This window comes from Diceros bicornis, chromosome X (assembly GCF_020826845.1).
Source record: "Diceros bicornis minor isolate mBicDic1 chromosome X, mDicBic1.mat.cur, whole genome shotgun sequence".
Lineage (NCBI taxonomy): Eukaryota > Metazoa > Chordata > Mammalia > Perissodactyla > Rhinocerotidae > Diceros > Diceros bicornis.
The window spans coordinates 98,890,512-99,034,690 of NC_080781.1; the positions used below are offsets into that span (position 1 = coordinate 98,890,512).

General features: G+C 36.4%; 1 protein-coding gene across 10 annotated transcripts; it reads left to right on the top strand.

Moving 5' to 3' along the window:
- The first annotated feature begins 21,590 nt into the window (after positions 1-21,590).
- On the top strand, positions 21,591-109,763 carry PWWP3B (PWWP domain containing 3B). 10 transcript variants are annotated; one of them, XR_009217632.1, is made up of 8 exons: positions 21,591-21,677; positions 24,237-25,457; positions 27,279-28,448; positions 29,163-29,261; positions 30,645-30,830; positions 45,512-45,586; positions 100,782-100,870; positions 109,576-109,763. XR_009217632.1 is itself a non-coding variant. In XM_058536438.1 (8 exons), exon 8 carries the CDS (start codon positions 46,865-46,867, stop codon positions 48,950-48,952), a length of 2,088 nt encoding a protein of 695 aa, XP_058392421.1. In that variant the 5' UTR covers positions 21,591-21,677; positions 24,237-25,457; positions 27,279-28,448; positions 29,163-29,261; positions 30,645-30,830; positions 44,011-44,109; positions 45,512-45,586; positions 46,645-46,864; the 3' UTR covers positions 48,953-50,621. The 10 variants fall into 10 exon arrangements, 9 of the variants coding, with proteins under 9 accessions (XP_058392421.1, XP_058392422.1, XP_058392424.1 ...); XM_058536438.1 differs by lacking the exons at positions 100,782-100,870; positions 109,576-109,763 and adding exons at positions 44,011-44,109; positions 46,645-50,621; XM_058536439.1 differs by lacking the exons at positions 100,782-100,870; positions 109,576-109,763 and adding an exon at positions 46,645-50,621 and having other exon boundaries at positions 27,279-27,425; positions 28,314-28,448.
- Positions 109,764-144,179: the final 34,416 nt, after the last annotated feature.

Sequence of the window (144,179 nt, forward strand, 5' to 3'; positions counted from 1 at the left end):
TCAAACAGGACAAGGAATATTTTGTGTTCCCACCAGATAGAGTGGAAACCCTCATAATTCACAGGCATTGGTAAAAATATTCAGAGGGCTTTGCCTCTGTAGTGGGGCAAAATTAGCCCTAGACTACAGGCTACTTTGATTCCAACTAGTAAAGCTTAAAAACAGGACCTGAAAGAATCAAGCTAATTGCATGAACAATAACCACATTCTAGAACAAGGCATAAGAATATTTATAGGAATATAAGAATATTGGGCACCTAATAAGGTAAATTTATCAGTGTTTGGCATCCAGTGAAAAATTCCAGTCATGCGAAGAAGGAGGAACATATTATTCAAGTGAGGAGAGAAATAAAATTGACCCTGAAATTTTAGTGATGATAGAATTGGTAGACAAGTACATTAAAAGAATTTTTATAATTGCATTCTGTATGTGCCAAAGACTGAGGATACAATTGAATGTGTTAAGTAGAGCCATAGATGATATATAAAAAGACCCAAATCCAACTTCTGTAGATGAAAAATACAGCTTCTGAGATGGGAAATAATATGGATGGTATTAACAGCAGATTAGACACTACAAAAGAAAAGATTAGTGACCTTGAAGACCAGAGCAATAGAACTATCTAAAATGAATGAAGAGAGAAAAATGGGGGAAAGAGAGGGTTCATGAGATGTGAGATGACTTCAAGTGGCATAATATGGGTTTAATTGGAGTCCTTAAAAGAGAGGGAAGGGAAGAAATTATTTGAAGTCATATTTGAAGTAATAATTGCCTCGGAATTTTCTAAATCTGATGAAAATAATAAATCCACATACCAATGAACTCAAAGCATGTTAACCATGACAAAAACTACAGCAAGTCATGTCATAAACAAATTGCTTAAAACTAGCGATAGAGAACATTTTTAAAACATGAGAAAAAGTGTATGATGTACAAAGTAATAAGAAAGTGATGATATCAGATTTATCATTGAAAACAATACAAGTTAGATGACAATAGAGCTACATCTTTAAATTAATGAAAGAAAAATAAATTTAACCTAGACATATAACTCAGTGAAGTATCTTTTAAAAGCAAATGTGAAATAAACAGGTTTTCAGATTTACAAAGTTGAAAGTAGTCATTACTAGCAGAATTCTGCTACAAGATATGTTGCAGGAAGTCCTTCAGGAAGAAGGAATATGATTCCAGATGGAAATCTGGATCTACACAAAGCAATAAAGTGTACCAGAAATGGTAATTACATTAGTAAATAATTTTTTTCTATTATAAGTGTCTTAAAAATTAATTGTTTTAAAAAATATTTGGCATTTTACAATATATTTTTTTTAATTTTTTGTTTATTGCAGTAACATTGGTTTATGACATTGTAAAAATTTCAGGTGTACATCATTGTACTTATATTTCTGCATAGATTACATCATGTTCACCACCAAAATACTAATTACAACCCATCACCACACACATGTACCGAATTATCCCTTTCACCCTCCTCCCTACCCCAAAGATTCTGCAAAGCAAAGGAAACCATCAACAAAACGAAAAGACAACCTAACAATTGGGAGAAGATATTTGCAAACCATACTTCTGATAACAGCTTAATCTCCAAAATATATAAAGAGCTCATGCATCTCAACAACAAAAAAACTACCAACCCAATTAAAAAATGGGCAAAAGACCTGAACAAACATTTCTCCAAAGAAGATATACAGATGGCCAACAGACACATGAAAAGATGTTCAAAATCACTAACTATCAGGGAAATGCAAATCAAAACTACAAAGAGATATCACCTCACGCCCGTCAGAATGGCTATAATTAACAAGACAGGAAACAACATGTGTTGGAGAGGATGTGGAGAGAAGGGAACTCTCATACACTGCTGGTGGGAGTGCAAACTGGTGCAGCCACCATGGAAAACAGTATGGAGATTCCTCAAAAAATCAAGGATAGAACTACGATATGATACAGCTATTCCACTGTTGCGTATTTATCCAAAGAACTTGAAATACAATATTTATAGAAGTAAAATGTATGACAATAATAGCACAAAGGTTGAGATTGAAGATATAAAAGTATACCGAGATAATGTTCTTAATCCATATATGAAGTGATATAATATAACTTGAAAATACACTGTGGTAAGTTAAAAGTGTGTATTTAAAACCCTAAAGCAATCAATAAATAACACAATAAAGGCTAATAGGTAATAAACTTACAAAGGATATAAAATGGAATCATAAAACATACCCAATTAATTCAAAAGAAGGAAGACAAGGAGAAAAGAAGAACAAAGAACAGAGGGATCAAATAGCAAGATGATAGATTTAAACCCAACCACATCAATAAGCACATCAAATATAAGTGATCTAAACACTCCATAGCCAGAGACTGAAAGTTTGGATAAAAAAGTAAGACTCAACTATATGCTGCCCATGAGAAATCCATTGTAAATATAAAGACACACCAAAAAAGTACAAGTGAAAGGATGGAAACAATATACTATGCTAACACTAATCAAGAGAAAGATGGAATGACTATAAATGATATCAGATGATATAGATTTTAGATCTATGATTGATATCCATCAATCAGAACACTCAATATAGTTAAGGTCTCAGTTCTCCTCAAATTGATTAATGGATTCACTACAATCCCAATAAGCATCCCATCCAGCAGTCTTTGCTGTAGAAATTGACAAGCAGATTCTAAAATTCATATGGAAATGCAAAGAAATTTGAATAGCCCAAATAATTTTGATAAAGCAAGAAGTCAGAAAACATACTTCTTGACTTATTATAAAGGTATATGAATCAAGATAGTGAAGTGTTAGTGAAAAAATAGACAAATGGAGCAATGGAATAGAAGAGAGAGTCTAGAAGTAAATCACACATACATGGACAATTGATATTTCACAAAAGTGCAAATGGAATTCAGTGAAGAAAGGTTAGTCTTTTCAACAAATGATGCAGGAACAACTGAATATCCACATTTTAAAAAATTTAACTTGGCTCTAAAACTCACACTATGTACAAAAGTTAACTTAGATCATAAAACTAAATATAAAACCTAAAACTATAACGCTTTTAGAAGAAAACTTTTGTGGTTTTCAGTTAGGCAAAGATTACTTACATATGACACCAAAGTACAATCCATATGAGAAAAAAATTGATAAATCAGACTTTACCAAAATTTTTAAATTATGATCTTCAAAAAGACACTACTCTAAGAGAATGAAATGACAAGTCAGATACTATGAGAAAATATTTGATAAGAAGACATCTCATAAAGGACTTCTATCCAGAATTGATAAAGAGCTCTGAAAATTAAATAGTAAGAAAACAAACAATCCGATAAAAATGGCCAAAATATTTGAATTAACACTTCGCTAAGGAAGATTTACAGATGACAAATAAGCATATGAAGAATATTCAACATGATTAGCAATTAAAAAAAGGTAAATCAAAACCGCTGCACACTTAATAGAGTGGCTTTAAAAACTGTATATACCGGGGGAGAAGTCAAGATGGTGGCATAAGAAGACTCTGAACTCACCTCCTCCTGCGGACACAGGCACTTTACAACTACTCTTGGAAAAATTACCCCTGAAGGAGAACTGAAAGCTGGATAGGAGGAACTCCTGCAACAAAGGACAATCCTGATTGAGGTGGAAGAGGCAGAAAATCCCTTCTGAAGAGGAAACACGCTGCCTTCACAAGGCACAGTGTCACACGACCTCCGGGGAGTGGCCCAAAGGTACACAGCCCTCCCTGGAGGAGCAGGGCCCTGAGCCAGGGAGCGTACCCACTGTGGGCATTTTGTGGACCCAGCACAATCGAGACAAGTGGCATAATATCTGACTTTGCCTTCTACTAAAACATTGGGGAGTACCCCCAGAAAAGCTGGTTCACAAAGAAATTAAAACCGGCTCTTAAAGGGCCCACACGCAAACTCACCCGTTTCAGAAAGCAACCTAAAATCACCAGAAAGAAAGGTGCACAGTGCTTTGGTGAAAAGAGAGTCACCTGATAGGCCCTGAGTGCATCTCGGTGAGAGGTGAGACCTCTCCAGGGACTGGGACATTGGCAGCGGCTATTGTTGTGGCCTGGTGTGGGCGTGCTGACGCAGACGCCATTGGAGTTCTCCCTGGGGCCTGCTAGCCCAGGTCTGCCCCACCCACTAGAGCAACAATTTAATCCAGCTCAGTCAGGGCAGGCAGCCCACCCTAGAGACTGGCCCCACCCAACAACAAGCCCTCAGGCAACTTGTGGGCCTGCATAGATTGGTGACTGGATTCTCTGCAGCCTGGCAACTGAGCCCACTTCAGTGGGGCAGGGTGTGCACAAGGAGCGGGTGGAGAGTGTGGGGCAGTGGTGGAGTGTGTGTGGCTCCGGCCATGGAGAGACTGGGTCCACTTCAGGAGGTCGGGGCGTGCACATGGGGCAGGACTGTGTTGATGATGTGTGTGGACCTGTGGGTGGCAGGGCTTGTCAGCTGCAGAAGACTTGTGCTTCTCAAAGACCCACATGGGGGGTTTTCACCACCTTCCAAGGCCTGAAACAATGGGGTGCTTCCATGCCTGAGGCCAGCCCCACCCAGCAGCAATCCTCAGAGAGCTCACAAGAGACCTAAAGGCTGGAGGCTTATAGTATTTGTAAGCCCCTGAACCTAGCAACCTGCCACGCTGGGGGCCTACTCACTTAAAAGAAATGCTGAAACACAAATGTTGTATTAGAACTTGCAGTCAACTGTGCTGGGGCTCCCCACATCTGATAAAGAGACTGAAGGGCCCACAAAAACTACAAGCAGCTGAGCATTACAACAGCTAGCCAGGAACGTAACTCAGCCTCCCAGGGCACCTACAGGGAGAGCAAACAGGCCACAGCAGAAGGACACACATAGCCCACATAGGGGTCACCTCTGGAACATTGAGAACTGAGGGAAGCACGTTGCAGGCCTCGTAAGGCATCACTTGTATAAGGTCACCTATCCAAGAGCAGGAGACATAGCTGACCTACCTAATACACAGACAGAAGCACTGGGAAAGAGGCAAAGTGAGGAGACAAAGGAATACATTCCAAGTAAGGGAACAGGACAAAATCTCAGAAAAGGAAGAAAGTGAAACAGAAATGGGGAACCAACCTGACAGAGAGTTCAAACAAAGAGTGTTAAGGATGCTCACTGATCTGGGGAGAAGAATAGCTGAACTCAGTGACAATGTCAACAAAGAAATGGAAGATTTAAAAAGAACCAATCAGAAATGAAGAATACAACACTGGAAATGAAAAATTCACTAGAGGGACTCAAAAGCAGAGTAGAGGATACAGAAGAACGGATCTGCGAGCTGGACAAAAGAGTAGAAGAAATTACCCAAGTTGAATACGTAAAAGAGAAAAGAATTTAAAAGAGTGAGGACAGTCTAAGGGACCTCTGGGACAACATCAAGCGCACTAACATCCATGTTATAGGTGTCCTGGAAGGAGAAGAGTGAGACAAAGGGGCAGAGAGCATATTTCAAGAAATAATAGATGAAAACTTCCCTAACCTAAGGAAGCAAGCAGACATCCAGGTGCAGGAAGCACAGAGAGTCCCAAATAAGATAAACCCAAAGAGGCACACACTAAGACACGTCATAATCAAAATGTCTAGAATTAAAGATAAAGAGAGAATCCTAAAAGCCGCCAGAGAAAGACAAGTTGCATACAAAGGAAACCCAATAAGGCTATCAGCTGACTTAACAGCAGAAACCTTACAGGCTAGAAGAGAGTGGCACGATATATTTAAAGTGCTAAAAGGAAAAAACTTAGCCAAGAATACTCTACCTCACAAGGTTATCATTCAAAATGGAAGGAGAGATCAAAAATTTCCCAGACAAGCAAAAATTAACCGAGTTTGTCACTAAGAAACCATGCTACAATAAATGTTAAAGGGACTCATTTAAGGGGAAAAAAGAAGACAACAAATAGGGAAAATTATCTATTTCCTTGATAAGAGGGTAATGGATACAAATGCACAAAAAAGAGGTTACATATGATATCAAAAACATAAAATGAGGGAGGAGGGGTGTAAGAGTAGTGCTTTCAGACAGAGGTCAAACTAAAGTGACCATCAATTCTGTACAGAAGAAGAAAGGAACAGAGAAGGAGTACTAAAACACTGAGAAAAAAAAGTTAAAAAATGGCAGTCAGTACATATTTACCAATAGATAATTTAAAGGTCAATGGAGTAAATGCTCCAATTAAAAGGCATAGGGTGGCTGATGGGATATAAAAACAAGACCCATATATATGCTGCATACAAGAGACATACTTCAGACCTAAAGAGACTCACAAACTGAAAGTGAAGGGATGGAAAAAGATACTCCACGCAAATGGCAAAGAAAAGAAAGCTGGGGTAGCAGTACTCATATCAGACAAAATAGACTTTAAAACAAAAACTGTAAAAAGAGACAAAGAAGAGCATTACATAATGATCAAGGGAACAATCCAACAAGAGGATATAACACTTGTAAATATCTACACACCCAATGTAGGTGCACATAAATATATAAAGCAATTATTAACATACATAAAAAGAGAAATAGACAGTAACACAATAATAGTAGGGGACTTTAACACTCCACTTACACCAACAGATAGATCATCCAAACAGATCAATAAGGAAACACTGGCCTTAAATGACACACTAGAACCGATGGACCTAGTAGATATATACAGAGCATTCCACCCAAAAACAGAAGAATACACGTTCTTTTCAAATGCACATGGAACATTCTCCAGGATTGATCACATATTAGGCCACAAAACGAGTCTCCATAAATTTAAGAAGAGTGAAATAATAGCAAGCATCATTTCTGACCGCAACGTTATGAAACTAGAAATCAACTATGCAAAGAAAATCAGAAAAGCCACAAATACGTGGAGATTAAACAAAATGCTACTGAACAACCACTGGGTCAATGAAGAAATCAAAGGAGAAATCAAAACTACCTGGAGACAAACGAAAATGAAAATACTACAAGCCAGAATTTATGGGATACAGCAAAAGCGGTTCTAAGAGGGAAGTTTATAGCAATACAGGCCTATCTCAACAAACAAGAAAAATCTCAGATAAACAATCTAACAACGCACCTAAAGGAACTGGAAAAAGAAGAACAAACAAAGCCCAAAATCAGTAGAAGAAGGGAAATAATAAAAATCAGAGCAGAAATAAATGAAATAGAAACAAAAAAAAAATAGAAAAATTAATAAAACCAAGAGCTGGTTCTTTGAAAAGATAAACAAAATTGACAAACCTTTAGCTAGACTCACCAAGAAAAAAAGAGAGAAGGCACAAATAAGTAAAATCAGAAATGAAAGAGGAGAGGTTACAACAGACACCTCAGAAATACAAAAGATTATGAGAGAATACTATGAAAAGCTATATGCCAACAAATTCGACAATCTGGAAGAAATGGATAAATTCTTAGAATCATTCAGCCTTTCAAAACTGGATCAAGAAGAAATAGCGAATTTGAATAGACCAATCAACAGTAAGGAGATCGAAACAGTAATCACAAACCTTCCCAAAAACAAAAGTCCAGGACCAGACGGCTTCCCTGGTGAAGTCTACCAAACATTCAAAGAAGACTTAATACCTATCCTTCTCAAACTCTTCCAAAAAATTGAGAAGTGGGGGAAGCTCCCTAACTCATTCTACGAAGCCGACATTACCCTGATACCAAAACCAGACAAGGACAACACAGAAAAAGAAAATTACAAGCCAATATCACTGATGAACATCGATGCAAAAATCCTCAACAAAATACTAGAAAATCACATACAACAATACATTAAAAAGATTATACACCATGATCAAGTGGGATTTATTCCAGGGATGCAGGGATGGTTCAACATTCATAAATAAATCAACATAATACACCACATTAATAAAATGAAGAATAAAAATCACATGATCATCTCAATAGATGCAGAGAAAACATTTGACAAGATACAGCACCCATTTATGATAAAAAGTAAATAAAATGGGTATAGAAGGAACGTACCTCAACATAATTAAGGACATAGATGACAAACCCACAGCTAATATCATCCTCAATGGTGAAAAACTGAAAGCTATCCCTCTAATAACAAGAACCAGACAAGGATGCCCACTCTCACCATTCCTATTTAACATAGTACTGGAAGTCCTAGCCGGAACAATCAGGCAAGAAAAAGAAATAAAAGGGATCCACATTGGAAAGGAAGAAGTGAAACACTCACTATTTGCAGATGACATGATTTTATATATAGAAAACCCTAAGTAATCCACCAGAAAACTTTTACAAGTAATAAACGAATACGGTAAAGTTGCAGGATACAAAATCAACATACAAAAATCACTTGCATTTCTATACACTAACAATGAATAGCAGAAAGAGAAATTGAGAATACAATCCCATTTACAATTGCAACAAAAAGAATAAAATACCTAGGAATAAACTTAACCAAAGAGGTGAAAGATCTGTACACCGAAAACTATAAAACATTGCTGAAAGAAATTGAAGAAGACACAAAGAAATGGAAAGATATTCCGTGCTCTTGGATTGGAAGAATTAACATAGTTAACATGTCCATGCTTCCTAAAGCAATCTAAAGATTCAATGCAATCCCTATCAAAGTTCCAACAACATTTTTCACAGAAATAGAACAAAGAATCCTAAAATTTATATGGAACAAGAACAGACCCTGAATAGCTAAAGGAATGCTGAGAAAAAAGAACAAAGCTGGAGGTATCACACTCCCTGATTTCAAAGTATACTACAAAGCTATAGTAACCAAAACAGCATGGTACTGGCACAAAAACAGACACACAGATCAATGGAATAGAATTGAAAGCCCAGAAATAAACCCACACGTCTATGGACAGCTAATCTTTGACAAAGGAGCCAAGAACATACAATGGAGAAAAGAAAGTCTCTTCAACAAATGGTGTTGGGAAAACTGGATAGCCATATGCAAAAAAATGAAAGTAGACCCTTACCTTACACCATACACAAAAATTAACTCAAAATGGATTAAATACTTGAATGTAAGACCTGAAATTATGAAACTTCTAGAAGAAAACATAGGCAGTATGCTCGTCGACATCAGTCTTAGCAACATGATTTCAAGCACCATGTCTGACTGGGCAAGAGAAACAATAAAAAAATAAACAAATGGGACTACATCAAACTAAAAAGCTTCTGCATAGCAAAGGAAACCATCAACAAAATGAAAAGACAACCTAACAATTGGGAGAAGATATTTGCAAACCATACGTCTGATAAGGGGTTAATCTCCAAAATATATAAAGAACTCATGCATCTCACCAACAAAAAAACTACCAACCCAATTAAAAAATGGGCAAAAGACCTGAACAAACATTTCTCCAAAGAAGATATACAGATGGCCAACAGACACATGAAAAGATGTTCAACATCATTAACTATTAGGGAAATGCAAATCAAAACTATAACCAGATATCACCTCACGCCCATCAGAATGGCTATAATTAACAAGACAGGAAGCAATATGTGTTGGAGAGGATGTGGAGAGAAGGGAACTCTCATACACTGCTGGTGGGAGTGAAAACTGGTGCAACCACTATGGAAAACAGTATGGAGATTTCTCAAAAAACTTAAGAATAGAACTACCATATGATCCAGCTATTCCACTTCTGGGTATTTATCCAAAGAACTTGAAAACACGAATGCGTAAAGATACATGCACCCCTGTGTTCATTGCAGCGTTATTCACAATAGCCAAGACTTGGAAGCAACCTAAGTGCCCATCAAGGGACGAATGGATAAAGATGTGGTATATATACACAATGGAATACTACTCAGCCATAAGAAAAGATGAAATCCAGCCACTTGTGACAACATGGATGGACATTGAGGGTATAATGCAAAGTGAAATGAGTCAGAGGGAGAAGGTCAAATACCGTATGATTTCCCTCATTAAGCAGTAGATAATAACAAGGACAAACAAACACATAGAGACAGCAATTGAATTGGTGGTTACCAGAGGGGCAGCGGGGAGGGAGGAGGGCAAAAGGGATAATTCGCCACATGTGTGTAGTGATGGGTTGTAATTAGTATTTGGGTGGTGAACATGATGTAATCTATGCAGAAATAGAAGTATAATGAAGTACACCTGAAATTTATACAATGTTATAAACCAATGTTATTGCAATAAACAATAAATGAAAAAAAAACTGTATATACCAAGGGTTGGTGAAGATGTGGAGATCTGAACTCTCATGTACTGCTGATGGGATAGTAAAATGGTACAGCCACTGTGGAAAACAGTTTGGTAGTCTTAAAATGTTAAACATATGCCTACCATATGATCTAGCATTCCAGACCTAAGTATCTACTCAAAAGAAAAAAAAAAGCATGTGTCCATACAGACTTGTACATGAATATTCTTAGCAGCATTATATGTAATAGCCAAAAACTGGAAACGATCCAAATATCCATCAGTAATGAATAAATGGACAAATCAATAAATAAATTGTTGTATATCTATTCAGTGGAATACTAACCAGCAATAAAATTAACAGTAACAAAAAGGAATAAACTGTTGATACATACAAGGATAAATCTCAAAATAATTATTCTGAGTAAAAGAAGCTGATAAAAAAGATTGCTTCTGTATAAGTGCATGTATATAAAATTCTAGAGAAAACAAACAAATCTATAGTGACAGAGAGCAGCTCAGTGGTTGACTGGGGATAGGGACTGAATGGGGAAGGGATGTAACAAATGGAACATGATAAATATGTTCGTCATATTGATTGTGGTGATAATTTCACCAGTGTATACATAAAACTTTAAATATGTGTAATTTTTATTGAGAGAAAATATTTGCAAACCATATATCTGATAAGGGGTTAATCCCAAAAATATATAAAGAACTCATACATCTCAACAACAAAAAAACTAAGAACCCAATTAAAAAATGGGCAAAAGACTTGAGCAGACGTTTCTCCAAAGAAGATTTACAGATGGCCAACAGACACATGAAAAGATGTTCAACATCATTAACTATCAGGGAAATGCAAATCAAAACTATAATGAGATATCACCTCACGCACATCAGAATGGCTATAATTAACAAGACAGGAAACAAGTTTTGGAGAGGATGTGGCAAGAAGGGAACTCCCATACACTGCTGGTGGGAGTGCACACTGGTGCAGCCACTATGGAAAACAATATGGAGATTCCTCAAAAAATTAAGGACAGAACTACCATATGATCCAGCTATTCCACTGCTGGGTGTTTATCCAAAAAACATGAAAACATCAATGCGTAAAGATACATGCACCCCTCTGTTCATTGTAGCATTATTCCCAATAGCCAAGACTTGGAAGTAACCTAAGTGCCCATCAAGGGAGGAATGGATGAAGAAGATGTGGTATATATACACAATGGAATACTACTCAGCCATAAGAAAAGATGAAATCCAGCCATTTGTGACAACATGGATGGACATTGAGGGTATTATGCTAAGTGAAATAAGTCAGAGGGAGAAGGTCAAATACCATATGATCTCACTCATAAGTAGTAGATAAAAACAACAACAAACAAACACATAGAGACAGAGATTGGATTGGTCATTAACAGAGGGCAAGGGGGGAGGGAGGAGAGTGAAAGGGATAATTAGGCATGTGTGTGTGGTGATGGATTGTAATTACTATTTGGGTGGTGAACATGAGAATATGATGTAATCTATGCAGAAATAGAAGTATAATGATGTACACCTGAAATTTATACAATGTTATAAACCAATGTTACCACAATAAAATAAATAAATATGTGTAATTTACTGTTTTATACCTCCATAAAACTGTTTAAAGAAAAGCAGCTTATGAAACATTAAGTAAGATGGTCTATGCATTAGATATTACAATATGTAATTGCTAAAAAGAATGAGTTGGTATATACAGTGATATGGAAACATGTCATGTTATGTTAAAAAAAAAAAAAGCAAAATGTAGAATAGCATGTATCCCATGGCCCCATGTTTAAAGCAAAATACATGTGTGTGAACAATATGTAAAAAATCTGGAAAATATATGCCAATAATTAATAAAATACATCTGAGTCGGCAGGTAGGAGGTGGGGGTTGTAGAGATACAGGACCAAGTCAACTTCTGTATCATACAATTCTCTGCTCTTCAAACTTTCTTTAAAAATATGCATTATATTTTCTGTCAGAAAAATGAGATAAAATTTTATAAACATAGTGAATATCTTGTTAAAGTTATCTTTTAAATGATGAAAAAGTATTTTTGATATGAAACTGTTTAAATATATTTTTGAATAAAATAATCCTAGTTTCAAATAGTATTCACATATATATGTGTGAAAATTTATGGATAAAACTACAAACATTAACAGTGAGTATCTCTGGTGTGTTATACTGTCTTCCTTATACATCTTCTTGTATTTTTGCATTTTCACATTTTCTATAAGCATACGTAATTATTTTACAGAAAAATATTGGCAATAAAGACATTATAATCCTATTGTATCTGGTCCTCTCAGCTCCCTTTCCTGTCCTTCTGTATTAACGGGGGACGGAAATCCATACACTACTTTTCCCAGATTCCCTGTCCGGCTTGGTATCTATTAGGTTATGTCAATGAGAGGCACTGTTAGATTGGAAGGTGGGAGAAAGACAGTAGCCATTGTTTTTCTTTCCTTCCCTTCCCTTCTCTTGCCTTCCCTTCCCTTCTTTTCCCTTCCTTTCCCTTCGCTTCCCTGGCACAAATCCTGCAACTGCAGCAGCAGCAGTGGAGAGGTGGACTCCACAGCAGGAGCATGAATCCCTCAGTGAAAGTGTAGTCCCCTTGGTTCCTGCTCAGGCAGAAGGGTCCCAACTGTGGTGGTAAGTCACAGATGCTCTGGCAGCCTAGACAGTAGTGTGCTCCTGGCTTTGGCCCTAACAGTGGCAGTGGGAGTTCCAGCCACTGGTAACACAGCACTTGTAGGCTCTGATCTCTGAAGCTTCAGGGCACTCAAGGGCTTGGCTCTGATGACAAAAGTGGCAGGTGACTTTGAGCATGTGAGCTTCTGTAACATCAGTGTTGCTCTCTCTCACAAACATGAGTACAGACACACATACTTACACCTTAAAATAAATTAACAATAATGAGAATATGTTGGTCTTGGGGTGTCAAGATGGTACTTTTATAGTTCTTTTCTTTCAAGTATATTCCATGCATGAGGCCTCCTCTATATGATCCCCACTTTTTTCTTTTCATTCTCGTATCTCTCTTGCATTTTCATTGACAAGATTTCTTTAATATAAGACATTCCTTTCCTGATTCTCCTTCTTTGTTCTGTCCTTATCTAGTATCTTCAAATATTGCCCATTCAAAACAAGCTTTCAAGCCCCCTTTGAGTTTTAGGAGGAAAAGACAAGGGCACCAAAAATGAAAGCAATTAGTAATCCTAAAACAAGAATCTAATTAAAAGCATTGGTTTAGTAGACAACCAGGAACTAAACACAGACCAATGACCCAAGGATTTTTCCAGAGCATAGAGAATCCATGCCAGATTTCTCATCTATATTCACATACATTAAGGGACCATGTGTATCTTCAGCTCTGTAGTTCATTTTGAGCTTCATTTTCCCTTTCTCCTATTCTTACTCCTGTTCTTCGTTAGCATCTTGAGACACACCTGGGTATGTTAGTACTGAACACTTCTAATCATTGTAACTTTGTTTATATGGCTTCACATATGGTAGTGGTAGTCTTCTCTACTTACACTATTTTTTCAGAAGTTTCTTGGAAATTCTCAGATGTTTTCACTTCAAGTGAACTACAGTATTTATTGTTTTGATTACTTCTATCAACTCAAGTGGTAGGTATTAAAATTACTCATATTTTATACTTAATGTACTCAGAAAACTGAGGTACATAGAAGTTAAGGAACTCACTTAAGTTCACGTGACTAAGTGACAGAGCTGGGAAATAAATTCATATCTATCAGACTACCTGTCATATTGAGAATATCAAATATGAAACCATCCCGGCATACACCTCCCTGAGAATTTATAAAGGCTAAACAGTGGGCCTTGTGAACAGTCTCATATTTATAGTCTCACTAGAAAATGATGATGACTTCTATTCAAAATACATACAGGAATAATTCTGGTCCAGCCTGGTCCTTCTTTTAAGGGTCCCCTAGAGAATAAGATGGCACTTTCTTGTTTTAGAGTCCTCAAGAAAGATCACAAAGGGTCCTGCTCTTTGCTTGTTAATTCTAGGAAAAGCTGTGTCACACTGCAACTCTAACCCGTGATCTCAGAGTATGGCAAGACATGGTTGTGATTTTTTTAATTACCTGTGCACCGTGATAATGTAGTTGTCAGGTCTTCAGCAACCTTACTTATATTTTTAAAAAATCTTACTATAATACCACCCTGAGTGGTCTACCTCATAGTGTCATTAGCCATTGAAAGTGTGTAGATTTTAGTATCGACTCAGGAACACAAAATCCCCAAATGTGGCAAACTCAAACTTGTATCCATGTGGGCCACGTGTCAGAGGGTTCTCTGTGGGAGCTCATTTCTCCACACTGGAGGTGATTTTCCCTCACCACCATGTTCTCTGACATTTGGCCAGAGATTTCTCAGCTCCCTTTGGCCCTGGCAGTGACTCATTGACTAGTTTGCCTTTCTCTGTATGTGAGAGCTAAACCCCAGTAAATTCTTTTCTTTTGCTCTTGCATTTAAAGTGACTGAGCCAGTATGCATTCCTACGGCCATACTGTTTGTTTATAGCCAGTGCTGGATACTGGTCAAGGCCTATGCCCTAGGAATTGTTACGTGCTTTGTATATTATCTAATAAAAACTTGCTTTAGATAAATTTATCTCTAACGTGTCAAATTTTATTCTCACTGGTAAAGGAACCATCAAGATAACAAAAACATTTAAAAGAGAGTATGTCAGGTCAGAAAGGGTATTGAAAGGGAATGGTTACAAATTTCAGGACTAGGAATGCTTACATAAACAAGTAAGTTTTTATAGTAATTAAAGTTTCCTTTCCCAAAGTCTTAAACACATAATGTCCTTGCCAGTTGTTACAAAGGAAGCTTATGGCAGCACGGTACTTGCTGACTATCAGTCAGAAGATAAAAAACAGTACACTTAAGTAGCAAACGTTCAGAATATATCTGTTTGAGATTGGGATTAAGTTTTCATCTCCCAGCAATAGTGCGTAATAGGGACATCTATCAGGAAAGCATGAAACAAAGTCAACAGAAGCAGAGCAACAAATAACAAGATAGTGCCAGTGATTTTTTTCAAGCTGAAGCAAAGATGCAGAATATATAGTTTTCTTAGTTTGGGGACAATTTTTTTTCTTTGACCATCACTCCTTTTGGTTTCCTCCTCCAAAAAGCAATAATCCTTCTTACTTTAACTTACTGTTTGATTAATTGTTTTTTACAATTTTTGAATATAGCAAAATTAGGCATAGTCTTACTTTATACACTGTTACTACAATCATGATTATCAGCAAGGTTTGTACTTATATTTATATTATTCCTTTAATTCAGTTTCCAACATTTATGAGAAATTTCCAAATTAAATTTTAAAGTAAATTAATCTTAATGGTAACAAATTAATTTTGTCTATGAAGCTGGGCTTTCAGAGTGTGTTCTTTTTCTACATACCCTGATATATCTACATAAGTGCATCAAGAGTGTTACTAAACATACACACGCCTCCTTATTGTATAGCTAACAGCTTTCATGGAAGGAAACTACCAAGGCCTGATAACTTTTGTTTGAAGATTGTGAAAGGAATCCAAGGTTCTGTTCTAAATGGTCCCTATTACTTCAGAAATGCCCTTTACCATTTTTATGAACTTATCCAATGCTAGAGACCAAGGACCAAGAAATTCACCTCCATTTGTAATACCCCATACTGTGCAGCAATCCCACATTTTCAGAGGTCTCCCCAAATTTCCAAGGTTCCTGACCCGCCAGAAAAGAGATATTCTTCTTTTTTGTGTGTGAGGAAGATTAGCCCTTAACTAACATCCTTGCCCATCTTCCTCTACTTTATATGGGATGCTGCCACAGCATGGCTTGACAAGAGGTGCATTGGTCCGCGCCCAGGATCTGAACCTGTGAACCCAGGGCAGCTGAAGAGGAGCACGTGAACTTAACTGCTATGCCACCGGGCCAGCGCCCCCCCAAAATAGATATTCTTTGCTACCTGTGAGGCAGAGACTCTTTGGGTAACAGAGCAAGTGCCAGCCAATTTCCTGAGAGGTCTTTTTAGGCATTATCAAGTATAATCCTTGTTCCTTAATGGTAGACTTGTCAATTCTGATTAGGTGATTTTACCTTCAAATGTGACATTTCTGGTGTAGTTACAGTTACAAATTTGATTTGATTTCTGGTGAACTACAATATTGTTTCAATTACTTTTGTCATATCTAGAAATAGATATTAAGATTACACACATTTTATAGATGAAGAAGTTGAGGCGCTTATTTAAGATTACACAACTAACAAGCAGCAGAGCTGAGAAATAAATTCATATCTGTCACAATGTCTGTCATATTGAAAATAGCAAACATGTAACCATCTTGCCATAGGCCTCCCTGGCAACATATAAAGGCTAAACAGTGGACCTGTTGAGCAGCCTCCTATATATCTAGAATCATCATCTTTAAGTTTTTTTATTCCCCTGAAAAGTCATATTTACAGTCTGTTTTTCGTTAGAATATAATAATATAAACACGTGGGAAATTTTATGTGTTTCCAAATTCTCATAGGCTACACTCTATACTGTAACATTGTGAAGAATTTAATCTGCTGCATCCTAAAATTTGATGACAAGAGCTACACCATAATATTCTTTCCATGGGTTTTTTTGGGAGCATGTGAATTTCATATGACTTAAAGAATGAGATATTTCTGTTAGCCTGTGATTTTGCGAGTTAGAATAATAAAGGAGGAAGAAGAGAAGAAAAAGAAGAAAGAGAAAAACTTTGTGTTATAAGACTCTCTGAATAAAGCATATCAAGCGCAATGCCTAAACATCCCAATACAAACAATCACAATTAGACTTCTCTCATGTATTTCTCTCAGTCCTTCCTTAGTCACATGTAACTAATTCTTGTTCCATTTTTCTTGGATCAGCAGTCTACATCTTGAAGTCCTCTGCTTCTGGGCTGATATAGTCCTGGAAATTTTGAATCTCCCATCCTTTATACAATCCATTTCAGTGTGGCTCTAAGGCTAACTTTCTTGGAACTTTCTTCCATTATACCCAATCACTGATCTGTGACAGGGACCCCTAAGTTCACGTGTCTGTGAGAGACATATAAGACTGACAGGCTTGGGTTAATTTATTAGAGTGATTGAATACATCAGAATACAAGCATGGATTCCCCTACTGGGTAAAATACAGAAATATACGGGCCTAACCATGACTTTTTCTTAAAGACTTAGCTAATGTTTGTCAAAAGTAAATGTAAGAACATTTTATGGATTGTGATTGACAAGGTTTTAGGACTTTTAAAACCTTCGCATAAAGTGTAGACCACAATCATCACTAATAAACAAGGAATAATAACCTGGGAATGAAATCTTATATATCAGTTTGTAAAAAGTTATTGAGTCAGCCCATGCACATGAATAAGAGCGTGCTTCTGTATATCCTGAAAAAACAGTAACTGAAACATATTTATATCAATAATACTTTTGCTATACAAAATTAACCTGGGAGCTGATTTTCTCTTTTTCATTTGACAGTTTTTCTATAATGTGTGTCTGAAAAAAACAGTAGTTCTTGTAACACTGTGGCTCCAATTTCAAAATACAGAGCATAGTAAATACACTTAAGTCGATTTTTCTTCCCTCCTTTTATTAGGTGAGGGAATAAGCCTTTAGTATTATCTTCTAATCATCTGGAAACTGCCAAAGATAATTTGGATGTAAGAGACACCTTGACAGTTTTATTACTCTAAATTTAGGGTTGGATTTGAGGGAAGAAAATACCACAAGGGGCTATTAGGAGAAACTGGCTGCTCAATTAAAATTAGAACATAGGAACCGAAGAACAAGAAACAGTTTTATCCCGGGCTACATCATTAACCAGAGTGACAATACACCATTTAAAATAAACATAGAAGAAAGAAGCACAACAATAAGTAAAAATTTTAGCTCTTCCTGTAGTGAGGAATGTATGAGTACGATAAGAGGCAGTATAAAAAGAGGATGCAAGCTAACTATTTTGAATTGAAAATATAAATACAGGTGAGGCGTATTAAATCTTTGTGTGATCTGAATAGAATATATGAATAATAAATAATAAGTCCATATGATTTCATTGTGAGGGTAGATTGTATATTCTAAGATCTAAGATTCTAAGATTGTATGTAACTAAGATTTCATTTTAGTTATTTAATCCTCTTCTTTCTGTTATTCCTAGGTTGCTCTTATTTAAGTTAATGTGCCATTATATGTATATATTTAAACATATGGACCCAGATACACACAAGTAAATACATATTATAGAAAGATTTAAACTTGAGCTTTAAAATATAATTAACCTTTCAGCATATTATAAGGTGATGCATATAAAATATTGATTTTACCACTTTAATTTGAACTTTATAAGAAGTAAATATTTTTATATGTAAGACTCTAAATAAAAATTATTGCATTGCTACTCAGTATGTTTCATGCTCTGTGTTTATGGATTCCAATTTTCTTAGGAATTTTTCAGGTATCCAAAAAAGATTCACTCATTATTTTCAAGGTCTCAAAGTCAATTAAAGAACTTAGAAATTCAATTCAGGTTGATATTAAAGAAAAATAAAATCATTGTTGGCATTAAAATTTTGGCTTTCTAAAATTACAGGGAAAACCTATATTATAATATAGTCCAAATGACTAAATGTCTGCCCACATATTTTGTAGCATTGATTGAAGTTGGCAAGAACCATCCTTTGGTAAAAACTTGGCTTACTACAAATCAGTTTCTCATATCATCTTAAACATTTAATGGGAGTGATGGTAGCTTCTCTGAGCAGTGAAATCAGTATATAGGCAATCTCCAAAGTTCAAATTAATTAGTCTTTTTAGGACATTATAATCCCAAACCATGCAAATGAAGGAGAAGACAAGTGGAAGGACTATCTGGGCTGTGAGTTCCATAAAGCAGAGACCTCCACATATTTTTTTATTATCACTACTGTAAGAATTTGTTGACACCTCCCATAGTTCGTATTTTTATAAAGTATATAATATACTACAGTACAAATAATTTATTATGAGCATTTAAAAATATTTATAAATAGAAGCTTATAAAATAAATCAAAATGAAAAAAAAAATTGAATTTTGAATATTTCCTTCCTACACCCCACTGGTTGTTCTTATATGTGCTCTGGAGTATACATAGCTCTCTGTGGAGATCGTTTCTCTACTACCAATTTAGACATGCCACTCTGCTCCTGGAAGCCCTAAATGTTCTCTGTTAACCTCTATAATGTTGAACTTTAGGGGGTAATGGCAAACATTTCCCAAAACATTAGTTCCAATTTACACTCCAGCAGTGTATGAACCTTTTAGATGCTCTTCATCCTCACCAACACTTGGTATACTCAATTATTTCTTTTTTGCAATGTTTATTTTCTATATTCCACTGGTTTCTTTTTAAAACATTTTTAATACAAAGGAAAATTAAAATAATATCAGTAACCATTAAAGAGTAATCCTTAGAGTAGAACCTTTTTGTTCTGAACAGCAAAGCTTCTCAAGGTCTTACGATTGTAAAGAACAAAGTTTATCAATTCTCTGTTCTCAATGTTGCTATGTTTCAATGAACAATGTTTTGTAGTATTATGTCCTTGATGAACAGCAGAACTGATTCCACAATTTTGCAGAGATTCTCATGAACAGAAACTGTTTTTATAGAGTTGCAGTATTGAGAAGCTTTGGTTTTTGAAATTATATCAGAGTCCTTGAGAGAATGTGCTATTAGAAATCATGTCAGACACACAAGACCAAAATAAGTAGACTTTAATCTGGGAGAAATCAAAATTCTTTGTATGTTACAAAAAGCCTCAGTGGGGCCGGCCCCATGGTGTAGTGGTTAAGTGCGTGCGCGCTCTGCTGCTGGCGGCCCGGGTTCCGATCCCGGGCGCGCACGGAGGCACTGCTTGTCAGGCCATGCTGTAGCGGCGTCCCATATAAAGTGGAGGAAGATGGGCACGGATGTTAGCTCAGGGCCAGTCTTCCTCAGCAAAAAGAGGAGGATTGGCATGGATGTTAGCTCAGGGCTGATCTTCCTCACACACACACAAAAAAGCCTCAGGAAGAGCTGACCAGCATTTTCTCCCACTTCTGTGTTAGAGTTAACAAAATTTTCTTGCTTGCCCAGTAATGTATTTCTATCCATTTTTGCATCATTATATGTTTTGAAGTTAATGTGTATATAAAAGTTTACAAGTGTCAAATCTTGAAAACGATGAACAAATTGCAATAAAACAAATGGAATAGCAGATGAAACCAAAATGTCAGCTTTATTAAGAGGAGAAAGTGAATTGCCGGGTATTGCTCATTTTGAGAGTAAAATGGGACTCTCAAATGGAACTAACAAAATCCCGGATTTAAACAAACTATTGCTCAGCCTAGAGGCCTGTCTAGTCTAGAAGAAGCAGAGAGAGCCTTCAAGTTGCACTACTTGAGCTTTCTTCACAGAGGAGTAAATATCAGAAGCAGGAAAGAACGTTGTGAATTGTCTGCTTGTGTCTTTTGCCCCGCTCCTTACTCTCTTGTTCATTTCTTTCTTACTGAAATATAAGAACTAGTTTAGGGATATTTTTGTTTGTCTAATTATAATGCATTGAAAAGCAGTTCTAAATTTGTGGTTGATTTTTGACTGTGGCTTACTATGATTTTACTATTGAAACATATATTTTTTCAATTTCAGTATAGTCAGATTTTGGTTGACGATTTTTCTTTAGAAATGACCCTAAGGAAGGAAGTGTTAGGAGACCTGAGTGAAAGCAGAGACATACTATGTCCCAGGCTCAGATTCAAAATTGTAAAGAATTAATTCTACCTAAAATAAAGTATTAATTCACTACAATCCCAATCAAGACACACAGCATGCTTTTTTTGTGGAGCCTGACTAGCAGGTCTTAAATTAAACAGAGATAAAGTATCATAGAAGGCCTGAAAAATATATGTAAGGAATATTTTAACTGCATCTTTATTACATGAAAAAGAAATTTGCTACCTCTTTTTCTTTTCTTTTTTTTTTTGTTTTGAGGAAATCACCTACCATAGGGATTTGAATGGAAATTGAACAGACATATGTTGCCATTACACTTTAAAGTTCTTTAAAAGGAACATTTCCTTCCTTCAACAGTATTTCGGTTTAAGTTGGTGATTCTCCTCCCTCTACACGAGGGAAGGACCTCCTGCTTTCCCCATCACAGGGAGGGGGCGGAGTATTCTCTAAAAGCTTGGAAGCGAGCTGTGCCTGGCCAGTCTTGGGGGAGGAGCCGCATTACACACAGACTTGGAGGCTTCCGCTGAAGAGAAGAAGCTTGGAGGTAATGGCTGTCGTAAAAGCTAGTTATTTTCGGAGATTTCTGGAGACTTTGAAGTAAAGGTGAGAAAAGAAGGGACTGCCGCTTTGGAGTAGTGGGAAAGGAGTGTCGTTTTATGACAGTCGTTTCCATGAGGGAATTAATGTCTGGATTTTGTATACCTCCAGATATTTTAAAAGTCCACATTTTAAAAGTGGGGGATGTGGTGATCAGATTACACCTGCGGAAAAAATACTTCATGAGGTTGAAAAGCTAACTTTTGAATAGGACATTTTATGTTTCAATCAAAAAGCAGTGGTAACAGAAATAAATGATGAAACAAAACTGGAGAAGTTAATCTTCTTTATTTTGAAAAATAATTGTGATAATTCCAAATGAAAAATGAAGTTGTTAGCTGGAGATATTGGATTTTTATACTACTTTGTTTGTGTTGATTGTATTTCTAACAAATCTTACTGTTTTGGTGGAGTTTGTGTAGTAATAATTTGAAGTATTCTATAACTGTGCAGATTTAAGTACTGAGAATTAGAAGTTTGGTTGTCAGGGGATATTCAGTGTCTTAAAAGAATGGCTTTTTTATGGATGTGCAAAGGACGATCTTTGTCTACATCTCTACCTATCTATCAAAAGAATGATATATTCCTATTTGTGCTGTAATATGAAAACTATATGAAAGATCATAAACTAAAAAATAATAGACATATATTAATATAATAAAACATAGCAAACAATATATCTAGTAATAAAGAATGTCTAAATAATAAAGAGGACATTTTCCACTTCTTTCTTCCACATTTCACTTAGCATGTAGTACCTACGTCAGCATAAAAATAACTGAAATGAGAATTTAAAAACATGAGGAAAAAACTACCTTCCCCAAAATGTGTAAACATATATAAACATGGAAAGATGTTCAAATATGTGGGTGAATAAATATAATTTCAAATAGTATATTCTAATATATATATGATGAAGGAAAAAAATCAAAGGGATTAAACTCAATTGTAAGCAGGGAACAACTCAGGGATTAGAGTACTGATGGTGAGTATTTTCTTCTTTAGGTTTTATGTACCTTTATATTTTTTTGGAAACACATATTGGAGCTGAAAGGAACAATCTATTTTTTTATAAACTTTTAAATAGATACCCACACACTCCACTGTCTTTAGCTGCAGGTGGATTTTTCTGTGGATTTGAGAAGGCTGGTTATCTGGTTGCTTGTGCTATTCTTGCAATTCAAATATTTAAGCTAAAGTCTGGACTTTGGTTCAAGCAGAAGGTATTTATTTGTATTTTTATGTACTCTTGAGAAAGAATTCAAAGAATGTTTAAAACATATTATGGAACAGTCACACAGGGTAGTGCATCCATAATGTTGAATACTATGCAGCTGTAAAAAGAATAGGCTAATACAGTTAGCTAAATGCAATGATAAGAAAAGATGTCCAAGGTATATTTTAAAAATAGGCAAAATGAAGAATGGTCTGTATCATATTTGTGACATATATGCAAGAAAAATCTGAAAGTATACATGCTACTTTATTAGTTGGGCATATAAGTGTAGTTAGAGAGACAGAACATTTCAACCTTCTATATATTACATTTCTCCATTTTTAAAATCTTATTTTGAAAAGAGTAAGCTTCAATAATTTTCATTATGAGAAAATGAGATAAAATTTTAGAAATATTGAAAAGTCTTGTAAAAGTAATTTACAAAAAGATGATGTAGAAAATATTTATTGATGAGGAAAGATGTTCAGATATATTATTGGGAGGGATAAAGGTCTCATTTCGTTTATAAATATCTGTAGGAAAAATCTAGAAACATGTAGAGCAAAACATTATATTTTAACCATTATTGTGGGATTTGCTTTCTTTGAAAAATCAAAAGATGAAGAAAGATATACAATATGCATGAGAGATAGTATAATAACAAAAACAAACTTTAAAATGAGGAATTATGATCCCATTTTTGTCTAAGACAAGCGCACAACTCTTAAATTAAGGATGAAAAAATCTAGAAGCCTGAGAAGGCTACTAGTGTCTGGATGGCTGTAGTTCACACCCTGCCCACTAAGGACCTGGATGTCTGCAGTTCTGGTTCTAGTCACAAGATGGCGTTTGCCAGGTGTCCTAAATTTTCTCCAGGCAACCATTTTTATGAAGTGGACAAACAAAGCAATGAAATTTAGTTTGTATTAGGAGATTACGAGACAGCATGTAGAGTGTGATGGCAGTTCTGTTGAAAAATTACACATGTATAACAGAAAAAAAATCCACAGGATGACTGATGTGAGAATTCAAACAGAAAACTAAAAGAAGCTACACAGATTTGGCCTATAGAAGACACAGGGCAATTGTTATTTCCCTTCTTTCCTGTCCCCAAATCATACTTTTCACGAGAGGGATGGTTTTAGCTGAACTAAATAACATAACTGTATCACAGAAAGCATTTAGAATAATAAGAACAAAAAGGAAAATAAACATGGCATCTACATCACAGATGAGATTTCATTTCGTTCCTGTGTTTCATAATGACGTGCCTGCTAACGTTTGGATAGGGAAGTTTCTTTACGCCTTTTCCATTTAATTGGCTTGATTCTTTATCTCCTTTTGGACAGCCTAGGTTAATATCAGAGATGCACATGACCTTGAGAATCTGCATGTGATACCAGTTGAGCCTCAGAAAGGCAGTGCGACCACAGAAGCGTCGAGCAGGGAGAAAGTTCTGCTGGACAAGCAGTTGGAGTGAGTGAGAATCAAAACAACTGGAACACAGGGCCAGCCACTCCACAGTCCACGTGACACTGGGTAAGGCTCTTCCCATTTCGAGTTAAAAATATGTTGAGAACTTGGGGTATAATTCATTTTGCTTTCTACTCTGCAGTCATAGCATTTTAAATTAAAATCCACATTTCCTATTAAAATCATGTTAGGTTGAGAACTTGAGGTACAATTTATTTTGCTGCTTGTTCTGCAGCCATAAGGTTTTGTAATTAAAAGTCACAGTTTCTAGTTTGGGGGAAAAAAAACTCATATATTAAACCACTATGAAGAAATCGTGCAAGAGGCTATTCAGGTGTCTGCCTGAGGTTCCAGCCAGTGGCCGACTCTCCAATCCTTGACAGCTATGCTAGGTTGTCATCACCACTACTAGATAACATAGTTACAAAGATTTCTTAAGACCTGTTTAAGGTCTTACGACCTTCCTTACATAGATATCTGTATACTCTCTTGAATAATATTTTGTAGTAGTTTAACACATTTAAATCTTTCCCAACAACCATCACAAATCTCTGATTCCTAAAGTCATGGTCTTAATGACGTTGTTGGTGCTGAACCCTACTATCTGTGTCCATGAGATTTTTGGTTGCTTTGGACAGACAGGGCACTACTGGCAGCTTAAGAAACGTTCAAGCCCAGCACTCCTTCATGATAACCCAGTGAAGTCCAAAAGGCCCAAATTATCCAGGAACACAAATAACGTCCCTGACACCACCAAAGTCCCTCCCACACACATTCTCTTCCTATAGTATAATAGAAATGGTAAAGATAGGATATGGGGTTTGTGTTATCGTAATACTTCTCTGTTTTTGTTCCCCTCCCCCTAAATGTGTTCCATGTCTCTGAAGTCCTCTGTCTGATACTCACTGTTTATTCTTCTGATTTGTATCTTGTCTCCATTCTCATTGACAACAATCTTTCTGCTTAGTGAGGTAAACTTCTTATCTGATCCTTTTTCTTTTTTGCCATGTTTTAATCTAATCTGGTTGTCACTCATTGAAAACAGTTTATTCAAGCTATTTTGTGAAGTTTCAGAAGGTAAGAAGAGGCAACAACAGGTGAGAACCATTTACTAGCCGTAACACGAGAGTTAAGGGTTCTTAAAAAACACTGCTTTTCTAAAAAACTAGGCAGTTAAAACCAGACCAGTGACCTAAGGATTTTTCCAGCGTATTGTATATCTATTGAATGATTTCTTGTCTATATTCAGATGCACTAGTTGTGCATATGCAAATTCAGTTTCTTGCTGGTTAAATTAGGACTTCTTTTCCCATCTTTCCTGTCTCATCTGTCTCTTACTGCACATTTAGACGGATACTGACCTCTTTTTTATTCTTGTACCATTGAATATGGTTTAATATTTAGACCACCTAGGTTAATATCAGAGTGACTCATTTGGCTCTTGTCGTACGTGACTCATGCCTCTTTCTTAACTATACTATCTAGTATGGGGGGTTGACAACTTAGCATAGTTGTCAAGTATTTGAAAGTTTTCTCTCCACTGAGCTAATAAAGGTCTAAACTCACAACTCTCTGTCTGCCTGCCTGTTTGAACACTTCAAAAACATAACTCTGTGAAAATGCACCCAAGGCAAACTCTTAAAGGCTAGACATTAGGTTATGCCAACAGAAATCCATATCTCCTCACTAAAGAACCTTTGATGTTCTTTATTCAGATTGGTTACGGGAATAATTTTGACCCAGCCTGACCCTTCTGTTATGTGTCTCTGGAAGAATGATGGCTTCTTCTTTCTTTAGAGTTCGAAATGCAGACAGTTTTCTTTCTCTTCGTTTGTTAATTACAGGAAGAGCTATGTCATACTGCAGCTCTGTTTCTCTAACCTAAATAGTCAGAGGTGGCAGGAGACAGGAGTCATGTTTTCTCGTTCACTGTGATAATGGATAGCATTGTGAGCACCTCACCAACTTTAGCTACATTTTATAAATTTTTGTTTTTAAACTTAGCATAACATTATCTTAAGAGAACTAACCCTGAGAATGACCGGTTGGCAGTGTGTAAGTTTTAACACTTCCTGGGAAACCACACTTCTAAGTTAAAAGCAATAAAGATCTAAATTTAAATTTTAACTTCTTGGATATTTTGTGAACAAAAAAGCTCAATAAAAGAGGATAGAAAAATGATTTTCCCGTATCGAATTAGCAATTGCAAACAATAAAAGCGCAAGAACAAGGAGGTGCCGATTGTAAATGAGGATGGAATGAAATAGGCATTTCTCTGCGTAACAAATGATTTTCAGCTCTGTCCAGGAATAGCCGTAACTGAAAGAGAAGGTACTGCCGAGCCCTGCAACACAAAAGAGACATGTCATAACTACTATGACACGAATGCTATCGTGCAGATATGGTCAGTGCAAAAGCATAGTGTGGAAAAATATTTTTTAATTTCTGTGGGAATGTGGAATTATGTAAAAGGTGGAGAGTTCATAGGTAAGTATGGTAGTTAATGAAGATGGTTGTAGTTCACCAATGTGTTCACCAGCAGCGACATGAGATTAAGCAACACTGGCTCTGAGGTTACATTCACCAATTCCCTCACAGTCTGAAGGTGAATGACAGCTACGTTGATTCTACCTAAAAGACAGGATTCTAAGCCCAGGAGGCAGTGAGTACTGGTGGAGAGAGAACACATCCTTCTGTTTTGGAGTCAAACAGACTTGGGCTTTGATTTTGTCTTGCCCTCTTCTCAGCTTGGTGACCTTGCACATGAGCAGGAGTGCCCATTTCCTCTCTCCCTTGCCAACTGTCCATTGTATCATTTCTCTGTAAGTCAAATTAGGTAGAAAAATTAAATATCATTTCTGTTTATGTTTGCATCTCTGATTTTTAGGTAAGGTGAGTATCTTTTATGTATTGTTCAGTTTTAATTTTTATTTGGAACGTTTGGATTTTGAGGAGCCTCAATGAATAACACCTCCCTTTCTCCACTGAACAAATTGAAGAAATTGATATAAAACAAATGAAGTTGCAAATGGAAGCCAAAATGTCAGCTTTTGTACAAAGGGAAGGTAAGTTGCAGAGCATTGATTATTGTGAGTCAAGTGGGCCTTACAACACCAAATCTGAACAAATCTACCAAACAACCTAGAGGCTTGCAGCTGTACAAGAAGGACAGAGATACCTTAGTTGCACTACATGAGCTTGCTCACAGGGAAGTAAATATCGGGAGCAGGGAAGAATTATTCCCTCCGAACATTGTGAATTGCCTATTTATGTCCTTTGAGCATTTTTTTTTACTTTGCTGTTTATTTCTTATTAATTTGTAAGATTTACTTTAGATTAGAGATTTTTTTAGTTGAAAACAGATTTGTCAAGCTTGTTCTTCTGTTTTCAACTTTGGTTTATTGAGTTTTTACCACAGTTTTCTTTCTTTTTTTTCAATTTCAGTATATCCAGATACATATCTTCTTTCTTTAAGGATTTTAGTTGACGTTTTATGTTTGGAAATGACTTTATTGAAAAACTATGAAATGTTCTGAAGGATGAATGAGACAACCTGAGGAAAAAGAGAGACATACCATCTCCCAGGGCCAGAAGAATTAAAATGATAGAGATTTAATTCTCCACAAAATAGTGTATTAATTCACTACAATTACAAACAAAGATCTAGCAGGTCTTATAATGGACCTTGACCAGCTGGGTCTTAAAATCTTTTGTAGAAATAATGTGCCAGAAAGAACAAAAAACAACATATAAAAGAGAGATTTTTAACTGGGTTTTTATTATATGATAAAGGGATTTGCTACTTCTTTGTAGGTAATCACCTACCTCTGTGGTTTGAATGGAAATTAAAGAGACACATGTTGCCATTTTGCTTTCAAGTCTTTCAAAAATGGACGTTTTTCCCCTTTAAGTGAATTAGAGTTAACTTGGCGATTCTCCTCCCTCTAATTGAGGGAAAGGCCCCCTGCTTTCCCCATCATAGGGAGAGGGCGGAGCATTCTCTGAGAAGCTTGGATGTGAGCTGTGCCTGGCCAGTCTTGGGGGAGGGGCTGCATTTCACGAGGCTGCAGCTGACAAGAAGCTTCAAGGTAATGGCTGTCTTAAAGCTAGTTATTTTCTGGAAATTTCTTCAGGCTTTGGTGTTACGGTGAAAAAAAAATAGAGTTTGTTAACTGGGAGAGGTGTAAATGGAATATGGTTTTGGGAAAATTGCTGTTTTTGTGACAGAATCAATCCCCTGAAAATTTAGTTTCTCCCGATATTTTTTGAAGTCCACAGTGTGGGAATGGGCGATCAGATTACAGCTTCTAAATTAAGACTTAAGTGAGGCTGCCGTTCATGTAAATTTTTTACATGGCATTCGGTGTTTCTATCTTTGTTACAGATTTTATTATATTTTGATTTAAACACATTATTCTACACAAAAAATAACTGATAGAAAAATGTAAACATAAAAAGTGATTGAACATACAAACACAAATATAAATGTACACGAACATGGAAGGGATTCAGATATGCTGTTGAGTCATAACGTTTGTAAAAAATAAATGCATTTTCCTTAAAGAGGGAAATAGATTCCCATGTTAACAGTCAGCATCTCTGGAGTGTTCAGATTACTGGGGATTTCAAAACATGTTTTTAACCGGTTTCAGCATTTTTAGAATGCTTTATTCCATGATCACTTTTTATAATTAGAAGAGTAAAATGAAGCTGAAACAGTGTACCCATTTGGTTTCAGACATGTAAACATTCATAGACACACACAGACATACAAACATACCCCCCTTGTCTTTTGCTGATAGTGGAAATTTTCCTGGACCTGATCAAGCGCATAGCCTGGTTGCTGTGTTGGCTACAGCCCTGCGTGTGTCTTCCTTACAACTCATTCTTTCAGACCACAGGTATGGCCATGGTCAGCAAGAACCATTTCTTTATATCTTAAGTTTAAGAGTGAGACGGGGAGAGGATTTGGTTTATTTCTGTTAGCAGTTTTTAAAATATTACATGGCATGGTGCATCCATACAATTGAATGTTATATAGCTGACAAATGGAAGTATGAACGTGTATCTATTTGAAAAGATATCTGAGAAGTACTATTAGGTGAAAAACGCAAATTACAGAATGGCAAGCACCATATTATGTCATTTAAAGGTAAAGAACTGTGTTAATACAATATGTGTAACAAAATCAGAAAAAATATAAGGCTACCTACTAATGGGATTATTTGTGTGGTTGGAGAAACAGGACAGTCTTTATTATCTCTATTGAAAAATAATTCTTAGTACGTATTTAGTCATTTTTTTAACAATATCAGAAAAAAGTTTGCGATAAAATGTTACAAATTGGGGGGGAATTACATTTGAAGTGGTTCATAAAAAATCACATTGAAAATACTTATTGATATGAAAAAACTTTCAAACCATGCACTTAAGCGTGGTAAAAGGATGGTCTGAAATTATATCATTCACGGATATATGTAAAGAAAACATATGGAAAGACAGTCAGGAAACAATAATATTACTTTTCCAGAATTATACTTTCTTTTTATAAATCTTACCTTTTCAATTTTCAGTAAGCATGCAATTATTTTTGATCAGACAATTGGAAGTAAAGACATTAACATTTCATTTTTTGTGTAATGCATAACAAAACTCTAAATTTGAGCATGGTATATTCTAAAAGCCTGAGAAAACTGCTGGCTTGGCAGGATGTAGTTCCCACCCTTCTCCCATAAGAAGGATCTAGTAGCAAGTAATGGGATGCAGTTCTCGTACTGGTCACAAGATGGCGCATGCCAGATTTTCCAGATTTTCTCCAGGCAACTATTTTTATGAAGTGAACAAACAAAGCCAAGAAACATATTTTGTATTAGCAAACTATGAGACAGCATGTAGAGTGTGATTGCAGTTCCATTGAAAAAAACTGTACGTGTCTAGAAGCAAAAGCCCCACATGAGAACTCAAACAGAAAGCATTAAAAAAAGTAGTTACATAGAATTTGGCCTATAGAAGACACAAGACGATTGTTATTTCCCTCTCTCCTGTCCCCACCTCACACTTTTCCTGAGAGAGATGATTTCAGCATGAACCAAATAATAACTGTGTCACAGAGAACACTTCAAATAATAAGAACAAAAAGGAAAATAAACATGGCATCTACATCACGGATGAGATTTCATCTAGTTCCTGTGTTTCATAATGGATGCCTGCTAACGTTTTGGTGGGGAAGTTTCTTTACACCTTTTGCATTTAGTTGGTTTGATTCCCTGTCTCCTTTTGAACAGCTTAAGTTAATATCAGAGATGCACATGACCTTGAGAATCTGCATGTGATGCCAGTTGAGCCTCAGAAAGGCAGTGCGACCACAGAAGCGTTGAGCAGGGAGAAGGCTCTGCTGGACAAGCAGTTGGAGTGAGAATCAAAACAACTGGAACACAGGGCCAGACACTCCATGATCTGTGTGACATTGGGTAAGGCTCTTCCCATTTCATGTTAAAACATGGTTGAGAACATGGAGTACATCTCATTTTGAAGCCAGCTCAGTAGCCATAACATTTTAAATTAAAAACCCCAGAATCCAGTGTTAGGAAAGAATTAAATATGTTAAATTCCTATAAAGAAATTATACAAATGGGTATAATGATGTCTAATTATGGAAGACTTGAAGGACCCAGCCAATTGCCTGACTCTTAAGAAATCCTTGAAAACTACCCTATTCAATAGGTAGCCATGACAGCCATTCCAAATATCTGACTTCTAACCTTATCCTCTTAATGAGGTCGTTGTGTTGTTGTCTGAGTCGAGGAGACACAAACTCCAGTATCTGTGTCTGGCTGCCTTGGGTAGACAGGGCAGCACTGGCAACTTTAAAAAGTTAAAAGATTACCCTAGAATAAACCTTGAGAGGCCTCAAAGTATCGAAATATCAAATAACAGAAATGGTGTCTGTGATGCACTCCCCAGCAACCCCCCAATCTCCTACTATACACACACTCATTCGTTCCTCATATGCACTAGCTATAATAAGGCCTACATACTGGGGCATTATAGAACTACTTTTCTTTCATTGAATTTTTAAATATTTCCCCAACTACAATGTGTTTCTTTGGTGCCCAGTATTTATTCATCTTTTGTATGTCTTCTCCATTTTCATTGTCCATTTTCCTTCTCTTTTGGCAGAAGAAATCCCTTTGCTTATTCTCTTTTCTCTTTGCCTTTTCTTTAAGTGAGTATCCTCTAGTATTGCCAATTCAAAATTATTTATTCCGGCTTTCTTGCGAGTTTTCAGGAGGATATGTGTAAACACAGAAAGAGAAAACTATTTGGTAGCCCTAAGGCATTAGAGACCTCTAAAATCACTGTTTTTGTGGTTAACCAGGCAGTCAAACAGAGACCAACGACCTAAAGATTTTTCTAGATGATTCAGAGTTCACTCATTGATTTCTACACTATGTCCAGAGGTACCATTCAAATCACATGCACATTCAGATCTTCAGTGGTTCATTTTGAACTTCCTTTCTTTTTTTCCCTTTGCTTCTTTTTTTTTTAATTTTTTGTTCATTGCAGTAACATTGGTTTATAACATTGTAAAAATTTCAGGTGTACATCATTGTACTTCTATTTCTGCATAGATTACATCATGTTCACCACCAAAATACTAATTACAAGCCATCACCACACACATGTACCCAATTAGCCCTTTCACCCTCCTCCCTCCCCCCTTCCCCTCTGGTAACCACCAATCCAATCTCTGTCCCTATGTGTTTGTTTATTGTTGTTATTATCTACTACTTAATGAAGGAAATCATATGGTATTTGACCTTCTTCCTCTGACTTATTTCCCTTTGCATTATACCCTCAATGTCCATCCACGTTGTCACAAATGGCTGGATTTCATCGTTTCTTATACTCTGGTTTCTCTTCAGATCGTATAAATCTTTCGCCTTTCCCTTTGCTTCTTATGTTCATATCTACTTCCTGCTACACACTTAGACTGTTACTGAACTTTTAAAAATTATTTTAACCTTATGATATATTTTGATATCTAGTAGTACCAGTTGTCCCTCAGTCAGCTAGTAAAGTTAGAAGTTGGTCCTAAACCCATATATCTGTCTATTTGAGAACTTCTAACACATAACAACCTTGCCATAACGCTTGTCTGAGAAACTCTGAAGTTTAGACATTGTATCTTTTGACAGTCTCTCATATATCCTCACTAAAGAATTGATAAGTACCTTTATTCAGAGTGCTGACAGGAATAATTTTGTTTCAGCCTGGATCTTTTCCTATAAGTGTCTCAGAGAATGGTGACGGGGAGCCAGGCGGGGGAGACAAGAAAGGGATTCCTTTTTTCTTTAAATTCACCAAGGAAGGTCCCATAGAGGTCTTTCTATTTGCTTGTTAATCTCAGAAAGAACCCTACAGTTTAGTCTCTCTACTTCAATGCTCAGAGTGTAGTAAAGCTTTGTTTGCTATGTGCTGTGATGATGATGTTGTGAGGTCCTTATCAACCTTTCTTCAACATCTTTTAATATGTTTCCCATTCTATCATCCTGAATCTTGATTTCCTAGCAGCTTCATCCATTGGCACTGTGTAGGTTTTAGCATTACCTGGAGAATACAAAATCTCCAAACATGGCAGGTTTATCTTCTTGTGACCTCTAGGTCACTGGTTGGTATTTTTTCTTTTTTGCCTCTCGATGTGTTCACGTACATTTGACCAGAGATTATGATGTCCCTTTGGCCCTGGCAGTGATTTGCTATCTGGCTTGCCTTTTTCTTACCTGGGATGTTCATCCTTAGTAAGCTTTCTTCTGATGTTCTTCCTCTTCAGATGGACTGAAATTCAGCCAGTGAACATTAATAATAAGATTTTAACTTTGTTTACATCCAGTTTCAGGTATTTGTTTGTGCCTATGCCTTAGGGGTCATTGAATATTTTGAATATCCATTAAGTATCTAAGATTCCTTGCTTTACTAATGTTCATGGCCCCCGCATGATTTTTGGGAGTGTTCTAACTGAACCATTTCCGCTCTTTTATATGGACTTTATGCACTAAAAATATTGGTATTTGTTGAGGCCGGCACCATGGCGTAGTGGTTAACTTCAGCTTGCTCTGCTTCAGCGTCCCAGGTTCACGGGTTTGGATCCCGGGTGTGGACCTGCACCACTCATCAGTCACGCTGTGGTGGCAATCCACATAGAAAATAGAGGAAGGTTGGCGCAGATGTTAGCTCAGGGCTAATCTTCCTCAAGCAAAAAACGAGGAAGATTGGCAACAGATGTTAGCTCAGGGTGAATCTTCCTCAGCAAAAAAATAAAATAAATAAAAAAATAAAATAGATTTTAAAAAAAAGAAAAAAATATTGATTTTTTTAATTCTATAATCACTACATCTCTTGTATGTTATTTGCCTTCTGCTCTCTTACTGAGAACATATTCTTAACCAGATCTCCAGCTCCAGATTATAGCACTTTGGCTTATACACCTTCCTTTCCTTCTGCTCACATGGTTGAGTGGCATGTGAGAACTTCAGTGTAGTTAAAGGCTCTGCCAATGAGGATACATTTCGCAAACTATAGGGTGCTGAAGTCATCTGGATTCTTGACATTTGTCCTGCATTAACTAACTTTCAATTAAAGAGATAGTTAATGAAGATATAAATTTATAGAAAGAGTTATATAACTACATCAAAAGTTAGGGGTCTTAGGTGCCCCCCCCAACATTGAAAGCAAATTCAGAAATAGAAGTTAATAAAAATTGATTAAAGAGATTAGAACAAATTGAATTTCTAATATATTCTTTGTACACTCCAGATGATATTTTTACACATACCTTGTGGTATCCACAGCTGTCTTTGGCAATTATCCATCTAAAGTTACAAATCAAAATTCCTATATGTATCCCCATTACTCTCACAGTAAAACACAAACTTCTTATATAGATAATATTCTGATTTTGGATGCCTTTTTAAGACTCAAGTTTATTGGGATATAATTTTCAGAGTTAAAGTCACTCTTCTAGGTGTATAGTTTGATGAGTTTTGACAAAGATATGCTGTCATGTAATGACCAATATAGTCAAGCTAAAGAATGTTTCCATAATTTCAAAGTTCCCTCCTGCCCCATCATAGTCAATACTCTCTCTCTACCCTGATTCCTGACAATCCTGATCTAATTTTTGTCCCTATAGTTTTTCATTTTCTAGAATGTCATATAAACGGATGCCTTTTGCGTCTGGCTTCTTTCATTAGCATAATGTTTCTGATACTTAGCCGTGTTGTCACATGTATCAGTAGTTTATTCCTTATTATAGCTTAGAGGTATTCTATTATTCTACAATTTGTGTATCTACTCACCAGATTTATAGTTTTTGGTGATTATGACTAAAATTGTTGTAAACATTCCAGAACAGGTCTTTGTCTGTACATTAGTTTTCATTTCTCTTGCGTAAATACCTAGAAGTGGAGTTTCTGGATTAATGGTAAGTGTGTGTCTAACTATTATATATTAGAAACTGCCAAACTATTTTCTAAAGTAGCTGTGATATTTTATGTGTCCACCAGCAATGTATGAGTTCCATTAGCTCTGCATCTTTGTCAGTAGTTGATACTGTCGGGTTTTTTTCTCTTTTTAATATTAGCCATTCTTATAAAAGTGTTGCTGGTATCTCATTGTAGTTTTACTTGTGTATCCTTAATTACTAATAGTGTTGAGCATCTTTTTAATGTGCTCATTTTACGTTTATATGTCTTCTTTTATGAAGGTCTATTTAAATTCTTTGTCCATTTTTTTAATTGGGTTGTTATTCTTATTATTGAATTGTAAGAGTTCTTTATATATTCGGGATAAAAGTTCTTTATCACATATGTGTTTTGCAAATATATTTTCCCACTTTGTGGATTTTCATTTTATTTTTTGAAGAGCAGAAGTTTTCAAGTCCAATTTTTCAAATTGTTTATGGTCCGTGTTTTTTGTGTCCTAATAAATCTTTGCCTGACTGAAGGTCTCAAAGATTTTCCACCAGAAGTTTTATAATATTTACTTTTACATTTAGGTCAGTAATTTATTTTGAGTTAATTTTTGCATTGGCTTTAACTAAGGGGTCAAGATGAATATTTTTGAATATGATTTTCAATTTTTCCAGAACTACTTGTTGAAAAGACCATCATTTCTTCATTTAATTGCCATTGTCAAAAATCTATTGACCATATTTGCTGGTCTATTTGTATTCTATTTATCTATATGTCTATCTTATGCCAATAATACACTGTCTTGATTACTGTAGTCTTAAAATCAGGTAACGTGAGTCTTCCAACTTTGTATTTCCTCCTCAAAATTAGTCTGGCTATTCTAGTTCTTTTGCTTTGCCATATACATTTTAGAGATATCATCTCAATTTCTGCAAAAAGCCTGCTGAGGTTTTTATTGAGATTGTAATGATTCTATAGATATATTTCGGGAGAAGTTACATCCTAAAAGTAGTTAATCTTTCAGTCAATGAACATGGTATAGTTCTCCATTTATTTAGATCTTCTTTAATTTTTCTTATCAATGTTTTGAAGTCTTCAGCATACAAATCATGCACATATTTGTTACATTTATTCTACCTTAGTATTTCTTGTTTTTTGATATTATAAATGGTACTTTTTAAAATTTCAACTTCCACATTTTATTTTATAGAAATAAATTATTTTATATTAACCTTGTATCTGGTGATATTGATAAACTTACTTATGAGGTCTAATAGTTTTTTTTCCTTGGTAAATTCATTGGAGTTTTTTTAAATTGATCATCATGTTGTCTGCAAATAAAGACAGCTCTATGTCTTTCTTTTTAATCTGTATTCCTTTAATTTATTTTTCAGGCATTGTTGTATTGCCTAGGATCTCCAATATAATGTTGAGTAGAAGTGGTGAGAGCAGACATCCTTGCCTTGTTCCTGATTTTAGAGGAAAAGCATTCTGTGTTTTACCATTAAGTGTGATGTTAACTTGAGGTTTTTGGTAGATATCCTTGATCAGGTTGAGGAAGATCCATTTAATTCCTAGTGTGCTGAACATTTTTTATCACGAATGTTTGTGGAATTATGTCAAATGCTTTTCCTGCGTCAACTGAGATGATCTTTTTTTTTTCCTCTTTAGTCTGTTGGTACGGTGAATTACATTGAATGATTTGCAAATGTATAACCATGCTTGCATTCTCGGGATAAACTCCGTTTGGCCATGATATATTATCCTTTTTCTATATCACTTGATTTTTTTCTGTATCATTTTCTATGTCATTTCCATATCGATATTATTGGATCTGTGTCTCTGTTTATGAGAGACATTGATCTGTAGTTTTCTTCACTTGTCATGATTTTTCTTGTCTAGTTTTGGTATCAGGTTAATGCTGGTATCATAAAATATGTTGAAGATTGTGTCCTCCTTTTCTCACTTCATTGATTAGAGTGGAGCCTGGAGTGCCAGAGGATTTTTCTCAATGATCTCTCTCCACCCTAAATTTTCAGCGGTCCCCACATCTGTTCCACTGGGTGGTGGGGGTGGGGGGGCTCTCTTCATGCTCTTGCCTGTTTCACTGCAGTGGTCTCCTCTTATTATTAGGTGCTAGACTCATGGTGAGGCAGGGAATGCTCTCTGTTGTCCTGTCCAGCTTCAACCTTAGGGAGCCCCTATGCATCTGGACCTTGAGGCTTGTGCTTTCCCAGCATTCTTTCCTCTCGGCATGACAGCTAACCTCAGATTTGTATCTGGGGTTGGTTTTTGGTGAGAGATACATTCTTGCCCCTTCCTCATCAGTAGCTGACCACTGCTTTTTATTCATGTAGGATCCTGGGCCAGAGGGTTTCCTGCTCCTCCTCAGGGACAGAGGGTTTTTGCTTCTATTTCTCCCCCAGTGGCAATTGGATCTCTGCCTTTGTCCTGGGGGTGGGAGGGTTTCCTATCTCCCCCTCCCCAGTCAGATAGGTTTTGCCTCTACCCCTCTTCAGGAAGTGATAGATTTTTACCTGGCTCCAGTAGTAGAGGGCTTGCTACATCTCCTCTAGTGGCTTAAGGCTTTTGCTTCCCACGGTAGAAAGGTTTTGATAACTGTATGGGGCTGTGTGTCTCTCCGCCAGCAACAGCTGATTGCCTCCTGCATGCCTGAACCACTTGACGTGGGCTGTTTTTGGTCTCCTCCTTTGTCCCCAGTCATGTTTATGTACTTCTGGTTAAGGACTATGAAAAAGAACTTGGCAGTGAGTGTATAAGTGTCTGAAACACCAGATAATCCAAACTACCTGCTTGAATGACAGCCACCTTTGTCTCCATGCTTTGCCAAAGATAAAACAGTACGTATGTCCCTCTTTAAAGGGGCTGGTCATCCTTTGGAATTCAGTTCTCTGATGGGCTCAAGGAATGTTATGGTTCTGTAGATTATCTACATTTTTATCATTATTAAGTTATGGGTGACATTTTCTTGTGGCTTTTTATTTCCTAAGTGGAAGTGAAACTGGTGCCTTCTAATAATGTATGTATGGATGTTATTTTTGTTATTAAATATGCTTTAGGAAGAAGCAGATGGTTTCTAAAGCTTATGTTTACAGATTTTTATATAATGGTTATTAAATTTTTTCATTTAAACTTTTAAAATTATACTGTAAAGTGTCATATATATGATTTTTTTGGATACACTTCTTTGGATTTTACACATGTATAGATTTATATAATCACTACCAGTCATAATACTAAAGAGTTCCATCACCCCACAACTTCCTGTGCTCTCCTTATATGGTCACACCCTCCTCCTACCTGTCACCATAACTATACTTTTTTCTTTTTGAAAATGTCATATAAAAGGAATAATACAATATTGTTGCAGACACACCCTAGGTGACCCACTGCCTTGTATAATTTCCTCCCCTTAATTGTGGGCAGAACCTGTGACTTGTTTCCTTTTCTTTTAATTTATTTTTTATTTTATTGCATTCACATTGGTATATAACATTGTATAAATTTCAGGTGAACATCATTGTACTTCTATTTCTGCATAGATTACATCATGTTCACCACCCAAATAGTAATTATAATCCATCACCACACACATGTGCCTAATCATCCCTTTCACCCTCCTCCTTCCCCCCTTCCCCTCTGGTAACAGCCAATCTAATCTCTGTCTCTGTGTTTTTGTTTGTTGTTTTTATCTTCTACTTATGAGTGAGATAATATGGTATTTGACCTTCTCCCTCTGACTTATTTCACTTAGCATAATACCCTCAATGTCCATCCATGTTGTCACAAATGGCTGGATTTCATCATTTCTTATGGCTGAGTAGTATTCCATTGTGTATATATACCACATCTTCTTCATCCATTCGTCCCTTGAAGGGCACCTAGGTTGGTTCCAAGTCTTGTCTATTGAGAATAATGCTGCAGTGAACACAAGGGTGCATGTATCTTGACGCGTTCATGTTTTCATGTTCTTTGGATAAATACCCAGCAATGCAATAGCTGGATTGTGTGATAGCTCTATCCTTAATTTTTTGAGGAATCTCCTTACTGTTTTCCATAGTGGCTGCACCAGTTTACACTCCCACCATCAGTGTATGAGAGTTCCCTTCTCGCCACATCTTTTCCAATACTTTTTGTTTCCTGTCTTGTTAATTATAGCCATTCTGACGTGCGTGAGGTGCTATCTCATTGTGGTTTTGATTTGCATCTCCCTAATAGTTAATGATGTTGAACATCTTTTCATGTGCCTATTGGCCATCTGTATATCTTCTTTGGAGAATTGTGTGTTCAGGACTTTTGCCCATTTTTTCATTGGGTTGTTAGTTTTTTTGTTGTTGAGATGTATGAGTTCTTTATATATTTGGAGATTAACCCCTTATCAGACATATGGTTTGCAAATAGCTTCTCTCAATTGTTAGGTTGTCTTTTTGTTTTGTTGATGGTTTACTTTGCTGTGCAGAAACTTTTTAGTTTGATGCAGTCCCATTTGTTTATTTTTTCTATTTCCCTTGCCCGGTCAGACATGGTACTTGTCTGAAAATATGTTGCTGAGACCCATATTGAAGAGCATACTTCCTATGTTTTCTTCTAGAAGTTTCGTGGTTTCAGGTCTTAACATTCAAATCTTCAATCCATTTTGAATTAATTTTTGTGTATGGTGTATGATAGTGGTCTACTTTCATTCTTTTGCATGTGGCTGTCCAGCTTTCCCAACACCATTTGTTTGAAGAGACTTTCCTTGCTCCATTGTATGTTCTTGGCTCCTTTGTTGAAAATTAGCTGTCCATAGACAAGTGGGTTTATTTCTGGGCTTTCAATTCTATTTCATTGATCTGTGTGTCTGTTTCTGCGCCAGTACCATGCTGTTTTGGTTACTGTAGCTTTGTAGTATATCTTGAAATCAGGGAGTGTGATACCTCCAGCTTTGTCCCTTTTTTCTCAGAATTCTTTTGGCTATTCGGGGTCCTTTGTTGTTCCATATAAGTTTTAGGATTCTTTGTTCTGTTTCTGTGAAAAATGTTGTTGGAACTTTGATAGGGATTGCATTGAATCTATAGATTGCTCTAGGAAGTATGGACATCTTAACTATGTTAATTCTTCCAATCCAAGAGCACAGAATGCATACACTAACAATGATGCAGCAGAAAGAGAAATTAAGAATACAATCCCATTTACATTTGTAGCAAAAAGAATAAAATACCTAGGAATAAACTTAACCAAATAGGTGAAAGATCTCTACACTGAAAACTATAAAACATTGCTGAAAGAAATTGAAGAAGACACAAAGAAATGTGACTTGTTTGTAATCAATAGAGTTTGGCAAAAGTGATGGGATGTCACTCACTCCCATAATTACCTTATGTTATATAAGACTGATTTATGTTAACTTAGATGCAGAACCAGGTACAGAATTCTCCTTTAAGTTCCAGTGATTCCCAATCCATAACTATTTCAAATGCATTGATTAATTCACCCATTCATCCAACACACACTGATATAGCATTTTCCATTTGCAATGAGATAGGTACAGTGGATCTTAGTAATTGGAGTGAGGACTTTGGAGTCAAAGTACCTGAATTCAAATCCCATGTGCCAAATACCCTCTAGATATCCTTGTAAAAGTTTATTAACCTCTCTAATTCCTCATCTACAAAATGGGAATACTAATAATACCCACCTAACAAGATTTTGTGAGAATCAAGGGAAATGGTGTATAAGAGCACTTGGCAAAGTGCCGGGCACATGGTAAGAAACGCTTTTGCCTTCTATCATCTTTGTCATCATTATTAATAATATTACTATTGTTATGCAGAATGAGTCAGTTATAAGACTCTCCTCCATGAAATAAGTATCTGATTGTTAAATGAGATAATCTATCAAGTGCTGGGAACAGTGCTTGGCATATAGGAAGCTTTTATAGGTATTAGATATTATATGTATAATTATTATCTATCTTCATTATAATAATAGTAGTAGTATTAACATTTATTATTATCGGTTATCATTCTTCTCCCTCTCCTTCTACACAACAGTGAAATATAAAATATTATCCAAAGAATAAAATCTTTTCCTTTGCATTTTGCTTGGAAAATGGTGAGGTGATGTAGCATTTCTTGATTTATGTGCAATATAGAAAATAGACTAAATAAATGCAAAAAAGTATAGTTTTAATGTAATGACCATACTTTATGTGCATTTGGTTTTTTCCAAACATATGCAATGAGAAGAAAGTGTAAGAAATATTACATTATAAAATATATAATTGAATATATCTTCATTTATATAAAGCCGTATTTACACTGGCCTGATAATCCTCTTTAAATTATATAGTAATACTTTGAAAGCTTTGAAAAGATTAATTCTGTAATAAGAATGATATTATTTCTGTTGGTGATTGTAACATCAGCTATTTTGTTCTACTACTAGAAAGAGAGGCTGGAAAACACAGTAACTTAGGTAAGATAGAAGTTTATTGTTTCACTAAGTTAAAGTGATTGGAATGAGGTGGTCACATTATTCAAGGATTCAGGATCTTCCATCCCTAGTGAGTTGCATCCTTTTTCTAAGTCACTTCTTGATCCAAATTCTATCATGGTCAAATTCTAGGGGGGAATCAAGAGAAAGAGGGAAAGTGAAAAAAAGCCCAAGCTGTCTGTTTGCCCCTTTTGGTGGTACCTTCTCTAGAATATTCACAACTATTTCTGCTTTTATTCTTTGACATGAAACTCTATCACATAGCCATGGCTTACCGTAGGGGAGTCTGCGAAAAGTAATATTTTAAGAGTTTGCACTGCCACTCTCAATGCAGCTGGGGTCCTGCTAATGAGAAAGAATGCAGAGTGGATTTGAGGGAGGCAACTAGAAGTTTCTGTCTCAGTCATTATAAATATGATACATGGTTGTAAAAAAGCATTAAACAAATAACAGAAGTCTGTAAAAAATCAAAAGGGAAAACTTCCTGTGGCAAAGAGAATGCTACGTGTTCACCAAACTCTGTTTCATTTTCTTCCTGGATTATAGGAGACTACCTTCCCCAGCCTTTATGGCAGTTTTAGCTAGTTGACTGTGACCAGCAGTGATGTTTGCCAGACTTCGCCCCTAAAACTTTCCACAGGGTCTCCAACCTCCCTCTTCATAAGATGGCTAGCCAGGTGCAAAGAATGCAGTGGAGGATTTCAAGGCCAAAGAATATGGTAGAGCCATAGGATGGATGAAGTTTGAGTCCCTTAATGACTGCTTGGAACAGAGAACCCTCCCCCTTTCTGGCCGCTTGATAACCTACGCTGAATTTTGACATCAGCAAAATAAGCTTTTGTGGGTAAGCCTCTGAGATTTAGGGGTTGTTTATAGCACAAAACATCATGTACTGTAATTCTTACAGCCCTCAATAGTACACCAGCCTAGAGATAATCTTCATTAATTTATTGGTATTTATTGTTCCAATATTAATGCTTACATAAAAGTGGATTTTTAAAATATGTATTACATCTTATATGATACAGAGGCCAAAAAAAGCACTTCATCCCCAAATATCTTCATTCTTAAAATTATCACTAATGATATTTAAAATTGGCTTTCTAAGTTAAATCAGAAATCTAAATTTAAAGTTAACACAGGAGAATTTTAGTGAACAAAATCTGCAAAATGTATTTCAGACATACAAATAAAGACATGTAAATATTTAAAAATTAATTTTCCCCACATTGAATTGCCTGAGTGAAAAATACTAGCAAAATATAAGAAGGAATTGCCAATTATTGATGAAGTTATGTGAAATGGATACTTTCCTGCCAAATCAGTGATTTTTCAGCCTCTAGTCAGAAATATCCGTGTTTACTTTCCTGAAGTGTTTAAAAGAAGAACTGAATAAAAGGAGAGACATACCATGTCCTGGAAACAGAAAAAAATATATATTATAAAGAAGCCATTCTCCCTAAAATAATGTACAGTTTTAGTGCAATCCCAATCCAGATACTTAGTGAGCTATTTTAATGGAGTTTGACCAGCTGAGTTTTTAAATTTACCTGCAGAGGTAAGATGCCAGAGAAGACAAGGAAAAGATACATAAGGAATATTTTAAACTAGATTTTTATTTTTTAATAAAGTGATTTGCTACCTCTTTTTATCAAGAAATTGCACACCCTAAAATTTTGAATGGAAATTAAACAGACACTTGTTGCCATTTCTCTTTAAAGTTCTTTCAAAATGAACATTTCTACCCTTAATACTTCAGCAGTTTAACTGGGCAGTTCTCCCCCCTCTGATTCAGGGAAAGGCCTTCTGTCTTTCCCATCACAGAGAGGGGGCGGAGCATTCTCTGAGAAGCTTGGATGTGAGCTGTGCCTGGCTGGTCTTGGGGGAGGGGCTGCATTTCACCAGGCTGCAGCTGACAAGAAGCTTCAAGGTAATGGCTGTTTTAAAGCTAGTTATTTGCTAGAGACTTCTCAGTGCCCTAGAGTTAAGAGGAGAAAAATAGGGACAGTGGTCTTGCAGTGGTGGGAAGGGTGTGTGGTTTTCTGAGAATTGATGGCATTTTGAAAAAATTAATCTTTTGGAATTTTTGTATCTCTCAATGCTTTAAAACTCCACAGTGAGAGAAGGAGTGATCAGATTACAGCCTCTATATTAAGACTTTAGTGCAGCATGGCCATGCATGCTAATTTATTGACTTTACATTCCGTGTTTGTGTTTCTGAACATTCTGTTTGAATTTTTAAGCATTTATTAATTTACACAGAAAAATGACAGATACAAATATTTGACAGCATGGGAGAAAATACTCCTGTGAATTGACACATAGAGAGACTATGTATGTATCACCTGTACATGAGCACGGAAAGGGGAGCAAATATGTAGTTCAGTGAAGACACTTGGACATATATATGCATGTATATATGTGTGATTAGAAAAAATCTGGGAGAAAATAAACCCCCATATTAGTCAGCATTTCTGAGTGGTTAGTTTACTATTTTGATATTATCTTTTAGCCTGTTTCAGCATCTTTAGAGTAAATTTCCCCATGATTATTTTTATAATGAAATAAATGAAGCTGAAATAAAAATGAAGCTGAAACAACATACCCATTTTGTTTCAAACACACAAACCTTCATAGACACACACAGACATGCAAACATACCCCCCTTGTCTTTTGCCGATAGTGGAAATTTTCCTGGACCTGATCAAGTGCGTAGCCTGGTTGCTGTGTTGGCTACAGCCCTGCGTGTGTCCTCCTTGCAACTCATTCTTTCAGACCACAGGTATGACTGTGGTCGACAAGAACCAGTTTTCTATATATTTTAAGTTTAAGAGTGAGATGAGGAGAGGATTTGGTTTATTTCTATAAGCAGTTTTTAAAATATTTTATGGCATAGTGTAACCATACAATGGAATACTACATATCTGGAGACTAGAAACATGAACCTCTGCATATAGTGATTTGAAATGTCTGAGAAATAGTATAAAGTGAAAAAAGCAAATTATAGCATAGTATTTATCATATGATCTCACTTAAAAATAAATATGTATGTTAGTAAAACATATGTATGTTACTACAGTACATGCAACCAAATCTGGGATTTTGTATTTGCATAGTTGGAAAGACAAAGCTAGCTTTACTGCTCTCTATTTAAAATATTATTAATATATACTTATTCATTTACTTGTTTTACATCATCAGGGAAAATATTGAGATAAAATGTTGCAAATGTGGGAAAAACCTCATTTTAAGTAATTCATAAAAGGTCATGTGGAAAATATTTATGTAGAATGATGTCCAAACTGTGCTCTTGAGATCTGATGTTGATTTGAAATGATATGCATTCATATATACATGTAACAAAATTCTAGAAATATAGAAAATATTCATAGGGATTATTTGTATAGAGTTGTACTTTGATTTGCATGTATCTTTCTGCATCTTTTCAATTGTTAATAAGCTTCTGGATGTTTTTATAACCAGAAACATTGTAGTTGAAGACATTATGATCCCCTTATTGTCCTACACAAGAAAACCCTTGAATTTAGAATAGAAAATTCTAGAAGCCTTGGAAGGCTCCTGGCTGGCTAAACGTAGTTCCCACCCTTCTCTCATAAGAAGGATCTGATAGTGATTGAGGCCTGGCTTATACCTCCTGGGGAGGCTGCAGTTCTGGTTCTAGTCACAAGATGGCGCTTGCCAGGTTTCCTAAATTTTCTCCAGGCAACTATTTTTATGATGTAGGCAAAAAAAGCAATGAGACATATTTTTTATTAGTGGACTATGAGACAGCATGTAGAACGTGATTAAAATTCTGTTGAAAAAATTATATGTGTAAAGAAGGAAAAATCCACGTGGTGACTGATGTGAAGATTCAAACAAAATCTACAGTCTGGCTCATAGTAGATAGAAGGCGATTGTCACTTCCCTTCTCTCTTGTCCTCACCTCACACTTTTCCCGAGAGAGATGATTTCAGCATGAACCAAATAATATAAGTGTATCACAAAGAGAGAATTTAAAATAATAAGAACAAGAGGGAAAATAAACATGGTGTCTACATTACAGATGAGATTTCATCTCATTCCTGTGTTTCAGAATGGCACACCTGCTCAAGTTTTGGTAGGGAAGTTTATTTATGCCTTTTCCACTTAACTGGTTTCATTCCCTGTCTCCTTTTGGACAGCCTGTCTCCTTTTGGAGTGAGAATCAAGACAACTGGATCACAGGGCCAGACCTTCCACGATACACGTGACATTGGGTAAGGCTCTTTTCATTTCACGAAACATTTTACATTAAAAACATGTTGAAAACTTGGAGTATAATTTATTTTCCTTACTGCTCTGCAGCCATAGCATTTTAAATTAAAAGCCACATTTAATAGTAAAATCATGTTAGGTTGAAAATTTGAGGTATAACTTATTTTGCTCCCTGTTCTATAGCCATAATATATTGTAATTAAAAGTCATAGCTTCTAGTTTGGGGAAAAAAAATCTCATGTGTTAAACCACTATGAAGAAATCATGCAAAGGGCTATTCAGATTTCTACCTGAGGTCCTAGCTAGCTGTCTGGCTCTCAAGAAATCGTTGATAACTATCCTTTCCAATAAGTGAACATAGCCGCCATTCTGAATCTCTGCCTTCTAAGCTCATGTTTTTAACAAGGTCATTGTGTTGTTGTCTGGGTCCAGGAGATATATACCCTGTTATCTTTGTCTGCCCTTGGGTGAACAGGGAAGCATTTATAGCTTAAAAATTATAAAGCTGTGTGTTTAGCTAGAACAGTGTTTCTCAGGGAGTTCTTCTTGGACAAGTAGCATTAGAATCACTTGAGAACTTATTAGAAATACAAAATGTTGGGTCCTATCTAGACCTTCTGAATAAAACTCTCAGGATAGGGCCTAGAAATCTAGTTTTATTAAGCCCTCCAGATGATTCTGATGCATGCTAAGTTTAGAGTCCTACTGCCCTAGGTATAACATTAGGGGCACAAAATTACCAAAGTATCTAATAACATAAATAGAGTCCTTGACACACCATTGTAACCTCTCTCACCTCTGCTGGCATGTATACAAATTCACTTATTAATAATCATGTGCAGTAATAAGGGCAAGTTCTTGAATTTGAGGTATTATAAAACCACTTCTCCAATTCTTATCCTCCACCTTACATTATGCTACATTTTTCTCCTCTGTCTGATGCCCCACTGAGCGTTGTCCTTTCTTTTGTCTCTTCTCTATTTGCAATTGCTCACCTTCTACTTTGCCACAATAATTTTATTTGCTGATACTTTTCTTCTTTTCCTTTTCCCTATTTCAGTATCTTCCATATTGTCCCATTCAAACAACGTGTTCAAGCATCCTTGGGAATTTCAGCTGGAGGCGAACAGGCCACACAAGGTGTAAACCTTTGTAGTTTTAAGACAAAAGAGGCTTTGGTAAGACTATTGTTTTTGGTAGGAACTGCCTTAGCAGTGACAAGAATAGCCAGACACCTCAATCTCTGATAATAACTTCTTGGTCTACAAATCTAAATCATAATGGATACCGAGTATGTCCTGTGCAATTGGAAAGACCAGTTATGGCCAGCAAAAGTTTTGTCCAGATCTGAGACTTCATCAAACAGTAAGAGAAAAAAGACATTTTCCCTAGAAGTTCAAATACTCTCACTAGATGATAAAATTCAAGTGGAAAGCACAGAAACAAAGATCCTAAACAAATCTCAGATTGAAGCCATTGCCTCCTCACTATCAGCACAGTCAGAGGTCGGTACTCCACCTAAAGAGGAAACAGACTATGGAAGGTCACTAAAAGTGGCACTGGATATTCTGAATGAGAGAGCAAATTTGAGTCAAGCAAGCAGTTCAGATGAAGAAGAGACCACTACACTGTCTCAAAATGTACCACAAAATCTTTCTGATTCACCACCTCCTAAAAAGTATCGAAAACACGAAGAAGACTTATTGAAGTGTCTTGAGGAAAGTGAAAATCCAACATCCCTGTTAGTATCTTCAGAGAATAATGATTCCTTGTATGATGATAAATCACAGGTACATGCAACCACTGATAGTATTCCGAGTGAAATGGAGACAAAGTCATCACAAAACTCCAGCTGGCACCAAACTTTTCCTTCACTTTCAAAAGATGATGATGATGAAAAGGAGAACAAGAAAAAGATTCACATCTCAACAGTTATGTCTTCGCATTCCACAATCAAAGAGGAGGGTGCATGTGTTAAAGATGAAAAGTTTCCTCCAACTTTGCCATCAGATATCTTGACTGTGCCCAAAGCTTTGAAAGAGGACACACGGGACATCTGCCCAGAGACTCTGGCTATTTCCTCTGAATGCCCTACCATCTCAGAGAATATTGAAGATCCTGGAGAGGGTCCATCGAATCCATGCTCAGATACCAGCCAGAATCAACCTATTGTGGAATCAGAGATGGGTGCTGCGGCATCCCCCGGGCGTTGTTCATGGGAATGTCAGGTTTCACTTAGTGCCTCTAATCGTGTCCTGGATTACTCACTCCTTCTTGTGAATAATGAAAGAAATCTTCAGAGACTGGATTTTGAGGAACGTGGGGAAGAAGTTCAAGCTTCTGACAAGTCAGTGCATCTAAATCCTATTGACACTTCTGTATTAGATGATAGTGAGGAAGATGAAGAACTTCCACGCTTTGTTTTTCATTATGAGCCACGTTCATTTGAAACAGGAATGATAGTCTGGTTTAAATATCAAAAATATCCCTTCTGGCCAGCAGTGGTAAAAAGCATCAGGCGAAAAGAGAAAAAAGCAAGTGTGCTTTTTGTTGAGGCAAACATGAATCCTGAAAAGAGAGGTATTAGAGTGCCTTTTAGAAGATTAAAGAAATTTGATTGTAAAGAGAAACAAGCACTAGTGGATAAAGCCAGAGAGGATTACAGCGAAAGTATTGACTGGTGCATCTCGCTGATTTGTGACTACAGAGTTAGAATAGGTTGTGGTTCTTTTGCAGGCTCTTTCCTTGAGTATTATGCTGCTGACATTAGTTACCCAATTAGGAAAGCAATCAAACAGGATACCTTCAGGAACTTATTTCCAAAGCTGCATAATGAAGATTCTGTGGAACCGATGGTTGTGACTTCCCAGACCAAGAAAATGTCCTTCCAGAAAATTCTCCCTGACCGAATGAAGGCTGCTCGGGACCGAGCCAACAAGAACCTAGTGGACTTCATTGTGAATGCAAGGGGAACAGAGGACCATCTTCTAGCCATTTTAAAAGGCACTAAAGGCTCCAGGTGGCTGAAAGCATTTTTGAATGCAAATAGGTTCACGCCCTGTATTGAAACATACTTTGAGGATGAAGATCAGTTGGATGAGGTGGTGAAATATTTACAAGAAATCTACAAACAAATAGATGAAAGAATGCTGACTCTGATAAGAGATGATAAAATAAAATTTATCCTAGAAGTTCTTCTGCCAGAAGCAATCATTTGTTCAATTTCTGCTGTTGATGGATTAGATTACAAGGCAGCCGAAGCGAAGTATCTAAAAGGGCCATCTCTAGGATACAGGGAAAGAGAATTATTCGATGCAAAAATCATATTCGAAAAGAGACGGAAACCATTAACAAATGAAGCTCGTTAAATCTCCTGAGAGTCCAAACCATAACAGGAAGCTTTCATAGATATTACTTTTGAAAGATCTCTGAGCATTTCTCTCTAACGCATAAATATTTTCCAGAAATGGGAGACTTTGGGTAATGTGTTCACTATTTTTTGTGTTCTAGGATCTGTATTACTACATATTCATTTCCTTTGCTTATGCTTCTTCAAAGTCAATTTTGTTAACATATTTCAGCAGTTCTACTTTCCTGTACATTTTTAGAATGCATAATTCCTGAATAAGTTTTAAGGGAAAGTACTATTTTGTTTTTTGACATTTTTGTGTCTATGCTGTATAGTTAAATAGAGTGTGCACAATCATTTTAATATTAAAATTGCACTGGTATTAGATATTACGCAAGATAATTAGAAAAAAAGTATAAAAATGTCAATTATATATTTTTGCTTAATTTTTATAAAATATTGGGTTTTCTCTTAAGATAGTTTAATTATTTTTCCTGCCATGCCTATTTATTTTTGGAAAAAATATTTCTGAAGCATAGAACCAAAGATAGAGATGCTTTGCTATATATTATAGCTAACTGCAGTTGCTTTTGCAAGAAAACAATCTAGAATTCAAAAATAAAGTAAAGGGATTACCTGCATGCAGTCTATATGTGTGTGAATAACAGCTCAGCATGCAGAAAATAATTTTGGCAGCCTTGAACAGGATTGTTCATTCTACACTCCCCTGAAATTCCGTTTATGGGAGTGTCTATTATTTAATAGCTGAATGGTTTCTTAAAACAGACAGGCTTTTGGCTGTCTTCATAACTAAGAGTGACTGTATCTTAATATAGCCGTCTGACTACATGTGGAAGGCAGCTAGAGTCATTGTATTCAAGGTCTGGCTACTCTAGATATGAGTCCAGGCTGACTGCTTAAGAGCCCATCTTGTTTGATATAAACTGTAGAAAATGCAAGCACTTTGTTCTGAGTCTTATATCTCCAAATACATAGTCATTGTTTCAAACCAAGCAATCTTTCATCTGGCTTTTTCGTAGAATAGTTCCAGTTAGTTCCAATAATATAAACGCCAACTGGTAAGTCATTCCAGAACTACTAGAAAGAGTAGATGGACCAGAATCTGTGAATTTGAAAATGGGTCACAGAGAAAGCCTCCATTTGGCCAGATATGACAATTATGCAAATGTGTTTAAAAATACACAATTAAAAGTTAAAGTCTGAAGCCAATGAAGTGTTTATTCTAACTTGAAACAAGACTTTAGTGAGAATAAATGTTTGTTAGGAGAGCTACTTTATTTTAAAAACTTGACATAAAATTAAATGCTAAAGGCTTAACATGAAGCTGTCTGCATTTTTACTCTTAGAGTGAGACAACTATCACTCTTGGGCTTTTGTTATGTGTTCACATGGCCACATGTTTATGTGCAAGTTGCAAAAGTTCGATGTTTTGATTTTCAGTAAAACCATATCTTTCACCTTGGATGTTCACTTCATCATACTTCAGATTGTGCAGCTACATAAATGGTGTTTCTGTAGATTTATATATATGTGTGTGTGTGTGTGTATATATATACACATACATATATATATATATAATTTGTTTGGAATTTTTGCTTGTTGTAGTTGTCATCATTTTAGTGCTTGTTATACATTATCCTATCATTCTAAATAAATATTCACTTTCATGATTGATTTTGTAGTATTTTAAAAGAAAACCTTCCAAACTGTATAAGCTTCAGATTCCACAGAACCTTCTCTGGACCCTGCCTGACAAAGACCAAGACTCCTCGCACATATAGCGTGTACCAATCCACATAGCTTCCTCACGATCCTGAGAAGTTTTTGACGACATACCATTGCCACACTATATGTGTACCTTAAAACCCTGGGAAAACACACTGTATTTATTCTATAACATTGTGTGCCTTTGATTCCAATACATTACCCACCTTCAGTTTTCTCAGTGGAACCATCTCTATCTCTTGGTTCTAATATTTTCTTTACTACCTCATTCACTCATTCATATGAGTATCAGCCAGCAGAGCAAGCGATGTGTGATTTAAAGCTCTGCTCTAAGAACTTGAAATGCCAGATTTAAAGTGACCCAGATGACAGGGTCAGATTTAAGGTGAACCAGATGACAGTCTAATTTCTAAAATGATTAGGATGCACTACTTCACCATAATATGAGAAGTATTTATTAACCTCATGGGCTAACTGCCTGTATTTGAAAATCAGAGCCTCAAGCTTCCCCGTATTTGTGAGTTCCTGAGTATCTGGTTTGGGGTAAAGGTAAATCTGTACCTCCTGTGCCAGTAAGCACTTGCTTCTTCCTGGAATGTCATTTATATTGTGACATATATTGAAGTGAGGGAGATGTGCCTCAGACATGCATCTATTCTCTTTGAGTGAGTTGGCATTTGAAGTGTGGGAGTGGATGAATTTGACTTCCAACTCAGTGTGGATTCTGGGATCCCTTTCAGCCAGAGTGGTTGTTGAGGCAGGCTCTAAAATTGCTCTAATCTGGATCTCTAACCTAGATTTGTGTGTCTGATGGGGATGCCCAACTTGCCTCCGCCCTTTGGGTTAAGGAGACCTTCATCTCCTCTAGTCATAAAGCAGACTGCTGAATATCAGGCCCAGATTCTAATTGTAAGATTGACAGAGCTGCATGAAAACTGCATTCACAACATTTACAGGTCTCTATATCAATATATGTATCCTAATAAGGAAAGAGTAGAACTCTGAGACCTGGAAGAGCAATGAGTATAAGAATTTAGAATACCTACAAGCCCTTGAACCTCCAGCCCAGCAAAAGTAGCCCCCTAAGCCTTGCAATTGGAGAGCAGCCTCCCTGTTCCTAGAGACAAGGCAATAACCTCATCTAAAGCATCTACCTCAAAAGACATTGCTTGTCTTACTCAACATTCAGCACTGATATTTTTCATTGCATTCAACTCATAAGGGTAAAGTATCATCACAGCATAAGGAGCAAAATACAATCTCTGTTTAGGTGGAAAATCCAGAAGGAGCTATAGGAACTGGCTAATATGTACTAGCATGCACTGGGATAATATACGTTGGAATGGATTTTGAGGATGTTGAATTAGCAAGGGAAGGGGACAGAATATTACTGACATGGGAGCATGCATCTATGAACTCAGGGTTCAATGAGCTGGAGCTGCCTTAATATGCTGCTCATATGGCATCTTTAAGCTCGGACAACAGCCTACAGTAAATGAGATGGAAGTACTGGAATCTCCTTGCCAGAGTACTAAGGAATTGGTGAGAAGGTCAAAGAGTGAAGGTATTAGAAATGATTTATTGCATGACACAAGAGGACCTATCTTTAAACTATTTTCCCTGGGAGGGCAAAGGAGACACTACTCTAATAAGGACTGTGTTGGTAAGGGCAACACACATTTTTGAGAAGTTCAGTGTTGGCTCTCCTCTAGAAACTATGATTGGAAGTAAACTATGTTGCAGTGCAGATGACAGGATTCCAGAATGGCAGGCCCAGATGGTGGCACAAAACCTCAGGGGCAAGTTGGGCATCATTACCATAATGGGAAGCAAAGTCAGAGTGGAGTCAGACTATTTTGATTGACAGAAATCTGTGGCAATGCCTTATAGATAGTATTCCAGGAATAGATATATGGACAGCTGACTGTAGTATTACTTCTTTCATACAAAAAGACAAACTTGAGATTTGGCAAGCCAAAGTCTGATGTTAGCAGCTGCAGTGGAAAATAATGGTCGTCCACCAAGTTTTTGAATCTGCAGTGCAACTTGCCCTGCTACTCAGGTCATATGACTCAGCATATCCAATAGTGTTTACAGTATCTATGGTGGATAAGGAAGCACTATCTAGTCATTCTAAACCATAACATGGGAACTGCAACACAAAATCCTGAGGTTCTGAACAAAATCTGTACCTCCTGTGCCAGTAAACTACTTGCCGTTTAAAAAACAGCTCCTTGTATGCTATTGAGGCTTAGTAGATATAGAGTGCCTAACCAAGAGACAGCAAGTGACTATATGACAGGAGCTGCCCACCATAAGGTGTATATTATAAGATTCACGGTGTGATAAGGTTTGGCAGGCTCAAGAGCAATCCACCCTATGATGGAAATGCTACATTCAGGATCCAGCCTGAGACAGCACAAATGAATCATCAGATTGCACAAACCTCCAAGCCATTGACCATTGTTGCAATGATGCCCCTCATGGGGTAGTGGGTGATCTATGACCAACTAATGGAAGAGGAAATTATCCAGCGTGGTGCACAGATGTGTCAGCTTTAAATATTGATGGTAGCTATAAATGGACTGATGCCATACTTCAGCTTTAGTTGGAGTAGCCCTAAAGAATAATGTTGAAGGGAAAAACTCCAAGTTGACAGAGCTGTGAGCATTCCACCTGGTTCTTCACTTTGTATGGAGGGAGTAGTAGTGTGAGGTGGTCTCCTGGACTGTGGAGAATGATTTGGCTTGTATGTCAGGGTCTTGGAAGGAGAAGGATTGGAAATTGAAGATTAGAAAGTTTGGATAAGAGGCATTTGGATAGAACTATGATAATGAAAACAAAGCATATGCATCTCTTGGGCCTCATATTAATGGCCATCTAAGGAATTAACTGTAGAGAAGTTACTTAACCACCAAGTGGATCTGATGACTCATGCTGTGAATGTCAAACAGCTTCTCTCCTCAATCATCTTAGTTCTGTCACAGTGGATCCATGAATTGTCATGGTGGCCAGGATGGAGCCTAAACTTGAGCTCAACAGCATTGGTTCTCTCTTGCCAAGGGTGATCAAGCTACTGCCACTGCTGAATGAATGTATAATTCCCCAAGAGCAGCATCTGATGGTGGGCCCTCAATTCTGCACCTTCCATCAAGGATATCATCCAGCTACGTCATTCTGCCTTGAATGCACTGCACCCATTCTGTCTTAGAGGTGCCAGTTATTCATCCTGACAAAAAAAGGATACCAACGTTGGATCCATAGGATCTAGCACCACTTGCCTCTAGTGATGTGCAGTTTCATAACACATCCTTGTTTGACTTTTCCTCCTTCTTTGTTTCACCACTCATTTTCCTCACTCTGACTCACTAGAACCACTTGCCAAATTCACTACTCCCATGGAAACTCTTGTATTATACTCCCTTTTGTGGACACTCAGACTAAGACAACCAGCAACAATTATGTGTATATTTTATAAAATATAAGTAGGTACTGCTATATCAAAAATGTATTAAAGATTTTAAATTTATTCATAAATGAAAGCTATTAGAAGTTAGTAAGTTTTCCAGTTCTGGATAGGATGGAGTCATACATTTCCCCCTATTCCTTCTGCCAAAACCAATAACCTGTTTTCACTTTAGGAAACTAGAGAAAGAAGAGCACCTTAAAAATAAAACAAACAGAAGAAAGAAAATGAATAATAGAGCAGAAATTAACAAAATTGAAAACAGGGAAATAATAGAGTAAATCAATGAAACCTAAAGCTGGTTCTTCGAAAAGATCAATAAATTTACTAAGACTTTATCCAGTGTAACCAAGAAAGAGAGAGAGAAAAGACACAAATGATCAATATCAGGAATGAAAGGGGGGATATCACTACTCATCCTATGGACATTAAAAAGATAATAAAATACTATCAACAACACTATACACACAAGTAACTTAGATTAAGTAGACCAATTCCCCACATAATTTCAAAGGAAAATATTTCACAACATTTCTTTTGACTGTACTTGATATTTTAAAATAGAATTGACATTCTTTTTTATTTTTACATGAAAAGGCACTGGTGTCAGATATTAAGCAATAATAATTTTAATATATATTTTTCCAGAAATATAAATTAATTTTTCCTCTTTTTTTTTGCTTCATTGATATAAACTGTTGGATTTCTTTTTAAGATAATTCCTAAATTTCCCCTATTATGACTATTTGTTTTTGGAAAAATAACTTCGAGACATCAAACCAATGACAGAGATGCTTTCTTATACATTATCACTAACTTCAATTGCTTTTGCAAGAAAACAATATGCAATTAAAAAATTAAGTTAATACATATATGTATGTGAATGACATTTCAGCATGCAATAAATAATTTTGGCAGCCTTGAGAAAGATTATGCACTCTATACTTCCCTGAAATTTCATTTATGGGAGTATCAATTCTTCAATGACTGAATGGCTTCTTAAAGCAGACAGGTTTTTGGCTGTCTTCCTAACTGACAGTGACTGGATCCTCTTAATATAGCCATCTGATGACATGTGAAAGGCAGCTCGAGTCATTGTATTCGCAATCTGGCTACTCTCGAGTATGAGTCTAAGCTGACTACTTAAGAGCTCATCTAGTTTGGTATAAGCTGTAGGAAATAAAGCACTTTGTCCTGGCTCTTGTATCCCCATAAATGGAGTCATTTGTCATAAAACAAGCAAGCTTTATCATCTGGCTTATTCATGGAGTAGCTCCAATTGGTTTCAATAATACAAATGCTGACTGGTAAGTCTTTCCAGGCTGTGAGAATGAGTGGATGGACCAGGATCTAGGCATTTGGAAATGTATTACGGAAAAAGACTCCATTTGGCTAAATATGACAGTTCTCTGAATACGGTTAAATATGCACAATTAAAAGTTAAAATCTGAATGAAACCAGAATCAAGATGAACAGACAACCAACCAGCTGGGAGAGAATATTTGCAAAACATACATCTGACAAGGGGTTGATCTCCATAATATATAAAGAACTCACACAACTGAACAACAAAAAAACAAACAACCCGATCAAAAAATGGGCAGAGGAAATGAAGAGACACTTCTCCAAGGAAGATATACAGATGGCCAATAGGCACATGAAAAGATGCTCAACATCACTAATCATCAGGGAAATGCAAATCAAAACAACACTAAGATACCACCTCACACCCGTTAGAATGGCTATAATCACCGAGACAAAAAACAACAAATGTTGGAGAGGATGTGGAGAAACAGGAACCCTCATACACAGCTGGTGGGAATGCAAATTGGTACAGCCTCTATGGAAAACAGTATGGAGATTCCTCAAAGAATTAAAAATAGAGATGCCCTATGATCCAGCCATCCCACTACTGGGAATCTATCCAACGCACCCGAAATCAACAATCCAAAGAGGCTTATGCACTCCTATGTTCATTGCAGCATTATTCACCATAGCCAAGAAGTGGAAGCAACCTAAATGTCCCTCGACTGACGATTGGATTAAGAAAATGTGGTATATATATACAATGGAATACTACTCAGCCATAAAAAAAGACAAAATCGTCCCATTTGCAACAACATGGATGGGCCTGGAGCGTATTATGTTAAGTGAAATAAGCCAGAAAGAGAAAGACAAACACTGTATGATCTCACTCATATGTGGAATATAAACCAACACATGGACAGAGAAAACTGGACTGTGGTTACCAGGGGCAGTGGGGGTGGGGGGAGGGGGGTGAGGGGTGGGCACAAGGGGTGAAGGGAGTCATATATATGGTGATGGACAAACAAAAAGTACAACCCAAAATTTCACAATGTTAGAAACCATTAAAACATCAATAAAAAAAAAGTTAAAATCTGAAGCTGATTGTTTATATTAACTCAAAACAAGACTTTTTGTGAAAATAAATGTTAGAAAGACTACTTTCCTTTAAAAACTTGATATTAAAATAAATACTAAGGGCTTAACCTAGACCTGACTGAATTTTTACCTCTTACAATAGGTCAACTGCACTTCACATGTGATGTCATTTACATATATTATTTTCACAGTAATGACTATGGTAGCTGAATTTATGGGAAGAATGAAACTGCTTTCCTAATTTCCCCCTCACTTTACAGAAGCTCCTTTAATAAAACTTATTTTGCATTTCGTATTAGATGAGTGATTATCCATTTTCCTTTTACAGACATGTGCCCCATAATGACGTTTTGGTCTACAACAGACCACATGTACAATGGCGGTCGCTTAAGATTAGTACCGTATAGCCTAGGTGTGTAGTAGGGTATACCATCTAGGTTTGTGTAAATACTGTAGGAGAGGAAGATATTTTTCCTCTTCTAGGTTCTTCTTGCAGGTCTAAGAATTAAAGTGACATGAGACAGATTAACAGGAGAAAAATAAATAAAAGTTTAATAACATATACATGGAAGAAACCCAGAAAAAAACAAGTAACTTGCCAAAACGGCCAAAGACCTAACCTTAAATACTATCCTCAGCTAAAGACAAAAGATATTGGCAGTGGAGAGAGTCAGGGACTTCAAAGGTAAGGAAGGCAATTCACAGGTAGTTGAAAAGGAGCAAACGTTTGGAAAACAAGTGTTTGTTTGACCATACAGAAACAGAAGAACACAGAGGGGAGACCAACAAACAGGCTTTTCTAGGTTCCTCCCTGTCTACCACCTAGTTCATGTTATGCTAAGGTGATAACTCACTTCCTGAGACAGCGTTATTTATTTGAATTATGTTAGGCAGTTAAGGGGAGGTAACCAGAAAAACTTTCTAAGTCTTTTCTTTCTTAAAAATAAACAGCCTAGGGGCCAGCCCGGTGGCGTACTGGTTAATTGCGTGCACTCCACTTCAGTGGCCCGGGGTTCCACCACCATCCGGAGCAAAGAATAGCAGGTGTGGATCCTGGGTGTGCACCGATGCACCGCTTGTCAAGCCATGCTGTGGCGGCGTCCCATGTAAAGTAGAGGAAGATGGGCATGGCTGTTAGCCCAGGGCCAACTTCTTCAGCAAAAAGAGGAGGATTGGCATAGGATGTTAGCTTAGAGCTAATCTTCCTCACAAAAATAAATAAATAAATAAATAAACAGCCTAAAATAATTCTCATGTTAAAGAGACATATTTTGGGGTGGCAAATATTATTCCCCTTTAGTACACTCTACTATGTTTGCACAATGAGAAAATCACTTAATCACACTTAAGTGTGATCACTTAATCACACTTAAGATGGGGATACACACTTCTCAGAAGGTATCCCCATCATTAAGCAACACATGACTGTACTTAGTAAGTTAATGTTAGAAGACAGATGTTCAGACAAAAAAGTTGCAAATAACAATTGTAATATGTTATACTCATTTTCAATGTTGATTTCAAAGTGTGATGTAGAAATTAAAAATTATTTATTTGAGTGGCATTGCTAAAATTGTGGAGTAGAGAAGTCCAAAGATCTTTCAATCCCCTGAAGCAACAAATAAGCTCACAAAAACTGTCAGAATCAACTTTTTTGAAACTCTGGAATCTAATCAGTGTCATAGAACAGCAACCCCAATGTCCATTGATGGATGAATGAATAAACAAAATGTGGTATAAACATACTATTATTCAGCCTTAGAAAGGAAGGAAATCCTATTACATATTACCACATACATGAACCTTGAGGACGTTATATTTAGTGAAATAAACCAGTCACAAAAAGACAAATACTGTATGATTCCACCTCTATGAAGTATTTAAAGTAGTCAAATTCATGGAAAAAGTTTTGGAGATCTGTTTCACAATAATGTGCATATACTTAACACTATTGAACTATACACTCAAAGATAGTTATGATGGTAAATTTTATTCTATGTGTTTTTTTACCATAATTAAAAAAAATACAATCCTAGGGGAGTCTTGAAAGAAGAAAAAAACTGATAATTTTTGCTAAGAGAATGTTGAGGTATTTTTACTTACCTGCCTATCATCTGCCACTTGCCTGCTCAAGGTGGCCATGTGGATGATAGCCCACATACCTGGTATAGGTTGCCAGTGCCAGAGGAGCAATATGGACCTTGTTATCAAAGAATTGTGGTTGTGTATTTTGACCTATCCAGCAGTCCCCTGAGAGATTGTTCAGGGGCTTGCCTTTGTTTTGTCTCCCTCGGAACTTTCTCAATGTTGGAGTAGCCTCCCTGGCAATATTTGTCAAAAGCATTTAAAGGCACATACAAGCCACCATCTGGAGCAAGGAATAGCAGACGTGGCAAGAAGCAGGCAAACAGAAAAGCCTGGCAAGGAAGAAGCTGGGGAAGGAGATTCTTGAGGGAATAAGGGTTTTGAAATGCTCTTGTTTATACCAGGGACTCTAGAAGGACACATGCGTGGCTAAGGCTAAATGCATGCTCGTAAACGATCTGAGAAAGCCCAAGCTTTCACCTCTGCTTGATCTTAAGGTTCAATATAAGCAGAAATTGAAACCTAAGATAGAGTTGTTAATGGCCTGGCTAAGCGTTGAAGTACTGCCCCAACTCAGAGCCAATGTACAAAGATTAGGAGAGATTTTTTTGTTTGTTTATTTGTGTTTTGTTCTTTTCCTTTCTTTCCTTTTTTTAATTTTTTCTCTCTTTTTCTAATTGACTCCAGGATTTTAAGGAAATCTCTGTCAAATGATTAGCTGGCTACTACACTAATGGAACAGAGACTTCTGGGACCACACATGACAAAGAATATACTCTTTCAAAAATAGAAAAATTAGAAAAGGCACTAAGCAATCAACTACAACATACAACAGCACACACACACACACAAAGAGAGCTATAGTGGCTGTATTAATATTACAAGTTACAAAGAAAGATATTTTATATTGATAAAAGTGTCAAGTAATCAAGAATATATACAGACATCATCATCATGGTGGCAAGAGAAGATCACTTTGTCTCTCCTCTTTAATCTACAATGAGGAAAACTATCATAACACAACAAAGGCTTCATTGTCCAACACACCAGGATGCTAGAGAGATGCACACGTTGTTTCATATGAAAGGAGGTGGACTGGAGCACATAGAAGAGACCAACCAAGGAAACAGCAGACACAGTGCCCAGGTTCCTGGACCCCCAGCTGCAGAGGCTGAGCCAGCCACCCCCAGGCCCAGAAAAACCTGTAGGCAACAGTGATGGCATGCATGTGACTTTAAGCTCCCAGCCATGGCAGCATCTGTGGCCATGGAGAGTGGAGCAGCAGAAAAGGTGGAGCCCTGCAATCCCAGGGTTCTGGCCACAGCTCAAACCCTGGTAGCAGCAGTGGAGGTGCACACACGACTCTGACTTTCCAACTGCAGCAGCGCCTAAGGCCACAGGGAAATAGGTAACAGTGGAGCTTCAAGAACCCAGCTCCCCCCCTCAACCTTCCCCATCCCCCTGCTATATTGGTGGAGCTTTTGACCCAGGTGATCTGGATGCAGAGGCATCAATCATCCCCGTAATCCTGGTGGCAAATCCAGTGACCTCAGTGACACCAGCAATGGCAAAGCATCAATGACACCTGGAGGTGCAGGTGGCAATGACAAGAGAACCAGCCACACTCCTAATAGAGGTATTGAAGGGTGGAACATCTGATCCTAAAATATATTCAGAGGCAGCTCAGGTAAGAGAAACCAAAAACCAGAAGTCTAGGACTACCTACTGAAAAACAAAAGAAAGGCCTCTAATCTTCATTGATTGAATAGTTGGAATCAAAACAAATAAAGCTATACCTAAATAAGAAAACTGTTTCCTTCAATAAATATGCCAGCAGAGAAATAACTCAGCAAGCACCATAAAAAGACTTGGTAGCATGGCATCACAAAAAGAAAAAAACAATTCCCAGAAACCAAACATAAATTCATGGAAGAGTGTGATGTAACTGATAAAGAATCCAGAATGGGGCAGGCCCCATGGCTTAGTGGTTAAGTGCACGTGCTCTGCTACTGGCGGCCCCGGGTTCAGATCCTGGGTGCGCACCAATGCACCACTTGTCCGGCCATGATGAGGCAGTGTCCCGCATACAGCAACTAGAAGGATGTGCAACTATAACATACAACTACTGGGGCCTTGGGGAGAAAAAGGGAAAAAAAGGGAGGAGGATTGGCAATAGATGTTAGCTCAGGGCTGGTCTTCCTCAGCAAAAAAAGGAGGATTGGCATGAAAGTTAGCTCAGGGCTGATCTTCCTCACAAAAAAAAAAAAACAGAATTCAAAATGACTGTGGTGAAGAAACTAAACAAACTACAAGAAAAATCAGACAGGCCGTTCAAGTTGCTCAGGAATGAAATCAATGAACAGAAGGAATACTTTACCAAAGAGATTGAACCTAAAAAACAGCCAAGCAGAAATTCTGGAGCTGAAGAACTCAATAAATGAGATGAAGAATGCATTAGAAAGCACTGGAAATAGAGCAGACCATATGGAACAGAGAATTAGTGAGCTGAAAGATAGACACCTGGAAATGATAAATGTAGAAGAGGAAAGAATTAAGATTTTTTTTAAATATGGAAATTCTATGAAATTTATCTGAGTCCATTAGAGAGGGTAACATAATGATAATTGGTATCCCAGAAAGAGAAAAGAGAGAGAAGACAGCAGAGAGCTTATTTAAAGAGATAATAGGTAGGGAGTCAAGATGGCGGCGTAAGCAGACTCAGAACTCACCTCCTCCCATGGACAGAGCCAATTTACAACTACTCATGGAAAAATGACCCCTGAGACAGAACTGAAAACTGGATAAGAGGAACTCCTGCAGCAACGGACAATACTAACTGAGGTGGAAGAGGCAGAGACTCCCTTCTGGAGAGGAAAAATGCCACTTTCACAAGCCGCCAGCATCACGGCCTCCGGGAGCAGCGCACAGGTACGCAGCCCTCCCTGGAGGCGTGGGGCCCTGAGCTGGGGAGCGCCCCGGCTGTGGGCATTTTGTGGACCCAGAACAATCGAGACCAGCAGCATAATATCAGACTTTGCCTGCTACTAAAGCATTGGGGAGTACCCCCAGAAAACCCGGTTCACAAAGAAACTAAAATTGGCTCTTAAAGGGCCCACACACAAAGTCACCCGTTTCAGAAAGCATCCTAAAATCACCAGAAAGAAAGGTGCACAGTGCTTTGGTGACAAGTGACTCACCTAACAGGCCCTGAGTGCATCTCGGTGAGGGGTGAGACCTCTCCAGGGACTGGGACATTGCCGGCGGCCGTTATTGTGGCCTGGTGTGGGCGAGCTGACACAGACGCCATTGGAGTTCTCCCTGAGGCCTGCTAGCCCAGGGTCTGCCCCACCCACTAGAGCACCGATTTAATCCAGCTCAGCCAGGGCAGGCAGTCCACCCTAGAGACTGGTCCCACCCAACAACAAGCCCTCAGGCAACTTGTGGGCCTGCATAGATTGGTGACTGGATTCTCTGCAGCCTGGCAACTGAGCCGACTTGAGCGGGGCAGGGTGTGCACAAGGAGCCGGTGGAGAGTGTGGGGTGGTGGCGGAGTATGTGGGGTTCCCACCGTGGAGAGACTAGGTCTGCTTGGGGAGGTCGGGGCACGTACACGGGGCAGGACTGTGTTGACTGTGTGTGTGGACCTGTGGGCGGCAGGGCTTGTCAGCTGCAGAAGACTTGTGCTTCTCAAAGACCCAAATAGGAGGTTTGCCCCACCTTCCAAAGCCTGCAACAATTGGGTGCTCCTGTGCCTGAGGCCAGCCCCACCCAGCTGCAATCCTCAGAGAGCTGACAAGAGACCTAATAGGCTAGAGGCTTACAGCAATTGTAAGGCCCTGAGCCTAACAACCTGCCACGCTGGGGGCCTACTCACTTAAAAGAAATACTGCAACACAAATGTGGTATTAGAACTTGCAGGCAACTGTGCTGGGGCTCCCCACAACTGATAAAGAGACTGAAGGGCCCACAACAACGACAAACAGCTGAACATTACAACAGCTGGCCAGGAGCATAAGTCAGCCTACCTGGGCGCATACAGGGAAAGCAAACAGGCCACAACAGAAGTACACATGTAGCCAACATAGGGGTCACCCCTGGAACATTGAGAACTGAGGGAAGCACGTTGCAGGCCTCCTAAGGGATCACTTGTATAAGGTCACCTATCCAAGAGCAGGAGACGTAGCTGACCTGCCTAATATGTAGACACAAGCACAGGCAAAGAGGCAAAATGAGGAGGCAAAAGAATACATTCCAAGTAAGGGAACAAGACAAAACCCCAGAAAAGGAAGTAAGTGAAACAGAAATGAGCAACCTACCCGACAGAGAGTTCAAACTAAGAGTGTTAAGGATGCTCACTGATCTGGGGAGAAGAATAGATGAACTAAGTGAGAATGTCAACAAAGTAATGGAAGATATAAAACAGAACCAATCAGAAATGAAGAATACAATACTGGAAATGAAAAATTCACTAGAGGGACTCAAAAGCAGAGAAGAGGATACAGAAGAGCGGATCTGTGAGCTGGACAAAAGACTAAAAGAACTTACCCAAGGTGAACAGGTAAAAGAGAAAAGTATTAAAAAGAGTGAGGACAGTCTAAGGCACCTCTGGGACAACATCAAGCCCACTAACATCCGTGTTATAGGTGTCCTGGAAGGAGAAGAGTGAGACAAGGGGGCAGAGAATCTATTTCAATAAATAATAGATAAAAACTTCCCTAACCTAAGGAAGGAAACAGACATCCAGGTACAGGAAGCACAGAGAGCCCCAAACAAGATAAACCCAAAGAGGCCCACACCAAGACACATCATAATCAAAATGTCCAGAATTAAAGATAAAGAGAGAATCCTAAAAGCCGCAAGAGAATGTCAAGTTACATACAAAGGAAACCCCATAAGGCTATCAGCTGACTTCTCAGCAGAAACCTTACAGGCTAGAAGAGAATGACACGATATATGTAAAGTGCTAAAAGGAAAAACTTACAGCCAAGAATACTCTACCCAGCAAGGTTATCATTCAAAATGGAAGGAGAGATCAAAAGTTTCCCAATAAGCAAAAATTAAAGGAGTTTGTCACCAAGAAACCAGTGCTACAAGAAATGTTAAAGGGACTGATTTAAGGGGAAAAGAGAAGACCACAAATAGGAAAAATTATCTATTTCCATGATAAGAGGGCAATGGATACAAATGCACAAAAATGAGGTTAGATATGATATCAAAAAAATAAAAGGAGAGAGGAGGGGAGTTAAAGAGTACAGCTTTCAGACAGAGGTCAAACTAAAGAGACCATCAATTCTGTATAGAAGAAGAAAAGAACAGAGAAAGACTACTAAAACACTGAGGGAAAAAAAGTTAAAAAATGGCAGTAAGTACATACTTATCAATAGCTACTTTAAACGTCAATGAACTAAATGCTCCAATTAAAAGGCATAGGGTGGCTGACTGGATAAAACAAGACCCATATATATGCTGCATACAAGAGACACACTTCAGACCTAAAGACACTCACAAACTGAAAGTGAAGAGATGGAAAAAGATACTCCACGCAAATGGCAATGAAAGGAAAGCTGAGGTAGCAGTACTCATATCAAACAAAATAGACTTTAAAACAAAAATTGTAAAAAGAGACAAAGAAGGGCATTACCTAATGGTCAAGGGAACAATCCAACAAGAGGATATAACACTTGTAAATATCTACGCACCCAATGTAGGTGCACCTAAATATATAAAGCAATTATTAACAGACATAAAAAGAGAAATAGACAGTAACACAATAATAGTAGGGGACTTGAACACTCCACTTACACCAACAGATAGGTCATCCAAACAGAAGATCAGTAAGGAAACATTGGCCTTAAACGACACACTAGAACAGATGGACCTAGTGGATATATACAGAGCATTCCATCCAAAAACCGAAGAATACACGTTCTTTTCAAATGCACATGGAAGATTCTCCAGGATTGATCACATATTAGGCCACAAAACAAGTCTCCATAAATTTAAGAAGATTGAAATAATACCAAGCATCTTTTCTGACCACAACGGTATGAAACTAGAAATCAACTATAGGAAGAAAATCAGAAAATCCTCAAATACGTGGAGATTAAACAAAATGCTACTGAACAACGACTGGGTTAACGAAGAAATCAAAGAAGAAATCAAAAAATACCTGGAGACAAATGAAAATGAAAATACAACATGGCAGAATTTATGGGATACAGCAAAAGCAGTTCTAAGAGGGACGTTTATAGCGAAACAGGCCTATCTCAACAAACAAGAAAAATCTCAAATAAACAATCTAACAATGCACCTAAAGGAACTGGAAAAAGAAGAACAAACAAAGCCCAAAATCAGTAGAAGAAGGGAAATAATAAAAATCAGAGAAGAAATAAATGAAATAGAGACCAAAAAAACAATAGAAAAAATTAATAAAACCAAGAGCTGGTTCTTTGAAAAGATCAACAAAATTGACAAACCTTTAGCTAGACTCACCAAGAAAAAAAGAGAGAAGGCACAAATAAGTAAAATCAGAAATGAAAGGTTACAACAGACACCTCAGAAATACAAAAGATTATAAGAGAATACTATGAAAAGCTATATGCCAACCAATTCGACAATCTGGAAGAAATGGATAAATTCTTAGAATCATACAACCTTCCAAAACTGGATCAAGAAGAAGTAGAGAATTTGAATAGACCAATCACCAGTAAGGAGATCGAAACAGTAATCACAAAGCTCCCCAAAAATAAAAGTCCAGGACCAGACGGCTTCCCTGGTGAAGTCTACCAAACATTCAAAGAAGACTTAATACCTATCCTTCTCAAACTCTTCCAAAAAATTGAGGAGGGGGCGAAGCTCCCTAACTCATTCTACGAAGCTGACATTACCCTGATACCAAAACCAGACAAGGACAACACAAAAAAAGAAAATTACAGGCCAATATCACTGATGAACATCGATGCAAAAATCCTCAACAAAATACTAGCAAATTACATGCAACAATACGTTAAAAAGATTATACACCATGATCAAGTGGGATTTATTCCAGGGATGCAGTGATGGTGTAACATTCGCAAATCAATCAACGTAATACACCACATTAATAAAATGAAGAATAAAAATCACATGATCATCTCAATAGATGCAGAGAAAGCATTTGACAAGATACAGCATCCATTTATGATAAAAACTCTGAATAAAATGGGTATGGAAGGAAAGTACCTCAACATAATAAAGACCATATATGAGAAACCCACAGCTAATATCCTCCTCAATGCTGAAAAACTGAAAGCTATCCCTCTAAGAACAGGAACCAGACAAGGATGCCCACTGTCACCACTCGTATTTAACATAGTACTGGAAGACCTAGCCAGAGCAATCAGGCAAGAAAAAGAAATAAAAGGGATCCAAATTGGAAAGGAAGAAGTGAAACACTCACTATTTGCAGATGACATGATTTTATATATAGAAAACCCTAAAGAATCCACCAGAAAACTTTTAGAAGTAATAAACGAATATGGTAAAGTTGCAGGATACAAAATCAACATACAAAAATCAGTTGCATTTCTGTACACTAACAACGAAGAAGCAGAAAGAGAAATTAAGAATACCATCCCATTTACAATTGCAACAAAAAGAATAAAATACCTAGGAATAAACTTAACCAAAGAGGTGAAAGATCTGTACACCGAAAACTATAAAACATTGCTGAAAGAAATTGAAGAAGACACAAAGAAATGGAAAGATATTCCGTGCTCTTGGATTGGAAGAATTAACATAGTTAACATGTCCATGCTTCCTAAAGCAATCTAAAGATTCAATGCAATCCCTATCAAAGTTCCAACAACATTTTTCACAGAAATAGAACAAAGAATCCTAAAATTTATATGGAACAACAAAAGACCCCGAATAGCTAAAGGAATCCTGAGAAAAAAGAACAAAGCTGGAGGTATCACACTCCCTGATTTCAAAATATATTACAAAGCTATAGTAACCAAAACAGCATGGTACTGGCACAAAAACAGACACACAGATCAATGGAATAGAATTGAAAGCCCAGAAATAAACCCACACATCTATGGAGAGCTAATCTTTGATAAAGGAGCCAAGAACATACAATGGAGAAAAGAATGTCTCTTCAACAAATGGTGTTGGGAAAACTGGATAGCCATATGCAAAAAAATGAAAGTAGACCCTTAGCTTACGCCATATACAAAAATTAACTCAAAATGGATTAAAGACTTGAAAGTAAGACCTGAAACTGTGAAACTTCTAGAAGAAAACATAGGCAGTACGCTCTTTGACATCGGTCTTAGCAACATCTTTTCAAACACCACGTCTCACCAGGCAAGAGAAACAATAGAAAAAAATAAACAAATGGGACTACATCAAACTAAAAAGCTTCTGTACAGCAAAGGAAACCATCAACAAAATGAAAAGACAACCTAACAATTGGGAGAAGATATTTGCAAACCATACATCTGATAAGGGCTTAATCTCCAAAATATATAAAGAACTCATGCATCTCAACAACAAAACAACTACCAACCCAATTAAAAAATGGGCAAAAGACCTGAACAGACATTTCTCCAAAGAAGATATACAGATGGCCAGCGGACACATGAAAAGATGTTCAAAATCACTAACTATCAGGGAAATGCAAATCAAAACTACAATGAGATATCACCTCACACCCGTCAGAATGGCTATAATTAACAAGACAGGAAACAACATATGTTGGAGAGGATGTGGAGAGAAGGGAACTCTCATACACTGCTGGTGGGAGGACAAACTGGTGCAGACACTATGGAAAACAGTATAGAGATTCCTCAAAAAATCAAGGATAGAACTACCATATGATCCAGCTATTCCACTGTTCGGTATTTATCCAAAGAACTTGAAAACACCAATTTGTAAAGGTACATGCACCCCTGTGTTCATTGCAGCGTTATTCACAATAGCTAAGACTTGGAAGCAACCTAAGTGCCCATCAAGGGATGAATGGATAAAGAAGATGTGGTATATATACACAATGGAATACTACTCAGCCATAAGAAAAGATGAAATCCAGGCATTTGTGACAACATGGATGGACATTGAGGGTATAATGCAAAGTCAAATAAGTCAGAGGGAGATGGTCAAATACCATATGATTTCCTTCATTAAGTAGTAGATAATAACAACAATAAACAAATACATAGGGACAGAGATTGGATTGGTGGTTACCAGAGGGGAAGGGGGGAGGGAGGAGGGTGAAAGGGATAATTTGATACATGTGTGTGGTGATGGGTTGTAATTAGTATTTTGGTGGTGAACATGATGTAATCTATTCAGAAATAGAAGTACAATGTTGTACACCTGAAATTTTTACAATGTTATGAACCAATGTTACTGCAATAAACAAAAAATTAAAAATAAATAAATAAAGTAACTTGAAGTAAAACAAACAAAAAAAAAGAGATAATAGATGAGAACTTCCCAATCTTGGGGAAGGAACTGGGTATATAAAACCATGAAGCTTATAGAACATCCAATTATCTCAATTCAATAAGACCTTCTCCAAGACATATAATAAAAAAAAAGTGGTATATATATACAATGGAATACTACTCAGCCATAAAAAAAGACAAAATCGTCCCATTTGCAACAACATGGATGGGCCTGGAGCGTATTATGTTAAGTGAAATAAGCCAGAAAGAGAAAGACAAACACTGTATGATCTCACTCATATGTGGAATATAAACCAACACATGGACAGAGAAAACTGGACTGTGGTTACCCGGGAAGTGGGGGTGGGGGGTGGGCACAAGGGGTGAAGGGAGTCATATATGGGGTGATGGACAAACAAAAATGTACAACCCAAAATTTCACAATGTTAGAAACCATTAAAATATCAATAAAAATCAAAAAAAAAAAAACAGTCAAATGCCAATAATAAAGAAATAGTATTAAAGGCAACTAGGGGGAAAAAACAATAACCTACAAGGTAACTTCCATTTGGCCATCAGCAGATTTCTCAGCAGAAACTCCACATGCCAGGAGAGAATGGAATGATATATTCAAAATATTAGAAGATAATAACTGTCAGCCAAGAATACTCTATCCAGCAAAGTTATCCTTCAGATATGAAGGAGAAATAAAGGCTTTCCCAGACAAACAAAAGCTGAAGGAGTTTATCACCACTAGACCTTCCTTGTGATAAATGTTGAAAGAAACTGTGCAAACTAAAATGGAAAGGCAAAGGTATACAAAACATTGAGCAAGGTGGAAAATAGACAGACAGAATCAGAAAATTGCAACTTTATATCAAAATAGGTTAGTAAACATTTAATTATAACATAAAGGTTAAAAGGAAAGGAAGCATTAAAAATAACTATAACCAGGGGCTGGCCTGGTGGTGCAGTGGTTAAGTGCGCATGCTCCACTTCAGTGGCCCAGGGTTTGCAGGTTTCAGATCACTGATGTGAACTGACGCACCGCTTGTCAAGCCATGCTGTGGTGGCGTCCCATATAAAGTAGACGAAGATGGGCATGGCTGTTAGCCCAGGGCCAATCTTCCTAAGCAAAAAAAGGAGGTGGATTGGCATCAGATGTTAGCTCAGGGCTGATCTTCCTCACCAAAAAAATAAATACATAAATAATTATAACCACTTCAATTTGGTAACAAGCTCACAATATAAGAAAGGATAAATGGTGACAACAAAAACATAGAAGGGGAAGAAGAAAAGAGTGTGACTTGCATAGGCAAATGAAGACAAGATGCTATCAGCAGAAATAGGGCTATCTTATCTATGAGACATTTTAAACCTCATGGTAACCACAAAACAACAATTCAGAGCAGAGATCCAAAAAATAAGAAAAGAGGAAACTGAGAAACATGTCAAAGAAGAAAACCAAACTGAAACAGACAGAAACACAAGGAAAAAGAAATGATGGAAATATAGAACAACCAGAAAACAAAAGATAAAATGGCAGTATTAAGTCTTCATACATCAATAGTTACCCTAAATGTAAACAGATTTAATTCACCAATCAAAAGGCAAAGAGTGGCTGGATGGATTAAAAAACAAGACCCAAGAATATACTGCCTCCAGGAGATCAATCTAAGCTCTGAAGACAAACATAGACTCAGAAAGAAGGGATGGAAGATGATACTCCAAGCAAATGACAACCAAAAGAAAGCAAGTATACCCATACTTATACCAGACAAAATAGACTTCAAGCCAAAAAAGACTAAAGAAGACAAAGATAGACATTATATAATAATAAAGGGGACGATCCATCAAGAACACATAATGTTTATTAATATACATTCATCTAACATAGGAGCAGCAAAATGTGTAAAGCAATTATTAACAGATCTAAAGGGAGAAATTGACAGCAACACAATAATAGTAGGGGAATTTAATACCCCAATTACATCAATAGATAGCCATCCAGACAGAAAGTCAACAAGGAAATATTGGCCTTAAATGAAACATTAGACTTAATAGATGTATAGAACATTCCATCCAAAAGCAGCAGAATACACATTCTTCTTAAGTGCACATGGAACATTCTCAAAGACAGACCATATGTTTGGAAACAAGTCTCAATAAATTAAAGATTGGAATTGTATCAGGAATCTTTTCTGAACACAACAGCATGAAACTAGAAATCAACTACAAGAACAAAACTGGAAAAGTCCAAATATGTGGGAACTGAACAACATGATACCGAACAATTATGGGATCACTGAAGAAATAAAAGAGAAATCAAAAAATACCTGAAGACAAATGAAGAAGAAAAAATTACATACCAAAATCTATGGGATACAGCAAAGCAGTACTAGAGGTAAGTTTATAGCAATACAGATCTACCTCAAAAAATAAGGAAAATCTGAAACAAACATTCTAACATTGCACCTAAAGGAACTAAAAAGAGAAAAACAAATGAAACCCAAAACCTGTAGGAGGAAGGAAATAATAAAGATCAAAGTGGAAATGAATGAAATAGAGACTAAAAACGCAGTAGAAAAGATCAATGAAACTAAGAGGTTGTTCTTTAAAAAGATAAACAAAATTGATAAACCTTTAGCTAGACATACTAAGAAAAAAAGCAGAAAGCTCAAATAAATTAAATCAGAAAGAAAAGAGTAGAACTTACAATGGATACCACAGAAATACAAAGGTTTATAAGAGAATACTATGAAAAGCTATATGCCAACAAATTGGAAAAACTAGAAGAAAGGGATAAATTCTTAGAATCACACAACCTTCCAAAACTGAATCAAGAAGAAATAAAGAATCTGAATAGGCCAATCATTAGTAAGAAGATTGAAACGGTAATCAAAAACCTCCCCAAAAACAAAACTGCAGGACCAGACAACTTCTCCAGTGAATTCTACCTAACATTCAAAGAAGATTTAATACCTATGCTTCTCAAATTATTCCAAAAAATTGAAGAGGAGGGGATGATTCCTAATTCATTTTACAAGATCAACATGACCCTGATACAAAAACCAGACAAGGACAAAACATAAAAAAGAAAATCACAGGCTAATATCACTGATGAACATAGATGTAAAAATACTCAAAAAATATTAGCCAACTGAGTACAACAATACAGTAAAAGGATCATATACCACGATCAAGTGGGATTTATTTCAAGGGTGCAAGCATGGCTCAACATCCACAAATCAATATACGTGATACAACACATTAGCAAAATGAAGAAAAATATCATATGATCATCTCAATAGATATAGAGAATGCATTTGATAAGATTCAGCATCTGTTTAAGATAAAAACTCTCAATAAAGGGGGTATAGAAGGAAAGTACCTCACCGTAATAAAGTCCATATATGACAAACCAACAGCTAATACCATACTCAATGGAGAAAAATTGAAAGCTATCCCTCTAAGAACAAGAACAAGACAAGGATGCATACTCTTGCCACTCTTATTCAACATAGTATTGGAAGTCCTAGCCAGAGCAATTAGGCAAGGAAGACAAAAGAAATAAAAGGGATCCAAATTGGAAAGGAAGAAGGAAAACTTTTACTATTTGTAGATGCCATGATTTTGCCCTGAAGAATCCACCAAAAAACTATTAGAAATAATTAACAAATACAGTAACATTGTAGGATACAAAATCAACATACAAATGGCAGTTGCATTTCTATACACCAACAGTGAACTGCCAGAAAGAGAAATCAAGAAAACAATTCCATTTAGTCATAACAAAAAGAACAAAATACCTAGGAATAAATTTAATCAAGGAGGTGAAAGACCTGTATATTAAAATCTATAAGACATTGTTGAAATAAATCAAAGAAGACATAAAGAAGTGGAAAGATATCTCATGCTCATGGTTGGAAGACTTAACATAGTTAAAATGTCCATATTCCCATATTCAATGCAATCTCTATCAAAAATCCTATGACATTTTTCACAGAAATAGAACAAACAATCCTAAAATTTATGTGAGACAGCAGAAGACCCTGAAAGGAATCCTGAGAAAAAAGAACAAAGCTGGAGGTGTCGCACTTCCTGATTTCAAAGTATACTACAAAGCTATAATAATCAAAACAGCATGGTATTGGCAGAAAAACAGACAGACAGATTGATGGAACAGAAATGAGAGTCCACAAATAAACCCACATATCTATGGACAGCTAACTTTTGATAAAGGAGCCAAGAACATACAATGGAGAAAGGAAAGTCTCTTCAATAAATGGTGTTGTGAAAATTGGACAGCCATATGCAAAAGAATGAAAGTAGACCACTATCTTACACCATACACAAAAATTAACTCAAAATAGATTAAAGATTTGAATGTAAGACCTGAAATAATAAAACTCCTAGAAGAAAACATAGGCAGTATCCTCTTCCATATTGTTCTTAGCAATATCTTCTTAGATATATCTCCTCAGGCAAGGGAAACAAAAGCAAAAATAAACACATGGGAGTACATCAAACTAAAAAGCTTCTGCACAGCAAAGGAAACCATCAATAAAATGAAAAGAAAACCTACTGGTTGGGAGAGGATATTTGCAAATCATACATCCAATAAGAGGTTAATATCCAAAATATATAAAGAACTCTTATAATTAAGCAGAAAAAAAAACAACCCTATGAAAAATAGGCTGAGGATCTCAACAAACATTTTTTCAAAGAAAATATACAGATGTTCAACATCACTAATTATTAGGGTAGTGAAAATCAAAACCACTATGAGATATCACCTCACATCTGTTAGAATGGCTATTTTTAAATAGACAAGAACTAACAAGGGTTGGAAAGGATGTGGAGAAAAGGGAACCCTCATGCATTGCTAGTGGAGATGTAAATTGTTGCAACCACTATGGAAAACGGTATGGTGAGTCCTCAAAAACTTAAAAATATAATTACTATATGAGCCAGCCATTGCACTTCTGGGTATTTATCTACTGAGTACAAAAACACTAGTTCAAACGGTTGTATGCAATCCTGTTTATTGCAGCATTATTTACAATAGCCAAGACATGGAAACAGCCTAAGTGAACATCAAGGGATGAATGGATAAAGAAGATGTAGTGTTTATATACAATGCAATAATATTTAGCCATAAAAAAGATGAAATCTTGCCATTTGCAACAACATGGATGGACCTCAAGGGTATTATGCTAAATGAAATGTCATATGGAGAAAGACAAATACCATATGATTTCACTCATATGTGAAAGATAGAAAAAAACCACATAGAAACAGAGAACAGATTGGTGGTTACCAGAAGGGAAGGAATTGGAAGGATGGGTAAGGGGGAGATGGGGCCATTTGTATGTGACAAGTGGATACCAGATTTTTTGTGGTGAACACGATGTAGTGTATACAGAAGTCAAAATATACTGAGGTACACCTGAAACATATATAATGTAATAAATCTATTACTTCAATAAAAAATATGAATATACAACAATTAAAAACATGCAGGCCAGCCTGGTGGCATAGCGGTTAAATTTGTGTGCTCCGTTTTGGTGGCCTGGGGTTCACAGGTTCGGATCTCAGACATGGACTGACACTCTGCTTGTCAAGCCATGCTGTGGCAGTGTCCCATATAAAGTGGAAGAAGATGGGCACAAATGGTAGCCCAGAGCCAATCTTCCTCAGCAAAAAGAGGAGGATTGGCAACGGATGTTAGCTCAGGGCTAGTCTTCCTCACAAAAAAAGCATACGCACGTATAACAGCAAAGCCTCAAAACATATGAAGCAAAAGTTGATAGAATTAAAGGGAGAAATAAATTATTCTACAATAATAGCTGTAGTATTCCTTACTCCACTTTCAATAATGGCTAAAACAACTACAGAAAAGATCAATAAGGAAATGGAAGACCTGAGCAATGCTATAAACCAAGCAAACTTAACAGATATATACAGAACATTCCACGATAAAACAGCCAACTACACATTCATCTCAAGTGCACATGGATCACTATCTAGGATAAACCATATGTTAGACAACAAAACAAGTCTTGATAAACGTAAAAAGATTGAAATCATACGAAGTATGTTTTCTGTCCACAAGGGAATGTAACTAGAAATCAATAACACAAGGAAAAGTCAAAAACTCACAAATATATGGAAATTATAAAACACACACTTAAACAAGCAGTGGGTCAAAGAAGAAAACACAAGAGAAATTGAAAAATAACTATTGATGAAGGAAAATTAAAACACAATATAACACACTTATGGGATGCAATAAATGCAGGGCTCAGAGAGGAAATTATGTTCATAATTTCCTATAATAAAAAAGGCCTCAAATCAATAATGTAACTTCATACCTTAAAGAAATAGAAATAGGAAAGCAAACTAAATGTGAGGCTTGAAGAAGAAAGAAAATAATAAAGCTTACAACAGAAATATAAGAGTAGAGAGTATATAAGAAATATAAGAATAGAGAGTAACATCAGCATCGTGGCAGAGTGAACCCTTCCCTTAGACTCTCCACCCTAAGATACAGTGAGAAGGACACTAATATTCCAACAGAGGACATTCACACAACACAAAAGACGTCTGAGAGACCCACGCAGCCATATGTCTGAAAGTGGAGGTGCTGGAACCCCAGGAGGAAATGGAAGGAGGTAAGGGGATCGCCTCTCCCTCCCCCAATGGCAGCAACCCAAGGGTCGGGACCATGCACAGCTCTAAGAGGAGGGGGGGAGGGGCGGCACTCCACAGGAATATCTTTGCTTTCCAAGTTCTCTCACAGCCCATGGCAAAGCCCCACACAGAGGTGACTAAGGTATTGTGGGGGTGTCTTAATCAAACCAACAGCCAAGGGGAGCAGATAGCGAGGACAAAGTGAGAATATCCCTGGGATTGGACAAGCGAAAGAAAGCACCCCTCCACCTGCCCAACACACCAACTCAGCAGGTTGGCCAGAGCACCCACACGGATGATAGAAAAGCAGCAGCTGTAAGCGAATGAGCTGTGTTTGCATTAGGCTCAGAAGACACAGCTATTGATCCCCACCCAGTGGCTGCAGGTGGAAGCTGCCACCAGATACTATCACTATGCAGAGGCACAAATCCATGCCATGAAACATCCTGAAAAAATAAATTAATACTCAAGACCAGAAGGAAAATGACAAGCACCCATAAATCAGTCCTGTAGGCACAGAAATTTATAATCTAAATGAAAGAGAATTCAAAATAGCTATCATAAAAAAACTCAGCAAGTTACAAGAAAATACAGATGGTTCAATGAAATCAGGAACTTCTTCACAACAGAGATTGAAACTATAAAGAAAAACCAATCATAAATGTTGGAGATGAAAAATACAATGGATGAGATAAAGACAAATCTGGACTCCCTGAATAACAGAGCTGATATTATGGAGGAGAGAATCAAAAATATGGAGGACAGAAATATAGAAATGCTTCAGATGGAGGAAGAGAGAGAATTAAGACTAAATAAAATGAAGAAATTCTCCGAGAAATATCTGACTCAATTAGGAAATGCAACATAAGTATTATAGGTATTCCAGAGAGAGAAGAGAAGGAGAATGGAGCAGAAAGCTTGGTCAAAGAAATAATAGCTGAGAACTTCCGAAACCTAGGGATGGAGCTGGAAATACAAGTGAAAGAAGCTAATAGAATCCTAACTATAACAATGTAAAAAGACATTCTCCAAGACATATAGTAGTAAAGCTGGCAAAAGTCAATGACAAAGAAAAAAATATTAAGGGCAGTAAGGCAGAAGAAAATAACTTACAAAGGAACGCCTGTCAGGCTTTCAGCAGATTTCTCAGCAGAAACCTTAGAGGCTAGGAGAGAGTGGAATGATATATTCAAAATTCTGAAAGACAAAAACTTTCAGCCAAGAATATACTACCCAGTGATAATATCCTTCAGATATGATGGAGAAATAAAAACTTACCTAGATAAAAGTTAAGGGAGTTCATCGCCACAAGACTCCCTACAAGAAATGCTCAAGAAGGCCCTCATACCCGAAAAAAAAGAAAGTGTTTACAAAGACTTGAGCAAGGAAGTAAACAGATAAACAAAATCAGAAAATTACAGCACTCTATCAGAACAGGTTAGCAAACAATTATAACATTAAAGATAAAGGGAAGGAAACATCAAAAACAAATATAATCTCGTTATTTTAACTACGAACTCACAACACATGATGCAATAAGTTGTGGCAATGATAACTTAGAAAGGGAAGTGGGAAGGGATTGAATCAGCTTAGTCTCAGGAAATAAGAGGCTGTCAGAAAATGGACTCTCATCTATGAGATCTTTTATACAAACCTCATGACAAATAATCACAACAGAGACACAAATGATAAATAAAGAAAAAACTAAGAAAACCATCATAGAGTACTATCAAACTGAACTGATAGTCCAAAATACACAGGACGAGAAACAAGGGAAATGCAGAACTGCAAAATGAGCTATAAAATGTCATCATTAAGCCCTCATATATCAATAATCACTCTAAATGTAAATGGATTGAATTCTCCAATCAAAAGACACAGAGAGGCAGGATGGATTAAAAAACAAGACCCAACAATGTGCTGCTTCCAGGAAACACATCTCAGATCTAAAGACAAACACAGGCTCAGAGTGAAGGGATGGAAGACAATACTCCAAGATAATGGCAAACAAAAGAAAGCATGTGTTGCCATACTTATATCAGACAAAGCAGATTTCAAAGTAAAAAAGACAATGAGATACAAAGTGTAGCAGTATATAATGATAAAAGGGACATTCCACCGATAAGACATAACACTTATAAGTATATATGCACCCAAGACACGTGCACCAAAGTACATAAACCAACTATTGGCAAACCTAAAATGAGATATTAACAACAACACAATAATAGTAGGGGACTGTAACACCCCACTTACATCCATAGATAGATCATCCAGAAAGAAAGTCAATAAGGAAATAGTGGATTTAAATGAAAAACTAGACCAGATGGACTTAATAGATATATATAGAACATTACATCCAAAAGCAGCAGAATACACATCCTTCTCAAGTGCAGATGGAACATTCTCAGGGATAGACCATATGCTGGGAAACAAGGCAAGTCTCAATAAATTTAAGAAGTTTGAAATCATATCAAGCACCTTTTCTGACCATAATGCTATGAAACTAGAAATCAACTAACAAGAAAAGCTGGGAAATTGACAAATATGTGCAAACTAAACAACATGCTACTGAACAACCAATGAATCATTGAAGAAATTAAAGGAGAAATCAAAAAATATCTGCAGACAAATGAGAATGAAAATAAACCATACCAACTTATATGGGATCCAACAAAAGTGGTCCTGAGAGGGAAATTCATAGCGATACAGGCCCACCTTAACAAATAACAAAAATTTCAAATAAGCAATCTTAAACTACACCCAAAACAATCAGAAAAAGAAGAACAAACAAAGCCCAAAGTCAGCAGGAGGGAAATAATAAAAATTAGAGCAGAAATAAATGAAATTGAAAAAAAAAAACTGTAGAAAGGATCAATGAAACAAAGAGCTGTTTCTTTGAGAAGGTAAACTAAATTGACAAACCCTTAGCCAGACTCACCAAGAAAAAAAGAAAGAAGGCACAAATAAATAAAATTAGAAACGAAAGAGGATAAATCACAATGGATACCACAGAGATACAAGGATTATGAGAGAATACTATGAAAAAACTACAGACCAACAAATCAGACAATCTAGAAAAAATTGATAAATTCTTAGACTGATACAACCTCCCAAAACTGAACCAAGAAGAAATAGAGAATCAGAATAGACAAAGCACAAGTAAAGAGATTGAAACAGTAATCAGAAACCTTCCAAAAAATAAAAGTCCAGGACCAGATTGCTTCTCTGGAGGATTCTACCAAACATTCAAAGAAGATTTAATACCTATCCTTATCAAACTATTCCAAAAACTTGAGGAAGACAAAACACATCCTAACACATTCTATGAGGCCAACATCACCCTGATCCCAAAGCCAGACAAGGACAACACAACGAAGGAAAATTATAGCCAATATTGCTGATGAACACAGATGCAAAAATCTTCAACAAAAAATTCACAAAGTGAATACAGCAATACATTAAGTCAAGAGTGATTTATACCAGGGACCCAGGGATGGTTCAACATCCACAAATCAATCAATGTGATACACCACATTAACAAAATGAGGAATAAAAACCACATGATCATCTCAATAGATGTAGAGAAAGCATTTGACAAGATCCAACATCCATTTAGGATAAAAGCTCTTCATAAAATGGGTATAGAAGGAAAGTACCTCAACATAATACAGGCCATATATGACAAACCCACAGCCAACATCATACTTAACAGGGAAAGACTGAAAGACATTCCTCTGAGAACAGGAACAAGACAAGTGTGCCCACTCTTGCCACTCTTATTCAACATAGTACTGGAAGTTTTGACCAGAAAAATTAGGCAAGAAAAAGAAATAAAAGGAGCCAAAATAGGCAATGAAGAAGTGAAACTCACTGTTTGCATACAACATGATTTTATGTTTAGGAAACCCTAAAGAATCCATCAGAAAACTAATAGAAATAATCAACAACTACAGCAAAGTTGCAGGGTACAAAATCAACTTACAAAAATCAGTTGCATTTCTATACTCTAATAACAAACTAACAGAAAGAGAACTCGAGAATACAATCCCATTTACAATCACAGCAAAAAGAATAAAATATCTAGGAATAAATTTAACCTAGGAAGTGAAAGACCTATACAATGAAAACTATAAGACATTATTGAAAGAAATCAATGATGACATAAAGACATGGAAAGATATTCCATGCACATTGATTGGAAGAATAAATACAGTTAAAATGTCCACACTTCCTAAAGCAATCTAGATTCAATGCAATCTCAATCAGAATCCCAATGATGGTCTTCACGGAAATAGAACAAAGAATCCTAAAATTCATATGGGTCAATAAAAGACCCCAAATCGCTAAAGAAATCCTGAGAATAAAGAACAAACCTGGAGGCATCATAATCCCTGACTTCAAAATATACTACAAAGCTATAGTAATCAAAACAGCATGGTACTGGTCCAAAAACCGACACACAGATCAATGGAACAGGATTGAAAGTGTAGAAACAACACCACACATCTATGGACAGCTAATCTTTGACAAAGGAGCTAAGAGCATACAATGGAGAAAGGAAAGTCTCTTCAATAAATGGTGTTGGGAAAACTGGACAGCCACATGCAAAAGAATGAAAGTAGACCATTTTCTTTCACCATACACAAAAATTAACTCAAAATGGATCAAAGACTTGAAGGTAAGACCTGAAACCATAAAACTCCTTGAAGAAAATGTAGGCAGCACACTATTCGACATCAGTCTTAGAAGGATCTTTTCAAATATCGTTTCTGCTCAGACAAGGGAGACAAAAGAAAAAATAAACAAGTGGGACTTCATCAGACTAAAAACCTTCTGCAAGGCAAAGGAAATCAGGAACAAAATGAAAAAACAACCCACCAACTGGAAGAAAATATTTGCAAATCATATATCCGACAAGGGATTAGTTTCCAAAATATATAAAGAACTCACACAACTCAACAACAAAAAAGCAAAGAACTCAATCAAAAAATGGGCAGAAGATATGAACAGACATTTTTCAAAGAAGATATCCAGATGGCCAATAGGCACATGAAAAGATGTTCAACATCACTAATCATCAGGGAAATGCAAATCAAAACTACACTAAGATATAACCTTACACCAGTTAGAATGGCTATAATCAACAAGACAAAAAATAGCAAATGTTGGAGAGGATGAGGAGAAAAGGGAACCTTCATACACTGTTTGTGGGAATGCAAACTGGTGCAGCCACTATGGAAAACAATATGGAGATTTCCCCAAAAATTAAAAATAGAAATACCATACAACCCAGCTATTCCACTACTAGGTAATTATCCAAAGAACTTGAAATCAACAATTCAAAGAGACTTATGCACCCCTATTTTCATTGCTGCATTATTCACTATAGCCAAGAAGTGGAAGCAGTCCAAGTGCCCATAGACTAATGAGTGGATAAAGAATATGTGGTGTATATATATATATATATACACACACACACACACAATGGAATACTACTCAGCCACAAAAAAGGACAAAATCGTCCCATTCACAACAGCATGGATGGACCTTGAGGGTATTATGTTAAGCAAAATAAGCCAGACGAAGACAAACACCATATGATTTCACTCATATGTGAAAGATAAACTAACACACGGACAAAGAGAACAGTTTAGTGGTTACCAGAGGGGAAGGCAGTTGAGGGGTGCAAGAGTTGAAGGGGCACATTTGTATGGTGACTGACAATGTACAACTGAAATTTCACAATGTTATAAACTATTATGACCTCAGTAAAAAAAGCAAACATTAAAAAAAAAAAAAACAGAATAGAGACTAGAACATCAATACAAATAATCAACAAAACCAAAATTGATTCTTTGAAAAGATTGACAAAATTTAGAAACTTTTATGTAGACTGAGTAAGAAAAAAAGCAAAGATAAAAATTACTAAAACCGGAAATGAAAGTTGGTACTTTAATAATGAACTTACAGAAATCAGAAGAATAATAAAAGACTACTGTGAATGACTGTATGTCAACAAATTAAATGTTATATGAAATGGACAAATTCCTAGAAATACACAAACTATCATCAGTGATTCAGAAAAAATAGAAAATATGAATAGTTCTATAATAAATAAGGAGATTAAATCAGTAATCAAAAACTCTCAAGTAAGAAAAGCCCATGACCAGTCTTCACTGGGGAATTCTACAACATTTAAAGAAGAATGGACATCTATCCTTCTCAGAATCTTCAAAAAAATAGAGGAGGAGGGAATTCTTCCTTACTCATTTTATGAGGCCAACATTAAGCTGTTCCAAAAGCCAGACAATAACAACATGTGAAAACTACAGACTAATATCCGCCATGAGTAGAGATGTAAAATTCCTGAACAAAATAATAGCAAACTGAATACAACAGCAAATTAAAAATGTTGTATACCATGACCATGTTGAATTTAAACCAGGTATTCAAGGGTGGTTCAAGATAGAAAAATCAACGTAATACACCATATTAATTGACTAAAGGGAAAAAACCCACATGATCATTTCTATTGACGTAGAAAAAACAATCAACAATTTCCAACACCCTTTTATGATAGGAACACTCAAAAATCTAGGAAGAGAAAAAACTTCCTTGACGTGATAAAGTGCATCTAAGAAAAATCCATACCTAATATCATCCATACTGTTGAAAGACTGTAATCTTTCCCCCTGAGATCAGAAACCAGACAAGAAAGCCTGCTGTCACCACTTCTATGAAATATTGTTCTGGAAGTTCTAGCCAGATCAATTAGGAAAGGATAAGGGAAATAAAGGTATTCTGTTGGTTATTCCTTTTGCCTCTCCCTATAAACTTTAGAATCACTTTGTCTTTATCCATAAAATAGTTTTCTGGAATTTTGATTGGGATTGTGTTGAATCTATTCTATAGATTGATCTATAGATCAAGTAGGGGAGAATCTATAGATCAAGTAGGGGAGAACTGACATTGGATCAATATTGAGTCTTCTGACCCATGTACATGAAATATCTCTATTTATTTAGATCTTCTTTTATTTCTTTTCTCAAATTTTTGTAGTTTTCCTCATATAGATCTTGTACATTTTTTATAAGATTTATGCCTATGTATTTCTTTTTTTGTACTAATGTAAATGGTGTTGTGTTTTTAATTTCAATTTCCAATTGTTCATTGCTGGAAAGCAATTGACTTCTGTATATTATCCTTGTATCCTATAACCTTGCTATAAATGCTTACTCGTTCCAGGACATTTTTGTTGATTCTTTTGGGATTCTCTTCATAGACAATGATGTCATCTATGAACAATGCGAGTTTTATTTCTTTCTTTCCAACCTGTATACCTTTTAATTCCTTTTATTGTCTAATTGCATTAGCGAAGGCTCTCAGTACAATGTTGAATAGGAGTAGTGCAAGTGACCACCTTGCCTTGTTCCTGAACTTAGGAGGAAAGCATCTAGCTTCATACATTAAGTGTTATGTTAGTTGTAGGGTTTTGTAGATATTGTTTATCAAGTTGAAGATGTTCACCTCTATCCCTAGCTTGTTCAGAGTATTTATCATGAATCTGTGTTGGATTTTGTCAAATGATTTTTCTGCATCTATTGATATGATCATACAATTTTTCTTCTTTAGCCTGTTGATATGATGGGTTACATTAACTAAATTTTGAATGATGAAGCAGCCCTTGTATACCTGTAATAAATCCCCCTTGGTCACGATGTGTTGTTCTTTTTATACATTGTTGGATTCAATTTGCTAAGATTTTGTTGTGAATTTTTGAATCTATGTTCATATAGATCTAGATTGGTATATAGTTTTCCTTTTTTGTAATATCTGTGTGTGACTTTGGTGTGAAAGAAATACTGGTCTCGTAAAATGAGTTACAAAATGCTCCATTTGCTTCTATTTTCTGCAAGAGATATTAGATAAATAGTACCATTTATTCCTTAAATATCTGGCAGAATTCACCATTTGAACCATCTGGGCTCTTTCTTCATTTTAATATCAGTGTTTATAGCTATAAATTTTCCTTTGAGTGCTGTTTCCACTGAATCCCATAAATCCTGATATGTTATGTTTCATTTTCATTCATCCCCAAATTTTTTCTAATTTACCCTGTGATTTCTTCTCTGACCCTTTGTTGTTTCAGAGTGTATTGTTTAATTTCCACATATTTGTAATTTTTCAGTTTTATTTCTCTTATTTATATCAAGTTAGATTCCATTGTAGTCAATGAACATAGTTTGAATGAGATCAATCATTTAAAATGTATTGACATTTGTTTTGTGGGCTAAAATATGGCTTTGGTGGATAATGTTCCATGTGCACATATTTTAAAATGTTTATTCTTTTGTCCTTTCATTTCAGCTTGAAGGGCTCCCTTCATCATTTTTTGTGTGGCAGGTCTACTAGTGACAAACTGTCTTGGTTTTTGTTTATCTGAGAATGTCTTACTTTCCTTTTTAATTTTGAAGACTAGTTTTGCCAGATATAAAATTCTTGGCTGACCACTTTTTTCTTTCAGCACTTTGAATATGTAATCCCAGTGCATCTATCCTCTTTGGTTTCTAATGTGAAATGAGCTATATATCTTATTTCAGATCCCTTTTTGATGATGATTTCCTTCACTCTTGCTGTATTCAAGATTTTCTTTTCATCTTTTTCTTTCAGAAGTTTAATTATAATGTGTCTCAGTGTGGATCTCTTTGGTTTATTCTATTTAGAGTTTTTTGAGCTTCTTGGATGTATATATTCATGTCTTCTCAAATATTCTTTCTGTCCTTTTCAGTCTCTCCTCTACTTCTAGGATTCCCATTATGCATATGTTGGTATTCTTGATGGTGTCCCACAGGTCTCTCAGTCTCTCTTCATTTTTCTTCATTCTTTTTATTTTTTCTCCTCAGTCTGGATAATTTCAATTGACCTATCTTCAAGTTTGCCGATTCTTTCTTCTGCCTGCTAAAATCTGCTGTTGAACCCTGTAAGGGTTAATTTTATGTGTCAACTTGGCTAGGCTATGGTGTCCAGTTGTTTGGTCAAACACCAGTCTAGATGTTGCTGTGAAGGTATTTTTAAGATATGATTAACATTTAAATCAGTTGACTCTGAGGAAAGCAAATTACCCTCCATAATATAGGTGAGCCTCATTCAATCAGTTATCAGCATTAAGAGAAAAGACTGATGTCTCCAGAAGAGGAAGTCATTCTGCCTCAAAGCTGCAGCATAGAAATTCTGCCTGTTTCTAGGTTTCAGACTCAAGATTGCAAGAGTAACTCTTGCCAGAATTCCCAACCCACTGGTTTGTTCTGCAGATTTTGGATTTTCCAGCCCCACAACAACATAAGCCAATTCCTTAAAATCTCTCTCTGTGTGTAGATATGTGTATATATATATAATATATATATATAATGTCCAGCCAATTAGTTCCATTTCTCTGGAGAACTCTAATACAAGCTCCTTTGGTAAAATTTTCATTTCAGTTCTTATGCTTTTCAATGCCCAAGTATTTACTTGGTTCCTTTTTATAATATATATCTCTTTATTGATATTTCATATTTGTTAAGGCATAGTTCTCACGATTTCTTTCAGTTCTTTGTCCATGATTTCCTCTAGCTCTTTGAGAATATTTAAATAATTTGATTTAAAGTTTTTGTTTACTAAGTCCAATGTCTGGGTTTCTTCAGGATCAGTTTCTATTCTCTTTTTCCTGTGTAACGACCATGGCTCTTTGTCTTTTTGTTTTTCTCATAATTTTTTGTTGTAAACTGGGCATTTTGAATATTACAGTTTGGCCACTCAGTAAATCAGATTCTCCTCCCTCCCCAGGGTTTATTGTTCTAGTTTTTTGTAGTAGTTGTTTTTTGTTTGTTTAGTGACTTGTGGACTAATTTTGTAAAATCTGAATTCCTTGTCATGTGTAACCATTGAAGTCTCTATTCTTCCACTTGCTTAGTGGTCAGCTAATGATTTGACATAGATTTCCTTAAAGACCTGGAATTTTTAAAATCCCAGTTTTTGCAGATGAGGTCTTTGTGTGTGTTGGGGCATGCCATCAACACTCAGCCTGTCAGTTTATAATTCTGCTGTATCTTCTTTTTGCTTGCACAGAGCCTAGAGGTCAGCCAGAGATGAGAGCTTCTAACCTTCTCAGGTCTTTTCTGAGTATGCACCCTGGGCTTGCAGGAGGCTTTCTATGTTCCCTGGAATATGTCATACCTTTTCCTAGCCCTTATTTTCCAAATTTCTCATTCCTAGCCTTTACTGCTAGGCTTTTTGGTTAGTCTATTAATTGTCCCAACTGCAATCCATTACCCTAGGCAACAGCAACTAATACACTTGCCTTTAAATATTTTCAACAACTGTCCCCAGTAACTGCCTCAGGGCTGGGAGAGTTAGGTGAGATAAGAGCAAGCCTTTAAACCAGTACTCCAGGGATCTACTAGACAGATCAAAAACAATCAACCACATTTCTTTGAGGATAATGTTCCTATTATTCTTCTAGTACTGCTTCCTATAACAATAATGCAGCCTGTTGTCTTCAAGGCCACCACCAAACTTGGGAGTGGGGGACGGAACCAGAGTAAGTTAAAATTCCACAAAGCTCTCTTACCAAGATTCAGCTGTTTTTCCTTGATTCTTCCATGGGTGCTGCAAGCTTTTGGTTAGTGTCCAGAGTTCTTAATAAGTTGATTATTACAGGTTTTTCTCCCAGTATATACTTTGCTTTTTTGGAGGGACAGACTTTTGGAGTTACCTACTCTGACATTTTTTGGCTCAATTCTGTTTTTTAAAGCTTTTTAAAAAATTAAACTTTTGTGAGATGACTATACGTCCACAAGCAGTTATAATAAATTACACAAGAGATTCCTTGTACACTTTGTCCAATTTGCCTCAATGGTAACACTTTGCAAAAGTGTAGCATAATGTCCCAACAAAGATATTAATATTGAAACTGTCAGGGAAGAGGGAGAATTCCCCTCCACCCTTTCCCTTAAGGTTCTTATGGCTGGCCAAATAATTAAAAGACAGGTTAGCAGGAGAAAATAATACCAAGTTTAATAGCACGTATACATGGGAGAAACCAAGGAAATTGAGTTTCTCGACAAAATGAGAGAGATTCTCATCTTAAATACTATCTTCAGCTAAATACAAGGAGGATGTTGGGGTGGGGGTAGTCAGTTATGGGAGATTACCAGAAAAGCACAGTAAACAAGACTAAGATTATTATGCAGATTTAAGGCCTCAACTTCCACATTGATAAGTTTCTAGAGATGAGGTCATCCCCCCTCTTCCAAGTACAGGGAGGGAGCTACCTTTACAAATGGAGATTTCCCTTATAAATGTAAATGTTTGGCTGGCAACTCTTTTCAGGGCCACCTAGAGAATGTGGCCAGGAAGAGACAGAATTCTTGGTAAGATGGGCTTGTGGTGCCTTTCCTACTCTAAGATCTATTTTACATTATTACAGCCATCATAGGGTATTGGCTCCTTCCTGAAACAGGTCTTCTATGTTAAATTCTTTAGGCAGTTTGGGGAAGGTCAAACGTCCATCAGAGAAAATAATCAAGGTGAAGAGACGTATTTCAAGGTGGCTAATTTTGATCTCCCACAACACAATCCACCAATCTTACTCAGATTTCCTCAATTTTACTTGAACTTGTGTGTACGTGTGTGTGTGTATTTAATTATATACACTTTTTCCCTGAGTAGGTTTGTGTATTCACCACTACAGACAAAATACTGAACAGTTCCAACACCAAAAGGATCCCTTTTTTTTGCTCTTCTATAAACATACTCATATACCTCTCCTTCTTCACCCATCCCTAACCACTGCCAAACACTAATCTGTCCTCCATTTCTCAAATATTATTTCAAAGATGTTACATAAATGAAATAATAATGTTTATAACCTTTTGTGTTTGTCTTGTTTTCACTTACCACATTTATTCAAGTTGTTATGTTTATAGCTTGTTCATTTTTATTGCTGAGTAGTATTCCATAGTACGGCTATACTACAGTTTCTTTAACCATTTACCCTTTGAAGGACATCTGAGTTGTTTTCATTTCAGACTAATTACAAATAAAGCTGCTGTAAACATTTGTGTGAAGATTTTTATGAACACAAATCTTCATTTCTCTGAGATGAATGCCCAAGAGTGCAATTTCTGTGTTCTATAGTAATTTCACACTCAACTTTATAAGAACTTGCCAAAAAATTCCCCAGAATGTATGTACTATTTTACCTTTTCACTAGCAATATATGAGGGATCTCATTTCTCTGCATTCTCGCCAACATTTGCCATTGACACTATCTTTTATTTTAGCCCTTCTTTTTTTTTTTCTGAGGAAACGTAGCTCTGAGCTAACATCTGTGCCAATCTTCCTCTATTGTGTATGTGAGTCAGTGCCACAACATAGCTTGATGAGTGGTATAGGTCTGCACCCAGGATCTGAACCTGAAAACCCAGGCTGCCAAAGTGGAATGCTTGGAAATTTAACCGCTACACCATGGGGTCGACTCCTATTTTAGCCCTTCTAATAGGTGTGTAGTGATGTCTCATTGTGGTTTTAATTTGTATTTCCCCAATGGTTAAAGATAAATTGAATACCTTTTCGTGTGCTTGTTTTCTCTGTGTATATTCTGTTTGGTGAAATGTCTGATGTCTTTTGCCCACTTTCTCCTTGGATATATACTTTTTTACTATAGAGTTTTGAGTTCTCTATATAATCTAAATGCTAGTCCTTTGTTGAATGTGTACTGTGCAAATATGTTTGCCCAGTTTCTAGCTTTTCTTTTCATTCTTTTCACATGGACTTTCAAGAGCAAAAGCTTTGAATTTTGATGAGGTATAATTGATCACTTTTTCCTTTCTTTCATTATGTTTTTAGTGTGAAAACTGAGAACTCTGCTTTGCCTCGGGTCCAAAAGATTTTCTCCTATGCTTTATTTTTTTCTAGAAATTTTATAGTTCATCTTTTACATTTAAGACTGTGCTCCATTTTGAATTAAGTTTCTTAAAAAGATGTGATGTGTAGGTCTAAGTTCATATATATATATATGAATGAATATATATATTCATATATATATACACCTATGGATGTCCAATTGCTCCACACCATTTGTTGAAAAGCTTGTTCCTCCTCTACTGGACTGTTTTTGCAGCTTTGTCAAAAATTAGTTTGGCATATTTGTATGAGTCTATTTCTTAGTTGTGTATTCTGTTTCCTTGAGCTATGTATCTCTCTCTCCAGCAGTACAACAATACCTTAAATACTATACGGATATAGATATAGATAAATAGATATACACACACAACATTGGGGAGAGTGGTATTATTCTTCTCTTACAAAATTGTTCTGGCTATGCTAAAGTCTGTGCTTTTATATATACAATTTTGAATAAGGTTGTCTATGCCTACAAAAAACTTACTGAGACTTTTATAAGAAATGCAATAAACCTATAGATAAACTTGAGAAGAATTTACATCTTTACTATGTTGAGTCTTCCAATCCATGAACACAGTATGCCTCTCCATTTATGTAGGTCTTCTTTGATTTCTTTCTTCATCATTTTGTAATTATCAGCATACAGATGCTGTACATGTTTGATAAGAGTATACCTAAGCATTTCATTTTGTCTGGAGTTGTTGTAAATTACATATTTTTTTAAAAAATTTTTGCTTTCTGCATGTTCATTGTTAGCATATAGAAATTCAACTGATTTTTGCATGGTGATCCTTTATCCTGTGACCTTGCTGAACTGACTGATTAGTTCTAGGCAGATTTCACAGGCCTACACAATTCCTTTATGTGAATAAGTGGTAGCAGCTATTATAGCATAAGATTGAAAATGTATACTCATGAAGGAGTCTAGAAACTATGTCACTAGACAAAACCCATATGCTTTAAGTATAATCATACCAGAATCATGGGACTCAGAGTAGAAATGGAAATTAAGAAGACAAATATACCAGATAGTAAAGATAGGCACTTCAGGTAACACCAATGATTAGGGCTGCCAATCATTGTCAATTTCTAAACTTAAAAGATAACAATGTCTCAAATGACATTCTCTGATAGAAGAACCAGTATTTATGAGTGGGTCTTTCCCATTCATCCATAGATGTTTAAATAATTGACCTCTTAAAAGGAGATTTCTCTCAGTTTATGATTAGGCTTGATTATCTAAACAAGTTGCATAAATCGATTGGCAGTACTGAAGCCATGATTTTGTCCAGGTATCCTCTTCTCATCAAATATCATTCAATTGTCACTATGGTCTTTGACAACATCGTGTGTGTACTGTATTATGAGAACATAATTTTCCAGGGGATAATTACCTTAAAAATCTGGAAGATGCTTCTGTTTTCTACTGGTATCCATAATGAGCTTCGTAGAATGCCAGCTTCAGGATCACAGAGATTTTTACCTCTCTTATTTCTGCTCCATATCTAGTGCCTTGAGCAGTGTCTGGCACACATGAGGTGCCCAATAAATATTTGTCAAATGAATTGAATGAAGGAGTAGTATGGAAATCACATCTCTTGAGAATTGCTCTTTCTTTGCATGTTTAAAAAAACTGAAGCTCATGAGAAATTGGCATTAAACTCCTGTGATCTCTGAGGCCTTAAAAGCACATTACCACCAGGAGGTATTGGTCAGAGGATGCAAGCAGTTATGCAAGATTAAGTCCTAGAGATCTACTGTACAGCATACTGCCTATAGTTAATAATAATATACTGTATACTTAAGAATTTACTAAGAGGGTAGATCTTATGTTGTGTTCTTATCACAAAAAATAATAATAAATAAAGAAGATGAGAGGAAACTTTTGGAGGTGATGAACATGTTTATGACATAGATTGTGGTGATGATTCCATGGTTGTATACTTATCTCCAAATTCATAAAATTGTATACATTTAAAACGTACAGCTTTTGTATGTCAATCATACCTCAACAAAGTGACTTTTTAAAAAGCACTAAGGCATACCTCGGAGATATTGCAGGTTCCAGTCCAGACCACTGCACTAAAATGAATATTGCAATAAAGCAAGTCACACGAATTTTTTGGTTTCCTAGTGCATTTAAAAGTTATGTTTACACTATACTGTAGTGTATTAATGCAATAGCATTATGTCTAAAAAAAAAAAAACAAGTATATACCTTAACTAAAAAATGCTTATTGCTAAAAAATGCTAACCATTGTCTGAGCCTTCAACAATTCACAATCTTTTTGCTGGTGGAAAGTCTTGCCTTGACATTGATGGCTGCAGACTGATCATGGTGGTGGTTGATGAAGATTGGGGTGGCTGTGGCAATTTCTTAAAATAAGACAACAATGAAGTTTCCTGCATCGATTGACTCTTCATTTCACGAATTTCTCTGTAGCATGTCCTGCTGTTTGATAACATTTTACCCACAGCACAACTTCTTTCAAAATTGGAGTCATTCCTCTCAAACCCTGCCAATGCTTTATCAACTAAGTTTTTGTCATATTCTAAATCCTCTTCTGTCATTTCAACAATCTTCACAGCATCTTCACCTGTGGTAGATTTTAACTCAAGAAACTACTTTTTTTGCTCATCCATAAGAAACGACTCCTCGTCTTTTAAAGTTTTATGATGAGATTGTAGCAATTCAGTCACATCTTCAGGCTCCACTTCTAATTCTAGTTCTCTTGCTATTTCCACCGCATCTGAAGTTACTTCCTCCACTGAAGTCTTGAACCCCTCAAAGTCATCCATGAGAGTTGGAATTAACTTCTTCCAAACTCCTGTTAATGTTTATATTTAGACCTCTTCCCACGAATCACAAATGTTCTCAATGGCATCTAGAATGGTGAATCCTTTCCAGAAGGTTTTCAATTTACTTTGCCCAGACCCATCAGAGGAATCATTATCTATGGCAGCTATAGCCTTACAAAATGTATTTCTTAAATAATAAAACTTGATAGTTAAAATTACTTCTTGGTCCATGGGATACAGAATGGATGTTGTGTTAGCAAGCATGAAAACATTAATCTTGTTGTACATCTCCATCAGACCTCTTGGGTGACTAGGCGCATTGTCAGTGAGCAGTAATATTTTGAAAGGAATCTTTCTTTCTGAGCAATAGGTCTCAACAGTGGGCTTAAAATAATCAGTAATCCATGTTGTAAACAGATGTGGTGTCATCCAGGCTTTATTGTTCCATTTATAGAACACAGGCAAAGTAGATGTAGCATAATTTTTAAGGGCTCTAGGATTTTTGGAATGGTGAATGAGCATTGGCTTGAACTTAAAGTCACCAGCTGCATTGGCCCCTTACAAGAGAGTCAGCCTGTCCTTTGAAGCTTTGAAGCCAGGCATTGACTTCTCCTTTCTAGCTATGAAAATCTTAGATGGCATCTTTTTCCAATATAAGGCTATTTCATCTACAATGTTTAGTGTAGTTCCCTTTATTAATTATCTTAGCTAGATATCCTGGATAACTTGCTACAGCCTTTACATCAGCACTTGCTGTTTTACCTTGCGCTTTTATGTTATGGAGACAGCTTCTTTCCTTAAACCTCATGAACCAACCTCTGCCAGCTTCAAACTTTTCTTCTGCAGCTTCCTCACCTCTTTCAGCCTTCATAGAATTGAAGAGAGTCAGGGCCTTGCTCTGGATTAGGTTTTGTCTTGGGGGAATGTTGTGGCTGGTTTGATCTTCTATCCAGACCACTAAAACTTTCTCCATATCAGCAATAAGGCTGTTTTGCTTTCTTGTCATTTGTGTGTTCACTGGAGTAGCACTTTTAATTTCCTTCAAGAACTTTTCCTTTGCATTCACAACTTGGTTAACTGTTTGGCTCAAGAGGCCAACTTTCAGTCTGTCTCAGGTTTCAACATGCCTTCCTCACTAAGCTTATTCTTTGCTAGCTTTTGATTTAATGTGAGAGATGTGCAACTCTTCCTTACACTTGAGAAGTTAGAGGCCATTGTAGGGTTATTAATTGGCCTAGTTTCAATATTGTTGTGTCTCAGGGAATAGGGACACCTGAGGAGAGGGACAGAGACAGGGAAATGGCTGGTCAGTGGAGCAGTCAGAACATACACAACATTTATGAGTTAAGTTCACCCAACTTATATGGGCATGGTTCATTGTGCCCCAAAACAATTATAATAGTGACATCAGAGATCACTGATCACAGATCACCATAACAAATTTAATAATAATGAAACAGTTTGAAATGTTGAGAGAATTACTAAAATGTGACACAGGGAAATGAAATGAGCAAATGCTGTTGGAAAAATGGTGCTGATAGACTTGCTAGAAGCAGGATTGTTACAAACCTTCAATTTATAAAAAATGCAATACCCAAAGTTCAATAAAGTGAAGCACAATAAAATGAAGTATGTCTGTGTACTAATTCCAATGAAATACATCCCAGGATGTAGTTGTTGAAGTAAGTTCAGTGCTATCCAGGCGTCAGGAACAGCTTGGCCAAAATTAAATAGAAAAAAAAAAGAAAAACATGATAGAGGCGTTTAAGATCTTTGGGTTTTAATTTAATTTGACATAAGACCAAGATAATTTTTATTAAATTCTTTGGACTTTATTTCTGGAAAATTCATAAATAAAGGAATGGTTTTGGTTTTTTCAAATTTGAAGCATCTCTATATTCTGGCCATTATTTGTATATCTAAATATGATCATATATTAGAACCTCTGATGAACTATATTGAGTAACATAGATGGACATAAGTTAGTGTGGGAAATAGGAAAAGGAGTGAACTTAGAGTAGAAGTATAGGACTACAGAGACAGCAAGGCTATGTTTGTAAATGGATAATGTGCTGCTACAGATGTGGGAAATCTGCTAAGGAGAGCATGGATGCCAGGTGACTACACAAAGTCCACAATCAATTCATGACTGTAGTGCCAGTAGCACAGGGCTCAATAGGCAAGTAAGAAAGCTTAAATATGCTGGATGGGAAGAAAAGACACCTCTAATAAGATCTGGTGACAGGATAATGCAACTACACACTTGGCTTTTTATAAGTTAAATTAATGGTTAAGCCATGTGAGCTAAAAGAAAAAAGACCTTGTGGAACATTGAGATGAAAGTGGGTTGGAGATCCTCTATTTTCCTGGCTATTTGTTGCCCTGTTGAAGGGTTTCAGAGTAACACTCCTGATCTCTCTCCCTAACCTTCCCTCCCCCTGGGGAGAGTGATTGGTGAGAGCTTGGGAAAAGAAATTGAGTATGCCTAGATCAGTCCCTTCTTTTGTCTTTAGATCTGACTGTCCACAGTGAGGGTTCATTCCAGCTTTCTCTATGCCGTGAGTTTAAATGGACCTATTCTGTTGTCCTGGGAGATGGTGAAGGCAACAGTTTTCTAGCAGTGTCAGAGACTGGATAAGTAAATTTGCCTAGTTCAGGGGGGAATTATTTGCGAGCATTTTGGTTAGATATGAGGACTAAAACTAACATTTTGATGTCCACCTCTCTGTCAGCCAAGTCTTATTTTTCAATTGGTTCTAATCTAGGGAACATAAAGGATTACCCAACACATCTGTTGTATTAATCTCAAAAAGAAAAAAAGTAGTTCAAATCTCATGAGTTTTCTGGGATGAATTAATATAAATATAAATAACTAGCATGAAGAGAAATGTGAGAAATAATTTTCTTGTGGATTGTTCCACTTCAGAAACTTTAGAGGATATTTCAAAGTTTAAAATTTAAAAATCACTGTACTAGACACTGAGAATATATTCCTTTTTCTGTGAGATTTCCCCTGAAAGGCCTTTGTCACTTCTGTTCTTTGGTGCACGATATGGAACATGGGCAGCAGTCTGAGATATTTCTAATCCCAAAGTGTATTTCAAAAGCAATTATTTTCAGATACATTTATATATCAGCTTTATATAAATCTGCTTTTGTATTAAAAGAAAACATTCAAATATATTTGGAATTTTAGGATACAAAAAAATATTATACTAAATGAGAAGTTTTAAAATTCTTCCCTTGCCGGCCTGGTGGCACAAGTGGTTAAGTGCGCACGCTCTGCTACAGCGGCCCTGGGTTCGCTGGTTCGGATCCCGGGCACACACTGACACACCGCCTGTCAAGCCATGCTGTGGCGGCATCCCATATAAAGTAGAGGAAGATGGGCATGGATGTTAGCCCAGGGCCAGTCTTCCTCAGCAAAAAAAAGAGGAGGATTGGCAGATGTTAGCTTAGGGCCGATCTTCCTCACAAAATAAATAAATAAATAAAATTCTTCCCTTAAAATTGGGAAGTTTTGGGTAAGTTGTTAGCACAGAATGGTATACAATGAGAAAACATTTTGTTTGTCCAGATCGAGTCCAGCTGATAAACATGTGAGTGAACTAATTAGCATAGTAACATTTAAGTTTTTTCGAAGCAAGGGAGAGTTTTGTGTGGTACATTTGTGAGAAACAGAATTCTTCCACTGCGTTATTGGGACATTTATACACGCAGAGCTTGTTCATTAAACAATGGAGTATAGTTTAAACATCTTTACTTTCTGGTACTTCTGGTCTAATGCTAGCCTTAGCTATTGGCTTTTGGGTATGCTCACCACTTATATTTAGTTCTCTGAAGAAAAGGGGGTTGGCTTGTGGGCTATGTATGTGTTTGTAAAGTGAAAATAGTGGTAGAAACACATGGAACTGAGAATGTCAATTCTGGTTCAAGGTAATATAAGATAAGCACATGTTGCCCAACTCTGCCACTGAATACAACTATAAAACTTGAACAGAATGCGTGGAAAAGCTATATGAGGACTCTGAAATGTAAATAACAGTAGGTAAATTGGGAAAGAACAACCAAATTCAAAGTATCATGGAACTGACAGTGAGTTTAACATATTTTTTCTTCTTGTATCCTCTAACTTGAAAGTAATACATTCTAAAGCTCAGAATTGAGTATGGTGGCATAGAAAGTGAGAGTTCCAGAGAGTTCAGGGAGTTGGAAAGGAAATGCCTAACATTCAGAGAGATCACAGATATATCTCTTTTTCTGTCTTTGATATACACCTCACGTCATATACAATTTTTTTTCAAAATTCATCATCAAATTAAATGTAAAACCTAAAACTATAGAACATCTAGAAGAAAACATAGGAGAAAATCTTTGTGACCTTAGGATAGGCAAAGATTTCTTAGATGTGACACCAAAAACATGATTCATAATAAAACTGATTGATAAACTGGACATTATCAAAATTAAAGCTATTCTCCTTGAAAGAAACTGCTAAGAGAATGAAAAGACAAGCTATAGAGAGAAAATATTTTCAAATCATACACCTGGTAAAGGGCACATATCCAGAATATAAAAAAAATTTCAGAACTCGATAAGAAAATAAACAGCTCAACATAAAATGAAATCACAAAACTCAATAAGGTAATAACAACACAAGATGGGAAAAAGCTTTCAACAGACATTTTGTTAAAGAAGATATACAGATGGCAAATTAATATATCAAAAGACGTTTAACATCATTAATTATTAGAGAAATACAAATTAAAACCATAGTGAGTGAGCACCACACACCTATCATTATGGCTAAAATTAAAAATATTAACCATACCAAGTAATGGTGAGAATATGGAGAAACTGGAACTGTCATACAGTACTGGTGGAAATATAAAATGGTACAGACACATTGAAAAACAAGTTTGGCAGTTTCTTTAAAAGTTAAATGCACACCTACCATATGATCTAGACATTCCACTCCTAGATATTTACACAAGAGAAATGAAACCATATGTCCATAAAAAGGTTTGTGCACAAATTTTCATAGCAATTCTATTTGAATTAGCCAAAAACTGTAAACAGGAACAATCCAAATGTCCATAAAGAATAAATGAATAAACAACAAACTGTGATATACCTATACTTATACCTACACCTACATCTACATCTCTATCTATGTCTATCTATAGATATATCTTATTAATGAAAATAAATTATTGAAATATGCTATAACATATATGAATCTCAAAATATAGTAGTGAAAGGAGCCAAGCAAAAAAAAAAGTACATACTGCATTATTACATTAATATGAAATCATAGAAAATGCAAAGCCTATGGGTGCCTGTGGAACAAGAGGGGAGTTGCAGAGAGTGGGAACAAGGAGGGATTACCAAGGGAGAGGAAATAGCTTTTAAGGATGTTTGAAATGTCACTATCTTGAGAGCGGAGATAGTTTGATAGGCTTATACATATGTGAAAAACTGTACTGTATAATTTAAATATATGCAGTGTATTTTATGTCAATTATACCCATGTACAGCCATTTAATAAAGTAAAATGATGGGAAAAAGTATAACATGCAAACATTAATCGAAAGAATGCTGGAGTGGATATATTAATATCAGAAAATTTAGATTTCAAAACAAGGAACATTAAAGGGATAAAGAGGGACATAACAATGATAAAAGAGTCAGTTGATCAAGAAGAAGAATAAAAATCCTAAATGGATACGTGCTTAACAACTGAGCTTCAAAATAAATGAAGCAAAAAAAGGTAGACATTAAAGGAGAAATAGAAAAATATGCATTTATAGTTGGAGGTTTTAACACTACTCTCTCAATAATTTATAAAGTAAATAGTTAAGTAAGTTTGAATAAGATTTAGACAAGACTATCAACTAACTGACCTAACTGATATTTATTGAGCACTCCACACAGCTGGCATCATAAACATTCTTTTCTAATGCACATGGGTCTTTTACCAAGATAGATCATGATTTTGGGCCACTAAAAAATCTCAACAAGATTAAAATTATACAAAGTACCTTCTTTGATCATAACAGAGTTAAACTAGAAATAAATTATAGAAAATATATTTTTTAAATCCTCATTGTTTTAACATTAAACAGCATTCATAAATAAGTGATATGTTAAAGAGGAATCCATAAGGGAAATTAGAAAATATTTTGAACGGAATAAAAACAAAACACAACATATCTAAATTTTTATAACGCTTCTAAAGCAATACATAAAGGGAAATCTACAACATGAAATATTCAGAATAGGAAAGAAGAAAGATCTCCAATTAATGATCAAAGCTATCACATTAAGAAATTAGAAAAAGAGAAAATTATACCCACAGCAAGCAGGAAGAATGAAATAATAAAAATAAGAGTAGAAGTCAATGAACTTGAAAGTAGAAAATAAATAGAGAAAATGAATGAAAACACAAATTGATTCTTTTAAAAGATGAAGAAAATTGATAGCACTCTAGCCTGACCAAGAAAATAGAAGAGAGAAGAAATGAATTACTAATTATCAGAAATTAAGGGTGGAACATCACTACAGATATCATAAACATTAAAAATATAATAAGGGGAGGGGGCAGCCCCATGGCTAGTGGTTAAGTTCAGCACACTCCACTTCAGTGGCCCAGGTTTGCTAGTTTGGATCCCAGGCACAGACCTACACCACTTGTCAGCCATGCTGTGGCAGTGATCCACATACAAAATAGAGGAAGAGTGTCACAGTTGTTAGCTCAGTGCTAATCTTCCTCAAGCAAAGTAAAAGAGGAAGATTGACAATAGATGTTAGCTCAAGGTGAATCTTCCTCAGCAATAATAATAATAAGAGAATATTATGAACAAGCTTATACCAATAAATTCAACAACATAAATAATATAAACCATCTGCTTGAAAGAAAGAAACTACCAGCAGTTACTCAAAAATAAATCTATAGGTTAATACTTCTATATCTATTGAAGAAATTATATTGATAGTTAAAATCATTTCAACAATGAAATCTCCAGATCCGGATGTCTCCACAGGGGAATTCTACAAAATATTTAGGTATAAATATTACCAATTCTATCTGAATTCTTATATAAAATAGAAAATATAGGATCACTTCACACTCTTTTTAAGAAAACATAATTTTACTGAAAGCATAAAGAGACAAAAATATTACAAGAAATCAAAACTACAGACCAATAACTCTCATTAATGTAGATGCAAACATCCTTAACAAAATATTAGCAAATTGAATCCTATAATATATAAAAAGGATAATATATCATCAATAAATGGGAACTACTCAGGAATTCAAAATTGCTTAAACATTCAAAAATCAATTAATGTAATTCACCATATCAACATACAAAAGAAAATATGTGTATTATCAATCAATGCAGATGAAGCATTTGAGAATATTCAACATTTATTTGTGATAAAGTCATCCAACAATTTGTAATAAACTTCCTCAAGCTACTAAACGGTACTGATGAAAAAATTTTTATATTCAACATCATATTTAATGATGAATGACTGAATGCTTTCCCTCTAAGTTTAGGAACGAGACAAAGAAGTATACTCTCACTACTCATATTTAACATCACACCGGTGTTCCTTGGTATTTCAAAAAGGCAAGGAAAAGAGATAACAGACATATAAATTTGAAAGGAAGAAATAAAACTGTCTTTATTTTCAGATATCATGATTCCTTACATAGAAAATCCCAAAGAATTTACTAAGAAGTTACTCTATCTAATAACTAAGTTTAGTAAGGTTGCAGGATACAAGGATTATATATAAAAAGCAATCATAGTTCTATATCCAAGCAATGAAAAATTGAGATTAGAAATGAACAGAATACTTTTACAAGTGCAGCAAAAAATGAAATACATAAATATAAATCTAACAAAATATTTGCAAAACTTCTATGCTGAAAACTCCAAATTATTGCAGAGACAAGTCAAAGACCTAAATAAAAGGAGAGTTATATTGTATTCACAGATTGGAAGCCTAAAAACTAAGATGTCGATTGTTCCCAAACTGATCTATTGATTCAATGAAGTATTATTCAAAATCTCAGCAGGCTTTTATTCCCCTAGAAATGAAAATGCTGATTCTAAAATGTATACAGAAAAGCAAAGAATTTAGAACAGCCAAAATAATTTTGAAAATGAACAAACTTGGAAGACTCACTATACCTAACTGCAAGAATATATAAAGTTGCAGTAATCAAGACAATGTGCTACTGGCAAGAGTATAGACACACAGAACAATGGAACAGAAGAGTGAGTCCAGAAATAGAACCATACACAGATAGTCAATTTACTTTCTACAAAGTTACCAAGCCAATTCAAAGGATAAAAGACAGTCTTTTCAACAAATGGTGCTGGGACAATTGGACATTTCATATTGAAAAAAAAGTGACCCTTGACCCATACTTCAACCCTTACATAAAAAATTAACTCCTGGGGTGACATCAGCCAGGTGGCGGAATAGGAAGTACCAGATCCTCCTTCCCCTACAGACATACTGATTCAATAATACACTGATCAATTCTCTTTGAGAGAAATCCAGAAACTAGCTGAGAGGCTCCTGCATCCTGAGTGAGGGTGAAACCAGCCACATCTAAGCCAGTAGGAAAGTTCAAGACACCCTCTCACCACAAGCACTACGTCTGGCAAAATGCCATATGATCAGGAGGAGCCCCCAGCTCCAATCTTCTCCATTGGGAGAAAAAGCAAGAACTGGATCATACATCCAATGTTCTAGTACTTCTGAGGGCTTCCTGAGGCACCGGTTTCTGCCTTGCATATCTCAGAGTGTTGATGGGACCCAGCATACTGTGGACATCTGGAGAGCCACTGAGAACAAAGACTGCAGTTTGAACTAGTAAGTTAATACTCACCATAGCCCTACCCACCAACTCAGTGCAGAGTGAACAAGTGAAAAACAAACAGCTCCCAGCTTCTCCCTGGAGAGATACCAGGTGCCTGGGGATAGCTAAAAGCAAAAATGGTGGTTTGGACTAGCATAAAGCTTTGAGAGGCCCCCAGAATCTCTGGCCACAATGATTGCTAATGGTTTTCTCATGTATGAGGCCTGTCCACGAAGACTAGGAGAGGCGGCTGTTTTGTTTAATGCACATATACCAATGCAGAGAGTCTAGGACAACGAAGAAGCAGAGAAATATTTTCCAAACAAAAGAACAAGAAAAATTTCCAGATACTGACCTTAATGAAACATAGATATATGATTTAACTGACAGAGAATTCAAAATAACCGTAATAAAGGTACTCAAAAAGTGTTGGCAGGGATGTGGAGAAAATGGAACCCAGATGGTTCGAATTGGTGGGAATGTAAAATGGTACAGCCACTCTGGAAAACAGTATAGATTCCTCAAAAAAATTAAAAATAGAATAACCATATGATCTAGCAATTCCACTTCTGGGTATATACCCCAAAGAATTGAAAGCAAGGTCTCAAACAGATATTTGTACACTCATGTTCATAGCAGCATTATTCACAATAGCTAAAATGTGGGAACAACCCAAGTGTCCATCAGTGCATGTATGGATAAGTGAAGTGTGGTATGTACGTACCATGGAATACTAGTCAGCCTTTAAAAGCCTTAAAAAGGAAGGAAATTCTGCAATATACTACAACATGGATGAACCTTAAGGACATTATGCTAAGTGAAATAAGCCAGTCACAAAAAGACAAAATACTGTATGATTCCAATTATATGAAGTACTTAGAGTAGTCAAAACCATGGAGACAGAAAGTAGAATGGTGGTTGCCAGGGGCTGGGGGGAGGGAAGAATGGGGAGTTATTTTTTAATGGGTATAGAGTTTCAGTTTTACAAGATAAAAAGAGTTGTGGGGGTGGATGGTAGTGACGGTTGCACAACAATGTGCATGTATTTAATACCACTAAACTGTACATTTAAAAATGGTTAGGATGGTAAATTTTATTTTATGTGTATTTGACCACGATAAAAATAAATAAATCTTTTAAAAAATGCCATCTTGACCCAATTTTGAGGGCCTGGCTAGAGTCTTGTCAGTTCTCTTTCTTGAGAAGCATAGTAATTCCACACCCCAACCACCTCCTGTACTGGGATCTCACACTCTAGACTACTATATGCCTGTACTAATCACCCCAGGGCCAGATACCAGACAACTAGGGACAGCTCTCATGCCCCAGAGCTGCTGAAATTATTCGATCCAGTCAATTCTAAACCTGTTTACCCTACCTCACCTATTCCTTCCCCCAGAAACCATAATGAAGACTCTTGCCTACAGTTCCGCCTTCTCCCTCTGCCTTGTGACTGAGCCTGATGCTTCTCCTGAGTGGACCTGCGTGGTATGCTGTGTTCTCACCAGGGAACTGTGAATATAAAAAAAAAGACTAAAACTTTTTCTGGTTTCACTCTCTTGATCTGTATCTGGCCTCACCATATCTCATTCAAGGTAAAATGGTTAAAACAGGAGAGAGAAAGACAGAAAGAGAGACGGAAGGAAGGAGGGAGGAAGGGAGGGAGCAAGGGAGGTGGGGAAAGAAGGAGGCGGGGGGAGAGAGAGAGAGAGAGACTTTCCACAGTTTCCCACTCTTTATAGTGTCATCCCGACAAAGAACCTTCAGCAAATGTCCATTTTGCTGTTTATCCTCCAACTCCAAGGCACTTACGATTGTGTCACTCAGAAAGCCCTGTAGCAGCAATCCTCTGGGATCCCCCTTTCCTCAGAGGTCTGGGTCCCAACTAGTGTGTAGAGTGGGGACCTCCTCTGAGATTCTGAGGCTCAGCACCAGCCAGGCTGCTCCCTATCCTCAGGTATAGGATTCCCTGGTTTGTGATTTTCCTGCTCTGAGCCCCTTTAGGAACCAACACTAGCTGGGTAGTCTCCTTTCCTCAAAGGTCTGAGGGAACCATCCTCCCCTCTTACAGGCTTTCAGAACACCCAGATCTTCCCTTGGTTTGCCCAGCTCGAGAGGTTGGAGTTCCTCCCCGCTCTTTCTATCTCTGTATAACTTTAGTCTTCCCTTTATGTCTGTTTAGATGTCCCAAGCCTGTTTAACCAATTCCTTCTATCAAATCCCCATTCTTACTAATCCGTGTGATTTCTGTTTACCTGACTGTACCCTGACTGATGTACATCTGTTTTTGATTGGACCTTGACTAATATTACATGTCTTTTTCCCTGTGTTGGCTTTTCAGGTTTCCTCTTAGCCTGTGCTTTTCAGGATCACCTCGTGAATCTGCTACTTGATTTTTCTCCTCATTTTGTCTGGAGAAATTTTGATCCATCTTGTCTTCAAATATTGCTTTCTCTTCAGTATCTCACCTCTCCTTTGCGTTGTGTCCTATAAATTTATGATGTCGTTTTCTACATTTTCATTTTGTTGCCTCTCTACCTTTATTAGTAAAAGTTCTTTTTACCTATCACCCAGTTATTTTTCTTTATTCTATCTAATCTGTTTAAAAATTCTTGATTTTTACATTTCAGTAAATTTTATTTATTGTTGAATTTGTCACTATCTGTAATTCTATCAGTTTTTTAGTGTTTTTGTTTAGCCTATGTTCTTAGCTATATACAGTTTCTTAATGAATAATTTCTTTGACCAATACAAAATGTCCTCTATGCGTTTTCAAACCTATTCCCCTTGAATTCTCTTTTATATTGTATTAATATTGGCCCATTGTTCAATTCTTTAAATATATTCTTGACGTATTTTTATATCTCTTCACTGTTCTTCAGGAGAAATATTTAGATGCATAAGTAAAATGAAAATGCATTCTCCTAGTTAAATCTTACAATGTGACTAATACTAGAGTCTACTCTCATCACCTGGCTATCCTCCTCCTCCTCCACTTCTTTCAGATCAAATCTATTTTATTAGTTTTGCATATACCATTTATGATCTTTTCCTATAGATATAGATATGTCTTTATGTCCTGAGAGAAGAATATAGAGTATTGTTTTACATCTGTAAGGTATTTTTACACTAATGATATCATTTTGTCTTTTTGATATGTAATATGATTTTTACATCTGATTATTTTTTCTTTCTATGTTAATATATTTAGATCCATCTCCTTTGTTTGTTGGATGCATAATATTCCATTTTGGCCTAGACTTTATATCACTTATTCTATCCTCTCTAATGGCACTTTGTTTCCAGCTGATTTGTTTTACTATGAAAACAATGCAATAAATAATCTTGTGACAATGGTCAGTGCTGTCCTGGAACACAACAGAGAGATATGAATAGATGCTGAAAGAATCACACACCCAATTCACATACCTAGAAGTTGCTTACCATATAGGACTCAATTCCAGAAAGAGGAAATAACATTGGCTTCTAAACCCCGGAACCTATGCCTGAGTCCTTTACAGTTACAGGGACTTTAGGAAATCTCCAGTCTTTCAGGTTATAGGGAAAGAGAGGAGTGAAAGATAATATTTAAAGAAATTCGGCCTATTGAACCATGGAATAATTGTGAGTTTTATGGAGAAAACTGTTAAGGGACTGTTAAATTGAGAAGATTCTCTATGGTGTTAAAAAATACTCCCTGCAAATAAAACCAGGAAGGGGGAATATAGGACACTCAATTAATTTGAATTTCATATAAAGAACATTTTTTTTTTTAGTGTAAGCATGTCCCATGGAATATTTGTTGTATGTCTGAAATTCAGATTTAACTGGGAATTCTGTAATTTTATTTCATAAATCTGGCAATCCTACCAAGATTTATCTTCTATGTTTAACTAAAAAGGCTGGAATGTATGTCTTGGTTTTCTTTTCCATTTTCTCCTCACTAAAAAAAATATTTTGAAAACCTTCATTCAGTTTATATACAGATATATTTCTGGTCCTGCCTGGTACATATCCTATGGGTCTCAGGAGATTTAAGATGGGTTCCTCTTGCTTTTGAGTCCCTCAACTGACCACAGAGAAGTCCCCTCTATGCTTGTTAATAGGAAGTAGAACTGTATCCTACCACAGCTCAGTCTCTCTAACCTGAATAAGCATATATTATAGGAACTGCGTGTGTGCTTACCTATTCTGATGATAAGTTCGTGTGGTGATCACCAATGTACCTAAATTTAATTTTTTTAAATTAATCCTAACATACCGTATATATAAAACACGAACATATTAAGTAGTAGTCTACAGATTTCATCATTGCCTAGGGAGGAGTATAATCTCTAAGGTAGCAGCCTCATATTTATCTTTTGTCCAGTGTTCCATTGTACCAGAGCACTATGGAGTGGTGTGTCTATTCTCATTCAAGTTGTTTTTCATGGTCCTTGGTATGATGAGTGATTTTTTAACAAATCCTGGACATTTTGACTATTATGTTGGGATACTCTTGATCTTATGTAAATATTCCATTTCAACAGGCAGTCACCCTTTCTAGGTCTAGCTTCTAGATCCTGCCCAACTTTTGACACCTTTAATTCAAATGGCAATTTAGTGTTCAGAGGCTGATTCAGGGCTGTTGTGGCTGGCTTTGTTCTGGCTCTGCTAGTCTCCCTCTCGATCTCTGCAGGTGCCACTTATGTGTCCAATGCTGTTGGGTGGGAGTTCACGAAACACTGGGACTTGGTTGCTGATACTGTGGTGGACTGACCCACCACTGCTCCAAGCAGGGAGTGTGGAACAGGTCCCTGGCTAGGCTCTGATAACTATGCTGCTGTTGATTGAGCTACCATTGCTTTTGTTGTTGGGTGATGTATATCTCCCCACTAAGTCTTTGCTAGGTTGCCTTTGTCAATTCCTTTAGACAGAAAGAGTAGGCTTTTCTTGTTTTCTTTTGTTTTTCTTCTGTGCCCGCGGAAGACTCCAGGCTGTGGGCCTCTTTGGTGCCCAGTGAGGAATATATGAGAGATACAAAGAAAACTCAAGGCTCACAGTGATGTCTTTCCTCAAGTCTTTAGTTCCCTGGCCTGTCAACTTCTTCCTTCCATCTTCAGAGTCCTTTTATGATTACTTTTTGAATTATTACCATGGCGTTTAGAGAGGAGGAGAAAGGAAAGTTAATCTATGCCATTTTGTCCTAGAACTGGAATTCAGTCTATCTTTTATGGAATTATTTTCTTCATACTACCATTTTTATAAATATTTGTCCAAAAATTTACCAGTGTCCTTAGCCTAGGCAGCTCCTCAGTGGCTGGTTTCCCTAATACTATGTCTAAAAGATTAATATTCACTCAATTTTCTCCTCCCCATGTTGTTCCCAAAGTACCAATAATCCTTGGACATGGCCTCCAAGAGTATACACTGTTATACTCAATATTCTTGGGACTGTTGAAATCAAGTATCTCCATTATCAACAAGGATCTTGGTGGAGGGAAAATCTCATTCTTGTATATTACTCAGGTTCTGCTTCCTCATTAGAATCATCTCTATATCCGGATTCTAGCATTTTCTGTTCAATCTCATTCATTCATTCATTCATTCATTTAGTCCTGGCATTGTGAATAATAAGTAAACCACTGTGCTGTGGTGCAAGGCTATGATTTTGATGATAAATTTAAGGTGCAATAGAAAGAATGTGGTAATCTTGTGAACCAGGTCATCTGGAGCTATTGAGAATTTGCACTGGGTTTGAGGCTACATGGATTTTGAAATTCCATTCAGCGCAAACATCTGTTATTTCAGGTTCTAAGGCGGTCCTAAACAGAATTGAAACCAGTTTTGGTGTGTCTAACAGGAAACCTAGAATGATTAATTGTCCTTTTCTTCCACTTTGACTCATTGTTTCAAAATCCTTTTATTTTACTCCAATGGTAAATTTTGGGGGAATTGCTTGACATGATCTCTTCTAATATTTTATTTATTTATTCATTCATTGCATTGATTCTGAGGATGAATTTGCACTTCATAGTTTCCTTGGAAAGATAATGTAAGACTGATTGTTATGCTGATATTCTGGTTTCTATGACAACTGGAATATGCTAGCTAATGGTCAGAGGTAGAAACAGCAGAATATTCACGGGCAGGAAGAATGGCATACATGCATCTGTAACAGGCCTATTGAGGAGTCTACCATCACTATGACTGTGATGTCTTTTTACGTGTATGTTTGAGGGAATGAGTTAATTTATTGGACTACCTGGGTCTCATTGCCCTTGTAATTTAGGAGAGACTGTCAGCTCCTCATGGGGAGAGTGGTAAACAGCTGAGTCACCAGCTATTTATTCAATCCCCTTGTCTCTGTGCACTAAAATAACCTGACATCTGTGCAAGGAGAGTCTATTTAGCCTTTGATTCTTTCAATTGGGTTCTGTTGGTGGACATAAAACAAAATTTCGAAGATCCAAAGAGGATTAAATTAATTTTATGATTTTAAAAATGTATATATTTTTAATTTTAGGATTATGTATTAAAAATTTCCCTGACAAAATGGGTATAACTTAGCAGAAAAAGATTGAATTCTAGTGAAGATCTAAATTCTCCTCAAGTTGCCCTATATATTCACTACCAAAATAATTAATTATCAAATGTTCCCTTTAATTACACAAGGCAATTATAAAATTGATCCAATATCAACAATAAGCCAGAATAAGAAAAATATTTTTATTACATAAGACCGTTGCAAACTGCTCTTTTAGTATAATAAAGAAGTTTCTTTATTCATTATTTTTAGGAAATGCTCCATTCTGGCACCTTTAAATTTCCACAGGCTACATAGTACAAGAAGCTATAAGGTAATAGCTTGGAATTTTGGTGATGTGGATTTTGGATAAAAGTGAAAAAGAAACAAATTTTAGTCTAAGGGTGTTGGTGTTCATGGGAGTCATTTTAAGAAATGTGCACTTATTGAGAGAGAACTCCATGCTAGGATTTCTTTTCCTTGTGGTATATGTTAATCAATCACCTGGGTAAGTGGTTATCAGTGATTGAAAGCTATATCTGTATATAGCTTTCAAAATACTATTTTTATAGAGCATGACTATCAATTGGATAACCGAAAACTACTTTTTGATGAATGATTTTCTTTTTACCTCAAAGTAATTCTGGAAAATGAATCATTTTCATTAAAAGCATAGGAATTAAAAACACATAATTTGGACAATTTATTACTTTTTTAAAATTTTTATTTTATTGTGGTAAGAATACTTAGCATGAAATCCAGCCTCTTAACAAAGTCTTAAGTGTACAATACATTATTGTTGACTATAGGTACAAAGTTACACAGCAGATCTTTAGAGCTTACTTAACTGAAACTTTATGCTTGTTGACTAGTAACTTCCCATTTTCCCCTCCTCCCAGATCCTGGAAACCACCATTTCACTCTTTGATTCTATGAATTTGACTATTTTAGATATCTCATGTAAGTGGAATCATGTAGTATTTGTCTTTCTGTGAGTGGCTTTTTCCACTTAGCGTAATGTCATGAAGGTTCAATTATGTTGTTGCATATTGCAGAATTTCTTTCATTTTTAAAGCAGAATAATATTCCATTGCATGTATATACCACACTTTCTCTATTCATCCATCTGTTGATGGACACTTAGGTTGTTTCCACATATTGGCTATTGTTAATAGTGCTGCAATGAACATGGGAGTGCAGATATCTCTTCAAGATCCTGATTCAATTTTGTTGAATAAATATTCAGACTGGGATTATTGGATTATATGTCATTTCTACACTTAATTTTTTGAGGAATATCATACTATTCTCCGTAGTGGCTTCATGATTTTGTATACCCACCAACAGTGTGCAAGGGTTCCAGTTTCTCCACATCCTTGCCAACATTTGTTATCATTTTTTTTGTAATAGCTAACCTGACAGGTATGAAGTGATATCTCATTGTGATTTTGATTTACATTTCACTGATGATTAGTAATGTTGAGCATCTTTTCATATACCTTCTGTCATGTATGTCTTCTTTGGAGAAATGTCTATTCAAATCCTTAGCCTATTTTTTAATTGAGTTGTTAGGGGTGTTTTTTTTTGCTATTGAGTTATAGGAGTTCCTTTTATGTTTTTGAGATTAACCTCTTTTCAGATATATGGTTTGCAAATACTTTGTCCTATTCCGCATATTGTCTTTTCCCTCTGTTGATTGTTTCCTTTGTGGTGCAAAAGATTTTTAATTTGATCTAGTCCCACTTGTTTTCTGGGTTTTTTTTTTCTTGTTGTTGTTGAGGAAGATTGGCCCTAAGCTAACATCTGTGCCAGTCTTCCTCTATTTTGTATGTGGGCTGCTGCCACAGCATAGCTTGACGAGCTGTGTACGTCCGCACCCAGGATCCAAACCTGCAAACCGTGGGCCGCCAAAGTGGAGCGTGCTGAACTCAACCATTACGCCACCGGGCTGGCCATATTTTTGGTTTTCTTACCTGTGCTTTTGGTGTCAAACCCATGAAATCATTGCCAAGATCAATGTCATGAAGCTCTTCCTCTATGTTTTCTTCTAGAATTTTTACAGTTTCAGGTCTTACGTTTAAGTCCAATCCACTTTGAGTTGACTTTTTGTGTATGGTGTAAGATAAGGGTCCAGTTTTATTCTTTTGCATGTGAATATCCAGTTTTCCCATCACTATTTCTTGAAGAGACTATCTTTTCCCCATTATGTATTCTTGGCAACTGTGTCAATTTATTTTTAACAGTTTATTTTAAGCTGGTAAAAACTTAACTTTAATCACATACAAAAACTCTACACTTTAATTGCCCCCCCGCAACATTTTGTTATTGTTGTCACAATTTACATCTCTTTATATTGTGTATCTTTTAACATATTTTTAAATTATAGTTATTTTAATACTTTTGTCCTTCTCCTTTAACACTAGAATTAAAGGTGTTTTACCCAACACCACTACAGTAATATAGTATTCTCTATTTGTCTATATATTTACCTTTCCCCACGAGTTTCATACTTACTTATGCTACTGTATTTCTATTTAAGGTCCTTTTGCTTCAACTTCAGCAACTCTCTTTGGCATTTCTTGTGAGGCAAGACAAGTAGTGATAGACTCTCTCCGCTTTTGATTTTGTTTTTTTGGGGGGGAAAAGTCTTTATTTCCCCTTCATTTTTAGTAAACAGTGTTGCCAGGTATAGTATTCTTGGTTAGCATTTTTTTCTTTCAACAGTCTGAATATATCATCCCACTCCCTTCTGGCCTGCAAGGTTTCTGCTGGAAAATCCGCTTATAGTCTTATGGGGCTTTCCTTGTATGTGAGAAGTCACTTCTCTTGCTGGTTTCAAAATTATCTCTTTGATGTTTGATGATTAGATGATAATGTGTCTCACTAGGATTTCTTTGCTTTCATCTTATTTGGGATCCTTTAGTCTTCTTGGGTATGGACGTCCATTTATTTCCCCAAATTTGGGAAGTTTTCAGCCATTATTTCTTTGAATAACTTTTCTGGTCCTATCTCTCTTTCTCTTCTCCATCTGGACTCCCACAATGTGTAGTCTGTGTGATAGTATCCCATAAGCTTTCATACTCTTTGATTCTTTCTTTCTTTTTGCTCCTCTAAATTATTTCCAATTGCTTATCTTTGTATTTGCTGATCCTTTATTCCACTTGATCTAGTCTCTTGTTGACCCCCCTACTGAATTTTTCAGTTCAAATATTATGTTCTTCAACTCCATGAATTCTGTTTGGTACTTTTTAATATTTTCTATCACTTTGTTGAAATTCTCACTTCATTCATGCATTGTTCTCTTGACCTTGATGAACAACATTATGACAGTTAATTTGAATTCTCTGTCAATCTCTGTAGATTATGTATCCTGATTTCATTAGATGAGTTTCAGGAGATTTGTCTTATTCCTTTGTTTTGAACATCTTTGCCTGATTCTTCATTTTCCTTGACTCTCTGTGTTGATTTTGGTGCATTAGACAAGGCAAGAACCTCTCACAGTCTTCATGGACTGGCTTCACACAAGAGAAGACTCCACCCACCAGTTTGGCCAGAGATTCTGGGGCTCTCTAGAAACTCTTTCCCTCTTCAAGGAGAGGCAGGCAGCTATGGTTTTGTCTGCTCGCTTGGTGCTGAGCAGGGGGAGGATCTATGGCCTCTACCAATTCAAAGTGCTGTTCTCCCCCAGGTGGCTAGACTGTACTAGACCCATCAGAGCTTCAAGACTGGAAAGAGTCCTCTGGCGATCAGCTGAGGAAAAGTTGGGGTGCTGAACACATGAACCAACCACTTCTTTCCTCTGGGAGAAGCTGAGAGCTAGGTGGTCCATGCCTGATCATATAGCACTGTGCCAGAGGCAGACACTAAATGAGAAGGTGTCCTGAAATGTGCCCACTGGCTTCGGTGAGTCTGTTTTCATGTTCGCCCAGGGTGCTGGACCATTTCATTTAGTTTCTGGCTTTATCACAAAGGGAATTTTTCTGTGAATTGTTCCTGAATTGGTGTGTTTGAGGGGAAGGAGGGTCCAAGACTTTCTACGCTACCACCTTGCTGATGTAACTCCTGATATTTATTTCTTTATGATCATTAAAAAATTATGAATTTATGTGTCATGGATTGGACAAGATTAATATTTGCTATTTATATGCATTTGATATTTTATTTAAACATTAAAACAGGTTCCATAAGATCTGAGTTGGAATAAGTATTTTGTTATTTGTAAAAGCCAAAAATTTCTGAGATTTTGTGGATACTTTAACAGCTTAGGGGTTGTTCAGGGCACTTACTAAAGATCAAAGAGAACACTAGAAGAAAGAAAAGAAGGAGGGAGGGAGGGAGGGTGGGAGGGAGGGAGGGAGAAACCAAGGGAGGGAAGGAAGGAAGAAAGAAAGAAAGGAAGAGGGGAAAAGGAGAGAGTGTGATTCCTATGGGCACAGAAAATGAAATGAAATTACTGGAAGTTTATATACAAACTTGATAGTAGAGAATATTTGAGAAGGGGCCACTGGGTGCTGTACCAGTTCACTCAGACAATTTTTAAATAAGAGATTTTCCTATCATTTGTTTATATTTAGCATGCATCACTTTTTATGAGAAGAGCTGATATTTATATTTTGAGGATATATGGGAAATACACCATCAACATGATTCACATTTCCCAAGTGATATACAAATATGAACAATAAAGTAGGTTGAAATCTGATGTAGAACTAAAAAAAATAGACTTTCAGTTGTAGAAATAAAAAGGCAAAGAGAAAAAAAGAGAGACTCAAATATTGACAATAACACACTTACCTCTTTGTTATCATATATTTTTGGCATTTTCAGTGAGCATTCCTAAGGTCATGAATACTGGGGAGAGACACCTGCCTACTTGGGTGGTTGGGTAACCCGAGTTCCGAGTTGGGTGCTCCACATCTCACCTGTGTGATCTTGGGAAACAGCAACGCTGCCCCTCACTGGTGCCTGTTTCCTCAGAGTTTAGATTATCCACATTTTGCCATTCTTCTTTTGTTTTACCAATCTTAAGAGGTGGAAATATGGGATGCTTTTGCATTTGCATTCCTTTATTATTAAAGAAGGTAACTTTAACTATTGACTGGCCATCGTATTTTGAATGTTTCCTTATTATGGAATTGAGCGTGTGCAATAAATCTCATTTTTCTTCCTCATGTAGCCCGTGAGAAAGTTTAGATAAATATCTAAATATTTATCTACTGGCAATGTAAAGGCTGACAATTGGAGTCTAGTATTTCCAGATTGAAATCTAATGCCCCCATGGACTGCGGTCACCTCCGTATTACCAGAAATAACCTTGGATTTTTTAACACTTTTGTTCATCCTTGATTTCCAGATGAAACACAGTGCACGTTTGTGACCTCTAGTCAATCTTTGTGCTGAAGATGTGTTGATATTTTGTCTATTTGTCATAAAAGGAGACTAGAAAACAGAGCAGCTAAGGAAAATGCTTACAGTCATACACTACTTAAGTGGCAGTGCCACACTCAAACCTCAGCTAATTTTCTGAATGATTCTCTGGTTGAAAACCTACCCATGGAACTACCCCACTATTTTACATCCATGAAAAAAAAATAGCAGCTGGAATGTGAGTCATGATATCTGTCTTGTTTTTTTCCTCACAAACTGGTGAAAACTTTCCTTGATTTATATACAGGCATGACTGTGCCGCCTGGCCTTGCTCCCGTGTATCCCAGGCAGAATATGGCGGATTCTTGAAAAAGAGATCCCAGGATCAAAGACAAAGTTTTTTTTTGTTTTTGCTTCTTAATTCTGAGATAAACTACATCATAAAGCAGTTGGGTCTCTCTAAGCTAGCTATCTATATGTAACAGAAACATATATATTTGTGCACACTGATAAGTTTCTGTGCTCCTTTGTGTGTGAAACCTCATTCAATTTCTTTTCAAAATTCTTAACCTATCATATCTTTAAGAGTCGTGCAACTGATCATCCTTATCCATCAGCAGTGTGTAGATTCCAGCATTGCCTAAGCAAAGCGAATTCTAAAATGTCACTGGCGTAAATTCATTTCTCAGTGACTGCCGAACACAGGGCAGTCCGTAGGAGTTCAATCTCTTGTCAGGACTCTTTTCCATCTCACTATTATCTTTATATGTATATTTCCATATATTGACCAGTCTGTTTGGGCCCAGACATTAACTCCACGTGAGACTTTTCTTCCTCTGTACATGGAGAGTTTGAAATCTCTGGCTTCTCCTATCGTGATGTTTATTCAAAGTATCCTGAGAGTTCGTGGGCATGCCACCCTCGTGACATCCTGCTATACTGAGAGTATCTCTGATCACAATTTACTATTGTTCAAAGGAAAAAACCCTTTCCCGTATACCGCTTTGGCCCTGTGTTCTGCATAGAGTCATCACAGTGTCAGGTTCCGACATTTTCTCTTCTACTTCATTCGCTCAGTTGTAGCAGTGTGAGTTACATGTGAGACTTTACGGTCTGGTACAACACTGATGCTCTAAAGATAAATGTAATGTGTCATGGAAAGTATATGTGCATCTTGTGACTCAAACGCCAAGGGAGTTTCTTGTTGACTGGGGTTGCGGTGACTTATGCCTGGAGAGTGAGGCAATAAAGCAGTGTTAGGAACTGACTGGACCTTGTGTGCATCAGGGTCTGCTACCAGAAATTCCCATGACACAAGTTTAGTAGAACTGAGTGTGCGTTTCTGCTGGCCAATGGTGGCAAACAGTCAGAGCCCTCTTAACATGGAAGTTAGTCCTGAGGCACTTAGTGAAGGGCATCTCAGACGTATTTTCAATGCCTCCTCCTCGTCCTTGAGTCCAGGGGTCAACTGTGGCCACTGAGCATTGGAGGTAATTTTGGAGGCTTGTGAATTTTGGCATCCCTTCAGGACCAAGCATGTGGTGATGTTGGTTCCAGGTTAATCCTAACAGTGGGTCTGATGGGAATTCTGAGCCGATAAACAATCTTAAACTTTCTGTATTACCCATTGTGTGAAAAATTTGTTCCAGGAAATACCTGCTATTTAAAGGTGGGTTGCTAGTATGTTCCTTAATGTGATTTTGTTCATTCATTAGTTGTAGTTGGAGTGGTATAGGCTAAAGTGGCTGACCTCTCAGTTATGACTCTCACTCTGAGAGTGAATGTATGTCTCTGTTTCCGTACAATGCTACACACCAATGTAGGAAATGTGATAACACTTTGTTTTTTTACGACAACTGTCTATGTGATTATTTCCTGGTAGGTTGATTGGATAGAATTACAGGCAGAAAAGGGGAAAACCTGCATCAATTACAGGCCTATTCAAAATATATCATCATAGCCTGTTTGTGTGTGTCTGTGTTTATGGGCTGAGTTATATACTGAGGGTTGAAGGTGCTTCATCCATTCTTTTTTGTGGGAGACACACTGGCAACTCTTGCTAAGAGGATCATGAAGAGGCTGAGTCACCAGCCAGTGTTTTTCCTTCCCTGGTTCTGTGAACTAAGATGGTGGGACCCCTATGCTAGGTGGGCAATTTGATATCTATTTCATAAAATAGAGGCCTCTGCACTTTGCTAGGCAAGCATCCTTGTTTAAGAAAGCTTTATTCTAGTACTTTAAAGATGTGTCATATGTAATTCTATCTTTACATAGAATAATAATCGCTTTGGCACCTTAAAAAACACACACAAACTTGAGGTTATAAAACAGGAGTTGGCAAATTTTTTCAGTGAAATGCCAGGTATTAGATACCCTTACTTTGGTAGTCAGACAAGTCTCTGTCCCAATTACTCAATTCTGCCATTGTAACAGGAAAGCAGCCTCAGATGTCAAGATAAAAAATGAGGGTAGTTATGTTCCAATAAAAAAAAATTAAAAAAAAATAGGCAGCGGGCCAGAAACAGCCATTGGCCTTTAATTTGCTAAACCCTGTTAAATAAAGGTTTAGATTTTAAATGTTTGGAAAAATCTACTGTTATTTTTCTGGGCTCCAATACATCGTCATGTTACTTATAGCCACTTGCATAGCTGAGCATCGCTTTGGAAACCAGTTCTCTAAAGGAATATTTATGTCTTCTCTCAAGAGTAATTTAAATCTCAATGTGGCTTCCCTTTACCTGTAACATAAGGCACAAGTCCTTTAACAAAGACTGTTTTCTGTCAGTTTGGGTGCCTGCCAGTAGATATTGTTGATGATGTGGTTAGTAATTCAGTCTATAAGTTATGTTTTGAAAGAGATGCACAATCTCTTCAGTACTCATTGCTGACTTCCTTGTATGAAATATGCTTTAAGAGGAAGCAGATAGTGGGTAAGGGATATCTGAATCTCTCGGTTCAACATTCCTTAAAGTGTGCATAAGTGCTGTGACCAGGACTCTGACGCCCCTTTGTCCTTTACCAACTGTTTGAGTCTGGTCATTGAGAATGCCACAGAGAGACAGGAAATCAAGAGGAGAGAGAAGCAGGTTGCATTTCCTTTCTGCTTCCTTTTGCTATCATTTTCACCCCAACAAAGGTCCTTCACCCAGCTGTGTCATGTGCTTTCAGTAGGGGTAGTAAGGAACAGTTTGCATGTTTCTTATAATTCCATGGACATTGGAATTATATCACTCCCCCCAAAAATTTGCTCAATGTCACTACTCGTTAGGGAAACGCCAATTAAAGTCTCAGTGCCATACTAGTTCACACCTATTAGGATGGCTATTATCTAAAAACAAAACAAAGCAAAACAGAAAATATCAAGGTTTGGCAAGAACGTGGAGAAATTGGACCCCTTGTGCACTGCTGGTGGGAATGTAAACTGGGGCAGTCATTATGGAAAGCTGTATGGTCCATCACCATGAAATTAAAAATTAAATTATGTATAAAATTAAAAATAAAATACTTTATTTTTATAGAATTAAACATGGTTTTAGAAATGATAAATAGCATTATGATCTAGCAATTCAACTTCTGGATATACACCCAAAAGAATTGAAGTCAGGGACTAGGACAGATATTTGTATACCCATGTTCACAGCAGTATTATTTACAATAGCCAAAATGTGGAACTAATCCATGTTCATTATGAGACGAATTATAAACAGAATGTGATATCTACATACAATGGAAAATTATCCAGCCTTAAAAAAGGAAGGAGATTCTGACACATGCTGCAACAATGCTAAATCTTGTAGACATTATGCTAAGTCAAATAATCCAGTTACAAAAGGACCAATAATGTGTGATTCGACTTATATGAGTACTACAGTACCTTAAGCTCATAGATTAGTCAGAATCATAGAGACAGAAAGTAGGATGGTGGTTTCCAGGAGCTGGGTGGAGGATGGAATGGGGAGTTATTATTTAGTGTATACAGAGTTTCAGTTTTGGAAGATAAAAAAATTTCTGGAGATGGATGGTGCTGATGGTTGCGCAACAACATGAATGTACTTAATGCCACTGAACTACATGCTTAAAAATGGTGAAAATGGTAAATTTTATGATAAGTATATTTATCACAATTAAACAACATAAGCTTGCTTGAGGTACAGGACTTCAGCTGGTACCTGCATATCTTCACTCCTATATTGTGGTTTAAAATATTTTGTTGTTTCCCAACACCAAATCTGTGACTGTTATCATAGAAAGAAGTAAGAGCAAGGAGAAAATCAATTGTACCACAATCTCAACATAAAATAATTGCAAAAACATGTTTAGTAAAATGGGAACTATCTTACCCAATACTACATGGATCATGGTAGATATGATTCTGTGAGCTGGATCTCTTGATTCTCACTTTTACTGCTGTCCAGCGTAGCTTTTACCTTACTCAGCACTTTTGAAGCGCATTTCTCTTCCAGGGCTCAAATAGCATCAAATGTGGTAGTCTAGGTACTATGCACATCTAATGTCAATTGATAGAATACAAAGCAGGAAGAAAATCAAACCAATAAAATGGCTTTGATTAATAATTTTACCCACTCCAACTCTATAATGTATGTTTTTCTGAAAAGAAATGATAACTTTATCTCATCCATCTTGTAGTTGTAATGTTTATTTTCCTCCTTCCGCTGCATATCAAAACATTTCCATGTCATGTTACTCAGTTTATGCTAGTCCATTTCTATTTCAGAATAATGCAAACTACTGCTTTCATGATAGCATCTTTTTTGGCCACATAGATTTAATAGTACCCTGTGTGTGTGTCTGTGTGACTGTGTTTGTGTGAATGAAACCAAACTGGGGTCTTTGATGTTAATGTGTTTTTATTCTAAAACAACAATAAAGGCTCTTGTAGAGACAATAATATATGCAGTAAGATATACAGAAAAGACAGCACATTATAGATGTTCACTGTTACTATGATGGTGCATATGCTTCCAACACATTTCCTATGCATCCGTATACACATATATGCACATACTACATAAAAATGTATTTCTTCACTCAATGGCATATTTGAACACTTTTTCACGTAAATAAATATTTTCAACATCATTGTTAGTGAATTTCTTTTAAAAAGATTACCTTGATGTTTCCAAAATGTTTTTTTTTAATTTTAAACAATACAGAAATGAATAATGTGAAAAATGAAATTGTTCTTTGAATCTCTCTCTTGCCCCCTTCTCACTCAGATATACTGTGTTAATGGGCTGGACTATATTTTTCCAGTTTTCTGTATACATTTTAGAAATATGTATTATAATTCACTTGTATATTTTAGCTCTTATTATCCTGAAATTTTGTGTTTCATAATGTAAAAATTGTTTCCATAATAAATGCATATATGTACATGTTTACACAAATTTGTGTATATAATATGTAGTATGTAATGGTATTTAAATATACATATTTTGGCAATAACCTGCACAGGCATTTTTTTTGAATGGGGTCCATGATCATACAGGATTGGACGCCTCAGTTTTAGACAACTCAGAGACAAATCAGCTCTCAAACTACAGGTGTCATCTGAGGACACAGAAAAAAAGGGAGAGGGAAAACAGGTGACTCAGTCACTTCAGTCTCTCCTCAGCAGGACTTGTAAGCTTTTTCCACAAAATTAGATTGATCAGCTCCCAAACAAATACCTCCTCACACTCCAAGACACACACACACACACACACACCACATTCACAGCAGACCTGATACATTGATTCATATATGCCATGCTCACTGCTTGTACACATTCCTGCAGATATTTCTATTTCCAGTATCAGTGTTATTTTCAGCTTCACTTACTTACTTATTATCCAAATACTCACAAGGAAAGCTGCAATGGTATTTAAAATTAAATATATATATGTATATATATATATATATTAAGCATCAGTATTTCAATCACCCAGGAATGTTTTTTGTAAAGATTTGAGTCCACACACCCCAGAATTTTTATTCAATGTATACAAATGTTTATATAAGATATCAAAAAGTCATTTTAAAAATTGTACAACCTATTTTAATATTTGTTGATATTTACTTTTGCTTATATATTTTTAAGTGTGAAACCTTTTATTGAAGTATATTCAACGTGTAATCAAAATATCAATTATGGTTATTTTCTGATTACAAAAGCAATGCATGCTTGAGAGAAACAATCAGAAGGTAAGATTGTTAAATAAAAAAGTTAAACTATTTCCTCACCACATGTTTGGTCCCTTATATATAAGCTTACAGATATTTTTCTTTTCATATTTATAACTAATAGGAATACCTCTCTCTTCTCTTCCTCTAGAAGGATAGACAGATAGAGAGAAAGAGATAGAGAAAAAAATAAAGATGTACAAATATTGATCCTCTTTTGCACACCAGTACCAATGCCATAGAACATTGAAAAACACCACACTAACTTTTAAAATAAATTCAATTTCTCACAGGTCCATATTTATGAAAAGTGTATCTGATATCTCACTTTAGAATTGAGCCAAACACTGTCTGAAAAGTGTGAATACACAATGAGATTAAAACAAAAGGGAAATACAATAATTGACAACTCTGAAATCTATAATACCATGGTCAATTTTAGATCATCAAGAAATAAATTTTTCAATTGAGTAGTTTAATTCTTTGAAGTCCCTATTTAACTTCTGTCCTATGACATTTGCTCTTTAGTTAAGGAATGAAAGAATTTGATGCAAATTATTTCTCCAGTCAAAAGCCATGATTGTGGAAGGAATTATTTTGGAAGCTCTATTTTGTTAACTCCTATCTCAAGTGAGGGCTTAACTACTTCTGAGGAAAAAAGATAAACAATTTTCAGTACGGAATTCTCTCAAAAGAAGGGTACTTTTCTTGATATAAACCCCACCATACCATTATCTGGAGGCAGCAATTCATTTTCTCTCATCTTTACCCCAGTTCCCCTTCCCTAAATTACTAGCTATTTTGTAGAACTTCCTGTAAGATTTAGCCTTTATAATTTTAAAGCCTCCAAAAACAGTAGTTTCATAAAATATGAGTTGGAAGTTTCCTTTATCATAATAAAGGCATAGTCTATAAAATTACTTTTTTAAGGAAAATACATTCTTGCCTATTATTGCACCTTTCCATCTCCAGATTTATTTTACCACAAATCTTCACATGTACTTTTTTAAAAGCTTTTAAGATTTCATTGAGTTAGCAGTGAATTTTTGGAACAATTGGGTAAGAATTTCTATCTTTAAAATTTTTCTCCTATGTCGTTCATATATTTCTTCAAAGGTGTCATGCCTAACTTCAGGAGAGTTGTTTTTTGTACATAACACTTAAATGGCAACTATTATAAACTGAGGACTCGTGAAATTGCCCTCAGTTTATTAATTAGGAATAAAAAATTAGATTTATTTCTCATTTTCCAAATTATGTCATATGACCATAAATATGCACATATGCATTCAACTTACCAAACTTTCAGTACTGAATCTCTGACTTTTAATATCTTCCTAAACAAATAACTAGTCACAAAACCTATTCTTCAGGTACACACCCTAGAAGACCATCTCCTACTTAGAAAAGGAAAAACATGAGTGCCCCAGAAAAGGAACTATACAAAATTTATGGTTTAATTTTAGAGCATTATTTTAAGACTAGAGTGAATTCTCTCCCTTTCAAAGCCCATTCCTTTACAAAACTCAAGTTGTTTCTCCAGCCCAGTAGGCCAACTTTCTTTCAAAAGTGACCTTTTAACCCTTCAGTCCCTATTACCCTGCCACAGGAAAGGCATCCAGTATCCCCTGTAATTTTAATAACATCACATATAGTGTTTTGAATTAAAAAGTCAAGAGTAGCTTCTTTTCCTGAAGGTTAAATATTCACGATTACCAACATCCAAGTGAAGGAACAAAGTGTCTTTCAGAACCTGTTGATTTCACTGTGTTGCGCACCAGGATAAGGAGTCGCCCGTGTTCACAAGATAAGTCATTGCATTGTAGTTCATCATAACAACAATAACAAAATTAGACATAAGCAAAGTGCTATCCATGGGACAGACTGAAAAACTGATAGTCTAAGCCAACAAGGATTCTAAGCCAACAAGGATATGTTATTTACCCATTACAAAGACTGATGAAGATCCAAATGCACTGTCGTAGAAGAAAATTTCAGGTTAATATAATCAGAGATCAATGAAGTACAAATGATGTGGGTTATGTAAAACACACATACATGTGAAGAACAATGCTATATATGCTTATCTGAGGATAAAAATGGGACAATGTCTTGAATGATAAACAGAAATTTAATAACATGGTTACATACAAAATAAGAGAGTAACAAGGATGAAAGTGGATGGTAAATGTAGACTTGACTTTCCCCCATTATATTGTAAAAGATTACAAAGAGAATGCATTTACATATAGATATGCACCTAAATATAACTTTATAGAGATTTTAAGAATATATGAAATGAAATATCGTACATAAGTGAATGTAAAGAAAGAAACCATAGTAAAATGATACCATACAAAGAGAATGTAAGGAAAATATCTTTGAAGAGTTCTTAGACTGATATTCTATATTGATCAAAGGACATACTCATTATTAAAATTTATATATCTAACCACATAAGAGATATGCAAGGAGTTCTGGGAGAAAGCCTGGGAAAGTAAGAATATTGCTCCTGGGAAGGAAAAATAGCCAAGAACTTTCCAAAATAATAAACAATATCAAGTGGAATATTCAAGATATGCTAAAAAAAAAACCCTCAAATATAACATTCACATATGCACACGGACACAAATACACACACACACATGCACACACACACCCCCATAGGCCAATTATAGTAAAACTCCTAGAAAACAAAGCCAAAGGGAAAACCTAAAAGGGAAGAGACAAAAACAAAAACAAACATGGTTAATACAAGCAGAGGCCCTCCTTTTTTTCTTTTTCTTTTTTTTTTTTAATCAGAGTTAACTTTAAAGAATTGTTTTGATGCTGAAAAGGTATAAAGGAAACAATGAGGTAACATGGAGATAGCAATGATAGGAAGGAGCTTGGACTTAGGTCTGGAAAAACCAAGGGAAGATAGTGGTTGTGAGACCTCGTAAGCTTAGAGGATGGGTCTTTCAGAGCCAAGACACAGATTCTGAAGAAAAGGGGTTGCCAAGCTAGAAGTAGTTTCTGAGGAAGATCAGAGGAGAGACCCCTGAAACCTGAGACATCTACCACTGATGATAGTGACTCGATGTCTCCTCATGCCAGAGCATCAAGATCTCAGAGGAGGCCACCATCAAAGCTGAGACCCAGAGCTCAAAAGAGAGAGTTTGCTTACCAGTATGCTGGTGCTGGTCTTTCTAAGGGGACTTCTTATGGAGAGTCCTTGAAGTTTGGACAAAAACTATATTTTGGACATCCTTCCCCTACTGAAATCATATTGCCTTGTTTTTGTGTAAGGCCTTTATTCAGGTGACACTGAGAGGTATAGGAACAGAGAGGAAGGCACATTCTTCTCTTTCCCTGACACTTCCTATCTCCTTTTGGTGAACCTGACTGGCAGAGCCTAACAGGGAGCAGGTTGGTAAAGGCAAAATGGGCTTGGCAGACTCCCAGTCACAGCATCATGGAACAGAGTACAGAATATGGAGCCAAGAGACTTAGATATCCTTTACCTAGCACCTGCTTCTTCCTAAAGCACATACCCTGACAAAGAATGCAACTGCAAGTCTTTTAGATGCCACGCATTTCTTTTGAAACATAATAAATACAGAGATAACTCTAACATCAGCAATATCCACTTTCTAAAAGCAAAACCAAATATCAGAACCTTTGTTAAGAAGCTTGTATGTTATGCTTATATAATAAATGGAGAGCCATTTATGGATTTCAGGTAGTGGTGTGATGGCAGGAAATTTGTTTATTTCCTTTACCAAGAATAAATAAAAGAATGTTTATTGAGAATGTTTATTAATTTGCGTGTCAGCTACTCATACTGAGCACAATATCATAAGTGCCACCTGCTGACCAGAGTGGTGGCTTTGAACATTCATGCAGGGGATAAAAACAAAAACAAAACACTTCTAGTGAGGAATTCTCTTAAAATGTGAGCACTTCTCTTAATACCTCCCTACCTGGAAAACATGTCAAAGATTTGGAAATAGGCACAAGAGATTACTGGGGCCTTACAATGGAATGTCAGGCATTGGTTAATGGACCCTCCAGAGATTAGCTCATTCTACAGAGGTATGGCTTTTTCACTGTCTTTAATTGACTAGACTAGTTTACCAATCTATAAGCTACATAAATTGATATGTATAAAACTGATAGTAATGCCAATGTTTCCCGTCCATAGCAATGCAAATGATTCTTAGCAATGCACTACAATTTGTCCTACAGAGAAACGATATTAGTAACTCAAATTCTCATTTGAAAAGTGTTTAATAGTTTACTGGTCCCCTTATTATTTATTGAGATAAATAATAACTTAGATAAGTATTCATTTAATGATAGCATGAGAGTCTCAGCATCACAGAGCAGCATATAAGATTTGGTGCGGAGAAAGAGACTTAGAAATCCTTTCCCCAGTACCTACTTATTTCTAAAGCACATATCCTGATTGCAAATGCAACAGTAAGTCCTTTAGATGCTATGACTTTCTTTTGAAACATAATAAATACAAAAATAACTATAACAATAGCAACATCCACTTCCTAAACCTCAAAAACAGAAATCAGAACCTTTGTCAAGGAGGTCATATCTAATGCTTATACGATAAATGGGGAGCCATTTACAAATTTTAATTAGTAGTGTGATGACAGTAAATTTGTCTTTAAAAGAGAAGATCTTTCTTAATCTATGTGTCAGTTACTCAAGGTGAGCACCATATTAACCTCAAAGTTGCACAAAGTCACATTAGAGCTTCCTATCCTAATCATTTTATCTCATCACATGTTGACTTCAAGTTTTCTCTCCCATAACGTACACATAATAATTTCTTATTAGAAGTAAATATAAAATGAGTAAAGTACATCTTTAAAAAAGCAAAACTCTTTGTTAAACAGTGGTATAAGATCAGAAATATTTAGAGACCTCTGCTTTAAAGAACTCAGATCACAATGCCTCCATACAACATGTATCATCTTAGGATACAGAAAGGTGACACATCACCTCAGGGTCTCTTCAGTAGGATCTTCCACCTCCTTCAATAAAGCAAGAGGGTTTATAGTCCCTAATCCCCAACTAAATACCTCACCTTCCCAATACACACACATACAAACAAGCACACACACACTATCTCACAGTGATAGTACACATCTAGTAGGCTGCATATTTTTGCTGCTAGTCCATCCTTCCAGCCTGTAAATATCCTTGTTAAATGTTTCTGCCTCCGGCATAAAATGGCATACTCCAGTTGTCATAGAAACCAGAATGTTATTCAAAACGTTCTTGTTGTTGTTAGCCTTCTTAGGAAACCAGGAAACACACGTACATCCTCAGAAGCAGAGCGTTGCTCTTGATCTCAGTCACTTATACCATGCGCAATCCAATGAATGAATGAATGAAATATTAGATACAATACTTGAAGTTTTCCATGGAATACGCATTTAGAGAAAGGGAGCTTTTTACACGAGGGTTATTGGGAAAGTAAAGAGAGGTTAAAAAGTACGGTTTTCCTATTAGAGACACAGACTCATGTTCCAGTTTCTGTTACAAACCACCTTTCAACCAGTCATAACACAAGAGGCCAGGTGCCTTTGTGCAGGTAGAAGCCTGTGAATTCTTGGTCACTTTAAAATGACCTGCAGGGCCGGCCCCGTGCCTTAGCGGTTAAGTGCGCGCGCTCCTCTACTGGCGACACGGGTTCAGATCCCGGGTGCGCACCGACGCACCGCTTCTCCGGCCATGCTGAGGCCGCGTCCCACATACAGCAACTAGAAGGATGTGCAACTATGACACACAACTATCTACTGGGGCTTTGGGGAAAAAAAAAGGAGGAGGATTGGCAATATTGACAAAGCCGGTCTTCCTCAGCAAAAAAAGAGGAGGATTAGCATGGATGTTAACTCAGGGCTGACCTTCCTCAGAAAAAAAAGAAACAAATGACCTGCAGAAGACAGAGTGTCTGGATGTCAGAAGAAGGCAAACTAGAATATCAGGTTTTGCCAGGGTCAAAGGAAGCAGGGCCTACATTTGGACAAATATGTGTTGTTAGGGTTGCGAGGACAAAATGGTTCCTAAGGAGAGAAGCAACTCCCACAAAGTACCCCGTGCCCTAGGGTAACAGGAAGATAAAACTAAGTAGCTCACATTTGGGAATCTGCTCTGCACAGGTAATGCTGAAACCACACTGCCAGTGGATAATATGCTCACTGGTAGGCTTCTTACAACCATGCTAACATTTTTAAAAATTCAGTAGGGTTGATAAGTACTGCACAAAGTTATCATTAGGGTACATAAGCACACACAAGTCCTGTCACACACAGTCACTCACGTTAGAGAGACAAAGCTGCACTATGATGTAGCACTTTCTCCTATAATAAGCTTAGAAGGGATGCCTGTGTGGTCAGTCCTGGGCAGTGCATGGAACAGGCCCTCAGGTGAGGAGGCATGTAGTTCTGGTTTCCAGTGTTTCCAGGTTCCCTGGTTTAAAACTCCCACCGTGGCCTACATTTTTTATCCAGAAGATGATGTCACCGAATGCTGAGTTGGCAAGTGATGCAAAGAATCTTCTCTCATGCACTGGTCCGAGCCAGCTCCAGCACATCACTGGATCTGTGCACTCTAGAGCAAAACAAAGTCATCCCATTCTATGCGGGATCCACAAGAGATGGGCCATGCTAGGTTAGAGATACACCAGTGTGCAAACTACATGAAGGATTTCAACAGGTTCTTAGGGCACAGGAAACGGAGATAGTTATCAAGACCCACAATTTAGCCTATCTCATTTCTCAGGGAGGGCAAATAGAGGGGTGTTTCCTGTGATCACTCATTTAAAATCAGAGACTTTCAGGACAGGTGAAGGGTTGAGTCTCAGCTCTGCCACTCATCAACTGTGTGACTTTCAGCATGCTGCTTAATCATACTCTTCCCTAGTCTCCATTTTGGAGAAATAAAGTGATAATGTGTCTACCTTCAAAGGTTGTTCAAAGGTCACTAAATAAAATGGAAACTTTGTTTTCAAAAATATAGTTATTTTTCATAAAGCTTGTGCTTTTTATTTAAGCATGAAATCGCTTTAACATTGTTATTTTTAACAAATAAATAAATACATTTAAAAGTGCTTATCATTATTTTCTAATTTTCAAATATTGGCAGACATAAGCCACCTAAACAAAAGCTTTTGGGGTCCTCTGAACAAAAACTTTGAGAACAACTCTTCTTGTAGAATTCAGGAAGGTGGCCATAAATCTGCTTCATATAGTCTCATGAGCTGACTTACAAAACATCAACTCTCTCTCACCATTTCTCTCCAAAAAGGACAACACAGTGATGAGTCAGAATGCCAAGTACCATCTGCATTGCAAGGTGGTGAGAAATCAGAAGGTCCACTACATCCCCTCATGTCTGTGTGCAGCCTACAAGAATGCTCAGGGGGTTCGTCCTCCTCAGTTAATGAGAAGGAGGTATACGTGTGTGTATATTCTATTTCATGGAATTTTCTCCCCAAATTTAGTCACTCAATGCATGTGATTCTAGAATTTTCTTTTTGCATACAACTTAAATCATTCCATATCACTACATAATGTTCTACGTCAGTTTGTGTAAGCTGCGTTATTATTCCATTGCATGTATGGATTTATGTTTGTATTGTGCCCCATGTTGTATCATAAGCATCCTTTTCAAAATATAAATGTAACACCTCTTTTTTCTGAGGAATCATAGGAATATAGATAAGTGCCATCTGCTGACTAGAGCTGGTATTCTGCACAGTGAGACTGAAAGGGAAACACATCCAGGACACTAAAGCGACTGGAGACAAGGTTCACAGGCAAGACTCTCTAGCTCACGGTACAGTTCACCATCACTTATTGACAAGACTAGCCTGTATGTCTGTGTATCTTCCTCTCAAAACAGTGTGCTGTGTAACGCAATGGGATATATTATTTCCATATCTTTTTTCCATTATCATAAGAATGCTCATTGAAAATTCTAACAATTGGTGGAAAGTTTCAACATAAACACATGTCTATTCCTCCAATTTTTTTTTTTTTTTGGTGAGGAAGATTGGCCCTGAGCTAACATCTGCCAATCCTCCTCTTTTTTTGCTGAGGAAGACTGGCCCTGGGCTAATATCCACGCCCATCTTCCTCCACTTTATGTGGGACGCTGACATAGCATGGCTTGACAAGTGGTGCGTTGGTGCACGCCCCGGATCCGAATTGGCGAACCCCGGGCCACCGCAGCAGAGCACGTGCACTTAACCGCTTGCGCCACCAGGCCAGCCCCCTCTAATTTTTTTTATTCTATTCATACATATATTTTACAAACTCTATGAATAGGCTTTTAAAACAATTCCATAGCATATTTTCATATCCCTTGAAACTCTCATTTGTCTACCTCTTAATGTGAATCATTTTTTTTTTTTTGGAACACTTCTTCAGCCTTTATTCATCTTTACTGACATTGACTTTTTTTTTTTTGAGTATTTAGGCCATTTATTTTTTAGAATATTTCTCAATTGTCAGATGTTTTCTCATGATTAGATTCAGATTATGGTAGGAATGATGCATAACTACATTTTATTTTTTTTAATATTTTGCTTTTCTCTTTTAGGTTTTTTTTGTTGTTGTTGTTTATTGCAATAACATTGGTTTATAACATTGTATAAATTTCAGGTGTACATCATTATGCTTCTATTTCTGCATAGATTACATCATGTTCACCACTCAGATAAGGCATGTTCCACAAAACCTAGAAGTAACATTTTGAGTCATTTTTCTACTAAAAAACTAACATATTCTTAAGATAAACAATTAATAGGGAAATTTCTTCAGTAAAACCATTAAACTGCCCTGTGACCTCATTCTTTGTCTCTGTCCCAATATATCCTCTAGTGCTAGATTCATATACACCTTTAGAACAATGTGATCGTTTCAGGATACTGACATCGCCCAACTAGTTTTAATCTATTCCCAATTTGTCAGAGGACCTTGGGTATACACAAGTATCCAGTACTTCAATCTATCCTTGAATAAAATATCTAAGCCTTCAAGGTGAGAATTCACAATTAAATCAACATGAGGGCAAATATTACTGCTAGGAATTCTCCACACAATAACTTCACAGTCTATTGAGGATGATCAAACAATAAGATTCCCAAATGAGTGCTTTACATTTTCTAATACCTTTTATAACATTAAATTTTGCCACCTTTGTTCTTTTGTTGAAAATTAAATTCCTATACAATAAATTAGGCTTTCAGTGACATAAGAAGCATCTATGCCTTATCAGTATATTAATTTGGAAGTTAGATTTTGATAAATCCTTTTTTGTGTGTGAGGAAGATCATCCCTGAGCTACCATCCATGCCAATCCTCCTCTTTTTGCTGAGGAAGACCGGCCCTGAACTAACATCTATTGCCAATCCTCCTCCTTTTTTTCCCTTTTTCTCCCCAAAGCCCCAGTAGATGGTTGTATGTCATAGATGCACATCCTTCTAGTTGCTGTATGTGAGATGCCACCTCAGCATGGCTGGACAAACGGTGCGTCAGTGCACGCCTGGATCAGTGCCTGGATCCGAACCTGGGCCACCAGTAGCAGAGCGCATGCACTTAACTGCTAAGCCATGGGGCCGCCCCGATAAGTCCTTCCTTATGTGTTGGCTTTGGATATTATGCTGGGGGAGGGGAGCCTAGGTAAGGTGTTCTCTTAAATAATGGCATGTCTTTTAAAATGAGTATGCCTAGAACACATGTCAAAGACTTAGTAATGGGCACAAGATTACTGAGAGCACTTTCAGTGGAATGCTGAGCATTGACTAGTGGACACTATGGGGATTATCTCATTGTATATAGGTAACCCTCTTTCATTGTCTTTGATTGATTCGGCTGTTTTACCACTCTGTAAGGCGTGGAAGTTAACTTGTAAAAAACTGATAGTAATGCCACTGTTCACTGTCCATTCCAATGTAAATGATTCCTATTCTTACCAATGCACATACATTTTGTCCTATAGAAAATAATGTCAGTAACTCAAATTCTGATTTGGAGCTTTTCATAGTTTATTATTAATTATTGAGTTAAACAAGTGGCAAGAATGGACACCCTTGTCTTATTCTTGATCTTAGGGGGAAAGTTTTCAATGTGTCACCATTAAGTCTGATGTTAGCTGTGGATTTTTGTTAGATGCTTTCATTACATTGAGGAAGTTTCCTTTTATTCCTAGCTTGTTGAGTTGTTATTTTTTTGTCATGAAAGGGTGTTGAATTTTGTCAAATACTTTTTCTGCATCAATTGAGATGATCATGTAGTTATTTTTCCTTCATTTTTTTATTATAAAGTATTGCATTAATTGATTTTCATGTGTTGTATCACCCTCACATTCGTGGAAAAAATCCCAATTTATCATAGTGTATAATCTTTTTAATAAACTGCTGGATTAGCTTTGCTAGTATTTTGTAGAGCATTTTTGCATCTATATTCGTAAAGGTTATTGGTCTGTAGTTTTGTTTTCTTGTGATGTCTTTGTCTCATAGTATGAATTATGAAGTGTTTCTTCTCTTCTGATTTTTGGAGGTGTTTGAGAAGAATTGGTGTTAATTTTTCTTTAATATTTGATAGAACTCACCAGAAAGCCATCTGGTTTGAGATTTCCTTTGTTGGAATTTTTTTTTATTACTGGTTAAATCCCCTTACATTTATAGTACTGTTTAGATTTTTTATTTGTTCTTGAATCAGTTTTGTTTGCATGTTTCTAGGAATTTTTCTATTTCATCTAAGTTATATAATTCTTTGGAATACAATTGTTCATAGTATTCACCAATAAGCATTTCTGTTTCCTGTAAAGTTGGTTGTAATGTCACACTTTCATTCCTGAATTTAGTAATTTCAGTCTAATTTTTTTTTGTCCATTATAGCTAATAGTTTGTCAATTTTGGTAATGTTTTAAAAGAACCAATATTGGTTTGTTGATTCTCACTATTGTTTTCTCTTCTCTATTTTGTAAATATCCACTTAAATCTTTGCTGTTTCCTTGCTTCTGCTTGGTTTGGGTTTAGTTTGCTCTTCTTTTTCTAGTTCTTTAAGGTAGAAAGTCAGGATATTGATTTGAGATCTTTCTTCTTTTTTAATGTATGTGCTTATGGCTATAAATATACCTGTGTGCACTGCTTTCACTGCATCCCACAAGTTTTTGGTATCTAGTATTTTCATTTTCATTTGTCTCAAAGTACTTTCTAATTTCCCCTGTGATTTCTTTTTGACTCATTGGTTTTTTAAGAGTGTGTCCTATAATTTCCACATATCTATGAATTAACATGATTGCCTTCTGTTATTGATTTCTAATTTCATTCCATTGTGGCCAGGGGACATACTTTGCATGATTTTAATCTTTCTAAATTTATTAAGAGTTGTTTTGTGGCCTAACATGTGGTCTATCCTAGAGAATGTTCCATGTGCACTTGTGAAGAGTGTGTAGTCTGCTTGGTAGGTGGAGTAGTCTATACATGTCTCTTAGTCTAGTTGGTTTATAGTGTTGTTTAAGTCATATATCTCCTTGTTTATTTTCTATCTAGTGGTTTTATCCATTATCAAGAGTGGAGTGTTGATGTCTGTAACTATTATTATAAAATTATCTATTTCTTCAATTTTGCCAATTTTTCTTCACATATATTGGAGCTTACTTGTTAGGGGCATGTATGTTTATAATTGTTCTATTTTCTTGATGGATTGATCTTTTTACCATTATATAACATGTATCTTCATCTCTTGTAAGAATTTTTGTCTTAAGATGTATTTTTTCTGGTATTGTTATAGTAAATCCTATTTTCCTTTGGTTATCATTTTCATGAAATATCTTTTTTCCACCCTTTCACTTTAAACCAATTTGTGTCTTTGGATCTCTAGTAGTTTATGTGTAGACAGCATATAGTTACATCATGGCTTTTTAAAAATCCATTCTGACATTCTTTGCCTTTTAATTGAAGAGTTGAATCCATTTACATTTAATATATTTACTGATAAGGAAGAACTTCTACCATTTTGTTACTTGTTTTCTATATGTGTTATATGTTTCTTTGTTCTTCCGTTCCTCCATTACCACTTTCCTTTGTTTTTGATAGATATTTTCTAATGTACCTATTTAATTCCATCTCATTTCTTTCAATATATTTTTTAGTTATTTTTCTAGTTATTGTCCTAGGGATTACAATTAACATATTAATTTACAACAATCTAGTTTAAGTTAATACCAATGTAGTTTCAATAGTATACAAAATAATTTGCTCCCAAGTAGCTCTGTTCCCTTTGTGTTTTTATTGTCACAAATATCATCATTACGAATTCTTACAGGGAAAGTCTATTAGCAAAAATCTCTCTCAATTTTTATTTATCTAGGAATAGACATTACTTTCTGCTTCATTTTTGAAGAAGAATTTTGATGGGTATGGAATTTTTGGTTGATAATTTTTTCGCCTTTAATATTTTAAATATATAACCACATTGCCTTCTGGCCTCCATGATTGCTGATGAGAAATAGGTTTATATCTTATTGAGGATCCCTTGCATTGGACAAGTTGCTTCACGCTGCTTTCAGTATTCTATCTTTATCTTTGTATTTCAACAGTTTGATTATAACATATGTTTGTGTGGACCTCTTTCAGTTTATCTTAAGCGGATTCATTGACCTTATTGGATGTGTATATTCTGTGTCTTTCCATAAATTTGTGAAGTTTTCAGTCAATTATTTGTCTTGCTCCTTTCATTCTCTCCTCTTCTTTTGAGTCTTCCATTATGCATGTTGATATGCTTGATGGGATCCCAGAGGTCTCCTAGGCTCTGTTAATTTTTCTACATTCTTTTTTCTTTCTTCTCCTCATACTGGATAACGCAATGTACCTATCACCTAATTTGCTGATTCTTTATTCTACCTGTTCAAATATACTGTTCATCTGCTCTAGTGTATTTTTTATTTCAGTTATTATATTCTTCAGCTCTACAATTTCTATTTGCATAATTTCTATAATTTCTATATGTTTATTGATATTCACTATTTGCTGAGACATCATTCTCAGGATTTCCTTTAGTTCTCTGCACGTGGTTTGCTTGAGCTCTGTGGCCATATTTAAGATAGATGACTTACAGACTTTGCCTATTAAGTCCAATGTCTGGGCTTCCTCAGGAAACTTGGAATAGGGCCATAGTAACTTAAAATGTCATAGAACTCTCTTACTGAGATTCTACCTATTTTTTCTTGGTTAGACATTTACCTGGTTGCTAGAAACTTTTGATTCATTTCCAGAGCTCCCATAAAGTTAATTGTGACTTTTTTCCAATTGATTTGCTCCTTTTTTGGAGGTACAGACTTTTAGAGTGCTTTACTCTGCCATTTTCACTGACATCATGCCCCTCAATTTGTTTTTTAATTTCACTATGAATTTTGTCTCTTAATTGTCAATTCCATCAGAAAAATTCATACTTCTCCTTCTGATTTTGCAGGCAACATCATTTTAAAGATGTTATTTTGCCCTCCATGCCCTGTAAACAAGTCACAGGTGAGAACTTCAAAATTCATACTTCTGTAATTGAATTATTCATTGGGTTGGGTTACAAAACCAATGTTAACATCATCTTTTTTTTTTGTATATGAGAACTCCCAAATTGCTAGGAAAGATTGTTAGGAAATCAGGAAAGATTACTACTTGCATATTCCAGCAGTTCTGCAGCCCTCTATTGTACTAATGGGTAAATATTGCTCATGCTCAAAGGATTATTGCATTCTCTTTTGTCATAAAAACTGGTAAAAAGATCAAGGTCTTATTAGATAGATTTGACAAAGCTACTTATGTATAAGAAGAAAGTAGAAAGTTATGCAGCCATTTAAATAATAAGGCAGATTTAAAAAGCATTAACATAGAAAGAAAATATTACGTAAAATAAATCAGGTTACAGACTAATACACAGAATATTGTATAATTTATGTAAAACTCCCATACACGTGGAAAACCATTCTACATAGTTTTCCCTTGGGACAAAAAGCCAGGTGAACCTTTAGAAAAGACATCATAAATGCTTTTTCCAAAACTGATAAAGTGAATTTCAAGTGAAAACAAGGGGAATCAGGATCACAGCTCATAGAGCATGATGATTTTCAACTTTAGTATTCCAATACATTATACTATTTCATGAGAAAGGTGTGCAGTTGTGCACCTAAATATAACTTTCTAAAAACATAAAAAGATATAAAAAGAAATATTGGGCCTAAATGAATGCAAAAAATATAAGGAGAGCTATAATAATAGCAGACAAGTTAAAAATCAAGGGAAAGCACTTGTAGAGATATTTCACATGGATCCAAACATTTTTCACTAAAATTTATCTGAAAGGACTGCAAAGATATTTTAACAAATCAAAGGGAAAAGTCTGGAAGCACAGCCTCCCCTGCAAATTGCTGAAATCAAAAATCTACTGTGCAACAGATTAGGCACAGCAAAGGATGAAATAATGAAATGTGTGTTACTTAAGATTAAAAAGGGCAGACGAAATGAGAGAAAATGCAAAAAACTACATAAAAGACTTATGAGACAAAATGTGATTTCAAAGAGATATGTAACTGGATTCCTAGAAGGATACGGAGAGAGATTGGGGAAGAAGTAATATTTGAAGAGAAAACTATGGAGAATTTCCCCCAAAATAATAGGAAATATTCAAGCAGCAGATCCAAGAAGTAATCATGAAAAGCAAAGGCAGGATCCAGTCAGAAACACATGCATATCAGGCAGGCTGAGGTCAGGTTACTGTTTAGATCACATGTGTTTGTAAGAATGTGAATTTAATAATGGGAATTGTTTAAACAAGCTGGTGATATTAAAATAGACAAAAAAGAAGTCTAACGTTATACAGAGATAGGAAGAACAGGAAGGAACCCTACTCCTAGAGCAGGGCAATCCAAGGGAAGATGTGACGTTTCTGAGATTCCAAAAAGGACGAAGATGGGTCCCTAACTGCTGGGACCCAGACTTCTGAGGAAAAAGGGATGCCCAGCTAATGGTGGTTTTTAAAGGGGCACAGAGAAGTGACCCCACAAACCTGAGAACATATATCTGAGGAGAGGGAGCTGTTCAGCTAGTGCTGAGCTTCAGGATCTCAGGGGAGGCTTCCTCAGTGCAGAGACTCAGATGTAAGGAGAAAAGAGATCTTTAGCCTGATGATGCTGCTGAACATTCTGAGGGGGCATGATATGTCCAATATCCGTGGAATTATAAGAAACATGCAAACTGTTCCTTACTACCCCTACTGAAAGCACATGACACAGCTGGGTGAAGGACCTTTGTTGGGGTGAAAATGATAGCAAAAGGAAGCAGAAAGGAAATGCGACCTGCTTCTCTCTCCTCTTGATTTCCTGTCTCTCTGTGGCATTCTCAATGACCAGACTCAAACAGTTGGTAAAGGACAAAGGGGCGTCAGAGTCCTGGTCACAGCACTTATGCACACTTTAAGGAATGTTGAACCGAGAGATTCAGATATCCCTTACCCACTATCTGCTTCCTCTTAAAGCATATTTCATACAAGGAAGTCAGCAATGAGTACTGAAGAGATTGTGCATCTCTTTCAAAACATAACTTATAGACTGAATTACTAACCACATCATCAACAATATCTACTGGCAGGCACCCAAACTGACAGAAAACAGTCTTTGTTAAAGGACTTGTGCCTTATGTTACAGGTAAAGGGAAGCCACATTGAGATTTAAATTACTCTTGAGAGAAGACATAAATATTCCTTTAGAGAACTGGTTTCCAAAGCGATGCTCAGCTATGCAAGTGGCTATAAGTAACATGACGATGTATTGGAGCCCAGAAAAATAACAGTAGATTTTTCCAAACATTTAAAATCTAAACCTTTATTTAACAGGGTTTAGCAAATTAAAGGCCAATGGCTGTTTCTGGCCCGCTGCCTATTTTTTTTAATTTTTTTTTATTGGAACGTAACTACCCTCATTTTTTATCTTGACATCTGAGGCTGCTTTCCTGTTACAATGGCAGAATTGAGTAATTGGGACAGAGACTTGTCTGACTACCAAAGTAAGGGTATCTAATACCTGGCATTTCACTGAAAAAATTTGCCAACTCCTGTTTTATAACCTCAAGTTTGTGTGTGTTTTTTAAGGTGCCAAAGCGATTATTATTCTATGTAAAGATAGAATTACATATGACACATCTTTAAAGTACTAGAATAAAGCTTTCTTAAACAAGGATGCTTGCCTAGCAAAGTGCAGAGACCTCTATTTTATGAAATAGATATCAAATTGCCCACCTAGCATAGGGGTCCCACCATCTTAGTTCACAGAACCAGGGAAGGAAAAACACTGGCTGGTGACTCAGCCTCTTCATGATCCTCTTAGCAAGAGTTGCCAGTGTGTCTCCCACAAAAAAGAATGGATGAAGCACCTTCAACCCTCAGTATATACCTCAGCCCATAAACACAGACACACACAAACAGGCTATGATGATATATTTTGAATAGGCCTGTAATTGATGCAGGTTTTCCCCTTTTCTGCCTGTAATTCTATCCAATCAACCTACCAGGAAATAATCACATAGACAGTTGTCGTAAAAAAACAAAGTGTTATCACATTTCCTACATTGGTGTGTAGCATTGTACGGAAACAGAGACATACATTCACTCTCAGAGTGAGAGTCATAACTGAGAGGTCAGCCACTTTAGCCTATACCACTCCAACTACAACTAATGAATGAACAAAATCACGTTAAGGAACATACTAGCAACCCACCTTTAAATAGCAGGTATTTCCTGGAACAAATTTTTCACACAATGGGTAATACAGAAAGTTTAGGATTGTTTATCGGCTCAGAATTCCCATCAGACCCACTGTTAGGATTAACCTGGAACCAACATCACCACATGCTTGGTCCTGAAGGGATGCCAAAATTCACAAGCCTCCAAAATTACCTCCAATACTCAGTGGCCACAGTTGACCCCTGGACTCAAGGACGAGGAGGAGGCATTGAAAATACGTCTGAGATGCCCTTCACTAAGTGCCTCAGGACTAACTTCCATGTTAAGAGGGCTCTGACTGTTTGCCACCATTGGCCAGCAGAAACGCACACTCAGTTCTACTGAACTTGTGTCATGGGAATTTCTGGTAGCAGACCCTGATGCACACAAGGTCCAGTCAGTTCCTAACACTGCTTTATTGCCTCACTCTCCAGGCATAAGTCACCGCAACCCCAGTCAACAAGAAACTCCCTTGGCGTTTGAGTCACAAGATGCACATATACTTTCCATGACACATTACATTTATCTTTAGAGCATCAGTGTTGTACCAGACCGTAAAGTCTCACATGTAACTCACACTGCTACAACTGAGCGAATGAAGTAGAAGAGAAAATGTCGGAACCTGACACTGTGATGACTCTATGCAGAACACAGGGCCAAAGCGGTATACGGGAAAGGGTTTTTTCCTTTGAACAATAGTAAATTGTGATCAGAGATACTCTCAGTATAGCAGGATGTCACGAGGGTGGCATGCCCACGAACTCTCAGGATACTTTGAATAAACATCACGATAGGAGAAGCCAGAGATTTCAAACTCTCCATGTACAGAGGAAGAAAAGTCTCACGTGGAGTTAATGTCTGGGCCCAAACAGACTGGTCAATATATGGAAATATACATATAAAGATAATAGTGAGATGGAAAAGAGTCCTGACAAGAGATTGAACTCCTACGGACTGCCCTGTGTTCGGCAGTCACTGAGAAATGAATTTACGCCAGTGACATTTTAGAATTCGCTTTGCTTAGGCAATGCTGGAATCTACACACTGCTGATGGATAAGGATGATCAGTTGCACGACTCTTAAAGATATGATAGGTTAAGAATTTTGAAAAGAAATTGAATGAGGTTTCACACACAAAGGAGCACAGAAACTTATCAGTGTGCACAAATATATATGTTTCTGTTACATATAGATAGCTAGCTTAGAGAGACCCAACTGCTTTATGATGTAGTTTATCTCAGAATTAAGAAGCAAAAACAAAAAAAAACTTTGTCTTTGATCCTGGGATCTCTTTTTCAAGAATCCGCCATATTCTGCCTGGGATACACGGGAGCAAGGCCAGGCGGCACAGTCATGCCTGTATATAAATCAAGGAAAGTTTTCACCAGTTTGTGAGGAAAAAAACAAGACAGATATCATGACTCACATTCCAGCTGCTATTTTTTTTTCATGGATGTAAAATAGTGGGGTAGTTCCATGGGTAGGTTTTCAACCAGAGAATCATTCAGAAAATTAGCTGAGGTTTGAGTGTGGCACTGCCACTTAAGTAGTGTATGACTGTAAGCATTTTCCTTAGCTGCTCTGTTTTCTAGTCTCCTTTTATGACAAATAGACAAAATATCAACACATCTTCAGCACAAAGATTGACTAGAGGTCACAAACGTGCACTGTGTTTCATCTGGAAATCAAGGATGAACAAAAGTGTTAAAAAATCCAAGGTTATTTCTGGTAATACGGAGGTGACCGCAGTCCATGGGGGCATTAGATTTCAATCTGGAAATACTAGACTCCAATTGTCAGCCTTTACATTGCCAGTAGATAAATATTTAGATATTTATCTAAACTTTCTCACGGGCTACATGAGGAAGAAAAATGAGATTTATTGCACACGCTCAATTCCATAATAAGGAAACATTCAAAATACGATGGCCAGTCAATAGTTAAAGTTACCTTCTTTAATAATAAAGGAATGCAAATGCAAAAGCATCCCATATTTCCACCTCTTAAGATTGGTAAAACAAAAGAAGAATGGCAAAATGTGGATAATCTAAACTCTGAGGAAACAGGCACCAGTGAGGGGCAGCGTTGCTGTTTCCCAAGATCACACAGGTGAGATGTGGAGCACCCAACTCGGAACTCGGGTTACCCAACCACCCAAGTAGGCAGGTGTCTCTCCCCAGTATTCATGACCTTAGGAATGCTCACTGAAAATGCCAAAAATATATGATAACAAAGAGGTAAGTGTGTTATTGTCAATATTTGAGTCTCTCTTTTTTTCTCTTTGCCTTTTTATTTCTACAACTGAAAGTCTATTTTTTTTAGTTCTACATCAGATTTCAACCTACTTTATTGTTCATATTTGTATATCACTTGGGAAATGTGAATCATGTTGATGGTGTATTTCCCATATATCCTCAAAATATAAATATCAGCTCTTCTCATAAAAAGTGATGCATGCTAAATATAAACAAATGATAGGAAAATCTCTTATTTAAAAATTGTCTGAGTGAACTGGTACAGCACCCAGTGGCCCCTTCTCAAATATTCTCTACTATCAAGTTTGTATACAAACTTCCAGTAATTTCATTTCATTTCATTTTCTGTGCCCATAGGAATCACACTCTCTCACTCCTCTCTCTCTCTCTCTCTCACACACACACTCTCTCTTTTTCCTACTCCCTCTCCCTGCTTTCTTTTTCTGTTTCTCATACACACATACACACTCTACTTCTCACTCTCTCTCTCTCTGTGTCCCTCTCTCTCTTTGTCTCTCTTGCTCACACACACACACACACTCTATTTCTCACTTCTTCTCTATCTCTCCTTTTTGTTCTTTGATCATTAGTACATGAAACTCAACTACACCTACCTGTGTTTAACTATCCCAGTGTCTCACAGTTTTGACACTTTCACAAATAGACAAATATCTCAATTTATCTTGACCTAAATTTTCTATTACATGGAGTACATTTAAATATACAGTTTGTTTTACCCTCACTCTCAATTATTTGCTCTAAGGACTCAAAGAAATAAAAAAGCTGTTATGCCCACTGTTACACTTTATTACAGTGAAAATTCAGGTCAAATAGATCAAAATATGCGAAGAGAAAAGGTACATGGGGCAAAGCCCAGAAGAAACCAGGTTCAAACTTCCAGGTGTCCCCTCCCAGTGGATGTGCGCAGGGGCATGCTTAAATCCCCACAGAAACAATGTGTGACAACATGTGTGAACTATTGCCCACCAAGGATGCTCAACTCAGCCTTGGTGTCCAGAGATTTGGGGGCAGTCAGTCACACAGGCATGTGACTGACCTCACCTACTCAGACTCCCACCCCTTCCTCATTCCCAAGCCAAAACAGGTCTTCACTGGAAATGATAAACTTATCCAGCATACAAAAACAAACTTATCAGGTAGAATATTCCAGTGTACAGAGATTATTTTCCAGGAGTTAGTCAAAGGCTGGTTCTGAAGACAGTCCATTCTTTAGAATATGCAGTGTTTGAGGAAACCAGGCTGGTTGAGTAATCCTTTCTTGCCCAATCCTCCCCTGACCCTTGGAGTAGGTCCTCTTACAGCAAAATCATCACATTTTTCTGTGCATCTATATTCAGTATAGCATTTATATAACAAATACAACAATAATATTAGCATGAATACGCTCATCAGTTGGAGAAGCCAGTGTAGGGAAGGGATATATATACTGAAACAACTAATCTTTCCTAAAAAGAAAAATATTTTTGTATTTCTTTGCTAATTTGATTACTCATTTCCCCCTTAATCTACCATTATTTATACTTTGTGATAAATTTGTACAGAACTATTTAACATCGAATATGGCTGATGGTTAGCTAAATCTAGCTTTCCCTCAGGCCAATCATTATCTATCAGTATTATATCCTGAGAAGGCTTTCACTCAGTCTCCTAATACATTTGATCATCAGTATTAGTATTGTCATATCATTAATTTACCTAAGGTAGTTTCTCAAGTTGAGGCCATTCCCTAGGGGAATTAGAACTTATCATGTGATGCCCACTGCTTTGGTCCCATTAGAAATCAACTTTTTTTCTGTTTAGTTTAATAGTTTTCCATTCACAAAAACAAGGGTAATATATATCTATGGACAATACACTGTGGCATGTTAGGAATGCCGCTGCTACGTTTCATTCATTACAACAAGAGACCTTTCTAATTATTTGTCACCAAGGTTTATAATTACACAGCAATTAGTCTACCAGGAGCTATGCACTCCATGGACCAATGGCCTATTAGGGAGTAGTTCCTGGAAATTCTTTCCCAAACCATACCCTTTTTTTTTTCTTTTTGAGGTTACATTGGTTTATAGCATTATATAAATTTCAGGTGTACTTCATTATATTTCAACTTTTGTATAGACTATGTCATGTTCACCACCAAAAGTCTAGTTGCCATCCATCACCGTGCATTTGTCACCCTTTACCCATTTGCCCTCTCCCCACCCTCCTTCTCCCTTGGTAACCACCAATCTGTTCTCTGTATCTATGTGTTTGTTGTTGTTGTTTTATCTCCCACATATGAGTGAAATCACACGGTATTTGACTTTCTCTGTCTGACTTATTTTGGGTTTAGCATAATACACTCAAAGTCTGTCCATGTTGTTGCAAATGGCAAGATTTCATCCTCTTTTATGGCTGAGTAATATTCCATTGCATATATATATCACATCTGCTTTATTCATTCATCTGTTGATGGGCACGTAGGTTGTTTCCAAGTCTTGGCTATTGTGAATAATGCTGCAATGAACATAGGAGCGCAAATATCTATTCACATTTGCGTCTCTGTGTTCTTTGGATAAATACCTAGAAGTAGAATAGCTGGATCATATGGTAGTTCTATTTTTAATTTTTTGAGGAATCTCCATACTGTTTTCCATAGTGGCTGTACCAATTTGCATTCACACCAGGAGTGTATGAGGATTCCCTTTTTTCCACATCCTCTCCAACACTTGTTACTTCTTTTCTTTTTAATAATAGCCATTCTGACAGGCATGAGGTGATATCTCACTGTGGTTTTGATTTGTATTTCCCTAATAATGACGTTGAATGTCTTTTCATGTGCTTGTTGGCCATGTATATATCTTCTTTGGAAAAAGGACTGTTCAGATCCTTGGCCCATTTTTTAATTGGGTTTTGTTGTTGTTGTTGTTGAGTTGTATGAGTTCTTTATATATTGTGGATATTAATCCTTTATCAGATATATGATTTGCAAATATCTTCTCCCAATAGGTAGGGTGTCTTTTCGTTTTGTTGATGGTTTCTATTGCCATGGGGAAGCTTTTTAGTTTGATGTAGTCTCATTTGATTATTTTTTCTTTTGTTTCCCTTGCCTGAGGAGACATATTCAAAAAGATACTACTAAGACCGATGTCAAAGAGTGTACTTCCTATGTTTTCTTCTAGGAGTTTTATGATTTCAATCTTATGCTCAAGTCTTTAATCCGTTTTGAGTTAATTTTTGTGTGTGGTGTAAGATAGTGATTTACTTTCATTATTTTGCATGCGGTTGTCCAGTTTTCACAGCACCATTACTGAAGAGACTTTCCATTCTCCCTTGTATGTTCATGGCTCCTTTGTCAAAAATTAGCTGTCCATAAATGTGTGGGTTTATTTCTGGGCTCTCAATTCTGTTCCATTGACCTGTGTGTCTTTTCTCCTGCCAGTACAATGCTGTTTTGACTACTACAGCTTTGTAATAAACTTTGAAATCAGGGAGTATGATGCCTCAGCTTTGTTCTTTTTTCTCAGGATAGTTTTGACTATTTGGGGTCTTTTGTTGTTCCATGTGAATTTTAGGATTCTTTGTTTTATTTCCATTAAAAATGTTGTTCAAACTTTTATAGGGATTGCATTGAATATGTAGATTTTAGTATGCATATTTTAACTGTGTTAATTCTTCCAATCCATGAGAATGACATATCTTTCCATTTATTTGTGTCTTCATTGATTTCTTTCAACAATGTTTTACAGTTTTCAGTGTATGGTTGTTTACCTCTTTGGTTAAATTTATTCCTAGATATTTTACTCTTTTTGTTGTGATTGTAAAGGGGATTGTATTCTTGATTTCTCCTTCTACTATTTCTTTGTTATGTATAGAAATGCAACTTTTTTTTTGGTGAGGAATATTGGCCCTGAGCTAACATTTGCTGCCAATCTTCCCTTTTTGCTCGAGGAAGATTGTCTCGGAGCTAAAATCTGTACCAATATTCCTCTATTTTGTATGTGGGACACTGCCAAAGCATGGCTTCATGAGAAGTATGTAAGTCCGTGCCTGGGACCCAAACCCATGAACCCCAGGCCACTGAAGCCGAGCGCATGAAATTAACTACTACACCACCGTGCCGGCCTGAAATGCAACTGGTTTTTGTATGTTGATTTTGTACCCTGCAACTTTACTGTATTCATTAATTATTTCTAATAGGTTTTTGGTGGATTCTTGAGGGTTTTCTATATATACAATCATGTCATCTATAAATAGTGACAGTTTTACTTCTTCCTTTTAAATTTGGATACCTTTTATTTCTTTTTCTTGCCTAATTACTCTGGCTAGGACTTCCAATACTATGTTGAATAAGAGTGGTGGAAGTGGACATCCTTGTCTTGCTTCTGTTCTTAGAGAGATAGCTTTTGATTTTTCACCATTGAGTATGATGTTAGCTGTGGGTTTTTCATATCTGGCCTTTATAATGTTGAGGTACTTTCCTTCTATGCTCATTTTATTCAGAATTTTTATCATAAATGGATGTTTTAGCTTGTCAAATGCTTTCTCTGCATCTATTAAGATGATCATGTGATTTTTATTCTTCATTTCCTTAATGTGATGTATCACATTGAGTGATTTGTAGATGTTGAACCATCCCTGCATCCCTGGTATAAATCAGGGTGTATGATCAGGGTGTATGATCCTTTTAATGTATTTCTATATTCAGTTTGCCAATATTTTGTTGAGGATTTTTGCATCAGTGTTCATCAGTGATATTGGCCTGTAATTTTCTTTTTTTGTGCTCTCCTCGTCTGATTTTGGTATCGGGATAATGTTGGCCTTGTAAAACGAGTTAGGAAGCAACCCTTCCTTTTTAATTTTTTGGAAGAGTTTGAGAAGGACAGGTATTAAATCTCCTTTGAATGTTTAGTAGAATTCACCAAGGAAGCCATCTGGTCCTGGACTTTTGTGTTTTGGGAGGTTTTTGATTACTTTTTCAATCTCTTTCCTTGTGATTGGGTCTATTCAGATTCACTATTACTACTTGAGGAAGTTTTGGAAGGTTGTATGATTTTAAGAATTTATCAATTTCTTCTAGGTTATCCAATTTGTTGGCGTATAGTTTTTCATAGTATTCTCTTATAATCCTATGTATTTCTGTGGTTTTGTTATAATTTCTCTTCTTTCAGTTGTGATTTTATTTATTCCAGGCTTCTCTCTTCTTTTCTTATTGAGTCTAGCTAAAGATTTGTCAATTTTGTTTATCTTTTCAAAGAACTGGCTCTTAGTTTCATTGATCTTATATATATAAATATACACATATACATAATTTTTTTAGTTTCTATTTCATTTATTTCTGCTCTGATTTTTATTATTTCCTTCATTCTACTGATTCAGGGCTTCATATGTTCTTTTTCTAGTTCCTTTAGGTATAATGTTAGGTAGTTTATTTGAGATTTTTCTTGTTTCTTGAGGTAGGCCTGTATTGCTATAAACTTCCCTCTTAGTATAACTTTTGCTATATTCCATAGATTTTGGTATGTCTTGTTTTCATTTTCATTTTTTTCCAGGGATATTTTTATTTCTTCTTTGATTTCTTCATTGACCCAATAGTTGTTCAGTAGCATTTTGTTTAATCTCCACATATTTGTGACTTTTCCAGTTTTCTTCTTGTCATTGATTTCTAGTTTCATACTATTGTGGTTGGAAAAGATGCTTGATATTACTTCAATCTTCTTAAATTTATTGAGACTTGCTTTGTGGCCTAATGTGTGATGTATCCTGGAGAATGTTTCTTTTGCATTCAAAAAAAAGTGTGTTCTGCTGTTTTGGGATGGAATGTTGTATATACATTTATCAAGTCCATCCTCTCTAATGTGTCATTTAAGGCCAATGTTTTCTTATTGATCTTCTGTCTGGATGATCTATCCATCGATGTAAGTGGAGTGTTAATGCCCCCTACTATTATTGTGTTACTGTCAATTTCTCCTTTTATGTCTGTTAATATTTTGTTTATGTATTAGGTGCTCTTATATTGAGTGTATTGATATTTGCAAGTGTTATATCCTCTTGTTGGATTTTCCCCTTTATCATTATATAATGCTCTTCTTTCTCTTTTGTTACAGTTTTTGTTTTAAAGTCTATTTTGTCTGATATAAGTATTACTATCCCAGCTTTCTTTTCATTTATATTTGCATGGAATATCTTTTTCCATCCCTTCACTTTCAATCTGTGAGTGTCCTTAGATCTGAAGTTTGTCTCTTGTATGCATCATATACATGGGTTTTGTTTCTGAGTACCTTCAGCCCCCCTATGTCTTTTGATTGGAGCATTTAGTCCATTTACATTTAAGGTAATTATTGATTGGTATGTACTTATTGCCATTTTGCTACTTTTTTCTGGATGTTTTTGTAGTTCTTCTCTGTTCCTTTCTTCTCACTTCCTTTGTGATTTGATGATTTTCTTTAGTATTATGTTTGAATTCCTTTATTTTTATTTTTTTGTGTGTACTTATTATAGGTCTTTGATTTGTGGTTACCATGAGGTTCACATATAACAATGTATGTTTATAGCAGTCCATATTAAGTTGATGGTGTGTTAAGTTCAACCTTGTACTAAAAGTCCTAACTTTTTACCTGCCCCCCCATGTTTTTTGTTTTTGACATCATATTTTACCTCTTTTATTTTTGTGTATCCCTGAACCTCTTATTGTAGATATAGATGATCTTAGTACTTTTGTCTTTTGATCTTCATACTAGCTTTATAGTCTGTTGATCCTCTACCTTTACTATATATTTGCCTTTACCCGTGACATTTTTTCTTTGAGAATTTTCATATTTCTATTTTTGGCCTTTTTTTCCATTTAAAGAAGTCCCTTTAACATTTCTTATAAGGCTGGTTTACTGGTGATGAAGTCCTTTCGTTTTTGCTTGTCTGGAAAACTCTTTATCTCTCCTTCTATTCTGAATGATAACCTTGCTAGGTAGAGTATTCTTGGTTATAGGTTTTTTTCCTTTCAACACTTTGACTAAATCATGCCACTTTCTTCTAACCTGTAAGGTTCTTGCTGAAAAGTTAGCTGATGGCCTTATGGGGTTTCCCTTGTACATAATTTGTTGCTTTTCTCTGGCAGCTTTTGAGATTCTCTCTTTATTTTTAATCCTTGACATTTTAATTATAATGAGTCTTGGTGCAGGCCTCTTTGGGTTTATCTTGTTTGATACTCTCTGTGCTTCCTGTACCTGGATGTCTATTTACTTCCCCAGGTTAGGGAATTTTTCAGCTATTATTTCTTCAAATAATTTCTCTGCCGCTTTGTCTCTCTCTTCTCCTTCTGGGACACTTACAATGCAAATGTTAGTATGCTTGATGTTATCTCAGAGGTCCCTCAAAATTTCCTTGTTCTTTTTAATTATTTTTTTCTTTTTTCTGTTCAGCTTGCGTGATTTCCTTTAGTCTATCATCCAGATTGCTGATACATTCTTCTGTGTCATCTAGTCTGCAGTTGATTCCCTCTAGTGCATTTTTCATTTCTTATTGTATTCTTCAGCTCTGATTGGTTCTTTTTTATATTTTCTAATTCTTTGTTCAAGTTCTCACTGTGTTTGTCAATTCTTCTCCCAAGTTCAGTGAGCAACTTTATGACTGTTACTTTGTATTCTTTATCCAGTCTATTATTTATATGTTTTGTTTAGTTCTTTCTCTAAGGATTCATCCTGTTC

Bases quoted from the DNA above. Each gene is read 5' to 3' on its own strand.
- PWWP3B (XM_058536438.1), top strand. From the start codon at position 46,865: ATGGATACCGAGTATGTCCTGTGCAATTGGAAAGACCAGTTATGGCCA.